The 141,981-nt window shown below is 42.2% G+C and overlaps 8 protein-coding genes across 17 annotated transcripts in view; 3 read left to right on the top strand and 5 right to left on the bottom strand.

Moving 5' to 3' along the window:
* The first annotated feature begins 15,345 nt into the window (after positions 1 to 15,345).
* obsl1a (obscurin like cytoskeletal adaptor 1a) lies at positions 15,346 to 29,674 on the top strand. The gene is made up of 25 exons (XM_069698155.1): positions 15,346 to 15,728; positions 16,702 to 17,984; positions 19,200 to 19,469; positions 19,782 to 20,042; positions 20,532 to 20,837; positions 21,110 to 21,376; positions 21,470 to 21,745; positions 22,061 to 22,175; positions 22,395 to 22,555; positions 22,689 to 22,961; positions 23,056 to 23,331; positions 23,421 to 23,696; positions 23,781 to 24,056; positions 24,152 to 24,427; positions 24,517 to 24,786; positions 24,887 to 25,153; positions 25,233 to 25,502; positions 25,605 to 25,871; positions 26,608 to 26,874; positions 26,972 to 27,084; positions 27,196 to 27,349; positions 27,578 to 27,739; positions 28,034 to 28,138; positions 28,220 to 28,486; positions 28,579 to 29,674. Exons 2-25 carry the CDS (start codon positions 16,790 to 16,792, stop codon positions 28,854 to 28,856), a joined length of 6,648 nt encoding a protein of 2,215 aa, XP_069554256.1. The 5' UTR covers positions 15,346 to 15,728; positions 16,702 to 16,789; the 3' UTR covers positions 28,857 to 29,674.
* Positions 29,675 to 29,999: 325 nt separating this feature from the next.
* On the bottom strand, positions 30,000 to 41,149 carry LOC138620736 (carboxy-terminal domain RNA polymerase II polypeptide A small phosphatase 1-like). 2 transcript variants are annotated; one of them, XM_069698157.1, is made up of 7 exons: positions 40,449 to 41,149; positions 34,865 to 35,013; positions 34,595 to 34,696; positions 34,028 to 34,084; positions 33,312 to 33,404; positions 32,972 to 33,157; positions 30,000 to 32,648 (listed from the first exon to the last, which is right to left on the bottom strand). In XM_069698157.1, exons 1-7 carry the CDS (start codon positions 40,519 to 40,521, stop codon positions 32,520 to 32,522), a joined length of 789 nt encoding a protein of 262 aa, XP_069554258.1. In that variant the 5' UTR covers positions 40,522 to 41,149; the 3' UTR covers positions 30,000 to 32,519. The 2 variants fall into 2 exon arrangements, with proteins under 2 accessions (XP_069554258.1, XP_069554257.1); XM_069698156.1 differs by lacking the exon at positions 40,449 to 41,149 and adding an exon at positions 40,220 to 40,442.
* An 832-nt stretch (positions 41,150 to 41,981) lies between these two features.
* On the bottom strand, positions 41,982 to 83,124 carry LOC138620734 (striated muscle preferentially expressed protein kinase-like). Of its 2 annotated transcripts, none has more exons than XM_069698154.1 (42): positions 82,701 to 83,124; positions 81,441 to 82,008; positions 67,611 to 67,709; positions 65,233 to 65,383; positions 63,229 to 64,071; positions 62,599 to 63,026; positions 62,165 to 62,290; positions 61,835 to 62,017; positions 59,428 to 59,591; positions 59,190 to 59,278; positions 58,841 to 59,016; positions 58,540 to 58,723; positions 58,218 to 58,291; positions 57,952 to 58,110; positions 57,657 to 57,846; positions 57,174 to 57,403; positions 56,936 to 57,055; positions 56,739 to 56,843; positions 56,374 to 56,580; positions 56,144 to 56,267; positions 55,232 to 55,404; positions 54,808 to 54,920; positions 54,563 to 54,731; positions 54,061 to 54,160; positions 53,137 to 53,337; positions 52,659 to 52,716; positions 52,498 to 52,575; positions 52,215 to 52,387; positions 52,042 to 52,068; positions 51,788 to 51,940; positions 51,616 to 51,658; positions 51,437 to 51,502; positions 48,194 to 50,852; positions 47,947 to 48,114; positions 46,887 to 47,009; positions 45,847 to 46,011; positions 44,895 to 45,591; positions 44,535 to 44,774; positions 44,206 to 44,429; positions 44,018 to 44,093; positions 43,699 to 43,848; positions 41,982 to 43,611 (listed from the first exon to the last, which is right to left on the bottom strand). In XM_069698154.1, the coding sequence occupies exons 2-42, from the start codon at positions 81,820 to 81,822 to the stop codon at positions 43,374 to 43,376; spliced, it is 10,128 nt and encodes a 3,375-aa protein (XP_069554255.1). In that variant the 5' UTR covers positions 81,823 to 82,008; positions 82,701 to 83,124; the 3' UTR covers positions 41,982 to 43,373. The 2 variants fall into 2 exon arrangements, with proteins under 2 accessions (XP_069554255.1, XP_069554254.1); XM_069698153.1 differs by having other exon boundaries at positions 58,540 to 58,726.
* A 2,181-nt stretch (positions 83,125 to 85,305) lies between these two features.
* On the top strand, positions 85,306 to 87,094 carry inha (inhibin subunit alpha). The gene is made up of 2 exons (XM_069698117.1): positions 85,306 to 85,597; positions 86,148 to 87,094. The coding sequence occupies exons 1-2, from the start codon at positions 85,306 to 85,308 to the stop codon at positions 86,894 to 86,896; spliced, it is 1,041 nt and encodes a 346-aa protein (XP_069554218.1). The 3' UTR covers positions 86,897 to 87,094.
* A 209-nt stretch (positions 87,095 to 87,303) lies between these two features.
* LOC138620737 (gap junction gamma-1 protein-like) lies at positions 87,304 to 95,022 on the bottom strand. Of its 3 annotated transcripts, none has more exons than XM_069698158.1 (5): positions 94,877 to 95,022; positions 90,619 to 90,890; positions 90,284 to 90,509; positions 89,511 to 90,191; positions 87,304 to 88,908 (listed from the first exon to the last, which is right to left on the bottom strand). In XM_069698158.1, exons 2-5 carry the CDS (start codon positions 90,856 to 90,858, stop codon positions 88,895 to 88,897), a joined length of 1,161 nt encoding a protein of 386 aa, XP_069554259.1. In that variant the 5' UTR covers positions 90,859 to 90,890; positions 94,877 to 95,022; the 3' UTR covers positions 87,304 to 88,894. The 3 variants fall into 3 exon arrangements, with proteins under 3 accessions (XP_069554259.1, XP_069554260.1, XP_069554261.1); XM_069698159.1 differs by lacking the exon at positions 94,877 to 95,022 and adding an exon at positions 94,703 to 94,788; XM_069698160.1 differs by lacking the exon at positions 94,877 to 95,022 and adding an exon at positions 92,242 to 92,317.
* A 5,221-nt stretch (positions 95,023 to 100,243) lies between these two features.
* stk11ip (serine/threonine kinase 11 interacting protein) lies at positions 100,244 to 119,903 on the bottom strand. Of its 6 annotated transcripts, none has more exons than XM_069698166.1 (26): positions 119,765 to 119,903; positions 119,525 to 119,577; positions 118,830 to 119,032; positions 118,500 to 118,574; positions 118,298 to 118,393; positions 118,095 to 118,202; positions 117,928 to 117,999; positions 117,713 to 117,842; positions 117,188 to 117,291; positions 117,010 to 117,099; positions 116,622 to 116,663; positions 116,034 to 116,201; positions 115,794 to 115,875; positions 115,186 to 115,692; positions 114,881 to 115,098; positions 114,677 to 114,787; positions 113,951 to 114,194; positions 112,492 to 112,649; positions 112,120 to 112,372; positions 110,273 to 110,382; positions 109,212 to 109,309; positions 107,752 to 107,930; positions 103,940 to 104,024; positions 102,760 to 102,842; positions 101,418 to 101,638; positions 100,244 to 100,466 (listed from the first exon to the last, which is right to left on the bottom strand). In XM_069698166.1, exons 2-26 carry the CDS (start codon positions 119,574 to 119,576, stop codon positions 100,326 to 100,328), a joined length of 3,630 nt encoding a protein of 1,209 aa, XP_069554267.1. In that variant the 5' UTR covers position 119,577; positions 119,765 to 119,903; the 3' UTR covers positions 100,244 to 100,325. The 6 variants fall into 6 exon arrangements, with proteins under 6 accessions (XP_069554267.1, XP_069554266.1, XP_069554265.1 ...); XM_069698165.1 differs by having other exon boundaries at positions 107,752 to 107,933; XM_069698164.1 differs by having other exon boundaries at positions 107,752 to 107,933; positions 110,273 to 110,385.
* Positions 119,904 to 123,906: 4,003 nt separating this feature from the next.
* igfbp2a (insulin-like growth factor binding protein 2a) lies at positions 123,907 to 135,258 on the top strand. The gene is made up of 4 exons (XM_069698168.1): positions 123,907 to 124,382; positions 132,900 to 133,081; positions 134,267 to 134,407; positions 134,764 to 135,258. Exons 1-4 carry the CDS (start codon positions 123,965 to 123,967, stop codon positions 134,920 to 134,922), a joined length of 900 nt encoding a protein of 299 aa, XP_069554269.1. The 5' UTR covers positions 123,907 to 123,964; the 3' UTR covers positions 134,923 to 135,258.
* Positions 135,259 to 135,975: 717 nt separating this feature from the next.
* The window catches only part of igfbp5a (insulin-like growth factor binding protein 5a), an 8,154-nt gene continuing 2,148 nt past the window's right edge, over positions 135,976 to 141,981 (bottom strand). The window contains exons 2-4 of the mRNA XM_069698169.1: positions 139,083 to 139,285; positions 138,527 to 138,646; positions 135,976 to 138,387 (exon numbers count right to left, since the gene is read on the bottom strand). Coding sequence (XP_069554270.1) covers positions 138,250 to 138,387; positions 138,527 to 138,646; positions 139,083 to 139,285 — 461 coding nt within the window. The 3' untranslated portion in view covers positions 135,976 to 138,249. The remainder of the gene's footprint in view (positions 138,388 to 138,526; positions 138,647 to 139,082; positions 139,286 to 141,981) is intronic.

The following is a 141,981-nucleotide window of genomic DNA, read 5'->3' on the forward strand; positions in this document are numbered from 1 at the left end:
TACTCGTCATGCATCATTTACGTCATTTGAGTCAGCGCTACGAGACAGTGTGTGGCAGTGTGCATTGAGAAAGGTTTTCAGAATAAAAGCCCTGCTTGTAACTGCCATTCAGTGTTCACTTCCCTGAAAGAGAACTGCAGAAGGATGTCTGCCCCTTCACTTGGTTACAGGTCAATGATTCAGCAGTAAACTTTTCAAATGAGCAGAAAACATTTTCAATGATTAAGAGGCAGGAATATATAGATGGATATATTCATAGATAAGGGGACATTGAAATAAAAATATGTTAAGTTTGATTTCAGGTCAACCCAATCATCTAGTGAAATACTGTCCAACATATTTTATATTCTTTCTTCAGTCCCTCATAAATGTACATATTCTGGATGTGTTCTGCATCATTTCATGCACATCTCCTCAAAATCAATCTTTCTGTTTGGTATCTTTAGTTGCACAACATGAGTTTGAAATGACTAATTCTGCTGCACACTGCTTGTTAAGAGGAATATCAACACAAACTCAAAGTTTACTCAACCAGACTACAAGCCACTTCAGGCAGAGTTGTAGAAAACTTTGAGAGAAAGTACACCGTTTTTTCCAGGACTTTTTAAAACTTGTTTTTTCTCAGGAGCGTTGTCACATTCAGCAGCTTCTCATTCAGCTCTGCTTCACCAGACTGTATATAGAGTGGTAACAAGTTGAAAGAAACTACCAGCACAGGATAAAGTCACAGGAGGGACAAGTTGGAGTGGGAGGAGCTGAACAGATAGAGGAGGAGACGAAGAGGAGGAGGAAGAGGAGGAAGAGAAGGAGGAGGAGGAGGAGGAGGAGGAGGAGACTCCTCACATGACAGTAGTGGCATGTCTGCTTGTCCTTGGAAAGGACACCAGCATCTCACAACAAACGACCTCTTTGTCTGACCGTCTCCCTCACTTTCCCTGTCTCATTTTCTCTCTCCTTCCCATGTCCTTATCTCTCCTGTGCTTTCTTTCTGTCTCTCCACAGTCACCACTCACTATTGTACAACGCCACTTCATTTCCTGACAGCATGCACAAAACTGACACACACACACTCCTGCAACCCCTTTGTACTTTGGAGTGTTTTCCGCTTTCCGCTCTGCTGCAGTTATTGCCCAATAGCAGCTTACTCTCACACACACACACACACACACACACACACACACACACACACACACACACACACACACACACACACACACACACACACACACACACACACACACACACACACACACACACACACACACACACACACACACACACACACACACACACACACCTGTAACCTCCCCCGATATAACCTCTTCCCCTTCATTGTCATAATCAGGCTGTCACACACACACACACACACACACAAACACCCCCCCCCCCCACACACACACACACACCCACACAGAATTCCTTTGCTGACTCCTCCCCTCAGTAAAGACTTTCCCCTGGGGCCCTCACAACCTTCCCTCATGGAAAACTACCAGTGCACATAACACACACACACACACACACACACACACACACACACACACACACACACACACACACACACACACACACACACACACACACACACACACACACACACACACACACACACACACACACACACACACACACATAACGAGATCTGTGCTAATAGTGGACAGCACAATAATGAGAAGAGAGAGAGAGTGAGAGAGAGAGAGAGAGAGATATATGAAAAAAGGGGAGATAGGACCTTTGAAGATATTAATGAAATCTGATGAAAACTATCTTATCAGTTTTAAAACTCTCCAACTCCTCCATTGACACATACATGACAACATGAGTGTTTACATTCCCAACAGTGTTGGCAGAGTGACTGATAGTTGAATGGACACAGACCCTCTTCTTTCATCTACAAGCTGCAGGGAGAGAGAGACAGAGAACAGAGCCGGTCCCATTCAAAGCAACACCACCTCCCAATGGACTAATCCTCCACTCACCTGACTGTAGCCTGCAGCTACTTTGCTGTTTTAATTACACATTTCCATCTCTGTCCATATAGGATTTTATACATAACTGTAACAAACTGAGACTCAAGGTCAAATACATTTTAAATTCAGTTTTGTCTTCTAAGATAAAAAAAAAAAAAAAAAAGAGACACCAGCCTTTCCAAAGCTCATGGAATTACTGTCAGCTTCAAGGTAAATCTTATGTATCAAGGCCACCTGTGTTGTTGTTCATACAATTGTGAATGCTATCCTCCATGGAGACACAGGAAGACACAGGTGAGCCTTCATCTGTTTACAAAAAACAAACATTCAGATTTTTACGTATGTGGGTGCACATGTGTTTACACCTTACAGCAACTATTCACTCAACTGTACAACTGCACGAGCTCAGCAGAATTTAACACCAGAAAACACATGTTCCAGAAATATCCAGTCTAACAAGTAATTTCAAGGTAGTGGTAAAAAAAAAAAAAATTCACTTCTTTTATTCCATGCTATCTTTGTTAAGTTCAACCAGTTCATGAATGAAGTGACATCATTTGAAGGCTCTATTGTGACATGTATTGAACCTTTGGACCAGAGTGACACTAAATATGTGGAAAAAAGGATTTTGTAAAGGAAATATCCCTTTATCCCAGAGGACACAAAAGTCAATGAAACCACAGCATATCCACTTAGTGGAAGCTTTTTAACATCTGCTGTACATTTATTCTGAAAAAAAATCATGTTCAACAGAAAATTGTCTTTTTTTATTATTATTATGGCAGCAGCAGTAAAACTGGTTAAAAAAAAAATAACTAGGATGACCTGTGTTCCCAAAAACGGAACACAAAATGATTTTGGTTAAAGTCATTTCATAATTAGCAACAGTCTCTGTGAAATATCTTGGCTGAGGTTGAAGTTATGGTTAGAAATGTGCTAACTTTAACACAGTCTGACAATAACTTCCAAACAACCTGCAAATCTCTAGAGAGAACAGATTCAAAGAAGTCCATCACAGTGAGGAAACACAAAGTTTGACAGTTGGTCTCTGTGTGCTAAATAAACACAACAAAGCACTCAGCCTGCATCAACAAACAGACTGTCTAAAATAAAATTAAAAAAAAAACATCTTTAAAACTAACTGAAATATAGCCGAGACGCTTTCAGAGAAAAGTAGTGTGTGCTCTCTCTACTGCCTCTGCATTTAACACACACAACGTAACCAGCAAACACACACACACACACACACACACACACACACACACACACACACACACACACACACACACACACACACACACACACACATCCTCATCTCCCCTATACAAGACTCTTCTGATGATCAGCAATCAAACTAGTCTCCACAAGTGCAGCACAGATTTATGAATAAAAATCACTCAACAACACACACACTGCATTCCCAGAGTCTCATCTCTCATGCAGGGACAGTCTGATATAGGTCAGTGTTGCCAAGCAACAAGGTCTCATGCACGATGTACAAGTGTCGAGGTGTACGGTCCGTTGTGTGTGTGAGAAATAAAGAGAAATAAAGTGGTAACTATGAAATGATGCAGACGTGTTGGTGGTAATGTGTCGGTAAACTTTAAATAACCCACAAATCCGAGGACCGACTTGAACAGCGTCCCACAGCATCCGGACGGAGTGTGAGGCAGTCGAAGTCTGAGCTGTCACGCTTTGACCTTTGCCTTCAGCTGTATTCACACAAAAAAGGATGTCTGAAGATGATTGTTCTTATAATCCACTTTCAAGACAGCAGAATAAAAGCTGAGGAATGTCCTCACCGACCTCGCTGTGATTCCAACAAGTTACAATTCAATTATCTCTGGGTCGGTTTGTCCCACAAATGTTCACAGAACAGTTTTTTTTTACTCACTGCCAACTTTTGACGTCAAAGGCAACATGGAGGACAAACAGTTTCCGAGAAACACTTTCAAACAGCAGCTGATTTACAAAGTGAACTTCTTTGTGATTTTTGGAACAACGGCTGCTTATATAACGAGGAACTTGCAAATTAAGATAACAGCAGTCAGAGGCAGCTGTAGATACCCAGCTAATAAAGCTAATGTTAGCCCGATCAGTTGGAAGAAAGATGGGGGGGTCTTACGAGCTGATGATCCTGTGAATGGATCTTAAAAATGCACTTAACCTCTAACCACACAATTTAATGTGGTTTGAAGAGCCCCTGTATAGTTAGCAAGCATGTATACTTTAGTCAGTCCATTCATTTGGAAAGGTTAAAAACAACAACAACAACAACAACAACAACAACCCTACAGCCTGCTTCGTATCAACCTTAGACCCCTGCATGCTATTTGCACATATGAACAAATGACATGCCCTCTGTGCCTTGTTACGGTTTCTAAACTTTAAATAGACAATCACAGTTTAAGGTGGGGCCCTCAGGGGCTGATCTCAACAAGGAAAGAGCAGATGGATTCCTTGAGCACGCACACACACACACACACACACACACACACACACACACACACACACACACACACACACACACACACACACACACACACACACACACACACACACACACACACACACACACAGGAATGGAAATGGATTTGAAAGGGGAGCCTCCAGGGGCCAATATGAAGCTGGATGCGATGTAAAATTATTCCAGATCCCCTCTGAGCTTCTTCTGCAGAAAACAACTTGAATTCAGATTTAGACTCCACTTACTGCCCCGCTGGATCCTTGCTCTGGCCACACACAGGAACCGGCACAGATTTTAATCAGGACTTTAAAATCTTAGAAAACGCGCGTAATGCACGCAGACAGAGAGGAGCATGGATTTCTCTTGGGGCCTGACGGACAGATCTTAATGATGACGCAGCCAGAGAGATGGATTTACTGCGGTAAGGAAGGATGACAACGGGCAGGCCTGATGGACATTTTCATCACAGACACACACACACACACACACACACACACACACACACACACACACACACACACACACACACACACACACACACACACACACACACACACACACACACACAAACAGTCAGCAGAATTGGATGATTGTTCATAGAGAAATCAATAACCATCTTACTGAGACACAGAAAGTCCCGGTCTCCTTTCCTTTTCTCCGTCTGATTTTCTATCATTTCATCGATACATACGCACACAATTTTGCGTGTCAACAGACAGGAGGTGATAATGCAACACACTCCGTGTTGGAAGAGAGTCAAATACACACACACACACACACACACACACACACACACACACACACACACACACACACACACACACACACACACACACACACACACACACACACACACACACACACACACACACACACACACACATTTTAACCCTATTACTTAGTTGCCATGACAACAATCCACACCCTATCTCCCACGAAAAAACCCATTCCAGCAGTACCCCCCCCCCCCATATGACACACATACACATGAAGGCAGACGATGCAGAGTGCGTGCAGTTGTTTTAGAGACGAAGAAGGCTGTGAAAGAGACAAAGTGTGAACAGGTTCAACTGGAGCGTGTGCAGGATTAAGAGCATCCATATGATGCCGAGATGATTGAAGCCGAGAGCAAGATGTCGTCGGGTATGTGCCATCACTCTGTGTTCAACTTCGTACTCGCCACTCTCTTATTCAACCTGTCTGTAACTCTTTATATCCATCAATGTCTGGATTTTAATGCTGGTGACCTATTATCGATTTGCAAATTAAACTCAGTCATTCATTCAGTGGAGTGGGAAACTCGTTCAATCTGATCATGATAGGATTTACAGGAAGCTTTAACACTTTAAAGCTGCATATTTTTTGAGGGAAGAAAGGACGCGCCCGGCTGAATCTTTAATGAGGAGTAAAACTGTGCCGAATATTATTTCTACTTTGTCAAAGTATCAGTTAAATACGATGAAAAATGAACGTCTTGTGACATTATGTACTGATTTTCTCTCTTCCCTGCGTTCTCTGCAGCTCTCCTCCCATCTGTTTATCTGCCAGTCACTCTTTTACACACTCTTGTGAATGAAGCGATGACACACACGCACAGATATGGACACACACAAAGCAACAGCACAGCACGTTGTACCGTGTGGGCAGCTGACATTTCACTGCAAGTAAAATGTCAGTCAGAGTTGGACGCACTCACGTGAACACACACTCTAATACACAAAATCATACACACTCATACATGTACATCTCGCCAGTGAATGAGTGTTTTTTTTCTTTCACTCGATCGAACACACGTGTGTGCTGCATTCACATTACATAACACTTCATTCCCTGCTCTGGCTTTCTGCCATTTAGTTATCCATGTGTGAAATAAATCGCCAAGCAGCCTCAGTTAAATATAGCACGTGCAAGGTGTTACGCAACAATCTAAGTATCTAAAGTAATCTAAATCTCAGTATGCATCGACAGGTAGGGGTTAAAAATTAGGCGTCATTACCTTTTTCTTTTCAAAGTTAATGGAATTACATTAAGGATGGGTTGGGGATTTATTTTTCTTTATTTTATAATTTCTCTAATTTAAAATGGTTAAATTTATGAATTCAAACAACACCAAAATATCAAAAATATGGAAAAAGACTGGAAATGTAATTCAATTAATGTATAGTTTATTGATGTGGACTCATGTAATTCAGGTACATACAAAGACCTGAAAGCATATAAAAATAGCCTAATGTAAATGATTATTTTTGAGAACAAAAAGAGAGATAACTTCTTTATAACTTCTTTATTCTTTATTTCAAATTGTGATTTGTAATTTCATGTCTGTTTTTAAATATGAATTCAAAAAAAATTAAGTTAAATTCACTTTGCTCAACACCGATAAACCCCCTGAATGAATTTTTACATGTTAATGGAGACAAACTGCTAAAACTAGAATTTGACATTCAACAACAGGCCCGTTTCACCTTCTCCTACGTTCAACACGGTAATCACAAGTTTTCTGAAATGAAGCACCAGTGGTCCAACCCAGTGACCACATCACTGTTACTGGCAGAGAGAGCAGTTGTTCTTTTGAATTGCGAATCGTGTAACCCCTGTTTTACACTGCTTTGAAGTCCTGTAGCAAACACGAGGAACAGAGTGCACATAATGAGCACAAAGTACAACATGAATGAACACTTATCTGTCCGCAAAACTTGAAAGAAGGATTTAGTGTCTGTCATTATTTAATCTACTTTTGCTGGTAACGTGGGCTTAAGATATTTAATGGAGCTTGGTGCAAGTTCAGCCGGGAATACTACTTCGTTCAGACGAAGTCATGCCTTCATTCATTACTCCCTCACAGCCACACATCTGGGCTCTCTCCATTCATGGTTTCAAACCTTAGACGAAACAACATTTCATCTGTCAAATAGAGGCACAGCTCCCTCAGATCTCACACACATGGATGGTAAACAATGATAACTACTTTAATTCAAGTGTAATACTGGCAGTTTTGATAATTCTTCTCTAATATCAACAGGTGCCGTATAAATATCCATTTCTGGATTTTGCCACAGAGTAACAAACGTGAGGTGCATCGCCAACCGCTGCATTTGGAAAGTTGCAGTGGGATTGAGATCACAGGACGAGAAGCTCTCACGCATGTTGTTATATAAGCATGAGGGTGTGGGTGTGGGTGTGTGTCTCTTCCCTGCAGTGACAAAATTTCAAGTGTCTTTCAAGGCAAAATTGTCATAATTACATTTCTAAAATGGGATGTTTTTGAAAGTCGGAGACAGAACTGCTGCTTGAAGAGGAAATTATCAACATTTGAAGGTTTCCCACCAGGTTAGTTGCTAATTGGACCGTGTGTGAGTGTGTGTGGTGTGCACGTGTATGCAAGTGAAAGGTGCAGAGGTAACCATGGCAATCAGATGGCACGAGACGCGAAAGATGTTTTTAGAAACAGTGCAATGATAGCAGAAACCAGTTGCCATATGTCCTCACACACACACACACACACACACACACACACACACACACACACACACACACACACACACACACACACACACACACACACACACACACACACACACACACACACACACACACACACACACACACACACACACACTTTTTTCTGCTGAATGGACACTTCCTGTTAGATAGCATGAGTGCACCTTCTCTATGTGTGTGTGTGTGTGTGTGTGTGTGTGTGTGTGTGTGTGTGTGTGTGTGTGTGTGTGTGTGTGTGTGTGTGTGTGTGTTTTTGCTCGAGTGTTGCTCAGAGCAATGACGGTAATAATGCCATTTGTGACATGAACACTGTGTGTGTGCACCATCGCCTGGGGGAAACCAGAGTTTCACGCTATCATTATCTCTCCTCAACGGCAAGTTGCAGAGAAGTGGGCCAACTTCATGTTTAATGAAGCGCCGAGCAGAAAGAAGTGAATGTCAAGAGAAAGTTGGAAATCAAAAGACTAAAATGTGTAAAATGTTCCTCTTGTATAACGAGATTCCGCAAAATATGACACATCTAATGCGCCTCATCCACGTTCAACTGCAGACGTGATTAAAAAGTCAATTTCATATCGTCAGGATTATCTACATTTGTGTTGAAATAAAAAAAAACATTTCTTTAACTACAGACAAGTTGTATCTAAAAATATTTAAGATAAATGTTTAAAAAAAATTGACTGAATGATTCTAAAGCCAGTTTTCGATATGTCAAACCAGCCTTTTGCTGTTGCAGCTACAGACAGAAATTGTTTCTTGACTCCGCAGGCGTAGCAGAAGATTCTTCATCAGGCTTGCAGTTATGGTTAAAACTTTGATCTAATGGCCACCAGCTAATCAATGGTTCCTTGGGGTGGCGTCAGTCCATCCAACAAATTTAACAGAAATGTTTTCATGTTTTCCAAATATCCTGCTGACAGACACACAAGTTTGTAAAAATACAGAACAGAAGTTCCTGTAGATGCATCGAGTTTAAACCTGTAGTCCCGGACTTTTCCATATAGATGAGCATCACACTATGCAGATTAAACCAGTGACCACCAGATAAATCTCTCTATTTCTTAAGAAAGTAACTGAGACGGGTTCATGTGGAGGACACGTGCATGCACACGCTCACACAAATTGGCTGCCATGGTAAACAGTAGCTGTCGCATCCGGATGTCTCTCAGTTCTGAACTGAGCATGTTTTTGCATCCAAACATGACAAGTTTTGTCAACGAAGTGAAATGTTTTTCACATTATGTGAATCAGAGAATTTGAACACAAAATAACTGTATAAATAACGTTATAACAACGTTAATTTGAATTAATTTCCTATTTGAGACCCACTGGGGGGGGGGGGGGGGGGGGGGGGGGGGGGGGGGGGGGGGGGGGGGGGGGGGGGGGGGGGGGGGGGGGGGGGGGGGGGGGGGGGGGGGGGGGGGGGGGGGGGGGGGGGGGGGGGGGGGGGGGGGGGGGGGGGGGGGGGGGGGGGGGCTGAAACCGGGTTAATCACTGTGTATATAAACACTCATTCTGTGCCATCTGATATGTCAGTTTTCAAATAATTTTCTCTAGTTTTTACATTTTTGTATGTTGAATGGTTTGTTAATTACTACCAATTGTAACTAAATACATACAGTACATAGACGGGTTGCCAACCCAGGTAGAACAAATCACTTGGGTGAACCTTGTATTAAAACACCTCATTTCACTCGTTCCAAACAAACGCATTTTTGGCGACGCACCAGTCTGAGCTGCTTACACGGCCACCTGAGTCTCTGCGAGTTACGATCTACCAATAGCTTTCATGTGAGCAATTTAGCCACAAAAATTGACACTGAGACATAAAAATGTATCCTCTATTAAGATCAAATCTTAAATACACCAAACTGAAAAATCACTGCAAAATCACTCTCTATGTAACAGATGTGGTTATTACAGCACACACACACACACACACACACACACACACACACACACACACACACACACACACACACACACACACACACACACACACACACACACACACACACACACACTGCAGCAGTCACATTTCTCCCTGACTTTCCCTCCGTCATCCACTCTCTTTTCCACACACACACACACACACACACACTCACTCATTAGATAACTTGCCACTATTTAGTGATGTTGGTTAATTAAGGCTAATTAACATGAGCTTCACGATGGGCAGCTGTGCGGGAGTTTGTGAGCACATGATTGACAGGTGGTGGGGGTATAGTTGAACACATGCTGCCAGGGGTCCTGACATACAAGCCTCCTTTAGAAGACACACGCAGTCTATTTACTGTAAACCATAGCCTGTTTTCAAGGGACCTACAAAAAGCATCTCCTCTCGAAGGGAAATGTGAGACAAAGCGAGAACAGAAGCAAAAACATGACAGAGGAAGTGAGAGTGTGAAAGTGTCAGAGGAAACGGATCAGCTGAAGCAAGAGGTCAAAGTGTCGAGCAGACGGTTGCCAGCGACGACCCAGTGATGTGACGGCATCTTCTGCTCTCCTCACATCTGTCACAACGTCCCTGTGTGTGTGTGTGTGTGTGTGTGTGTGTGTGTGTGTGTGTGTGTGTGTGTGTGTGTGTGTGTGTGTGTGTGTGTGTGTGTGCGCGTGTGTGTGAGCGTTTGTGGTCATATGTAATTTATATCCACATCTGTGGCCAAAGGCCGTTTTTAACATGACGTGACTTGTAAATGAGTGAGTGTGGCAAATGTCAGTTTGCTGTAAATTGCCCTCATCTCTGGTGCATTCAGCCACCTGCCACATATAACACTTCACATTATTCAAGTAACAGTCATCAAATGTCGCTGAACTCTCATCAGTGTTCTGTAACTATTTATAACAATGTAAAATACATGCAGATGGATGGGAAGAATAATATGCATTAGCACAACAACAAAAACAATACATTAAAAGAAGTCTTGTAGGATCTATCATATTCTAAGATATGGCTATAAAAAAAAAAATCGGACTTTCCAAAGTAACGCAACTCTCATAACTCCAGGCAGATCAAAATATATTGCAAACTTGTAAAGTGGTTGATCCATAAAGTTGTTCTACAGCAGATACAGTCCAGTACTCCTCTGCCCTCTATCAGCTGTGAGCGTTTCTTTCTCATCAGGGAGCCTTCTTTCACGTTTCTCCACATCTGCTTCTGATCGTGAAAAGTAATGCAATACAGCGTCTGACTCGCATTATTTAAACAAATACAATATGGAGCCGACTTAAAGGCCAAATCAGGGGTCGGAGTGTATCGGCGCTACGCGGCAGAACACAAAATACAGGTCTGAGTTTACACACAACACAAACAGGAACTATGGAGAGCTTCAGAGTAAATGCTGGTGAGGCTTTGAGGTATCAACCCTCCTACTTTCAGGCATCAAGAGCAACTTTTGATTAAATTGAAAGAAGAGGATAAATCTGCATTTGAAACACAAGCCCTCTAATGAAAAGTGCAAAGACTCTGCGTGAATATTGAAACAATTTCATAACAATACGACTGGAGGATTTTTATTTTAAAACAAACTAAACCACTGATGTCTCTGGGAATGGAAAACTTTGCCTCATGCAGAGGTTGGCAGTTTGAGATGAGAAATGCTGGCTGGAGGTCGAACGTAGAGGTCACAGCTTCGATCACAACGTGCTTGATTGTTGCACATTTTACTTGCCGTCAATAAAATGCCCATGAAAAGATGAAAACCAGCACTGTGTTAATGCTTCTATCAATACTCTCTTACCCTGGCTGTGGCACACAGCTCCAAGCCTTCTGGTTTCTACTGAAGACACACAAGTTTAAAAAAAATGTATGCCCAGTTTTTAAAAGGCTCAGCTACTTCCTGGCCACTTTAGCTTACAGTAAAAGTTACTCATATAGAAGTAACTAGTGCACTTGTTGGGGAATATTTTCAGTTCCTCCTCTTATAGTTTTTTGGATGACATCTATGCCTGAGGTTTGCTACACAGCAGTATCAGCAGCCTTTTTTCATGTGTAACTCAAATAACTAGAGGAACTATTTTATTACATTCACACTTTTATTCTATTGATCGCTGTCTGTTAGTCAGCCAAGTGTAGCTGCTATATTCCATTGATCCGTCTCCACATATAAAAAAAAGGACATTTTACAAAGTAAGGCTGAACAAGAAAACAGAATTTCCACATCAATCGTTTTTAAAAGCTGCTTTTTTCACAATAAAAGTGATTTCAGTGCCACGACATGCTCTACAACTAAATCTGGGACAAATATTGAATGAGAGCTAAAATTATTCTCAGCTAAAAAAAAAAAAATCTAATAATACTATTTTTTTTTTTTTTTTTTACTGTATTGTATTGTACTCCTCTTTCTGCCTCACACATACACACAGATGTTGTTTATATTGAAAAAAGCCCTCCTCCTGTCTTTCCCAGAATCCCTTGTTGTTTCTCCCAGCATGCTCGCAGGTTGCATGGAGAAGGGGGAGGAGCTAAAATGTCAGGGGTCACCTGACAGAAATGTTTGATCTTTCTTTTCTCTTTCTGTGTCCCTATATCATCTACCAGTTCACTCCCTCCCTCTTTGACTCTCAGTATACATCCTCTCTCCTCTTTCACAGCAGTGATCCAGTTTAAGACGGACGGATGGGGGTTCTTTCCTTGAGTGTGTGGATGTGCATCTCAACAGGCATCTTCTGGTCTCTGGGGTCATAAACTTTTCATCCGGGGACTTAAATGATTTCACAGATTTCCAACAAGATGTTAGCTCTTCTCTCTTAATATGCCTACAATGAGGCTGTCAGCTCTGCACTGAGACCATTGATTAGAAACTGTATATTGAGTAGAGACTCTTCTTAAAAGGACAAAAAGCCACTGAAGGGCCTTTTTGGTCAAATTAAATTTCACTGAAAGATCTTTATCTTTATTTTCTATTTTCCATAATGGCTTTATTTCTAAAAATGGGCCACAATGAATGGTTAATAATATCTGGATATGGGCTCTTATACATGTTTTTAATATGAGCACTCTATAATACAATAAGGGATATGATCCATTAATGATATGGGCTGGAAACCCTCCTGCCCTCATTCTCTTCAGAGAAGTCAAAAAGTAAGAGTTTACCTTGAATTTATTTCCTCTCATGTCCAATGATGCATTCTCTTAAAATAAATCTCTGGCTCCATCTAATGGACAGTATGAAAAAGACACTACCAGACACAAAGTACATCCGAGCATGCAATACGCCAAAGAGAAATTTTCCTTTCTCTTCTGCTCTACTAAAAAAATGTGGCTGTTGTACATCACTAGTACAAGTTGTGTGCTTGGCAACGTAAAATCTCCAATATGCTTTCTTTAACTTCGTCCAACCAGGCTGATCATGACACAGGTGATGCCATGTGAGTCTAAGAGCGCTGTGTAGATCACTGACTCCATATTTAAGTGCACAGGTAAAGCAAACTGATCACGCCACAGCTGCGATGTCATCGTCCACACCAACATCTCTGCTGCACCCTGTAATCGAGTGCCATACTCTAAACATGCAACATGAGAGCTGTGCCCTCCCTCCCACACTACAAGAGAGAGAATCCAGCAGGCCGAGGTGAGGCTCTCTCCTCTCCTTCCAACACTTGCTCGCCTGCAGCTGCCAGCTGAAGTAAACAATCACCTCCGCGGCAGGAAGGTGCATCCACAGAGGAGTGTGAGTTTCCAACAACGCACTCTTGATCCAGCTTGTTTAAAAAGCACAGCCTTAACCTGGTAGATACAGTGAGCTGCCTGCTTATATTAGACCTCCTAAGTCAGATAAACCCCAGGATATTGTGAAACCCATGTAAGGTAACTTCAACAATAACCGTGTTTAGATCCTGGATGTATTTTCTATCATTTGTTCACCAACTGAGGATCCATTTACGGTCTTGTAAATAAATTTATGGGAGTATATCTTAACAATAAAGAGAAAAAGGTTTCCGTGATTTGAAACTCGGTTGATTGACATCCTGTTAAGAACCCAATGGACTCTGTCAATCCTCCTCAGCTTTTCATATTGTAACCCAACCTCAGGATAAAGAGCAGCGCTGTGCTTTTGATTCCTGATGCGGTCATCACACCTAACAGCTGCAGGGATGACCGCAAGGATGAGAATGTCAGAGGTACCGGCGGCCTTAAATGGAGACAGTACTGTGGTATGAGTCCTCCAACTGACTCTTGACATTAATTTATCAAACTGTCTACTGACATGTGCTCGTTAAAGTACATCACTTGTTTTATTTAGAATTACTCAATAAAAGTTCATCTCTCCTCATTATGCACCTGCCTTGAGAAAGTTTTAGAGTAGATCTGTGTATCTGATGGTATTCCAGGGGAATTAAGTCAGCATTGTCACTACGGGATTGAAGCTATGTGACCTGCACTGAAGGTCGAATATCTATGACGGCCACTTGCGGTGTGTGTCAGTGGTTTGAGCTGTCCAAAACACTCCACTTGGGGAGATAGCTTAGAGCGCTATCGTCTGAGAATGCAGGCAACAAGTGTCAACACCGGATTCAAAACTGTCATGGACAGAGACAATTCTTAACTGCATAAGTGGCACTTCCAGGGGAAATAAAAGACAAAAACAACAACGATTTCAGCTTCCTGTGTCCATTGATCGTTTATCACTGATATTTCATATACTCTGTACCCTTTAGCACAAATTAAAGAGGTGATAGTAATGTTTACCTGCAGATGTGTTTACTTGTCTGTCAAATCATTTTGAACAATTTGAATTTGACAGCTTCCAGTCCAGACCTAAAAATAAAAATGTGCTTTTATCTTTTTTATCCTTCTTGTTAGAAATTCTCTCAAACTGTTTCCAACACCCTGATAGTGAAGATTTCACTTAGCAAATCATAACGGCCTTAAATGTGTCCCAACACTTGGGGAGTCCTTTCCTTATCAGTGTCCCATACGTCACTGAGAGCCCACACAGACACGTGCACATCTACTGGTGTGCGATGTCTTCTCTGTTCAGCATCACAAACCTGCTTTACAGGTATTGTCTCTCATCTTAAAATGACCATTTAACATGATGTTTTATCTCCTTCAGTCCTTTGTTCACCGCTCAATGCAAATCATTTGCCAATACAAAATTTGACCCTATTCATGAGCTCCAACTCCAAGAGCTCCAGCAGGTGGGGTGTCCTTTCTCTTCTGAGGTTGAACTCGGGGATATCTGTTCAGCTGAGTGATCCATCGCAGAGCTCGGCCTCCCCTCTATCTTTAGTGAGCCACAGTCTGTGAATGGAGAGCCTAACTTTATCTACCCCACCGTCATCGAAGCTGCTGGTATTTTTAAGGGGGGGGGGGGCTTGCATGGGCAGCAGCTGCGAAAGCATTTAATGCCCCCCCCGTCCTCCAATCCAACCCTCTCTCACTCTTTAGCTGCTGGACAATGACAGTATCAGAGCTGACGCATGAACCACGCTCCCAGCCGAAGGACTGTGGTCATTTTCCTCTCTGCCACTAGTAACTTAACATCAGACTGACGGGACGCAACCAAGAAATAACACCTGTGACTATGGACCTCTGAATGTGAATGGAAGATATTAACTTTTTCACTTCCTTTGAAGCTCTGAGCAGGAGGTGTGATAAATTAAAACCAGGATCTACAAACAATAAACCAAGGAGACAAGGATCAAGAGCTAAAGAGTCGCACACTGAATATCCTGTCACAGAAGAGGTCTAACTGATGCCAGCTTGAACACTTTTAAGGACATCATTTTAAAGTCAACATCACATCAGTGACAGCATGATTTAAAGAGAGCAACTCTTAAAGAAAGTGGTAAGTTGTTCTCAGATCATTCCTTAAGAGTTAAACAAGGAAATTGATTTTTTTTTTTTTTTCTTCTGGTAAATATGCTCACTTCATGTCTTACTGTCTACTTGTCTCTTGACACTGCCAGAACTGCTGAAACAGGAAAAAGTATATTCAAGTGCCAACATGCTCAATGAGCAACCAAGTTTTAGGCCTTGGCGTACAATTTTTCTATTTCCTAGACCAAACAGGAGCACACGACTCTGATCCATGCTGTTCAGAGGATGATGTCATGTGTCATACACCAGGGACATCGGCAACTATTAATGCCAAAGGAAAGTAGGTGACAACATTGGGGAAACTAATGGACCAGACAAAGGAGACAAAGGTTTTCCATTGGCTGCTACAATGAGAATAAACATGCAGGTTTTCCTTGAGAGAGAAGAAGACAGTTTTAGACAATGAAATGCTTATGCTGTTGCAACATGACAACAATGCAACAATGAAAAATCATATCATAAAGAATGTAGCTGACATACATGCCCTGATCTGGCTGCAGGTGTGCTCCTGCACAGTTTGTGTGCTATGTGGCACATGGTCTCCAGCTTCTTTTTTTGGAGAGACTACTTTATAAATACACACTTCAATGAGTTACAGCACCAGCTGTGAGACAACCAAAAGTGGTTTGCTCAAAACCCACTTCACTAAACCATTGAGCATGCGATAAACATGTTTATCTCAGTTCAGCTTTGGCAACTACACTGAGTATTTGAAATATTTGAGACATTTTACAACACTGTCTATTGTGTTTTGAATTATTTAAGTTGGCCTCCTATGATATCATCAGTTTTAAAGCACACTGGACATGTTATTATCAGGATTCAGTCAGTCAAAGCGTATGAAAAAAGGACAATGTAACCCCCATAGCAATTTTTGTACAAGTCTGTGTTTGCAATGAAGTAGTTATCTTACTAAAATATACATTTTCTTTATGTTACAGCTCCTTTACCCAAGATTAGGCGTATTTTAAAAGGATCCCAAAGAAAAATAAACATCTTCATTTAAATTGGACAAAAGGGGACATCATCATGGATATTTTTGGGGGTGCTCCTCGTGTTTTGGGCTTTCCACGCCCTGTCGTGGCACCGAGTGGAACAGATGCAACACTGAAGTGCCAGATCGGTGGGGACCCTCGTCCGGATGTGATATGGGAACGTAAAAATGTCCAGATCTTATCTGAAGGACGCTACAAGCTCTCAGAGGAGGGAAAGTCGTACTTGCTCACCATTACTGGAGTGACCCAGCAGGATGTTGGCCAGTACATCTGCAAGGCTAGAAATAGCATAGGTGAAACCTACGCAGCAGCCTCGCTCAAAGTGGAAGGAGAGGCACAGCCACAAGATGAGGAGTTAAGGCAATCAGGGGTCAATGGTGTGAAACAACCAATGAAAGAAAATGGAGACTTTGGAGGACACCTAAATGGCTACAGTACAGTGCAAAATGGTGATCACAGGAAAGAAAATGGAGAAGGAATGAATGGAGAGCACAAGTGTAACAGCAAGTTAAATGAAAAACAAGAGGAGGTTGATTTAACATCTGATGATAAACCGAGATTTCTCATCAAGCCTCTGTCTCTGCGAGTGGATCGGGGAGAGGATGCCGCCTTCTCCTGCAAAATCTGGGGCACACCTTTGCCCGAGGTGACTTGGGAGAAGGATGGGAAGAAGCTGCATGACATCTTCGAGAGTTCACACTTCAGCGTGAGCAATCAAGATGGCAGCTGGTTCCAGCTCAAGATCTACAGGACACGCATGCCAGACAAAGGTGTCTACACCTGCAAGGCTGTGAACTGCCACGGCGAGGCCTTGGCTGGTGCTGTCCTTCTTGTCGAGCCCGTGCCAGAGCGAGAGGCGGGTAAAATGTCCTCGAGTAGTCACACTAACAGCCAGTGGTCACCAAAGCACAGGGGTGGGCGGCTCAGTTTGTCGAGGGTCACAGAAGAGCCACCTGTCAACTCATCTAAAGTCAAGAAGTTTGCAGTGGCAGAGGGGAAACACGCCAAGTTTCGCTGCTTTGTGACGGGGAAGCCGAAACCCGAGATCATCTGGAAGAAAGACGGGGTTCCCCTAGAGCCCGACAGACGCCATCTGATATTTGAGGATAGAGAGGGCTACTACACACTGAAGGTTCTGTACTGTAAATTGCAGGACACGGGGCTGTACGTGTGTGCAGCTTCAAACACTCTGGGAAACACCCTCAGTGCCGTTCACCTGTCTGTTAAAGGTAGGCGATGACAGCCTGTCTTACAAAAGCTGCAGAACAACTCATGTGACATTATTCTTAAAATCAAGATGAATTAAAATACCACTTGAATCCATAACATGAAGAAAACAGAGGATTCATTGTAAATTGTGGTATTCTGTCTTTCAAAGATCAATAAGTCCAAGTATGATGACCTGTTTTTCTCCTGAAATCATGAACACCATAAGTAAATATTGAAAGGGAAAGATGGATAGAAAATACATAATCACCGAAATCACATAAAAGTACTTAAGTAGGTTAAACCTTAATTTATGAGGTAAATTGCATAAAAAAATAACCAAAAACCTTAGAACTCAAATTCCTAAACAAGGAAGCCGAATGAAAGCATGAAAGTAAATTACCAATATATAAAATTGTGCTGTTACAACCTTTTGATTATGCCTTAAAAGAAATAGCTAATGGCCAAATAAATGAGTCACTGATGCATATCTTGAACCACGATGATAAAACATTAGGTCATAAAGCTGCAGCTAATTGGTCTATGGGCATAGCTGAAATGCAGGGCATCACCTTTTAAAGTGGTTAATTATTTTGTCCTAATCCTCTCATAATGGTCAGATAATTCTCAGGGTCACATAGCTTTTCATATGCATACTTCTGCACTGAGCCAGCTGCCTCTCTCACACGAGTCCATTTAGCCTTGGGGTCAACATGCCAGTCCATAATGTACAGATAATATAGAGGAGCATTACAGCAACTGAGCACGGCTTACAAGTTATTCTGCAGTGGCAGAGGAGAATCAAGCAGACAGATGTGCAGCCTGTATTTGTCTGGAGGTAGTTTTAAGTCAAAGAGAAAATGTTATTTTCTAACAAATCAACATAGTCTGCACTTTTATTATAATAATAATCTTAAAAGTGAGTTTTAAACTGGCCTTGTTTTGGAAAGAGAGGTCATTTTGTCTCATTACCACAGGACTGCTCTCATGCATTGAACAGTACCAAATTGTCAAAGCTGTCTACATATTGTAGTAACTGCTAAAATCAAGTTACACCACTCACCGTCATCGACTGCGACACTGCAAAACAGCTTCTCTTTGAGTTTTAATAATCCGCATATGTGTTTGAATATATGTATACGCATACTCTTTACTATAAACAGTCAAAATCTACAATTTCTCTACTATTTGTTAGGATAAAATAAAAGTGTGAACTACCAATTTACCTTGTTCCTCAGGCCCAGCCGTGCGGTTCAGGCGGCCACTGGAAGACGTGGAGGTGAAGGAGAGGGACTTTGCCGTGCTGGAGTGCGAGGTACCCGACGAGTCGGTCCCCGCTGCCTGGTACCTCGAGGACCAGAGGCTGATGCCCAGCAGCAAATATGGAATGGAGCAGAAAGGAACCCGACGAAGACTCACCATCCACGACGTGGGAACCGACGACGATGGCGTCTACCTGTGTGAGATGCCTGATGGAGGAAAGACCATTGCCGAGCTATCAGTTAAAGGTAGGCCATATGCTGTATTTACAATGTGTACAATAACTGTATTTTATAATGTGCAGTAAGACAGGGTAACACTTGACACGTGTACATTAACTGCTACATTTTCAAAATCTGGCAATCAAATTTTTAAAGCACACCATCTCCATCCATCAAATGAACTATGTCTTGCTAAAAAAAAAAAAAAAAAAAAAAAAAAAAAATCACCCTTAAAACACCTGCTGACACTTTCAGTGGTCAAAAGGGGAAACTAGAAGCTAAATCAAATTTAAAACTTCAGTTTAAAGAATGGAAATAAATACATTTTTATACTCACAGGTGCTATTGTTCGTAAACTTCCCCGGAAGCTGGAGGTGCTGGAGGGTGAGAATGCAGCGTTCTGCGTGGAGGTGGAGAACGACGACATGGAGATCCACTGGTTCAAAGACGGTTTAAAGCTACACGAGACACACCAAACCATCCTAAAGTCTTTTGGCAAAACTCATATTCTGGTCTTTGTTAACGTGGCCTATCACGACTCGGGGGTAGTGACGTTTGTCTCGGGAAGATCCAAGACTTCATCACGCCTCAAGGTCAAAGGTACGTCAATGAAACACGCAACATAAATGTTTGTTTCAGTTTTCAATACTGGCTTGCAAAAGGTTTTACGCTTAATATTTAAAAACTACTAGTGTGATTTGGACAAACATCTTATCCAGATAAAGTAGTCGAGTTACTTTGTACGTTGCAGGAACATTTTGACAAACTTTCAGAAGACATACTGCTTTTCAAAATCAACCGCTTATCAGGTTTTAAGACCCATTTGTGACATTTGGTCAATTTAGAGTTTGCACAAATGTGACCTCTTTAAAACACAGGAGAATAGTTAGATATATGTCAATATTTACCCTCTTCAGAAGAGGACATGTTGATCATATGTTCAAATAATTTGTCCTTCTGCAGAAACAGACAGGCGTCGTTTTTGGGTGGATTAGTTGTCTGAACGTTTCACTACTACGCAGCCTCCTTCAGTCAGCCCTTCCACCTACACTCATTACATTCTTTAATCTTTTCCTCCCTGTCCTTCAGCCACCAGACACTGCCCCCCAATCTGTCCCGTGGGAGTCAAAATGGACGTAGACAGGCCCAACAGTGCTCTACTCACCTGGGTTCCGGCCGCCAACAGCCCGACCTCCACCCACTCCGTCTTTGTGGTGGAGAGGCAGGAAGTGGGTTCTCAGGAGTGGCAGAGGTGTTTCACCACGGAGAGCGCCACCTCGGCTGAGGTCACCAGTGACAGCGTGCAGTGTGAAGGCGACTACCGCTTCCGCGTCTGCTGCATCAACAAGTACGGACGGAGCGGCCATGTGGAGTTTCCCAAAGTGGTCCATCTGGGTGGGGAACACACTGTGAAGTACAAATATACATATGAACACTGTTGTTTGGTTTATGTGACATGTTTGTGAAAAAAAAATACAAGTAACAGAAATTGCTTGTGACCTTCCTGATTTGTTTGGCAGCTTTTATGCCAATATAGTGTGAAAATTGGCATGTAGCCATGCAGCCGTAAGCAAAGACCGCATCGAATCATGCAATGGCTCCCAGGAAAATAAGCTGGTTTTAAAAACAATGACATAAATAACATAATAACATTTACTGTTCTTCAGTCCCTGGGCCTAAGATTCGCACCTGCCTCCGATCCTGTGAGGTAGATGAAGGAGAAGACGCTCGCTTCTCCATCGAACTGTCTGCCACAATGGTTGGAACCTGGTTTCTGAACAGCGCTCAACTGCAGCAAGGTGGACGATATTCAATAAAACAAACCCAAACGCAGCACTCACTGGTGATCTGTGAAACTTGCACAACAGACGACACAGCAGAGGTCACGTTCATCGCCAATGGAGTCCGGGATTCAGCTGTGCTCAATGTTAAACGTAGGTGTAAACATCTGTTAGTCTTGTAAAAATGTTGCATGTGATGAATGCGTTTCTTGGAATTTAGCTTGTTTTATGTGTTTATTTCTTCAGCTGCTGAGGTAAAGTTCAGCCCTGTGGCAGAGCTGGACAGCAATAAGAAGGTGGACACAGGTGATGCCATTGTCCTCTACTGTGAAGTCTCCCATTCGTGCGCAAAAGTGTCCTGGTTCAAAGATGGCCAGGAGCTCCAGCTGACCGATGGCTTCAACATCCAATCAGATGGGAAGATGAGAAGGATTGTGATCCAATCAGCTGACGTGTCTCACTCTGGAGTTTACACATGTGAAACTTCAGGGGATGTCATCAAATTCAATGTGGATGTTGCTGGTAAAAGGTTTTATGAACTCAGCTCATGCCCACATTATTTAGCTATATAAAAATGCACAATTCAGTTTAGTCACATACATTTTTAAATCAATTGATGGACAATTTGGTTACACAGTTTTCATAAAGGTTTAATTATTGTTATGTCCAAGAAAATGTATTATTTTTAACTTGTAAAATGCAGAATGGCTGTGGCCCTGATTGGTTTGTACTTTAAACCCAAAAATTAGGAAGAATATTTGTAATTTTGAGGAGGTAACTTCATACAATACCTTGTGTTCCAGCAGCTGACATTCATCCTTCCTCCTGTTTTCTCAGGTCCTCCTGTGGAGTTCAGTCCAGTCCCGGATGATGAGCTCCATAAGAGCAGCATGGAGCTGGACCCCGTGGTGCTGCTCTGCCACGTCTCCAGGGATGATGCTGAAGTTGTTTGGTAAGACAGTGAGGAGGACACTCCTGTTAGACAAAGAAAAGACCAATTCTGTTCGTTGCTCTGTTTTCAATTATTCTGTATTTGAAAAGTGTTTTTATTACATGCTCTATCTCTATGTTCATTTGTAACACGCACAACAAACTTTTGTATTATTTTGTATTTAATTTGTTATTTAAGACCCTGTATTTTACAGTTGTCTGTGTCTAATTTGTGTCCAAGGTATAAAGATGGCTGTGAGATCCAGCCCAGTGACAACATCACTCTGCAGGCAGAGGGAACCATGAGGAGGTTGATCATCCGCTCTGCAGAAACCTCAGACGCTGGAAGTTACACCTGCCAGGCAGGAAACAACAGCATGGAGTTCACTGTCAATGTCAGAGGTACACTAACCTTTCTCACTCCTCTTCCTATCTTAATTTATGGAAATGAAACGAGATGACAATAAAGGTAGTATTTTAGTCACATGACGAACATCATTTGACCTCAGTCTCCTTCGTCTGACTACAAACACAGAGCCTCCGGTGATAATTGTGGAACCGAAGGACGATGTTGTGATGGAAAGCTACATCTCAGAGGAGATCCAGCTGCAGTGTGAGTTGTCTCGTTCCAGTGGGAAGGTGCGGTGGTTCAAGGATGGCCAGCAAGTGGAGGAAAGCGACAACGTCCAGCTGATATCGGAGGGTCCTTACAGGAGGCTGACCATCCTCTGCGGGTCAGGGGAGGATGCTGGAGAGTACGTCTGTGAAACAGATGGAGACTCTGTCTTTTTCCAGCTTACTGTCACAGGTAAGACTTTAGTGCTCACCACTGATTATACAATACTTCTACAAATCTTTAAAGTAAGTTAAAATTACATCTAAATATCCTCCTCCTGCACCAGAGCCACCGATAAGAATTGTTTCACCCAGTGAAGCAGAGCTGAAACTTACCCATGTGGCCTCAGAGAGGCTGGAGCTCAGCTGTGACATCTCCCAGGCGGACGCTCCTGTCCGGTGGTACAAAGATGGCCTGGAGGTAGAGGAGGGCCCCAACTTGATCCTGGAAGCGGATGGGGCTCGGCGCCGGCTGGTTATACCCACAACCGCTGTGCATGACGCAGGGGAGTACGTATGTGACACTGAAGATGACTCTGTGGCCTTTCTGGTGACTATTCCAGGTAGGCAGGAGGACATTTAGAGTAACTACGATGTAAATAAAAGTCAATAAATTGATCCTCTTTTTCCTTTTAAATTTCTTTCTATTTAGAGCCATCGGTGATGCTTACTCGTCCTGAAAACACACCTGACAAACTGGAGAGTTTTGCCGGCACACCAATCATCCTTGAGATCAAGGTGTCGCGGCCAACTGCAGAAGTCAGGTGGTGGCTGAATGGTGAAGAAATACAGGAAAGCAGTAATGTCACCATCACGGAGGATGGCCTCGTCCGTCGTCTGACCATCCACTCTCCCACACCAGAGGATTCTGGGAAATACACTTGTGACGCTGTTGATGATAATATTGATTTCCAGGTCAAAGTTTCAGGTAAGGGGGAGATGTTGGCTTTGGAGGTATTTTCTGGGCCATTGAGGCCATTTTAAAGACTAATGACTAATTCTGCATTCTCAGAGCCACCAGTGAAGATCCTAAGAAAGACAGAGGTCACGACCAAACTAAAGTTCCTGATCTCTGATGACATCGTGCTCGAGTGCGAGCTCTCCAGGGCCAACGCTGCTGCCAAATGGTACAAGGATGGCTGTCGTGTTCAGGATGATGAAAGGTTCTGTGAAGAGGAAGAAGGTGCTTTCCGCTCACTGGTCATCCTCAATGCAGAACTGACAGACTCAGGAGAGTATGTCATGGATGTTGGAGATGACAGCATCAACTTCCAGATTACAGTAGAAGGTTAAACATTTATTTCGTTGCTTTTACTGTTTAAAAGAACTCACTGAAAATGTTTTACTTGAATAAATCCCTTGTCCTCTCCCTCTTTCCATTAGAGCTTCCAGTGACCATTGTTGGAAACTCCAACGACCTTGACTACCAGGGGATGGTGGCAGGAGATGACCTGATCCTGGCCTGTGAGGTGTCCCGAGCCAGCGCCCCCGTTCAGTGGTACTGTAATGACAGGCTGCTCACCAACGACTCCCGTACCTACATCGAGACCTACGGGACTCTGAGGAAAATTATCATCTCGTGTATCCAGCCGTCAGATTCTGGAAAGTACGTGTGTGACGCTGTGGGTGACAAGATGATCAGCATTGTCCGGATTCAAGGTACAAAGCCAGACTGTAAGTCTCAAGGGAAAGTGAATAGTCTGATCAAAAATGTACCTCATTTTTGTCTCTCTTCTTTTCTATCAAAGAAACTCCCATCACATTTGTGAACAAGGAGGACGATGTTGTTGTGACTGGTTACGAAGCTGAGAGCGTGACCTTGATGAGCTATGTGTCCAAGGAGAGCGCTCTTGTGCGTTGGCTGAAAGACTGGACGCCTCTTGAAGGCGAACGTTTCCGAGCACTCATGGAGGGCCATAAACGCACTCTCACCATTGAGACTTTGAGGCGCTCTGACGCTGGCGAGTACACCTGCGACGTCAACACAGACCAGATCCACTTCAGCCTGCTGGTGAAAGGTTAACATTTCTGTTTCATTTTGTATATCCAATAATAACTTTGTTGAAAACCTCAGTTTGGCCTAAAAATTCATATCAAGCTTGATCTTCTGTATCACAGAAATGAGAATTAAGTTCATAAGGCCTCTCCGAGACACTGTGGCCCATGCCGATGGAATGGTGACCCTTCGTTGTGAGGTGTGCAAACCAAAAGCAGACGTCCAGTGGCTGAAGAATGGCAGAGAAGTGGTTGCAAGCAGGAGGTTTACCATTCGGGCAGATGGAGTTGAGCGAAGCTTGACCATCCACCGTTTAACTCACGAGGACGCTGGGGAGTATGCCTGTGAGTCCAGAGATGACCGGACCATTGCAACACTGAGAGTGGAGAGTAAGTATGCTTGGAGTCAGATTTTCCGTCTTTCCTTACATCACGTAGCAGCTTCATGAACTTTCCTCGATCTCTTTAGTGCCTCGAGTGGTTGAGTTCCTCACCGAGCTCCATAACACCACCGTGCTCGAAGGAGAAGACGCCACCTTCAAGTGTGTGGTTTCACCTGAGGATGTCCAGCTGGTCTGGCTCATGGACAATGAGGCTATCACCCTGGGCGACCGTTTCCAGGCAATGCGGAATGGCCTGTGCCACACCTTGTTGATCAAAAAGTGCCAGATGTTGGACTGTTCCAAGATTGTAGCAGAGGCCGAAGGAATGACGAGCAAAGCCAGCCTCAAAGTTCAGGGTGAGACCATCTATAAAGGGGAAAACAGACCAAACAGTGTTTTGCCATAATTACCAGCAGTTCAAAGTGATCTTCATTCCTGCTTCTTCTCATTCTTTTCAGAGGCTCAGGTCATGTTTACTAAGAAAATGGAGGCTGTTATGGCAGAGGAGTTTGGCGAGGCCACCTTGGAGACAGAGATCAGTCTGGAGACGGGCGAGGTGCAGTGGATGAGGCAAGGGGTGGTCATCCAGTCCGGCTCCAAACACACACTGGCCCAGGATGGCTGTAAACGCAGTCTCACCATCCAAAACCTGACTCTGTCGGACCGGGGAACCTACCGCTGCGAGACTCTGCATGACCGGACGCAGGTCAAACTCAACGTAGAACGTAAGTGGCTTGTGGATGATTTCTGAGGTCAAACCTACAGCCAAACTTGAAAACACACAGATATCAGGGTTACAACTACTGCGATGTATCTATTAATAAAAAAAATTTTGCATTGTTTTCGTATATGAATGAGGCCCATCCTCACATTTGATAATATGGATATGATTAGTGGGAATGATTGATTCAGAGGCCAGCGCACTGCATTGTTTTTTGTGTCATCTCATCTGACACGTCTGAGGTCCGGGCAAGTAAAGAATTGCATATATTGTAGGTCTTTTTCACAGCGTGTCACAGTGCAAAAAGGTACCAAGAATAGCTGAGCTTGACATATAAGTGTGAAAAGGTTTTTGAATCACACCCATACTGCAATACAATAGTGTACTGAGTGACACGGTGACAATGGACTGCTCCTCTAGGTGTTGTTTCAGGAATGGGATAGACTGAGCTGTGTCTATATTTGAACCACCCCTTGTTGTCCTTGAAACACACTCTTCTTTCAAAGTACAGTGAACTGTTAGCCATGCTTTGTAGCACTGACATTATATTTAAAGTGCACACCATCAGTCTTAAAATGGTGCCTTCTCAAAATTATTCCCAGGATTTGAGAATTATTCATCACTTGAATCTTTCCTGAATATCTGGATGCTACAATTGAATCGTGATGCCGTCCCTAGGAAGACGTACTTCTTAAACAGTCTTCTCACTACACTGCTCTTCCTCCTCTCATCTCATCCAGCCCGTAAAATCTCCATCTGCAAAGGCCTAACTGACCAGGAAACCTTTGAACGAGAGACTGCCTCCTTTGAGGTGGAGCTCTCCCACACGGACGTGGAGGGCATTTGGCAGAAGGACGGCATCCGGGTGAAGCCGAACAACCAGTGGCGGTTGAGCACCAATGGGAGGGTCCACGGCCTCACCCTGTCCAACCTCACCCTGGAGGACACGGGCACCATCGTCTTCTCTGCTGAAGGGGTGCGCACCACAGTGAGGCTCACAGTCAAAGGTGAGCACAAGCCATCGCAGGACTGTAAATTCTCACTGATTAAGATGTTGATTTGTGTGGTTCACTGACTAATTGATTGTATTGACTGAACTGACAGAGACACCGGTGTCCATCCTGAAACCGCTGGCCGATGTCCGTGTGGAGGAGGAATTTCCTGCCACTCTGGAGTGCGAATTCTCCAGACAAAATGTTGAAGTCAGATGGCTCAAGGTAAAACAAACCTATAAATGCTCGCTTTGTTTTGTAAGCTATCTGTACAAAAAGAAACAGTTATAAATATAGAATACAGAATACCTTTGACTTTCTTAAAATGTGAATCAGAACGGGACGGAGGTAAAGCCAGGGAAGAACTGCCGGATCTACTCCATGGGCCGCAAGCGGTTCTGTCAGATCCTGCAATGCTCCCGGGCTGACTCTGGCTCCTACACATGTGACACAGGGGAAATCAACACTTCCTGTTCACTGGAGGTTTATGGTAAGTGTCTGATCAGCGACTGCCATAACGCACACCTTGAAATCTACAGTTTTGATAGTGTTTGCAGTGTGTGCAGCCAGTGGAGTAGCTGGAGTTGGGCTTGTACTCTACCTCCATCTAGTGGTGTTTAGTTCAACCTCATTTTGTCAAACAATCTTCAAAAAAGAGATAGCTTTCTATTCTTTGGCGTCTAATTCCCCTGTCTAAATCTCTTTACTAACCTCACAGAACATGAGCTGGGGATCGTGCAGGACCTGGAGGATCTCTACATACAGGAAGACCAGAACGCCGTCTTCATGTGCGAGGTTTCTTTGGAGAATGTGACGGGGGAGTGGTACAAGGACGGCCACAAAATCCGGCCCAACAGCACCATAAAGATCCGCACTGAAGGTCAGAGAAGAAAGGGGTTGATGAGTGATGGAGATTGAGAAACACATGGACAATAGTTGTGTGTGTGTGTGAGCTTGAGACGAACAGCAGAAAGAGCAGACGGCAAAACAGACAAAATGTATAGATGGGTGACAAATTAAAGCAGGTATCTTGGTGTGGTGATGGGGCAGCATGGGCTTTCTGCTGTCAAGCTACCACTAGTGGACTGTTGAAATATATCTGCATTTATTATGTTCTCCACTTCATGTTTTCCCTTTTTTATCAGCAAGAATGAATATTATTGTCATCCTCCAGGGACCAAACACTTCCTGTTGATGTGTAACGTTAAAGCCGAGGATGCTGGAGAAATCCGTTTTGCGGCCCGACATGTTGAATCCACAGCCTGCCTTGAGGTAGAAGGTCAGTCCATTTTACTATCTTTCTTGTATGAGCAACGTAAAATGTTCCACAGAAAATCTAAAATAATTCTCCTCTCTCCAGAGCTCCCAGTTTCCATTGTAAAAGCCCTGCGAGACCGAACGGCCCTGGAGAAACACCGCGTGATCCTCGAATGCACCGTTTCCTCACCTCGCTGCAGCGCCACGTGGTACAAAGGCAGAGAGGAGCTGGTTTCTTCAGATCGAGTGGAGATCCTGGCTGACGGCTGCTCCCTTAAACTGGTGATCCAGCAGGTGTCTGTGGAGGATGAGGGCACATACAGCATTGAGGTCGGGGAGCACACATCCAAAGCCAAACTGATGGTTGAAGGTAAGAATATGAACAACTTTGGGTCAAATGTCTTAATCGAGAAAAAAATATGATATTCTCTAATACCGCGATCATGCTTTGTGCTGCTGCAGCTCAGGCCCTTGTCATGGTGAAAGAGCTCGAGGATGTAGAGGTGATGGAGCCAGAGCCGGCGACTTTCCAGTGCGAGGTGTCTGTCGCCATAAACAAGCTGCCCGTTTGGTCTTTGAATGGAGAGAACCTTCATCAGGGGCCCTCCGTCCGGCTGGAGAACCACGGGACGGTCCACAAACTCACCCTGAAGGACACCAGCGCAGACATGAGCGGGACAGTGAAGTTTACCATGGGCAAGGCAAAGAGCAGCGCCACACTCAGCGTCGTAGGGATGTAGAGGGATGATTGGGAAAAGAAAGTGACTCTTTAGAGAAAGAAGAAAGTGAAAATGGGAATCACTCATGACACATCAAACTTCTCTAAATCCATTAGTCATGTTCGGATGGCCTGCACTTCCTTCTTGTAGCGAGGTTAGAGGTTTAAGTGAGGTTAGACAGGCTGAGCATTGAGGCAGTCAGGATATTTAGATTTTTTTTTTTTTTTTTACAGTGTAGAATATATTTATTTGCCTGATAAAGATTCCTAGATGAATTTACAGTACATTCTTGTATTTTGGTGGAAAAGCTCCCAAAATAAAAACAATGGAGTCAAACAGTTTTTATCAAATGTTTTGTGACTGGAGATCCTGAACGAGGTGTTATAATCAAAATGAGACCACAGCTGGTTAATCAGCAACTATCTTCATGATAAGTTAAGTCATTTCAGATATTTTTAAGTGAGAATGTGCTCATTCTTTCGGAGTTCAGCACAGTAGTTGGAGGGCTACTATTCATACTGCTGTTGAATGTAAAACTTTCCATTACTTGCAGAACTTTTAATGAGCACCAGCTTTTTTTTTTTTTTTTTTTTTTGCATTAGAGTGTATAAACATGCAAATTTGGCTCGCCGCTCGTTTTTTCTAAAAACGTGGATATTTGATCAACAAAAAGGATAGTTGAAAACTTTTACCGCTGTTTGGATGCATTTCAAGACCATCAACACTCGTCCAACCATGTAAATGCAAATATATACCCCGTGCATTGTTTGATAAAAACAAAGATCGTTGTTCCTTTTCCCAGCTGGGAGTGCTACCAAATCCAAACAAACATGGCGGCGCCCCGGTTACGTCATTGTTTACGTTGAGTTATGGTGCACTCGGGACGGCCAAAAATAATTACTGCCTCTGTCCCGTGCAAAGACTTTATATAAACTGTATTTCCCAACAAATAGTTGGGCGGAAAGTTTGGGATTTACAAACTAACTTTAATAACAAATAGAGATGTATTTAAAGTTTTGCATCAACTTAATAATACAAGATTAACTAAATTGCTACCAAAAACTAACGGGAGTAAGATTAGTGGTGAGTTGGCTCATTGTTTATTTTAATATTGTGAGATTTATCAAAAAAAAAAAAAAAAAAAAAAAAAGCTCAACAAAATAGCACTTAAACCATCTTTCATTTAGCATTTATGGAAAAAAAATGGCATTATTACATACAGTCCATACATAATTTGGTATGATAAAACAACAAAAGGTCAAAAATTAGGTTACATCTATTGAATCATGAGTACAGTAACGTGAATATTCCATATATTAATGAAATTTGTTTGCTTTATTACTGTGCAAAACAACATATACATATCTACTGAATGTGTAAGAAGTACAGTATCAGCGAATGGGCCCCCATAGTGACACAATACTTGTCTTAAATGTAATCAATGACTGAATGTTCCTATGAGTACTCCTCCAATTTCAAAACAGCATTGAGTATTGAATCTAGCCGAGACGTGATGGCTTACATGAAATACACATTTAAAATAGTTACCCTGTTATGTGCCTACAACAGTAAGATACTATCATTTTAGTCTTTGCTGGTGTTTCTAATCCATATTCTGCCTTTCAATAACATATGAAGTAACCAACCAGGTCTTGCATGAAAACTGCAAGAACATTGTTCCCCCCTTGAATATTGTATCAGAGGACCACTGCAGGGCAAAATAAGAAATAAAACCAGTCATGATTTAGAAAAGAAACAGGCTAATTGATTGACATGAATTTGTTAAACGTAGAAAAAAATGCCCTGCCCCACGTAGGTCAAGTTGCAACACCTGCTACCGAGGCTCTTAGTCAAACCCTCCGTTTTCATTCATCAGTGTCAACACGTGGCATTGTCAACGCAAAAGAGGGGGGATAACACGTCTGCATCATCTGTCAGCAACCAGGTTGCTCCTTAAGTCTGCCTAGACCGAAGAATTGAGTGGCTAAGGTTACAATTTAGAGATAAACAAGCAAGCCAGAAAATCAATAAGATTTTAAAAGGAGAACTTCACCCTTAAATTAAATGATTCAGGGTGGCTTTCTCCTTAAAACTTGGACCGAATTAAACCACTTTTTCTTTTGAAAAAGGTGTGCCCTCACATGTCTTTAAGTTCTCGTGGATGCTCCCCCCTCAACACACATTTTAGTACGAAGTCCTGAAATAGTTTCCAGCCTGTGTGTACCGCTTTGAAAAAAAAAAAAAAAAAAGTTATGAGAACCAAACTGAGAGGCCAAACATGTATCACACAACTTTCTTTTACCATTCATATGCAGTCTGTAAATGTTTTTGAACAATTCAAGTGTCAGACAGATCAGACACAATTTTGATGCACCGTTAACAATGACTGACTTTCCAGGTGGTTTAAAGAAGCCGATCCTGGCCCTGTCATCTCTGGCGTCAACTGGTTCTGACATCTGTCGACATACAACTGCAGGTATATATTGCATCCTTAAACCACAAAGCAGAAGAGATGCTCGTTCTCTTTCATGTGCAGATGCTTTGATATTCATACATTAGTGTGAGATCTTAGAGAAAACACTGGTTATCATCTGATTCGGTGCTGATGAGAGTTGTTTTTTGGGATATACCAACTTTAACTGCTGTATTTCTTCCTGCTACAAGAGGATTTTTTCCCAAATGTTTTAAATTTCAAACCCCAAAATGACCCTCATTTATTATGAAATGTTTTTTTTTTTTTTTTTTTTTAGGATGAGTTTAGTATACAAATTGTACTAAAATCAATTAACACACTGCAGTAAACGGGGTAACTGCACGATAGACTACAAGCTGTGCTTGTAAAGGCTGTCCAATCATTTCTGGTATTAGTGAAAACAATAACTCCTGATTATATCTGACATTACAACCCCAGCTGAGTTTTAAACAACAAATCAGATTTATCTGTAACACTGTCACGATTATTTAAAAATACCTGATCACATCGCTCTAAAAACTCTAAGATGACACCCGTGGATCACATGCAGACAAATAGTGTGATGCAATTAGGGTGTGTAGCAAAGATAATGCTTTTCCAAAATGTTTAAAAGGGCATCTACAGTACGTATATACCATCCGCCCTTTCAATGACTCCTCGAGTTTATTTGCATGTAAATTTCCTTTCCTCTCGATTCCTGCTTTCAAATCATGCATCAGTTTGCAGGATCAGACCTCTGAATCCATGAGAAGTCTAAGTCCAGTACCCCTTCTGTGTCCAGCCGATTCATGGCAACAGACCGTTGCTTTGTTAGTTCAGTGACACTGCAGAGATGTCATTAAACAATCATTCATCCTCTCATCCATTCACTCACATCAGCTGGTTCAGGGCAGGCCGACATGGAACAGCCAGTTTTCTGTTTGACCAGGAGGTGGCAGTGTTGATGTCGTCAAAGTCACTGAAGACTCCCAAACAGGATGTTGGTGTGATACTGGGAAGTTGGAGGCACCGTCAGCTGTGAAGCAACCTGTGTGCTGGTGGGCAGTGATCGCTGGAGCCTCGCTTGTTTGTTTGTTGTGTGTGTGTGTGTGTGTGTGTGTGTGTGTGTGTGTGTGTGTGTGTGTGTGTGTGTGTGTGTGTGTGTGTGTGTGTGTGTTTTTCCGTCTTTGTACGCCGTTTTGTTCAGAGCTGAGATGAAAAGTGGAACACCGTTAGCTGGCGGTCCCTTGGTGCTTGAGGACCGTGTAGACGTTATCCACTTTGCTCAGCCTCTCAAAGAACGGGATGAGATCCAGCAGCTCGGTGTCGGACATGTCGTCGAACCACGAGGCCACAGGCACCTGCATGAAAACACAAAATATCAGCACACACACCAAGAATAGTTATCCTTTTACTGCTTCCCTGCAGTCACTGTGCAGGATTTAGACTTGCAGAATCAGCAATATAAAGCAACTATCACATCCAGTTCACGCAAGAAAACAGCAGGATTGGTTTGGTTTTAAAGTTATGACGGCAGCAAAATGGTGCATTCAGGAAAGTCTAGGAAAAGAGTACAGTAAAAAAGTTATCTGAGGTTAGGTCAGGAACTTTCTTGTGGCTACACCCGAAGCCATCACACGTCTCTGTCATGACTTCTTTGGAGTGTGTTGTCCAGAATACTCACTGCGTTGTCGGGGTGGAAGATGTAGGAAGCGGGGGAGTTGTCCACAATGATGACCTTGTTGAGGTCGCGACCCAGGCGACTCAGGTCCTTGACGTAATTCCCTCGGTGGAAGACGCAGGACTCTCGGAAAAGGCGGCAGCGGAACGCACCCCACTTGTCCAGGAGATCAGAGACTGGGTCTGCATACTGAAACAAAAACACAAATACTTTTCAATGGATACATCAGGGAAAAGTTTTTCTCAGCTCTGTCTGAGTAGTGATCAAAGCTCCCTCTGATATTTAACGGTAAAGCTAATTCACACTTCTTTTACAAAGTCCAGTAGTATATACTCATTGTCACCTTTGCTAAACTGGCAGTGAACAGGATGCACTCAAACAGCTCTCCCATCCTCTTGAGGAACTCATCGACGTGGGGCCGCTTCAGGACATACACCTGGAACACACAGGAATCTTCAAACCAGCTTCATATGCACCTCACATTTTTATATAAGACATGTTTGTACAAATCACAAGTGCCTGAGGAAGTGTGATGTTTTCTGTTAGTGTTCAACTTAATGCCAAATGACGACTGAAAATTTATCACTCCAACAGGCAGATGTTGCATTCATGTCTGACGTAAAGAATTTTTATGGATATTCCAAACATTAAATCAAAAACATCAGGCAGCTGAGATTTAGATATGAAGCTAAATATGAAAATATAGGTCACAGCATTTGGCTCCTTGATGTTCCTCCCGCGTTTTTTCTTCTTATTGCTGTGTTGGCGGCTGAGGGCGGCGTTCCTGAACCAAGTCATCCGGAATAGGCTGTGCTTGTCTGAACAAACCTATCCTGGATTACTTGAATCAGGCCCAGACCCATGGTATGTCATCAGTCTCCAAGCAGCCATCCTCATATCCCTTAAAACGTTGACAGCACCTTCCAGGCTGAGCAATTTCTACTCAAGAGAAGTGCAGTCACACAAACCGAATGACGCTGAGGTGCTGTCCCGTTGACGGGCGGCAGATGTTACATGTTATATGAACACTTCTGAGCAGGACTGTGATGCTGGCATTACCTGGTGTACTGTTCCATCTATTTCCACAGGAATGATGAAATCTGCATTGTTCACAGGCTAATAAAAGGACAAAAAAGGTGATTTTATTCAACGAGACATGAACACTTCCACATATAAGCTGTCTAAAAAGGGAACTGACTGTGGTGTTGTGGCAGGACAGACGCAGGTAGAGACAAACAGTCGCCTGTGTGTGTATACATGCGGAAGAGACTTTGTTTATTTGGCTTTAAGAACCAGCTAGTTTAGGTTTGCCATTTGCCAGCGACGGCAGAAATATCACCATCAGAGCCAACAACAACCAGATGGAGGAAATTGCCTGCCTGCGTGTGTGTGTGTGTGTGTGTGTGTGTGTGTGTGTGTGTGTGTGTGTGTGTGTGTGTGTGTGTGTGTGTGTCACTCTTAAATATAACTGCCTGATGATGTGATCATCACGTGACAACTATGTGTTTCTAAGCCTTTAAATCTGTGGGTTCCTGCATCATCGAGGAAATAAAAGAACACTATGTTGTACTTGCACGTAGTTGCTTGTAATTCATTCAACCATATATTTTTCTTCATCCTCCTTACCTTGAAAGAGCTGTGAACTAACGTCTCATCCAGATCAATAACCACACAGATCTTTCCTGAGTCTTTTGACTTCAGTGGAGGCAGCAGTGGCTTCACCTGGATCTAAAAGTACCACAAAATTATATTTCCCCAAGCGTGGGCACAGAAAAAAATCATTTTCTTCCTGACCTCTCTCTCTAGGATAGACTTTATATTTCTACTGCTGTCAAAATAGGACTAAAAAAAAAAAAACGGAATTTAATCCAACCAGTGAGAAAGAAGTAAACACACCTTGGAGACGGAGCCATTCTCTTCGACCAAGAGAGGGGCGTTGTTGTTGACTGGTGGCGGTTCAGGCTGGTCCCGACACAGGCAGCAGAACAGGCTGGAGAAGAGGCCTCTGCTCCGGGGCTTCTTGGAGGACAGAGAGGGAGAAGAACCTGCACAAGAAGAAGAAGGAAGACACAAACTTACTTTTTATAATTTCATAACAATCTATAGATTAAAAAGAAAAAAACAGAGAATTACAGAATAATCAATAATGAAAGGATTAAGTCCAGTTGATTACTAATCCAATAACAAACCAGTGTTTTTTTTTTTGTTTTTTTGAAGAGCTATATCCCCCAAAGGGCATTCAAAAGACCATCAGCAATCACCAAACTGACTTTAGACATACTTTATAAAATAAAAACAGCACCACTTCCTGTCCTATTTTGAAATAACTACTTTAGCCTCAATCCTCCGACAGTGCCACTTGACTGATGACTCCCTGCTGTCAGTGACTGTATCAAAACAGTAAAAAGGACACCCAGCTCCTTCCCTAATACTTTTGTCATGTGCACAACAAACCCTCCTGGAGACGCACATGCCTGCCAGGAGCTCTTGCGTAACCGCCTCTCTGATGTCAGCAGAAAACAGCCTCCACCACCACCAATGAACATGTAGCACTTTAACACTTGTGGTGGTGTTGGCGAGCAGGCATTACAATGGCATTTCAGGCTCATCATGAGTTTATTATGGGCTGCAGTGTGCCAATCGGAGCTAGACAGATGTCGTATGACCACACATGTACATTCTTCCTCCTTTTCTGTTTGTGCTGAGAAAGTTGTGTATTTTTTTTCCCATCAATTGTATTTTGTAATTTGTATCTTCAATTCCTTTTTAAAAATGTAGCGGACGTAGAAATATTATTATTATTATTTTTTTTACCACACGATTAGTTTAAATTAGTTACTAATTAGTTGATAACAGATTTTTTTTTATTTTTTTTATTCATTTATGACTTCATCTTCATGTCGCCATGTTGAAACATCAGCAGGGTTAGTGGTTGATCTCAATAACTTCTTACATGCAGAAATGTTACACATCTAAATATTCAGCAGACATATTTTTCCTCAGCCACAAAAGCTTCTCTCACTCCTTCAAATGATTTCTGCTCTCAAACGTTTGCAGCTCCAATCACTTGGTCCGAGTGTGTCCCATAAACCTGACTGCTCCTCACTCCTCTGCCTCCCATTGGACTTTGTTTCTGTCTCTTTATGCACCGTACTCGCTCTCGCCGTCTGTCCGGACGTGACTGTGTTACCAACACACAAACCTCTGTTGTCCATCTCTCACGCCTCTTTCATTCCCTCTCTGCCATTCCCTCCTTCTCCATTTGTGGATTCAAACCCCGTCTGACCCTCCGCTGGCCTCTGCCGCGCTCAGGGCAAAACAGGAAGAGGAAACAGACGGGTATCAGTGGAGGAAGCTGCTTGCCACCACGTTTCAGTGTAGTAATAGTGAGTTTGTGATGCTATTATTCAAGTAGTTTTCTTGCGAGGCAATTGATTCCTGTATAATTATCAATTGTAAAGTGCCGTTTTATCGTCACTTTCTCTGTAATTTAAATTGTTACAAACAACTCTTATCTCAAATAAACAAAGATAATCCCAATTTGTGCCAGATTATGTTACTTAATTTCATGAGAACTAATAAGCGAAACCAAAGAAAGAGGACATTTGTACACGTTGTCTCTTCACCGCTTTGTTTCCCTGTTCACTCCCTCATGCCTTCATTCACTCCCTAATGTCCATATCATTTCCACTGTTCACTCCCACGTCCTTATTTGCTCCTAAAGAGCAGGGGGGAAAAAAAAAAAAAATCAACTAACTGGGTGCTGACTGTTATACACAGTTCATTTATACTAAAGGGGCATTAAGAGGCTGACAAAGTAGCATCTAATTGATGGAGCAGAAATGAATATACTGCAGGCATAAAGGAAAGAAATTTGTTAGGACATTTCTTCATTTAAATCAAAACCACAATGTATTTATTGCATGTAACAGTACCATGTGCTATACGGTGACACACTTTCAGGCATCAAGCTCCTGTAAATGACGACAAGTATCAAAAAGTTACAAAAGCTTTAAAGATCGGACATTTATATTTGTCCAATTCAACACATAAAAGTGTCATAAGTGTTATTTAAGAAGAAGCATCACATTTTTCGGTATCTTAAGTTGTGGTTCTAAACATTGTGTTGAAAACCCTTCAACACGTGTGGCTTCAAACACATGAAACAGCTGTTTGATGTGTATCGCTTTGTAAAAAAAACTTCAAATCCTCCTCTCGCTCGGAGCAAAAACACATTCAGACCTGCTGTTTGTTTTCACGACACCAATATTTAAACCTAAATAACACAGGAGAAAATATGACTGCAAAATAAATACACAACAAAGCAGGTGTGAGGAACGCCATCAGACGCGTTACTGTGTGTTCAGTTTGTTGGCAGCCCAGCAAGCACGCACACATCTTAAGTGATCATCAATTAGACCGTTTGTTGTCACACTGAAGAACTGCGGCTTCTCAAAATACGATTCACACAAGATCAGATGCATCTCTACCAGGAATAAAACATATTTCCTCAACACCGATGATGAATTAGGCAGAAACATGTTCCATCCTGTCGCCTGACTTATCAAAACTGAAAAATCCTCCTCAGAGTGAAATGCGCTCAGGGTGCGATGCTTTGCCTTATCAGTACATTTCATCAGTACATTTTAAAGCCTGACATTGTCAACGCTTTCCTGTAATCAACACTTCCACTGCCATCCTGGATTTTTGTCTGCTTCGCTGGCGGCTCGGCTTCAGTCATTCATCGAGCATTTGAGCTGATTTCTGCAGCTGCTATGATTTAAAATAATCAAACACAACAAAAGAAAAAGCCTTTTCCACTGATTAGCTTCTTTACTCCAAACGTCTTTAACACTCTGGTTTCATTAAGGCATAAGGGCCTGACCCATGTGTCTGATAGTGCCATACTGCAGCTGACAATATACTTCACATTAGTCTTGATAGTCTGGTTTACAAAAGAAAGTGCAAAAGCCTGTGAAACAGCGGTGAAGACTTTCATGTGACGATAAAACTCTCCAATAAAAACACAGACAAATTAAAAGTTTCATTGGGTTTTTAAAAGGCAGTCTTAACTTCTCAAGTTAAACGAAACACTCTGTTAAAACACAAAAGAATAAAAGAGCTGCAGTTTGCTGCAGATTCACAGGAGGAACCTTCGTCACGTCAACGCTGATAGCCAACAAGATTCCTCTGCTCCTCCGTTCGAGAACCGGTTACAGAAGCAACATGGTCACAGTTTGTGGTAAATAAATAATGAACTGTCACAGTAGGAACGAGTATTGTGACGGCTTATTTCTAGATCGGTGGGAAATGAGAAATGCAGAAGGACCAAATGTTAGATCTGTCGAATGATTAGCATTTTTAACCTCCACTTTTATCATCCATTTGTCTTTCTGAGACAATAACACCAAATAAAATAAAATGGTTTACAGATGTAAAAAAAAAAACACGTGCAGTCTCACCCAGTGTATGAGCGTAAGAAACAGGGATGTGCTTTCACGTAAAGTTCATAATAATATCTATAATTCTTGAAATGACTCGGAGGAATGAACGGTAATATTCGGATTTCCACGCAGCAACAACAAGTGCGGCTGAAAACATCTCAACAGTTAAAGATGTGTGGAAGCGCTTTGGTTACAAAAGTTTAGATGTGCAACAGAAATGTTGGTTTGAAGGCAAACTGTTGTTGTTGACGCTAAAACACTTGCTTAGTTGCAATTGCATCTTCTTGAAATCAATAATAAACTCTTTTTTTGAAGTATTTTGTCACCTCATCAAGAACATTGTTATCGCAGAAATACCCTGAATTACCGTGATATTATTTTCGGGCCACGCTGACCTTTGACCCCACTTAAGTTGCTGGGTTCTTATTAAAAAGTACACATCAGTCTTTGTGTTCAGCATGTTGAGCAACGCCTGCAGCAGACCTGACCCCGAAGTTGAGAAACACGGACTTACTACATCAGAACTGCCTTTGATGACGAGACGCTCATTGGTAGACTAAATTTGACCTGCAGCTGAGAAGTAGATGTGCATCTCAGAGGTGCACAAACGACAGTCAGAGTGAGGTCGGCTCACCGGTACCTTTTTCTGGGCTGTTTTTAATTACGTAAAACCGCGCCTGAACTCAACAAGAACCACAGAACCACAACTGTAAAGATCCTCCGAATGCGACCTGATCCGACAGTGAAACAAGAAGCCGAAGGTTTTCTCTTGGTTCACGAAGCTATAGTTCACATCAGGTCCGGATCTCTTTAGGCAGAACAGAGTAAACATGCTGTTCGATACAGCGGCCGTGTGTCCCAGTGAGTAAACATGTCCACCAAGCATGGGGACAAGGTTACGTAATAGATAAGGCGACTACACATTTACAAGGAGGCCGCTGTTGACCGTTTCAACCACCGATCATCTGCTCGCATCTATTCATATCCTCCCATGTCAAAGCAGGTAACTGTGGATACAGCATGTGTGAGTAAAGATCTCACCTCCAGCCACATTTTAAACATCAGCATGACTGGAGTGATGACTGATTATTCAGTGACCTGCGTTTACACTGGTATCTCTGTGGTTTGTGTACAGTGGCAGAGCCCAGAAATCCATGCTCGTCAACACACAACTGATAAAGTGAGTGTCACACTGCGAAAAACTGGAATTTCCGCAGGCCTTTCATTTAGTTAGGAGGGATGTGGGCTCAAACTGTAGTGCAACTAACAATTATTTTCATTATCGCCGAATCCGTCATTTAGTTTCTCGATTGCCCAACAAGGTATCTGGTCTTTAACATGTCAGGAAAATTGGGAAAAGCTGTTTCCCAAAACCCAATGTGCAGCCTGAAGCGTCTTGTTCTGTCCGGATCAACATGAGATATCCAGTTTATTAACATGAAAGACTACAATTCACATTTAATAAACTGGACTCAAGTATTTATTTTTTTTTCCATCTAAAACTGACTCTACATGATTCATCAATTATCCGAATAGTTGGTGATTTACTTTTTGGTCAATCAACTAATCGATTATCATAACTTTCAGAATATTTAATGGAACTATGGTGCGGATTTATTGTTCTTATCGCCATAAAACATCTCTAAAACATGCCATGTCAATTTAAAGTGGATTCGTGGCGCCTCCGGGGCATGTTTATGTTTCTATTCAAAGTTGATAAATGTTTCGATCAAACATCGGCACGTCATTTCCTCTCCTATCATAACAGGCCGAAAGGCCACAGCCATAATGTCTGCAGAAGACTGACCGATTTGGAGCCGCGGCTTGTTTTTCGGTCCACTTCCAGGAGCGCGGCTGAGTTTGTGCAGCGGCGCCGACTGTGACATGTTACTGTAAGCAGATCACCGTGCAGCCCCGGAGCAGCCCCGGAGCTCAGGATGGTGGACTCTGGTGGACTCTGGCTGACTCCGGCTGACTCGGGAGCAGTAAAACTTTTCAGCGACGTGCCTGCGGAGGACGAACATGAAGACACTCACCCCTCTCCCCCGCGGCTTTGTTCCCCTCTTCATCCCGGCTCACTTGCGTGATTATTGAGGACGGATTGTCCATCGCACCCGGGTCTGGTCCAGAGTGCTGACCTCACACTTTAAAGTTGGAGATTGTTCGCCGACTCGGTGCTGCTGCATGAAACCAATGTACCGTGAACGCTGAATCGCTCCGGGAAACGTCGCAACAAGTCGCCGTTACAGCGCGCCCATTACCTCGGGGAGGTCCACTCAGATGCCCCGCTTAAAGTTTGACGCCTGAAACTTGCAAAAACATTTGTCAAGGAGTTGGCAACTTTGATTCAATATGGTGCTCAACTCCGCTCGCAATTTCAAGATACAAACATGGAGGTTTCAAGGCTTCCCATTTCACTTAAAGTGGCGCAGTAAGGGGACGGCGGTGCACGACGCTCCCTCAGCGGGCGACGACACGTTTGACGACGATCCCTTAAACTAGGCCGAAACAAAGTTGGTCAAAAGTTGTCAAAGCTGATATATCAGTCAGATATATTAGAGTTAAATGCCGCCTGAAGTCACACATAGATGCAGTTTCCCATCTGAATGTCGGGTTTTACAATGCGACTATGAACGGCTGAAGGGGGAAATCAACGATTTACAGACCTGCAGATTGCAAAGCGGACTCGGTAACTTTAGCTGACGGTTATGACATGACGGCGTGAACAACGTGCTGTGTGCGTTTGAACCCGCAGCTTTACGTTACGTGTGTGGAAATCGCCGTGAAATGACCGATATTGCTTAAAACCTGTTCAAGAGAGCAAAAAAAAAAAAGAAAAAAGTCCTGCAAGAGAAGCAGCATAAAAACCAAAAACGCCCAGTTTGGGTCCCCTTGAAACTGCCGAGATTCAGGGAGCGTAGCGCAAGTGCCATCCCTTCCTTCTCCTGCGTGTATTTATTCTGATCCAAAATATTAATAAAGGAGCAAGAATGACCAATTTTGCACGGGTATTTCTTTTTTTTAATTTGTCAATAGAAAGTAGACGGTCATTTATGTATTATGCATTTACTCGAGTACTGAATTGAACGCACTTATTTGGGCATTACAAATACACTATATACTTTCCGAATATTTTTCAAAATAAAAATACTACTTTTAACTACATTTACTGAACAGCTTTACTTTCTATCACTTGTGGAATAATTATTTAGATCCCTTACTTAAGTAAATAACTTTATACTTTCAATGCACTGCAAATTGAGGGAAATATTGTGCTATTACTTCACTACATGTATTTCAGTTTTTTGATATTTCTAGCATCAATATTTTTGTGTGAAAAATATGATCAACAGTATCATTTGTTGTAATTATCTCTATGACAACATTAAAATACTGCTCATATTTACCAATCAATGAAGCAGTATTCCAATAGTTTGTATGCAATAAATGACAGCCTCTGCATACCTCAACATTTTTTTAAAATCCTATCAAAGTACTCAGTTAGAGACCTGAAGTGCAACTGCGAAGCCCAAAACAGCATCACACTAAGAGATAGAAACAAGTTAATATTCCCAATTGTATCAATAGTTTATTACATACTATCTCATAAAAACATGTTCAACTTGTTCCACATATAAACACCGCAAATTGGTACATTTACAAATCTTCAACCATCCAAATTCATACAAAAAGGGAACAGAGCAATACACAAGACGTTCTATTATTACAAGGACTGCATGTACTCTATGTATGCATGTATAAACATATGCATGTAAGAATCTATATGCATCTGTCTGTTCTTGTAAAGTCCAAATACTGTAATCAAATTTTTGCTTTGTTTAAATAATTCACCACTTGTGGATTCAAACCAATGGAGACACATTTACAAGAGAAACATTTTGGATATTAATCCGATTCAGGCACTGACTGGGTGATCAGGATTTGAGCGACCTGACCGACCGATGGGGAATACTGACAAACCACAGCAATTTACCAGAGTGTGGTTGTTCCGGGTAAAAATGTTATCTACATTACAGACTGCTTTTCACAGTTGAGTTTTAACCACAGAACAAGAAGTTGTACTACAAATTCCTAGCTCACCCTAAAGTAGTTCATGTTTATTGTGTGACTCTTAACACCAATCACAAAGACACTCCTTATTTGTTTTCTTTCTTTTTTTTGCCTTGATGCTAATTTGAAAAGTGAATCAAAAATGCTCGTGCGCACACACACACACACACACACACACACACACACACACACATGCAAATAAATTAACATGAAAAAAGTAAACAATATCCGAAGGAAAAAAAAAAAGAATATTTTTGGTTTTGAGTTTTAAAATGTGTGATTAAATGCAAAAATAAGATAGCAGCTTAAATCATGGTACATTCACATGAGTTGTTTACTACTAAACTGTGTGACATAAACAATGTTGCGCAGTAGAAGTACTAATGATACACATGTTCCAGGCCGATCGTGCAGAGTGGAGGGCAATGCTTATCTAAACCAAATATTAATGTGCAATTTCAGAATTCACAATGTGACTGAGAAATTGTGCAATTAAAGCCAAAGAACATCCTGTGTCCTTTCATTGGATGAACAGTTTATGAGCAGTCCTGAACATCAGTGATTTGATAAACACATCACGGCGGTCTGCGTCTCCTTCAAGGGATTTGTACTTTTGTTTCTTCTCAGAATCCCGTTGGTGTTGAATCTTGAAGTATCCCAAAACAACACATGGACTTCTGTGTGTTTTCTCAGGATGGAGGATTTCAGCTTCATCCAGCTGTCTGGCTGTCCCTTGTGCGTTTACTGCTGCCTCATTTGGCAGGCTGGCATTTTTCATGCAGCGGTGCTTCAGAGGAGTTCTTGAGATGCAAATTTTTTTGTATTTTGCTTTCTTTTGGGCAGATCCAACTCTGCGAACTCGTGTCTGGTGCTGCATTTTCACCGTCATCTCACTTGGGGCTGGGAACATGAGGTGCGGTCCCAGACGCTGGAGACTGGGGTGAGCTCTGGTAGGTGCGCAGCAGCACCTTGTGCTTGGTGGCGCCTTCTGTGCGACGGCTTTGTTGTTCCACAAGGAACTCCTTTAGCTGGCTGGAGGTGAAGGTGAGAGTCTGTCTCCTCAGCTTCATCAGGTAGGAGTCCTGCAGCCAGGCTTGTGTGAAGCAGTCTCGTGTCGTCGGACGAGCCCTGAAAACACACAAAGGTGCAGAAGTTACCATCTATTAATTTTTCCTTCTTAAAATAAGTGTATAATCAGCTATTGTCAGCAATCACCATGGGTAACTGCTCAACATCTTCTTGAGAAAGGCGGAGGCACTTTGGGACACATTTGAGTACAGTTTTGTGGGGTCAAACTTTGCCATCAGGATTTTGGATTCAACATGTTGAGGGTCCTTATCATCGAAGGGGAGCCGACCACTCAGCCTGGTGGAAGATAAGAAAAACAATGTTCGAGAGGATTTTATTTGAATTAAATCAGTTATAAAAATAAAAGAGTAATACTGAACTGTCAAAGAAACTAATTCCACAGATTTCTTAAGGTTTAAGATGTCATTAAAAGAAAAGAAAAGAAGTGTATTTAAAAAAAACGTACATGATGTAGATGACCACTCCAACTGTCCAAATATCTGCAGGAGGACCAATCACTTCCCCTTTCACCACCTCAGGAGCTTGGGCCACAATGTGCAAGAAGATGAATTTAGAAACAAATTAAGAAACAAATGAATTGTTCTTTTGCTGTCATAATTTCTTGAATAAAGGTAACCTGGTGTTTCTCCTCACCCATGTACTCCAGTGACCCTGGTCCTGAGTCCTGATGTTTGAGGCTGAGGGGGTTGAAGCTCTGAGCGCTCCCAAAGTCCACAATCTTGATGGCGTTGAGGTTGGTCACCAGGATGTTGTCGGGCTTGAGGTCCAGGTGGAGGACACGGCGGTTGTGGAGGTACTCGACTCCCTGGAGAATCTGGACCAGGTAGCCAACCACGTCGTCCTCGGAGTAACGGAACCTTTTGTGAGAGAGAAAGGAGGTTCTCAAATGGTGAACTCAATAAATAAATACATGTTAATTAAAAGAAATTCTGTGTATCTCAGTACGAGTTGTCTCATCCCACCTGTCTATGAGGCTGTACAGCAGCTCCTTCCCGGTGCAGTACTCTGCCACCAGAACCAGGTAGCGCGGGGTGACGTAGGCTTCGTGCAGAGCCATGACCTTCTCGCTGTGGAGGGATTTCAGGATCTCGTACTCCTTCAGGATGTCCTGCTTGTTGTCCTGACTGTAGGGAATGATCTTGGCCATGTATATTTTACCCGTCGTGTTCTCTCGGCACTCTCGAACAACTCCAAACCGACCCCTGAACATGTGACACACGAAAGCAACAACAAAACAGTGTCCATGATATGCCATTTCAAGTCAAAACAACATCTAATAAAAGATCAATATTTCCCTGACACACAGGTCAATATTGTCTCACCTTCCTTTCTCATCTAGGAAAGTGTACGGTTTCTGAGGAACCCCCTGTCGCAGAGCAGTGGAGGGTGTAGCGTGTCCTGATGGGGGGCCTCTGGTGGGGGTGCTGGCTCCGTCAGCGATGGGGCTCAGGCTGGATGCCTGGAGGACTTGTGGAGAAAAGGACGCCGGAGTTGGGGCAACCCGAGCAGTGGCGGTGGTTGTGGGGACGTACGTGGGCACTGACGCTAGTTTGATGGGGGTTGAAAGTGGAGTTACAGGAGCAGGTGGGGGTGATATGGGTGGGCTCTGGGTCATAGGGGTCACCACATTTACCGGACTCTGGGGTTTGGGGAGGACAAAGGGTGGAGGTGCTTTGACTGTGGGTGAAGGAAGAATGGAGCTTATTTTTGGAGCGTCCTCGGTTGTTGCGCCTGCAGACGGTGATGGAGGGTTTGCCGAAGGGCTGGGGGGCGGAGAGGACGGAGGGGCAGGAGTGACCACCATCCTGGATGGCAGAGATGCAGTTTGAAGAGGAAATGCAGCACGGGAGGCTGCATCTTTAGAAGAAGAGGAGGTGGAGGAGATGACGGAGATTGTTGTCCGAGGACCGATGTTCTGGGCTGGTTTAAGTGGAGGGACAGTCTCGGAGGAGGTGACCACCGGTTCAGGTGGGGTTGGCACTGTTTTTACGACGGCAACAGCTGGTGAAGCTCCTCCAGCTGTGGAAACATCAGGACTTCCTCAGTGTGTTTATTAGAGGAGCTGCTTTGAAGTAATTATTGCGTTTAGACAAAATAAATGTGACAATATTGATATATTGTTCATGATATGTGAAGGCTATCTTATTCGTCATGTAGCTCTCCCTTTAATATTTCTGTTTGTACCACGCCAATGCAGACAGTTGTGCCAATTAATGAGCAGGACTGGATTTTCACATGAATTTGCACTGACTTTCTATAGAGACTTTCTGTTACCTGTTGAGTTGAGGCTGACGGGAGCAGAGCAGCTGCTGTACGGCCCCTGTCCGGCCTTGTTGACGCAGGAAACTCTGAACCTGAAAGTGCCGTCTGGTGGCAGGTCGGTGACGTTGTAGTAGCAGTCGAGAACGCCAGTGGCTACAGATAACCATTTAGAATCACCTGCAGGGCGGAGGGGAAATAAAGTGTGCTTTATTTGATGTTCCAGTGAACCTTTATGGATAGACAAAAAAAAGTAATACATTACATATTTTGTACATATTGTATTCTGGAGATTGGATTAATGATTCTTGTGTAGTGGATTAGTAAAACGTAGCAGAAGCTTGAAAATAAACCCTAATTTTCTCTTCTCTGTCTTTGAATGACAGACATCTTGTTGTAGTTCAGATATTGAACACCAGATGACAGTGTTGGCAAGCTCATAAACTGGTGATCTGCGCATGCATGTGGAAAAATAACATTTCCTATGCTGACCTGAATTAAAATGATAGTGACACAGTATTCTGTAAATATCTACATCAATGCTACCTGGCAAAGATCAAACTGGCAACTGGGCCAGAATTAAATCTATCACACCAAAAAGTTCAATAATAATCCAAACATTCGAGGTCTGCTACTCCAAGTTTGTGTGACTCCATTTCCATCCACCACATTATGAGATAAAGATGATTCATCGTGCATAATGACGAAAGTCTCTGACAGCAGCACTGGTACAGACTCTATTCCCTCGTGGATTGATTCATTTTCTCCGTCTGAGTGGTGTCTATAGATTTGGAAGCTTTATTTCCCAGGAGCCTTCTCCTCATACGGCACAAAGCTACACACTGTCTGAGCTTTTGAAACACTGCTGCCTCCTAGGAGCTTGAATCCTTGAGTTTAATTTGATTTTTGCCTCATTTAGGACATCATAGTGACAGTAGTACTCAAAGGGAATACAGTTTTAAAAACAGCAAAAAATCCCACAGCTTTTTCGAAACAAAATATTTATATTGGGATGAGCTGAATGCTACAACAAGATAATGTTAATACTCAGGCACCTTCTGTTTTTCTTTCCAGAGTGTAGCTGCATGGGGACTTTGTGTCTGCTGGCTTCCACAGCACCAGGGCTGTGTTGTTATAAGTCTGAGGAACTTCAGGGGTCCCTGGTCGTTTTGGGACACCTTGAGCAGTGGAGAAAGATGAGAGGGGTGTTGGAAAGAGACAAATCAAAAAAAATTAGGTTGGTATACACTGTAATAAGGCCTCAGGGGGCTGCAGAAGGAACTTGTTTGGTATCACTGCAGTGTGCGAGGTTTTACAAGTGTCAAGCTGTTTGTGGTTGGTGGGATGTATTTTTTACAGCACTAACTGTGTTTTGCGTTTCCTATTATGTTGATAATATTTTAGTTTTTTTCTGTATAATCACTACTTTTGGCTCAGTCCGAACAACCTGTAGGTTTCCTCTTCCAAATGTTTAACTTTCACTGTGTGTTTCTCAGGCTGGCGCACAGGCACGGACAATAGAGGCAGTGCAGACGAGATAGGCTGTCTGAAGACATCAGTAACAAAGAGGAGACAAACAGCATCCGTGGTTGAAATAAGTAATTCTACGTGTCCAAAGCCAGAACAAATCGGAGAAATATATTTCCTCTGAAGCCTCAAAAGTCTCATTATTATTTTTGCATTTGTGAGCAGCACCAGCAGAATCTAAGCACAGCTGCTCTCATTACACACAATCTGTGCAAAGGCACGACTGGAGGCGTGAATATGACCTGCCAAAGTTAATTTCAATCATCATGCAGAAATTTGCAGGGAACATCATTTATTCTTCTCACATGATGAATATGAACAAAGGAAAAAACTCCATTAAGTTAATCTACTGTAAAGTTAATCTGTTGACATTAATATTAATTTAAGTTGCATTAATATTCATGTTACTCTCACTCCAATTAAAATTCAATATAAAATAAATGCCGTTATGAAAATTACTGTCTATGAAAGGCAAGTGAGCAGCTCTTCCTCCGATCAGAAAGCTAACTTCATGTTGTAATTTGCAGTGTTGACATTATTGAAGATTTTACACTTTCCTATGAGCGATGGGCCAAACAAAATTCTTACATGCTATGGCGAGTGTACAGGAGGTAGTGACGGTAGCTATTGGGTTGGTAGCTACACATTCATACACTCCAGCATCCCTATGGCTGGACTTCATAACCATAAGAAGCTGCCGGCCATCGGGGTGGGAGATCAGGGTGATTCTGTCATCCACCTCCAACGATTTCCGATCTGGAAAACACAGAAATATCAGCCAATAAGCGGCAGTGTTTGGATGACGCTGTGATTTTATCATTAGAATTAAAGTCACCTTTCATCCATGTAATTTCTGGATGTGGACTGCCGGCTGGAAGGCAGCTAAGAGTGACCGGTTCCCCCTCTAATAAGACGTGGTCTTTCAGTTTGATGTGGAACACTGGAGCGAAGTCCGAAGCCGAGCGGATGAACTGCTGGCTTTTTGTCAGACCCTCTTCTTTGGTGACGGTTGAAGGCAAATCGGACTGGGATGGAGTTTTGTCTCTCTTGCCCCTCGTCAAACCCCACCTGTCCCACCGCGATCGCCTGTCACTCTCTGAGGCCTTTTCAGAATGAATGCTCGAGGTGGATTCGACTGACTCCTTCGACGCAGCAGCGCCGGTTTGTTTAGCGAGCTGATTCTCGGGGATGCCCATCCCTTTGAGTCCACGGCCCTCGGACTGGGAATGACGGTGGCGGGTGAACAGGGGCGTGCTCTTTCCTTCTGGATCTCCTTTTCTCTCCTCCGACTGGCTGCGGATTTTCGTAGATATTCCTGCCACTTTGTTTTCAAACCTTTGCTTCATTGCCAGGACAGGGGAATCTGTGACCTTATTTAAATCCCTTTGAACCAGCTCCTTCTGACTCCCCTCTGTGTCTTTATTCTTCCTCTCCTCTGACTGAGTCCTGATCTTCGCAGAGATTCCAGCCACTTTGGACTCAAACTTGCGCCTCATCGCAGAAACCGATGACTCCTCAGCTTTTCTCTGCTCTCTCTCATCCTGCTGCCTCTGCGCTGCACTGTCCAGCTCCTTTGTATCCAGGGACTTACTGCGACCAACAGCCCACGAAACCCTCTTGTTTACGACTGTTTCCTGCACATTTGGTTGCTTCTCGTCTTTTGATTTCTCTCCCTTCTTCTCGGTGGATGTTGACCTCTTGGCCCTCAAAGAGAACCTCCCAATAAGACCAAAGCCTGTTTCCCGGTCCTCACCTCTTAAATCTTGAACAGATTTGGATTTCTCCAGTAGTCCTTTGGATACCATTTCAAGAGGCGACCCCCTCGGCCCCGGCCTATAAACCTCTTCGCCCCCCTCAACCGCCTTCCGGCCCAACACAGGCGATTTCTCCTCTGATTTGTTTCTGGTCAGTTTTCGGAGGCCACGCGTCAAAGACGACTCTCGCTTCTTAAACCTCGCTTCAAACACTTCCTCTGAGTCTATGTCCTTAATGTCGGTTCTGAGCACAGGCTGGCGAGGGATGGCAAGGAGATCAGGGTTTGATGAAGAGGAAACAGAATCAGGGGATCGGTCAGCAATTGCTACTTTAGCAAACACTGCTGCATGTTGAGGTGACGTGGCTGTAGCAGGAGGACCCTTCTGAACCTTGTCAGATGTTTGAGTGACACTTCCATATGCAAATGACGGTTTACTATTCTGTGGTGTTCCCTCACCACCTTTCATTTCCTTTTCATTAATATGTAGCAACTGGTTTTCTTGCCTCTCTTCATCCTCATCATCCTCCTCTATTACAATTATAGGAGTAATAATAGAAGGGGATCTTGACTCTGATTTTACTTCATCTGCCTTTTCTAAGTGGGTTTTGGTCCTTTTCTCATCTACGTTTTCACGTTTCTTCACATTGTTTCGTTGTTGCAGTTGGTCCAATCGTCCTGGTGCTGGGAGCGCAAAGGAAGTCTTCTCTGTGGGTGAGGAAGACTCCAGTGCTGTTTGATCTGTTAGTGCAGACATTGAGGTGGCCTCCTGGAGCTTCTTGCCTTCAATGCTTCCATTGCCCACAGAGGGAATCTGTAAGGGAGCTCCGAACCTGCGGTGCAGGGGCATGGGCTCAGAATCCCCCTGAGTAAAGGAGGCGCTCTTACAAAAAACTTTGGTCTTTGGTGTGTCCTCTCCAGGACTCTCAGAGGATGCCGCTCTGGTCAGTTTTGACGGCCCTTCTCTGGATCTTCTAAAATTTCGATCAAGAGACCTCGTCTGCCTTTCATCTTCCATGCCAAGTGTTTCAAACAGGGGCCCTCGCAGGCCACTCATCTTTTTGTCCGCACTTCCTCCCCTGAGCAGCCGCTGTCTCATCAGTTCCAGTTTCAGGGCATAATCCTCCTGGCTTAACTTTGCAGCTCCAGGGCTCTGGCTGCGTTTGGGTAGTTCCATAGAAACAGCCTTTTTCAGGCTCTTGTTACTTGCTTCTGAAACCTCATCTGCATTTCCCTCCTCTTGGTCAATGTGGAGAAGCAGCGCTGAATCAGCAGAGCTGCCTCTCCTCATGGTACCCCGCCTTGCTTTTGTAAGTGGTTCGTCTGACTCCACACTTGATCCTTTTTGAAGAGGAGCTCGTTTTGTCTTTTCCATCTTCTCTTCACTTGGGGTTTCCTCTTCATCTTTCCCACTCTTACTAGCCCCTCCTCCACTCCCTGCCTCATCCATGTTGTCCTTTTTCCTCTCTCTGTCAGCTGCAACACTGGGCCACGCTGTGCCATCTTCATCCCCTGGGATTTCATTAAGGGACACCCTTGAACCAGAAAAGACCATGGACAGAGGCATTGGAATAAAGGGAAGCTCATCCACATCTGCATCTGAGTCGGACGAAGAGGACGGTGGTGGGGAGCCTTCTTTTAAATGCCGGGCCACAGCAATGGAGACGTGTCTGCATGAGTCATCCAGGAGTTCTGGGATGGACCGCGTCACCATCTTGGATTTGTAGCTGATCAGGGAACGCTGGACAAGGTCAACAGAAGATAATGAGAGATTATTTAATTTCCCTATTTTATATGTAAAGTCTCCAGTCCAAGTCAGATATGCCACTTCCATACTGAAAAGAGTTTGAAACAATTATGACACTAAAAACATGCCTTATCATGCTTCATATATTTTTATGAGTTTCATGTTTAACACAACTTAACTTTGTTATAACCTTTGGTCTTTTAACCATAAACCTTCTCTCAGTTGCAAGATGTTCTCAATATATGCAGAGCAAAAGGCTTTATTAAATTCTAATGAAAAATGAAAGAATTTCATTGGACAAGTTGAGTGTATTTTGGGAACTGATTTAATAAGAAGGGATATTTCTGTCAGAAAGTACTGCATTTAGGCTTTAATGCAATCCTGAAATGTATTAAATCTTCTTTTCAGAAAATCTGTTTATTTAATTCAGGAATATGAAGGAGTTATTCTGGTATAAAAAAAAAAAAAAAAAAAAAAAAGAGGCTTAATCACTTGCTGGGTATCAGTCCTTGGAGTCTTTCTGTGTCTCAGTCTTTGATTTACACATACTAAATGCATTTGTCATCCACATGACCTACCTGCCATCGCCGTCTAGACAAAACTTGCTTCAGCATAGCCGTGCTTATGCTCTTGTTCGTTGGTGACTGCAAAACAAAGAAAAGGGAGTCATCAATAACCTTAGAGATAAAAAAAAATAAATCCTAGGACACGTTGAAAGTTTGAGGCAGGATAGTAAATTTTCGAAATGATAACTCACCTTGAACCAGGGATGGCGAAGGCACTCAATGACACTGGGCCTCCTAAGAGAGGAGAAATATGCACAAGAAGAAGGAGCATCTTACAGTTGACACTTAAAATATGACTGGAACTATGGTTGGTCAAAGGACATGTATTCATATGTATTTGAACAAAAATAGATACATTCTTACAGTCTGTCCACCACCAAAATCTTGATGACAAATCCCTTAGCTTCTTTGCAGAAGTCACAAAACATGCTCTCCTCAAATGCCACATTGTAGTTGCGGATGTTTAAGGCAGTGGCTCTGTCATTCTCACCAGCGAAAGGAGACACTCCAGTCAGACTAAAATTCAACAAAAGAAAACATGTAATTTTGGTGCTTCCGTTATGTAGAAATATACATATTCTATATAAAAACGGTGGTGACAAAGTGATGTAACATACCAGAGGTACGTGATGACACCGACAGGCCTGTGGGAGAGCAGGACGGGTGAAGGGCGAGTGGATTTTCAGGAACAACATAAAAGCACACAAGAGACAGAGATGTGATTTTGTTGCAGATAAGAAGGCAGTCCCTATAGTGGCCACCTCTCCATGCTGGAGAGCAGGTGGCTTACCATATGTCTGTTGCCGTGGAAACGGGAGTTTGGTTAACAATCTCCGGTGCAACATATTCTGGCGTGCCGTATTTGCAGTAGTGTTCCTCCGAGGGCTCCAATTTTATGGCATTTCCAAAGTCACAAATCCGGATGTGGTCACTCCCCAGACCTGACATTAAAATATTTTCTGGCTAGAGGGGGTGACACAAAAACAACAATATGAGGGACTGATAGAAGAATATAACAATATTTTAAACAATCTTGATCAAATAAATGTGATCTGGCACTAGTGGACAGATACCTTTATATCAAGGTGAGCAATGTTTTTTTGGTGAAGATAACGAAGACCCTCCAAGACCTGCTGAACACTACTGCGGATCTGTAATGTGAAACATAAGGGAATGAAGTATGAAGTCGTGTTACATAATGGCAGCGCAGTGCAGTGAGCAGAGGAACACAAACCTCCAACTCCATGACTGTTGTTTTCTTGGCCATTCTTTCCAGCAGCTCCTCGTGACATCTTCACACAACAGTTGAGGGAAAAAAGCAGAGCTGCGACTTGACTGCACAGTCCAAGTGGTAGGTGCATGAGAAATGAATTATAAATGAGCAAAACTCCCACACATTCTATCTCTTGCTAATTCCACTCAGCGGCGATGAGTCAGAGAGAAAAAGCTGGGCTGCTTCATTCATGCCTCCAGGGGCTTGCAGAAGACATTAGGATTAATGCTTTGGATCTTGTCCTTGAGATGCATTTAAGTGCACTTCTGTTCAACAGTGAAGGAGATACAACTTGAGTCAGTTCTGCAGAGAAGGCAGTGCCGTTGCATATTTAACTTTCCTGAAATTCTGTGTTTGCTCACTTACTGAAAGAAAAAACAGTAAGAAAACAAAGTCAAATGTTTCTGATCATTTAAATAGAATTGCACTAAAAGGATACAACTCTGTGATGAGCACCACCATGTTCTTCTTCTCAAAGGCATCATGAAAATAGAGAATCCTCTCATTGTCCAGCTCAGACAGCAGATCCATCTCTCTGAGTGCCGAGGCTTTCTTCTTTCCTCGAGCAGAAATGAATTTAGCAGCGAACTCGGCCTTTCCTTTCTTCTGCGTCAGCCTCTTCACATAGGAGAAGGCCCCCCTGCACCAGCAGTCACACAACAATGACATTATTGTTTTGTTACATGCCAACCAATCAGTTCCTAAATTATTGTGATACTAAATAAGACATCAAAAAGAATAATTAAAGAATATTCAAGGGGAGGGTTAATAGGGCTATATGGAAGAAATTAATATACAACTATTGTGTGAGCATCGAAGTTTATTGTTGACCATCGTCCGTATCGCTCCAAATACTTACTGAGAGTTTGGCCCTTTCCTTCCAATTTCTTAATACATTCTTCTTTGCAAGGAGAATGAAGAGACAAACGAGAAGGCTTTTTCATTGTATTATTAATTTTCATTCTCTTTGGGTTCTTTTCTGTGATGTTTGGGAGAAGAAATCTGAATTCCCTGTCTGTGCTTGTTGTTCTGTTTGGTGCTTGTCTTCCTGTTCTGATGCCTCTACAGTTCACAGTAAATGGCCGGTCTCCATCATGTCAGACCAAAGGAAATCATCTGTCGGCTAATGCATTCGCTCCACTCAGACTGGTGACTCATCTCTTGTTTCTGTCCGCTGTTGTTAAGCAGGTGCAATGCCCCCCCCCCCCCCCCCCACCCCCACCACCACACACACACACACACACACACACACGCACGCACACCCCTGACCCTGAGCACTCAAACAGCTATTAACGTCAGTGTCCCTGCCATGTCTGAAGGGATGCGAGACAGCATGAGTGTGCTGCTACACATACACACTCACCTGCCAATCTCTTTGTGGATATCATAATAATCTGTCAAACGCCTCATCTTCCTCAGAATGGTCCCCTCGTCCTCCATTGGCTCTGCTGCTTCTTTTCGTTCTGGAGGGAGCACCAACATAGGGATCTTTAGTTGGTGTGTGTGTGTGTGTGTGTGTGTGTGTGTGTGTGTGTGTGTGTGTGTGTGTGTGTGTGTGTGTGTGTGTGTGTGTGTGTGTGTGTGTGTGTGTGTGTGTGTGTGTGTGTGTGTGTTTGGCTGTAAATGTGTGCCAGCATAGTGACAGATGGTTTCATATTGTAGTTTCAAAAACACCTTGTGGTCCCACCCATATGGTGCAGATTTAGAGTCGCAATTTTCAACAACAACTAGCTTATACTGTTATGTTTTGTACAGCAAATGGATATACTCTAGAGTAAATGGTAAATCTTTTTAACTCGGTTGAATCTGTCTGCATATGAAGTATGTTTGTGCATGCAGTAATGTTGTTTTCTTGGACTGCAGACCTTTATGGACTGTGAGCTCAGCCTTGCAGGAGTTGGAGCCGGCCAGGTTCTTCGCAGTGCAGGTGTACACACCGGAGTGATCAGGATGAGCGTTGAGGACAACAAGAGAGTATTCTGGATCATCATACACAAATGTGAAGTGGCTGCTCTCGGAGAGAAGCAAGTCATCCTGCAACAGACGAGTCCACCATTAATATTCAGCATGGTTCAGGAAAAGTATCAGCTACTACCCTTGGACGTCGTACCTTATACCACAGAATATCTGGATCTGGCTTCCCTTCAACCACAACAGCCAGACGACATGTCTCCCCAATATGCACATCCACATCCTCCATGATGGTTTCAAATTTAGGAGGCACTGCACAAGAATAAGAGGTCAAGAAGTAATTACTTGCTCTCTTTTTGCAGTTTCCACAGATAAAATATGAGCACAAGAGACACAGAGCAAAAAATAAGGGCACAGAAAAAGGCAAGTTCTCATTTAAAAAAAAACACCACAGTCATCTTTCGAGAAGTTATTTTATAATTTATGATCCTTTACTTCAAAAATAACTGAAGCTATTGGATATCAAGCAGATTTTCCTTGTCGGCTGCCAGTAGTAAGTAGTAAGTTCTTTGAATTCTGACTAAAATGCTAAATTTATCATGTGGTGCTCTGCTTGAACTGACCTGCCATGGCCAGCTGAAGCGTGCAGAGGTCGCTGCCAAACTGGTTGCTGGCCGTGACCACCAACTGACCGATGTCTGTGCTCCTGACCCGCTGTAGCTTCAGAGTGTGTTGATCATCGTCTGGCATGCTCATCTCAAACATTCCCGGTCTGCTGAGCAACACCACGCCCCTCCTGAGAAAGACACGGACAACATGCGGACATTAGAGCAACAGACTAACAATCAAGACTGAAGCTTTTGATACAATAATAATTTCTGCTAAAAGATCCTGTTTAATGACATTTTAATTTAGTTAAAAAGATAATCAACAATACTGATTCTATACAGCTTCAATAAACAATGCACACTTGTAAAAGAATACATGCATTTTTTTACTGAGAAGTAAAAGTTCATTTTTCAGTACAAAGGTATCAACTACGTGGCAAACACCTTGCAGACAGAGAACAAAACTTCCTTCCAAGAAACTGCAGAGCTACAAAGAACATATGATTGAATAGCAAATGCTAAATTCAATCAAAGCAATGTAAACCCCTGCACAGCAGCTCTTCTCAGTCCTGGTCCTCAAACTCATTATCTGGAGAGAGCTTGGGGTAAGTATGTTCACATATTGCATCCCAAATTATGAAGCAGTCCCTGATGAGAATAGAAATGGGCTGAAAACCATCAGGGCTCTGGCTCCTGGGAGACTTCCCCTGTCGGGATTTGTTTGAATTGAACTTCCTTGTTAAAATATCAAATATTGTCTCAGTATCTGATCAAACACACAAAACTCATCAGTTCAGTTTAGTTGCAACCTTGCATTTTCTTATTTTGTTGTATCACTGTGCATTTTTCTTTTGCAAAACAAAAACCTCTGCACAATGTCCTTTACATGCAAATCTATAGTTTGTCATTAAAGAAAAAGAAACAAACCTTTTCCAGGTGACAGCTGCGTGCACATGGTTCAGTGTGATGGTGATGCTTGCAGGTTGGTTCTCAACCACATACATAATGTCTGGTTTGTCCAAAATTACTGGTGCTTTCCTCAAATATGGCCCTACAAAGATCGGAAATAGACAAAAACTATATGTATAACTCAAAGTATACTTGCATTATGTTCTCATTGGACCAGTGGCAGCATAAGCCCTTTGCACTATTGATACCTCTGTCCAGCAGCTGGACCAGATCCGTGGAGGGTGATGGTTTACTCTGTGTCTTCCCGGTGGATGTGAGGACTCTGAAAGCGTAGCGGACTCCCTTGGAAAGAGAGGTGACAGTGTAGTTTGTTTCCCTCAGGTTAGACGCTACAACAGACCACTGGATAGAGCCCAGCGGCTGCTGCTGGACCACATACAGCAAGGACCCCACATCTGCAAACATGCACGATGTTTAATTACTTAATCTGGCTGACAATCAAAAACATAATGAGGTTTTTAACATGCAGAGAGAAAATCATTTTGTTTGTGTGTTGTGGGTGTACTGCGCAGAATTAAATTGGTATCAGAGAAACCTACATTAATTAACCTACCAAATGAAGGGTCCAGTCTCTTTGGTCTTTTCCAGCTGAGGCTTATGGTTTTCCCTGTAATAGCCTCGATCACTGGAGGACCATCAGGAGGGTCAGGAACAATGTCTATTTCCAAAAACAGAAATACATACACATAATATTAGACAAATCTTCTATTCTGTCAACTACAGCATCAAACAGTGAGTATGCATCCCTACCTGTAACATATAGATGAGCATAGCAGGCTGCTTTGCCCACTTTGTTAGAGCTGACGGCTTTGTAGACGCCCCCATGAGCGTGACAAGCGCTCCGAATGATCAGATTGTGGACATCCCTGTCTGGAAAACAGACACACAAGGTTCTTGTTTGCTATCTGTCCGCCCCCCCCCCCCCCCCCCACACACACACACACAGGCCGAGCTTTGTTTTTGTTTTTTTATCAGAGTCTCTGCTTACGCTGGGTCATTTTTCGTTCTTCGCAGCTGTCAATGCGCTTGCCGTTGTGGTACCAGGCGATGGTTGGGTAGGGCAGGCCCGCCACCTTGCATTTCAATACCACCTCCTTCCCTTCAATCACTTCCATATCAGCCAGAGGCTTGACAAAGTCCGGCATGGTCCTTTTTTCCACTTCATTTTCCAGCACTTCAGGCTCCTCTGGGATGGATGGCATCTTTTCCAACTTGGCCCTGGAGGACGTTAGTAGAGATTGGCTTAAAAAAACAATGAACACAAACTGAAAGATTGACGAGTTTGTTTCATTTGATCTATTTTATCACACGAATCCACTCCTTCAGAAGAATTTCTCTTTACCCTAGAAAACTAAAATGGTGTCTTGGATTTTTTTTTTTTTTTTTTGTATCTTATTCTTCCCCTTTCAAAGCCATTACAGTTACATAATTGCAAATCAATACTTTTTTCTGTATGAATCACTTCCCTTACATGTGAGAAGAGATGGCAGCTCTGGGTTCCTGCATGTAGAGCTCAGCAGTGCATTCAGACTTTCCGTGAATGTTCTGAGCAACTGCTGTGTAAAAGCCTTCTGTGTCGCTGCTAACGTGGGTGATGACAAGTGAGTGACGGCCCCCCTCTTGAAGGAAACGAACATTATCACTCTCCTCCACTCGTGTCTCTGAAAAAAAAAAAAAAAAAAAAAAAGGTGAAAAAGCATTTCTTGTGAAGAGCCCACAGATTTTATTTATGTAGAAAATCACACACACACCCTGGAGATTCTTACCAAAATGCATCCATGTGACTCGAGGAGCAGGTGATCCGCTCACCTTGCAGTCAAAGCGTGCTGTGCGTCCTTCAATGACCTCCAGGATGTCCAGTTTACGAGTGAACAGAGGCTCCTTGGATGGAGTGACTCTCAGGTTTGCACTTGAGGTCAACTCCTCTGTAAATGCACATGTTTCAGTAAAACAAATGTCTGAGGTTTTTTAAATGTGTAATTTTTGAAATAATCATTTGAGAGTATTGCTTCAAACAGTGTTTGTGATTCACCTTTTGCAGTGCTCAGCTTGCAAGTGTATTTCCCACTGTCATCCTCATGTACGGAATTCAGCATGAGACGGCACCTATATAATAAATGAAAAGACCATTTAATTAAATGGAACTATGTAAAACAAAACAAAAATATTGTTAGTTATTGTATGAGAAACTGATAAATTACAGATTTCGGAGATTCAAGACTCTTTCCAGCCACAGTTTTTGAGTCTTGATACATCTTCAACTAATTCAAACTTCTCATTTTCCAGGTACTTGTCACCTCTTTTTTCCCACTGTTTAACAATAAAATAAAACGGACCACAAAAATGTAACCCACCTCTTTCCATCAAAGTGCATCTTGCAGTTGAGCAGTGCTGGCTGGATCAGCTTCCCATTGGACAGCCAGTCCACATCCACGTCTGGAGGTCCGGAGATGTGACACTCAAACATGGCCGACTCCCCAGCCCTCACTGCCACATCTTTTACCTCCCTGATGATGTTCAGTGCTGTTTGTGTTCCAGCTGCTGAAAAAAAACACAAAAAAAAACCCACAGAAAAACAGCAATCAGGAAATATTACAAGATATCTGATACAAAATGATTCGACCTGACAGTTTTTATCAGGTTTTCATTACTCACCTCGGACCTCCACTCTGCACTCCGCCTGTTCGGCTCCGTGTTCGTTGATGATCTTACACACGTAAAGCCCCGCGTCTGACCTCTGAGCTGAGCTGATTCTCATTTCACTGGTGCCATCTTCTATCTCTCGCACAACGAAACGCCCCGTCGTCTTCACTGTAAGTTTGTCCTTCAACCTGGGTCGAAATAAAGTGGTTGTCACAGTCATTTATACTCATGTGGTTATTAGAGGAACGCGTGTGCGTGTGCGTTTTACAGGGAAACTGTTAGTGACCTTGGTTGAGATAAAAGCTTTCGGTGTCTCAGAAGACGTTTGTCTGCTATAAAGCTTCAAAAGAAAATGTCTTACCAGTAGACCATGGGTTTGGGAAGCCCTCTGACTTTTGCTGACATAACAACATCTTGACCTTCAGTGACCCCCTGGTCATATGGCACCACCTTTTAAAGAATTACAACATGATTTGTTTCTGTCAATCATATTTGATTTTTGTTATTTTGGGTTGATATGGAGGACAGAATTTTTGGCACATACGCATCTGTATTATTGGCCAAAACAAATTTAGATTTTGCTCCTGATACACTCTTACCTGAAACAAGGGGGGCTCTTTGAAGTGGACCCTTTTACTCACAAAAGGTGAGTTACCGACCTCCATGGCCTCCTCCTGAGGGCTCAGATACTCCTCATCGGACTGGACTGGAGTGCTGGCTTCCAGGGATACAGCTCGTTTCCCACATCGCATGTGGGTTGGCTCTGGAAGAGCAGGAGAGTTATACTGGACAATAATCTTATATTACAAGGATATTACTGCTGGATCTCATTCACTCTTATTTGGGTTCAAGAAAAAGTCAACTCTGATTTGCATACTTCTTAATTTAAGTCATCAAGAGCAAATCTTTTTGAAATATGGTAACATGGCAGCTCGTTAAACATTTCGATTAGAACAATCTGTCAGAGCTCTGATGTTTACAGTCTTTGCTTGCTTTTCTGGAGATCTTTGCCAAGATGAGCTGTTGGCAACATAAAGCGGTGAGTTAGAGTTGAGTGGGCCACGTGCACCCCTTCGCACATGCGCACATACACACACACACACAGAGTGACGAGACCTCTCTGAAGTGACCGTAACTGAACAGATAATGAATTAATCCCTTAATCCCTGACCCAATCATTCACTTATTCCCATGAGTTCCAGAGCAGACACTGTGTCTGGACTCCTGGCAGTTTCTACTAAAGTCTGAATTAATTCACCGCTGGATGGAGAAATATAAAGCGCTGCCACCCTGCCTCTCTTTCTGTCTCTATTTGTCGCTTTGTTTTTGTCTCAAGTATTTATTTCCTCTGTCAAACCCAAAAATCACACATCTGGGAAGAGCAGCAAACACTGTGAAAATTGACAGTGGAACAGAAACAAGACGTGCCGTCCTTTGAGAAAACAACAACAGCAGCAGAGTGGACTGATAGCAAGGAAAAGCATTTTTATGAAACTAACTCGACTGTTAAAAAAAGAAAGGAAATTGGGTCATCCGGTGTAAGCAGAAGGTGAAATAAGTCAAAGACACTCTTGATCTTACACATGGAAGAACTGACTAATAGCAATAAAACATCAACTCAAGAGATTTCCTTTTTACAGAAAAACACCACTCGTGCCAAATTTTTAAGTTACGTAGGTGTATATTCTGTTGGACTTTTGACATTAAAAAGGAAAAATAACAAAATAACCTACCTAGAGTCACATCTCTGAGCAGCGTCTGTGCACCGGGGGATAACTCCCTTGAGTATTTATGTAAACCTGCCAACTCTTACACAACAGCTGAGCACTCTGAGCCAGCTAAAGTTCCTCTGTAGTTTCATCTTCTCTTCTGTCCTCTGCTTCCCCTCTTTGTCATGTCCATTCTCTCAAACATTCCTGACATTCTGAATTTCACACAGTAGTTGATGAAAGAGTAAATATTTTAAAGGTCTTTTTACAAGTTTTTTTTTTTTTTTAAATTTCATACCGCAAAGAGACTCCACATAGGACTTTTTGATACTTTCTATGAAAATTACAATAAAACAATGCTAATCTCCTTCACCGTATTGTGGTTTGACATCCTTTGAAGCCTACGAATCAATCTCTCCCACTACTTTTGGTTTACCGAGCCAAAAATCGACTCTGTTCCCAGCTAAACCAGCTAAAATGACTCACATAATCTCCCACCACATTTTGACAACTCCATCTCCAAACCCTGTAGCATGAAATCTGGGGTGATGAAAAACTCCATGATTGCAGCAGTAATCTCGCACAGGGACATAAAGCAGCCAGCAATTACCCGAGCGAACAAGAGGGCGGCTAAAAATACTCCAGCAAGTTAGACTTCACTGGCCTAATATGGCAACAGAGGCGCTGTCCTGCTGGTGAGACAGTACCAGAGTGTGCGCTCGCATTTGTTGACAAAACTGAGGACGAGCAAATTGCATTTACATGAGCTCGATCAACACTCTGGGAGCAGCACAAGGATTTCACACACACCATAAATCTAAACACAAATCCACTGCAGGCACATTAATAACAGAAACCTTCCCCAAAAAGAGTATTTATTTAGTTTACTCCTGATTCTGAATGCCATGGCTGCCTTTAAGACTCAGGAGACCTTTGTGTGACGGGGCAGGTCTGGGTTTTGAATTCACTCTGTAGGGAGCTCAGTGCCTTCAAGAATTAATGGGTTGTCATGGCAACTATCGCTGCAAGGAGCCCCTGTTGGGATGCTAAGCTCCAGCACGCCTTTGTAGTCATTAAGACAGAATGTCAGGCGGAGGAGGACTGGCACTGGATTACGGTGAGTTTGCGTGTGAGTCGACATGTTCATGCGTTTTAAAGAACGGCATCGTCTTCATATGCCTTTTTTTCTTCATTCAAATTTGTGTTGCAAGATTGTAAATGTATCACTGTAACATCACATCTAACTGGAAAGCCCTTTGCGTGTCGGGGTACCTTTCCATCTCAGGCCTGGTCTCACCTGACTGGATGTAGAGCATTGCACTGCAGGACGCTCCGCCCGCCGTGTTGACAGCTGTGACGCAGTACGACCCCGCGTTGTTCGGCCTCATCTCCTTTATCACCAGACTGTGCTTCTCACCCTCAGCTTCAACCACATGGAAGGCATCGCTCCGTATCTCCACATTATTCTTCCTCCATGTCACTGAGATGGCAGAGAAAAGCACAGTCATACATACCACCCCAAAAAAAGACTGATTATTGCAAGACATTCTTTAAAAAGACAAAAAAATTCCTTGCGTCTGTATGTATTTCCCAATGAAATCAATATGCAGTAGGTTCTCAGTTGTACCTGTGGGGAGTGGGCTGCCAGTGACGACGCATTTCAGTGTGACCCGAGAGGCGCTGGGTGCCGTAGTGTCCTTAAGAGGCCTCTCAAACCTTGGGCCCTCAGCTGGGCCGTCATCAGAAGAACCCCCTGGAAACAACAGGGAAAGTTTGTGTAGACGTGCCTGAGCGCTTTTACCTGGTTTAGCAAATAGGTCAGTCCTCAAATTAAGTCATTGGGCTAGTTTCCTTTTTTGGGTCTTCATGTGAAATGAGTTCCATCAATAACTCTGGATCTGATGGCAAACCAAACAATACATACATGTTCTACTTTTTTATTTTCCCATCATTTTGACATCTTGATCTGCAAGAGAAAGGCTGCTGATGCTACTTCTCTTTGCTTAATTTAGATTTCTATCAATGTATTTATCAGTATTGTTGTTATGAAATACCGCCTACCTTCCTCTGGAGACCTGGGATGACCTTTCTTGCTTTTGCGAACTCTACCCTCCCTCTTGCTTCCTTCGTTGCTCCTATCTGCAACACTCTCCGTCTCCATGGGTTCATCCTCCACCAGGATAGTGGGGATGTTCACTTTCAGAGCCGGAGACGTCCGCCCCGCCTCCGCCTTCCTCTTTTTTAGGAGAGGAGGAGTGGATGACGGGGTGAGCCGGGGGGGCTTGTTTGGATACTGGGACCCTGGTTCCTTCACAGTTACTGGGGATGCTCTCTTCTCTGTTGGGCTGGGTGATCTGGGGTCTGCTTTGTTGTCCATCTTGGAGTCTCTCTTTGAATCCATCCCTTGCACTCTGGAGGAGGATGAAGATTTGTGGTATATGGCAACAAGTGCATCTTTGTCAGCTGGCAAAGAGCTTTGTCGAGTTTCCCTGTGTGCAAAGACAAGAAAACTGTTGTGTAATATTGACAACAAGTTTAGAATAAGTCTTAGATTTCAAGTCGTGTTGAATAATTTCCATTTTGTGTCCAATTTGTCAGGAAATTGCAAATCTTAGAAAGAAAACTTATAAAGTTCATATCCATTTCATTTTTAAAAACACAAATCATCAGTAAATATAATCCTCTTCAAACCTGATGAGGCTTGTTCTTGTGGCTGTTGGCAATGGTTGTCCTGGTAACTGGTGAACTGGTGCCGTCTCCATGGTAACAGAGATTTTCCCCATGCTTCCTCGTGATGTGCTATCCACTGGTTTCCCCTGTGTCATCTTCTCCTTTGCATGGTTGTAACTTTGATTCTCCAGACCTCTGGCTCGGGTCTCATGCAACATGCTGTCCCCTTCGCTCTCCCCAACTTCTCTTTCCTCCAGGGCTCGCTCCCTTGCCTCCAACTTTTGAACCACTTGGGGAGGAATGGGCTCTAGTTTCCCTGTGTTCAATCTCTCTTTCTGTGACAGCTGTTCAGTGGAATAAGCCTTCTTCAAGCTTGGTTTCCCCACAAGCTTCTTGATCCTCTGGAGCTCTTCTGCAAATTTGCTCTGATAGCTCTGGACCTTCTGGGAGTAGCTTGTCTTGTCCTCTAATGAAGACGCCCGTTGTTTGAATACTGCCCTCTTCTGGGCTGCGCCCTGCAGGATTCGGCCCTCCTCTTTGCTCGGGCCTCCTGTCTTCTTCCCACTGTCATCCGAGTCAAAGGAAGTTGCCCCTGCTGGCGGATCCACACTCGTCCTTCGCTCCTCAAAAGCCCTGACCTTGTCAAAGATCTTGGGCCCTGCACGAGCCAGTTTGGGTGTCATGACAACACTGTTAGCGACAGATGGCTGGTCTGGCTTTGAAGTTTGGGGATCCGAAGGTTTGGTTTTATCAAGTTCTTGTTTTGGGGTACTGACGCTGTTTTTGTGAGTGCTGAGAGGTGGCTGGGGAGAGGACAGGGGGACACGGGTGGACAGCCCCGTTGATTCATCAGCACTTTGAATCCTACAGGGGTGAGGATTGAGGGGAAATGGAGTTGTGAAGTTAGAGCTCTAGCGCAGCTGCGAAGGCTTCGGAAGAGTGATAAAGATGCAGATGAGTGTCCATTTTGTCTTGCTATGTGTTTGTATTCAGCACTGAGTTCCTTGTGTTTCGTCTGTGCTCCTTGTGTCTCATGTCATTAGTAACACATCATACAATGTAAAATGAAATGGCAGAGAGAAAAAAAATACATATAAATAATGTTACCCATAAGTAAGATGTTACTGTTTAAGTGTAAGAAACTTTAAGACAGTAATAATAGCAAATTGTAGTCATGTTGCAGCAACAAAATTGCAGATTTAGAACACAAAAACTCTTACAAAATGCCAGAAAAAGTGCCCCTGTTTTAACTTTAAGTACAAAAACATCATGCCTAAAAGAATATGTGGATCACATGATTATTAATCTATGAGAACATTCATGCTAATATCAGCTTGGATCAAAGCCAGCAACCCATGCATGCCAATGCAAACCTAGAAAGATATGGTGTTAATCCAAAAGTGAGGGGCTGCTCTAGAAAACATGCAGTGAGTAAAAAGAGTAATCACAGTTTTCAGAAGTGTTCAATAATATATATTAGAAGATTGTAACACTGCTCTATAATGGCTATAACAATATTAACAGTGATATTTTGTTGACTTGTAATCATTGTTAGAAATAAAACCACACAGCAAAGACAGAGCCAAAGGAAAGTGTGACATCAAAATAAACTACCAATAGAAGTAACAACGCTGGATGAAGAACTTAAATTATGAAATGAGAGAGTAAAAAAAATCAATCACTTCTGGAACAAATGGAACACAATTTTTGCAAGTTGGGTCTACAGAAGATATAATGTCTTGCCATATGTGTCAGTTTTCTTTGCAATTTGGGGTTTGTGGCCAGTCTTTTTGTTTTTTAGTGGAATCCTGGAAATAAAAAGCAATGTGCTATAACGGCATAGAAAATGTTCTCCCTCTGTAGAGGCTGAACATGCTCCCATAGTAGTCGCTGCCTACTGAAACACTTTCCTCTGACCCCTGAACAGGCCGGGCCAGGTTAGCGTGAGATGCCCGGATGAGCGGTTCCACACCAAGGTGACGGACAGGGGGGGCCCCCTCGGCAGGAACCCCACCGAGGGCTTGCCTGGCTGGGTTTGTGGGGTCCAAATGGGGCCCTGGTGGGCGAGAGCCCAGGGCTCGGAGCTCTCGCTCCACCACAGGGTCATAACCACCAGGGAGGGTGGCCCTCCGATCTGAGGCATCGGGGTTATAGTCCATCATCCTTCCTCCCTCACCTGTGGAGAACGAGACAGACAGCTTCATTATACTTTTGTTATATTTTATACATTTCCCAACATGGATGATTAATATATTATTTATTTTTTCAAGGGGCCAGCAATTGCAAAAGTAGATCGTTTTTTAGGCTCCACTCCTTTTAAAAAAAACATTTTTTTCCTTCAGCCTATATACTACTGTATATAATGCCTTGCTGTACCCAAACTAAAAAAATAATATATTTTTTTTTACTGAAGCAATGAACTGAAAGATGCAGCAATAAAAAAAGGGAAGAATCCTGAGATGGTAGAAAATTATTCTGACATAAAAAGAAGTGCAGGAACATTGTTAAGAATGAAAAAGCGCAGGATGGATAAATACTCTATCGATTGCATGAGAACAGGAAGTAAAAACAGAAAGTGTCAGGGCTACGTTTGGAGCGTGCACCACTTAAAGAGATCCTCCTCCGTCGCAAATCAGGTAATGACTGACATTTTAGTGATGAGCAACGGAGACAGAAATGCTTTGGCAGCGAAAAGAAAGAGCAGTCAGCATCTTCCGTTAATGAAGGAAACCTTGAAACAGCAATGGAGCCAAGGATATAAAACATCAGACTCTTACTGCTTGACTGATTGAATGAAATGATACTGACTCAGCGTCACCATCAGAAACCAAACTACATCAGTTTCTCATAAAGTCCAAAAAACAAGAACTAAGAACTAAATATTACACACTTCAAGGCCTTGATGTATTGAGCTTTTAAATTCAGTTGGGCAGTGCCTTTCATTTTTACTTGAAACAGGCAAATCAAGCTTTAGTACTGTGTTTTGACACCAGTGTCTCGTCTAATTTTTACAACCAGTCTTGTCTCATCCATGTCCATTGGATCTAAATAAGGTCCAGCTGGAGAAATGCATCATCTGGGGGAAAACACGTGTCCTGTTTCTGTTTAACAAGGTATTCTTGGCATTAGTTTGGATGCAGCAGAGCCAACCTGGCTGTTCCATGAAGAAAACAAATGATGTATCACCTCATCCCTCCCTCAATTTGATATTCTCTATTTTGTTGTTACTCGTCTCTGGAGGGATATGATGAGGGCGTAATCAGCCCACCAACACGAAAGCTGAAAAAGTGCAAACACCGTGTACGAGCGAGGGAAGAATATAACATTTCTTTGCGGTGGAGGAGAAGGGTGTCAATACTTCTGATCTATATTCAGACATCCTGTTGCCTGGTTAGGAAGGGATGGTGGTGAGAGCATGCAGGTTCAGTGACTCCAATGCACCAACACCACTTAAGCAAATTAGTAAATCCTCTGTCAGCAATTCTTTTCATCGATGTAACACTGCCAGGAAAAAGCTCATTAGGTTATCATTGGTTAAATATGCCACCACATTTTAGATTTTTGCATTAGGAGATGGAGAGGTTTAGCATTTCTTTGCCCTGTGTCTTTAGGCTTGATCAAACTGGCCTTTAACTCCAATAAAACTTCACACTCTACAATAAAACAGGACATCAATATACAATTCTATTGACCAATAAAGAGGCTCAAAAAGATAAAAAATATATAATTAATGAGCATAATAGCAGCACAAAAAGAAAATTACCCACTTGTGTTTTATCGCAGATAAACTATTTAGCTGTTTTAACTCTTTATCTCAGCTGATAGACACAGCTGCATTTAAAGGTAATGCTCCACTTTTATATCCTAATCTTTTCAAGAAGAGTAAAATACAGTAAATAACTGATTCAGCTAGTTTGAGCCTTATTTATCCAGCAAAAACAGTCTCAGTTTCCTGGCTGTATATTCCCTGTGGAGCCGCACAGTGAGATCCAGACCTAAGACAGGTTCCCTGCTAGAAACTAGGGCAGTGTGTCACACTGTTGCATCACAACATGAGGGATGAATGCACTCTGCCACATCCGATTTCATCCAACTCACATCTTCAGCCAAACTGATAACAACCTCCATTAAATCTATCAATCCACATTGAATCATAATTTTGTAGAAGTGTGTTTTTGGCAGTGATATATGTGGAGCAGTAAATTATTCTGAATACTATTTTGCAAGGAAGGTTTAAAGAGCTACTGAATATGCGCATGCTGCACTTCGTACCACCGTTTGCGGGTGGTGTTGCATGCAGCTATAAAAAAATTATTAATTTAAAGGGGGGAAAAAAAGCTCACGTTTCAGTTGTCTAATCTAATAAGTGCTGAAACTGTACAGAATGATTTTAAATGAAATACCTGAAGGTCCTCTCCGGCCAGCCTTGTCTTGGTGCCTCCCGGGGCCCTCTTTGGTTTCCATCTGAGGTTCTGTGGTCTCATCCTCTGTGGTCTCAGAGTCTGAAATAAATAAAAGGTAAACACAATGAGTCAAGATGGACAAAGAAGGTGGAACGTCAGGAAAGAGAAAATGAAGTGAAGGACGAGAAGAAGAAGCTGAAAACACCAATAGTCCAGGAAAAAAAATGACATTTCACATTTGTTTCGGAGCCCACATTTTGATGGGTCCTTAAAAAGGGCCGCAGAGAGCCCCCAGAGTGAAATAAATGGGTTGAAACTTGAGCGTGACATAGAGCCAGCTGTGGCTTATGAAAATACATGACTGATACATGGAGGGGAGGTGGGTGGATAGATGCTCTTCCCTCAGTTTGACTGCTCTAACAAAACAGCAGTGAGATGGATTTATCGAGCTTATGGCTTTCTTTTGAAATATCTATCAGTAAAAAATTAAAATCTATTTCACATAGAATTCAAACACATGAACTGAGTTTAAATAATGACTTACTAAAGTAGCAGAGCCATGAGGATGTTAAAGACACAAATGTTATCAGTATAGCAGGTATGAAAATTGATTTAGTTTTTGTTTTTAACAACTACTTTAACCAAAAAAATGGTCAAAACAACTGTATCAGTTAAGAAAACACCAATTATAAAAAGGAAATATACGCAACTACATATTCGTTGCCCACGAAAAGAAGACAGAGGAAAACATTCATTTAATTGGGGTCTTGTGTTTATGGGGAACATTAAAACACAGAAAGAAAAGAAAATACAGTGGTGTAGACAAATAAAAGATGATGGAGTACTGATTTGTCGAGGAAGCTGATCTTAAATATGAAAAACAAGAGGATGCAATAAAGGGAGAAGACCTGAGGGAAACAGAAACCACAGACACGATCAAAATAAACTGCCTGAAACCACATCACTGTGGCTGAGATCACGTTACATCAGCAGGGTGAACATATGAAGTCAGTGACGGATGGATGAAGAAAAAAAGAAAAGGCAGGAGATGAATCAAGACAGGCAGGTTTACCATAGCTTTGCTTTCGGCAGGAGCGGAAAACTTCGCTTCCATAGTGGCAGCAAGAGAGGGCAGACGGGAGAGCACCGTTACTATGGAAACCAGCATCTCTCTCACCCACACGACCAATCCTCTTCGTACCCATTAGAGTCTAAATTCACCAGCCAAACTGCTGGGTGGCTGACAGATATGTTTACTGGTTACAGAGCCTGTGAAGGAGGACGACGACAACCACAAAATAGGTTGCACCTCATTGCGCCTCACATCAAGTCACATCCTTATTAGATAATTCCAGAAGGTCTGCCTAATGATAAGAAAGCCGATGTAACATGAAAAGTCACCATTAAGTTCGTACATTGCTTGCAGCATGTGTGTGCTTCCGCGGGTGTGGGTATGTAGATCCACCCATCTGTGTCAAATTAATTTAAATATCTTGCACATCAGGCGAAAGAAAATCAACTCAGCAAAGTGATTATGAGGTAATATATTTCGCAGAGTATAATTCAAATTGTAATGTAAGTGGGATTTGGCTTAGGGCACAGATTGCACAAATAATGCCAAATATCATATCATAAAGCATCAAAGCCAAACGATGTTTACTCAAGAATTTTATGCAGCAGTGTGATTACAAAAATATTGCTTTGTGGGGGTGGATGTACAATAACAAAACCCACTGTTGTTGTAAGCAGTCAAGCAGTAAAACATACAAATACACTAAATATAAATGTTCCACAACAGTAATTTTCATATATAAAAGAGATCTTATTGAAATAAATCAAAGTGAAGCACATGGAGGCTAAAACACAAACACAAAGAGAGGAAAAGCACTGGGGAAAACATAATGCTACAGTAGTTTAGATTGAAAAAAGGACAACAGACCAAGATAGAACAGAACTGGTGTAAAGCTCATACTGACAACACACCATGGGTAAATCTGCCAAATGTCCGCGTGGAATGCCCAGTTCTCTGAAACGAGATACAAGAGTACAATGCATTATTCAGGGTCGAATGCAGCCAAGGATTCTGTTTTACACAAAACACTGAAGTGAAAACTGCAAAAGTTCAGTTTACCCTAAAGTCCTGTTGTTGTCACATCTTTAACTTTCAGCAGTAAAAGGTTTGAGTTACAGCATAATCATTCACTTTGAACATGCCTCATTGTATTTCAATTTATTCTGACAAATTAGACAATTCTTTAAAATGTCTCACTTGTATTTAAAAAAACAACAACCAAAAAACGTCAATAACTCATTTGTGGGCTTAAAAACATTCATCTAGACTGTAAAGTGATTGTATCCTCAAAATATAAGACGCCCAGCCATATCTGTAATAAAGAGACATTTCTAAAAAGAAAAATGGCTGACAAAGTCTCCAGGCTATCTCTGAGCAAGTGTCCATGCTGATAAAGCAGTTGGTAAAACTGCTTTCTTGACAGTCTGTCAATCAGCACCAAGGAGAGCTCCTCAGAATGACTCACTGCTTTGCAGCAGATGGAAAGCAAAAGCAGCAAGTGCAAAGTGAAATGACTCATTTCACACTTATTTTCCCCCACATGTACTTCCCCCACTCCCCATTGGTTGATGTTTTTGTGTCAGGCAATTAGATTAACTGTTGCCTGTTGGTAACTGTCATTTGACACATCCCCCTAGAAGCTTCCATCATTGTCGTGATCTCCATTGTTCTGCCCTCAAGGCAATCATATCAGCAAAACCCAGCTACAAATGGCATCTTTTCAAAATTTGGATTTGGCAAATGCTAAAAAAAAATTCTGTGGGTATAATCCAAATCCTAGCAGCATTATTCTGACAAATCTGAAGCTGCAAGCAAAAGAACACATCTCAAGGGTTTGATATTGATGCAGAATTCAAAAGAGGCAAAACGGCCATCAGCTTTATCTTGTGCTTCGCTCACTTCATAGCCCTTGTCAGTGGCTGCCCTGATTCTCATGTCTCCATGGAGTGTAGCCTACTGACACACTTTTCATCTGCCCCGAATTTTTTAAACCTGTAATATGAATTACTTATTATAGAACAAAACTGTCGTGACTGTCAAAATACATATTTCATGACGGAGAATGTTATAGAGAGAGTACAGCATTTGGACTTAATGATGTGAGAGTGGATTGTGCCTTTTTAGTGTTTCAAGGTAAGGGTCTTAGGACATTTTTTCATTGCTTACAGTACAGTTAAATAAATTGTTCTACCTGGCAACCAGAGTTTTCCTGGGCTTACTTTATTTGTTGAGGAGTCCTGATTTGTTCTCAATTTTTCAAGATATCAGACAACAATGACCGAAAGCAGCAGGCATCAGATTTATCCATAATTCCTTCCTCTAGCATTTTACCAGCAGCACTGAATGCTAAATTCTTACCAATGTATTCCCTTAAAAAAAAAGCCCTAATCCTAATTCTTTTCGTTTATTTTACTGGTTTTATCTGTTGAAGAATCAACACATTTGCATCATTATCAGGTAAAGGGTGTGGCATGTAATTCGAATATGTAAGAAAACATCAAAACCTCATGAAAAACAACAAGGATATAAGCTCAGTAACACCATCGTTGAGCACACTCTTTTCCATTAAGAAGCAAACTCACCTGAAATCTCTTCTTGGACCAGATTTTCTTCATCTTCAAGTAGTGCTTCCTGTCAAGCGTACAAGATTACCTGTGGCATGAGCTCACAAAAACAGCCCCACAACCCCCAAAAAATACCAGGGTGTGGCATCAACAACAACAACCAAAACAAAAATCAAGATTCAAAACGGGATTCAGCTGCCTTTTATGCGTGGGTGTGTTTACTCTCCAGTCTGCCAGAAGGACGGAGAGAAAGAGAGCGCACGAGAGAAAAAGAGGATGCAAATCAGCCGAAGCCAGGTGTCTTTGTGTCTGAGTGAGTATCCGCCGATGTGGACAGCGTCCTTCTCTGACGTAGAGCCAGCCTTTAGAGGGGCAGTTCTCAGCTGGTTTATCTAACTCCCCCCCTCTGCCCGTTCTGCTTCAATCGAGAGCACACTCAGAACAAGGGGAGGTGGGGGTTGGAAGTCTGAGCATAAGGGGTGTGTTGGTCCTGATTGCAGTGATGAGAGTGGAGAATAAGAAAAGGAGGAGGTGGATAAAATGAAAAAGAGAACAACTGGCTTCAGCAGAGCACGTTGACTTTTCTTTTCTGAGCAGCAGGAGTGAAAGATGAGAGCGACAAAAAGCAAGACTAAGGCAAAGAATCAGTCAGAGATAAAAGCGAAAGAGGAAAATGGACAAAGAGATAAAGAGCGGGAGGTGCGGAGGGGGGGGCAGCAAGAGACAAGGATGGTGGCGAGAAGATTCAGGGGGAGGAGGCAAAACAGGCGAGAAAGAGAAAGGGAAAGCTTGAAGAAGAAATAGCAAGACATAAAAAAAAGGGAAACAAGGGTGAGTAAAATATATACTTCCTTATAATTATGAATATATGCAACCCTGAATACAAACAAAAACAAACCTTTACCCCATCGCAACCCTCCATCTCTGAATCTATTCTCCTGTTTTCTTTGTTGTCCTTTCTAAGGAAGGTAGCAGCCCTCAGCAAAACCCATAAGCCATTCAATATTTATATATATTCCATGTCTGTTAGCTTTAACCAGTAGGGTCATGGCCTGAAGTAGCTGAGGGCTATTTGGACTCGAGGAACAAACACATTCCCCTACAAGATTACAGTACCATACATTTTATGTATGACCAGAATTCATTTATTATGAAAAACTGAAAATCCTCTTATTTGTGAAGATGAAACAAGCAATTTGCTATTTTTGCTTGGTAAATGTCTTAGCCAGTTAAATCATAATCAATAGTTATCATAGCTGTCATTTAAGCAACTGACTAATCATTTCAAGCAATAAAAACAAAACTAGGAGTCTTGAAAAGTATTACTGACATCAGTTAAACACTAATTTATTTATTTTTTTCCTGTTGGGAGGAGCTCCTGTAAATGCAACCAGAACATACTGCCACCTTGTAAAGTTTAAAGGACAAGAACGGCAAACGGTGACATATTTACAACATTTAGCAGTCGTGAAACAACATTACCATTGTCTGCCATGACAGCGAGGAAATTAGTGTACAATCAGTCTTAAGCAATAAGATGAGTCACAACAGTTGTGGGCTGATCAGAAATAAGGAGAACAGCAGAGTCCGATTGTTAATTTGCCATGGGGATTGATGCCTTTCACATTACAAGTAGTTATTTAATCCATTGATAATACACAAATAAATTCTTAGTCTTAAATTGTTGTCATTTACATCATCAATAAATCGGACATATTTGAAGTGAAAACTTTGGTCCTTCTTCCACTACTGTCTCATTTTCATCTCACTAAAACATTATTAATATAATAGTGATATCTATTTCTGCATAATGGCCTGTGCAAATCAAAGAGAATATTATAAAACACTCTCCTCCACGATGTCTGATTTGTTGAGAAAACGTGGCAAGAATGTGTAACTGCCTCCCACCACCTAACTGCCTCCTCCTTCAAACCATCCCACTGTCTCTAATACACACTTTGACACATATTAATTATTCCTTCAGAAACTTCTGTGCGCCCCACACCTCTTCCATCACCTGACTCTAAAAATAATTACAGGCACACCCAGATCTTGCTCTCCAACCAGGGTCCAAATCCACTTATCAACGTAGCTCTTCCATCCTCAACTGCTGACTTGCTTTGCTGAACAACTTGCTTTTTAGCGATGTTAAGCGAGACATGTTACTGTTTATGGCCTTGTAAACACAGAATCGATACGGGAGATTTACTCCTGCCACGAATCAGGAGTTGATCAGTGGATTTTGATTCTCGTCATTAGCTTCTTCCTCTTTTTCCATTTAAGTGATGATTTTCACCCAGCTACATAACGTGTTCTTTTCCTCAAAACATCCCTGAATAGATTTGTAAATAGTCTTTCTTACCACTACACACAAACCTAGAAGCAGCGGATTGCAGTTTCCAACTGTTATTTTCACAAACCTCCCTCTATTCACCCTCGTCCGCCTCGCACTCCTCCTCCATCCATCACCAGTGAGATGCATTCGGTCCAGGAGAAAATGAAGCAATCAATACCAATGCTTTATGCGTGATATGGGATACACCCCCAAGTAACAGTTCAAACACCCCCGGATCAATAAGCCCATCATAACACAAGATTCCATGACCGACATCCAGTGGAAGCTAGATACGGCGGCGAAGCGTCCATTTCATGATTCTTGGAAGCATCTCTCATGAGGTTTTTTTTATACTCACTAAAAGCCACAAAGAGTCAGCTTCAACCAGTCTCTGGCTGGGATATCACAGAATGTCAGCCATTAAGAAAAGATAATTAGATTTCATTGGTGCATGTCATTTATCTTCCTCTGAATCGGGTTTAGTTCAGGCAGCAACACTGTCCAATGGACGGCTGAAGCCTTCATACGCAGACTTAGGCATAACCCGTTCTCATGTATGACCGCCAACATAATTCAGACATACCAATGCAAACAACCAAATGAGCATTAAAAAGACTTTGAACACGTGCAATTTGGAGCATGCTATAGTTTAATTAGCTTAAAACAACAAGAGAGTAAGCGTACTTCACGGAATCCCATTGATTTTGTGACAGAGGCTGCTTTCTGTGGAGCTGCATTGATGGATGCCTTCCAGGCATACAGCTTTATCAGCAGCAAGTCTGGCATATACTCTCTCTGCAACAGAAAGCAGATTCTGCTGCTGTTACATCACACTGTGATCATTCGGTTTTTCGCGCGGTTTCATACTGTTTCTCTGGTCAAACAAAACCACATGTTCCATCACAAGGATGTCTGCTTTTTTTTTTTAACCAAATTTATTAGGTAAAAATGGCAAACTTTAATAATCTTAAAAGAATGAATACAAAAATGGTGTCCCGGTTTTCAAGGCAGCGAAAACCTTATCAAAACCAAGTTGGAGAGCGCTAACTTTTCACACAATTCAACAAATCACTTGGTGGTTTACAAGGACGCTGCTTCCATTAAAACTTCAAGACAGAAAGCAAAACAAAAACTAACTTCCTCCTTCTTTATATACTCGAAAGAAAACAAGCCTTCAGAGGCCAATGAGAGTGTTGGTATGCTGATTTAGTTTACATGTTGAGGTAGTTTGGAAACCCCAAATGACAGTGGCCAATATTGACAGTCACACTGCAACACGATCCTACCACCTAATCCCGAACCAAATCCCTGAGGGTTCCTGTGAATGACTGTGTACCAGGATGATGGAACACAAACACACCATTTGCCAGACCAAACACTCGGGAAACAGCGCTGGCTTTAAACTCACATATTGCCTCAGCTGCCTCATGACAATAGAGAACCTAATTAATTGTACTGCATCCTTAATCTACTAAATAAAAAATATTAAACATTTGAATAGAATTTTTTCAGCCCCTTCAAATTGCAACTTCAAATTAAAGTTGTTTCCTTAACAGTGACAATTTGTACTACAAAAATGTCAGGTAATATGCACATTTCCATATCTAATTGTTTCACTTCTTAGGGCTGTTTTAATCCTGGGAAACACTACTTTCAATGTAAATAAACCTTTAGATGCATCAGAAAATGTGCAGATTCTGTCTGGTTTCAAGTCTAGTGGTAGTACATGTATTTGTACAACTGTAAATAATTTTAAATGAGGTTTTCTGACCTTCAAAGGCACAAGACTAGGTTTTTTTTTTTTTTTTTTTTTTTTGGGGGGGGGGGGAATACAATTTCACATGCTAGTTCCTGGCTAGCTCTCAAGTAAAATCCACTAGCATTCTCTTCTAGTAGTTTCAGAGAAATTTGGACAAAACAATGTTTATAGGCAACTATTTTCCTATTTTCACTATACAAAACAGGACTGTTGTACTTTAAAGTCAAGTCTGCCGTAAAAACCATTATGCATTCGTATACAAGAGAGACCAACTGAATCCAATTAAGCAGTAACAATAGCAGCCTCCGGTGTATTCCCGTGTTTTAATTTCCATTACAGCTGTCCCACTTAGTTGAGTATTGTAATTCCCTGCTATAATGTGATCCTTCTCCTACTTCAGCCTGTTAAAGGATCCACAACAAATAATTTTACGCTTTCATAGTACATATTTTGTATTGATATCAGCTCCCACTCACCTCTCTGTTTCTTGCTTTTCGGCCCACTCACACCTTCCCTAGCATTCCTCAAAGCTTTCCGTGCATCGAGCAGCTCCTTCCGCAGCATGGCTCTTGTTTTCCTTTGTAAGATCCTTCCAACTAGATGGCTACCTCTTCCAAAAAATTATTTCTCCTCAAAGTTGAAGTGTTTTCCACCCGGCCACCACTAAAACCAAGGTAACGATCTTAAAATGACTCCAAAAGGCCTAAATCTCCCAGTTTCATCTCCTCTTATTATGAGGTCTTCAAAATGGCTCCTTTTGCAGCACAAAACAGGTAAATGGTCAAGCAATGATGTGCTACCTTCAGATCAGACTTTATCATCTTCAGCCCATGTCTCTCTTTCTTGCCCTCTCCTCCAAAGTCCTAACTTTGACTGCCAACTTCAGTGGTCTATTTCCAGTCCAGCATAGTACAAGCCCTCATGTTGTACTGTACTTTCCCTCTGTACCCCCTTTCATAGAGCCTGCCCTCCCTCCCCCCCGTTATAGCAGGAGATTAAACACACTGCAGCACAGAAACCAAACGACCTTTGCTGTCCTCTGTGGGCCACTCTGCATGGACTACAGTTTTAAAACTCTAGTACACAGCAGATATGTTGTAATACAACATTCTACAACTCCACATACATGACGGGACAATGTGGCAGTTACAGAGACTGTAGTTGAATGGAGGTAGATCTATTTCAGACACCTATGTGCTCACTTTGAAACTGGAGGTGAACACAACACTGTAGCCTTCGATCAGTTAAAAATAAAAATAAAACCGAACTGTGACTGACTCAATAAATAAATCAAAACAAGTATTTACATTGATGCTCTGTGGAATTCATTGCAATCTAAATATGTGATTGTATATAATGTTGGGAATTTACTAAAGCCGTCTCATGAATTAAAATATCAGATGCTGACCAGTCTAATTTTATTAGAGCTGTTGGTCCTGTATAGAAGGACCCTCTGCCAACCTGTCACTATTTACTTTCAAGATGTTTCTTTTAACCATCTTCCAACTTTATGGATGTTTAATACAAATTGACTGTGCAGATGCAACTTTAAGTACTTTATACTACAGACTGGTGCAATTTGGACACTTCACTGTGTCACAGAGAGCTATATCTACTTGATCGGGCTGTTCACAAAATGGATCGATGTCTAAACCACAACAATCCCTTACAGCAATGTCAGAGGAATGCACACATCTTTTTAAAATCACCTGATCTAAAGCTAAATTAAATTTCAGCTGAACAAAATAAAGCAAATACAAGCACAGACCCTTCGACCCTCAGAGCCTTTGACAATTTTGTCAACAAAACAATTCCTTGTCATCAGGCAGTATCGTGTTCCAACCGAAATGTTGGACCTCATATTAGGAACCACTGCTTTCAAGGTGCGACCAAGACCTTTTCAAATGTTATCTTATGAGTAACTGGACGTCATGTCTGGCATGATGCTGCGTCACAATGTTCTATTGTAAAGGTAGCTTAAAATACCCATTTGCCATTTCTTTGAGCGTCCATCAAACTGCGTGTTCGGCCTTTAGATACCCGACAGCATGTTAATACACCATAAGGTGACGTCAATAAAGTCGTCTAGACTTGTGACACAGCACTCCTCAGGTTTCTGGTTGGTCTGATTTCTCAGGGTGAAATCTTAAAGTGACAGACCTAACTGTCAATGAACTATGCTCAAAAGCAGGCAGAGCGGGCATTTAAACTAACCACACACACACATGGACCAGTACACACCAACAGACAAACACACATTCACAGTGTCCACCCTCGGCACACCCTCCTTTTCTCTTTTTCATCACGCTGACCGTGATTGAGTGTGACAGTGCCGTGTCTTGACCGTGGTGATGCTATAATTATCTGTGATGTCTGCCGGTGCAATTGGAGAAGGGTGCCGGCGGCATCCACACATCACTAGAGCACGAGCCCTGTGGCTGGCACGGCACATACCAGACCATAAATAACCACAAGGAGAGAAAGAAGAGGGAAGATATCAGAGGGAGGCAGAGGTCAGCAAGATAAGAAAGAAGCCTGAAGCTAGAAAATTGAAAAAATGAGGACACAACAGTAAAAACTGTTAATTTACTGCCTTTGAACTGTTTTTCTCTTCCTGTAAATGGGAAGAAACAAAGAGACAGTGATTATTTTAGTGCAAGTCTGCAATTGTGTGTCCAAATGCCAACAATTAAAATAACATTAGACTATTTTCGTTTTAGAGCTTTTATAAAAACTCCTTTATACACGTGATATGAGGTTCTTTCAATGCATATGCCTAGGGATTAAATATTTAAATCTCACAGCAAGACTTGCCTGCGGCTGTCATATTTATTTTGTATTGTTACAGGATTTTACCAGAGCAAAACTTTGATGTTTTTGCTTTTCGGTCAAGTTGTTGGCAGGTCTCAAGTAAATCCAGTCTCACAACAGTCAGTCAAGTAACATTACTACTGACATAGAGGGAAAGAAAGTAACTAAGTGACAGACCAAAAAGGGATTAAAACAGATTTAATCAAAATAGTGACAAAAACTAAATGGAAAAATTGTCCAAAAATGCATTCACGTCGTGCAGCATTGCTGGATAAATCATAATCTTCAATCAAGCTCAGTTGATCAAGCACGGTGGGAGATAGATGACAAAAATATACAAGAACAAGGTAATGAGGAACAAAAACAGGAGAGCGAGAGAGACATGGAGGTGCTGAGTGATTTGCCAGCTGGACCATGCCTGCCAGCTCATAGTGTGAGAGCTGGTGACATGTCAGCTCAACTGTCAACTTTCTCCACAAGGCTATGAGACCATGATCACATGTCCACAGCAACACAATGATCTCACTGCACACCATATCTCTATTTTACACAAGGGGACTCGTATGCATGACGCAAACTGATTGTGAGTATTTATATCACCAAATGTGATGTCAATGTCCTTGGAAAATGGAGTTCAGTGCTGTGGTTTTAGCCCACCGACAAGCCCGCACAAAAATTAACCTGTTAAATAATTATTAGGTCATGAACAAAGTAGAAAACTAATTAAAACTGCAAGCAGTGATATGCGGGCCCTCGCACGCTGCACGTCGGGGATCCAGCGGGTCGGGGCCGCCGGCTCCCCGACGTGCAGCACGCGAGGGTCGGCATATTCCCGCTTACAGTTTTCTTTTTTTCTCGATCTCGGTCCTTATTCTTCTTTAAAAAAAATTTTAAAAAAAACGTTGTTTTTTTTGGCGGCTTAAACATCTTCACAAACTCATGAAAGTTGGTGCCTGACACACGTTTCATGAGGTTTGGAGCATCGTTTGACCTTAAACATCAACTTCCTGTGTCACGCCGAAACATTGAACTTAGCCACATCGCCCTGGCTATACTCTATACTCTTTTTTTTGTTTGAATTTTGGATTGTTGTTGACAACAACATTGTTGTTTGGTATTAATTAGTATGATTGCACATACAAACCCGAACCTGTGTGGCTTACCCTTACAGGGATTCGCTCTCCGTGAACCACGTGGCTTATTGAGGGGACTCGCCCTCCGTAAACCATGAACCGTGTGATACATGAGCGGGGCTGGAACCCGTGTCTTCATGAGGTCGTTTCCAGCCCAGCGTCGGTGTCCTAGACCGCTGGACTATCTTCGGCGCTGGAGGATGAGTCTTTGAATATTTTGGACGACATGCTTTGGATATTTTGGATGACTTTTTTATGACTTTCTGAACTGACATGCATGCCTCAAGTTACTTCTCACTGTGAGGTAAGTGCTCTAACACCACTGTTTGCAAATCGCCAAAAATTGCGACTAAATTGAAAATGGCGGACTTCCTGTTGAGTTGACGTAATGGTGCAATGTAACTTTTTTGTACGTCTGGGTGTGATACACATGTCCACCGATTTTCATGCATGTACGTAAATGTAGCCGCCGGGGCAACTGTGTAGGGGGCGCTCGCGACTCCACTGAAATACAAAATTTTTTGCCGGGAGATTTTTGTACCAACTTTCATGAGTTTTTGAATATTATAAAGCCTACAAAAATGCATTCAAACTTTTAAGATAAAAAGAATAATATTTTTACGAATAACAATAGGGCTTTCGCACCTTCGGTGCTCGGGCCCTAATAAAAGTGTGACAATGCAACTGCACTGCTTCCACTCTAACTGATGACATGAAAAATAGAGCTATATCTGGTATATGTCTATCTTAGAGTTAGTTACTGGGACATGGAGGAGAGTTGAGCTAAAAAAAGTCACAGAAGCTTCACTGACAAATACCATCCTTATCTGTGCAAGACAGAGGTGACAAGATGAACTGGGAAATGATAGACAATCCATACTTAGCCATCCTGCTGAATGTCACGAAAGTGTATGCACACATGTTAGAAATCCACTCTGCAGCTGAGGAGACTTACTTTTTCATACCAACTGGTATTACATTACACTGAAAAGGAAGAGGAGTATGAGAGGAGTCCACCCGATGAAGGTGGAAGATGGACCAGACGGGACTGCTCTTCGTCAAGTTTCTCAGAAATATAATTCATGTCTTGCATGCTTTACTTTGTGAATTTATGCTGACAGACCAGCCACCCTGAGAGTCTCCCCAAAGTATTCTAATTTTGGAAGTGTTCAACTGAAGCAGTGTCTTTACAGCTTAAACATGGTCTCACTCTCTTGTTCAATCGGTTGGTAAATATCATCTTAAGGTTTCAATCTGTATTGTGTTATAAGGGAACACTACGCAAACAAACAATGTTGATATAAAATCAAAATATTCAGGAAAAAAAAATGTTTCTCAAAGGATCAATTTTCAGCAGAGTCTTAGGTCATGCCATTTCACCAAAATGAAAATAGAAACCATGCTCAACACTCATTTACCTGCAGAGCCGTCCACACAGTATGATGTTAACCTTATTATCGTTGTGATGTTTTGAACAGTGGGAGTCAAATCAACATCACAGCAAGAGTTGGGCCGAGCTGATATCTACGTGCAGTTATAGTTGCATCATGCTGATGATGCTGTCATATCATTGTGCTGTTTGTATTTTGCTCTGGTATAAAATAGCACTTCAGACTGATGACATAACTGATGAGTGGAGAGGTTACAGCTGTAGAGAGTGTAATGATTTTAAATCTTGAAGGTGACTGTTCCCAGTCCAATGGGAAGATTCCTGATTTTCGGGGCAACATATCCTCAGCGAAAGAATACCCTTCCTACATGCCCAAATCCCAACTTCCCCAGCTCAGTAAACACAACGAACAACAGCTAATAGTTCAGCTGTGCAATAGCAGGTGACACTCTTCCCCTCGACAAAATCTGAGTCTCTATTTATATCACCAAGCTAAATTTAAGTATTTCCCAGTGCTGCTCTGCAGACATAGACAGCAGGGTTACTATCTGATGTTCAAAACACAATCTTAGATCAACAACTGTTTTGTCTTGATGAGCTTTCAGTCACAAGGGAAACGTTTAGAGAGAACAGTGTTACTTATCCAACAGTGCACAAACAGAAATACCAGAATAAATTGGGTCTTGCTTGAAAAAAGTAATACTGCATCTTAAAAATCTGAGGTCGTGACTTAAAGAAAGTGTACATTTAAATTGGTTGAGCTTACCTTCACCTAGGTCCATAATGGCCAAGACAGCACTGCAGCTTGCCTCTCCCATCTCATTGGTTGCCATGCAGGTATACAGGCCGGCATCGCTGGTGCGGCAGTCCCGGATCCAGAGCCCCCCCGAGTCCTGGGCCTCTGATGGAGGAAGGACCTCTTCGTTGTGGTACCAGGTCAGCGAAGGTTTTGGATATCCTGACACAGACACCCTCAGTCGGATGTCACAGCCAGTTCCTACTGCTGCTTTGCGGAGTTTACGGAGGAAAACTGGTGCTGTGGGTTCTTGAGTTTTAGCTCCGTTATCTGGAACAACCTGGTCAATGGTGATTTTAGCCCTCTTGGAAGGGATGTTGTGAAAAGGACTTGACCCCGGGCCTTCGGCCATCGCGATTTATTTTTAAATTTCTTTACAAATTGCACTTTTTTTTTTTTTTTTTATCAATTATTTGATTCAGGAATTAAGATGAGCTGAATTTAATGAGTGTTTCTTCTTAAAGACTCCATTGGTTCACATATCTCCGAGCTCACAGGGAGTACAGAGGATGTTTGACCTGGGCTGTTGCACCGGGACCTGAAATAAGAAGAGAGCACCAATCACACCGACATCAGCGTTATCGACTACTTTTGATGAAAGACGATATTAATAACTAGTGTCATGCAAAACATTGGTCATTTTCAAAAACACCGGCCATTCAACTGTCTCTGTCATTCCACAAAGGTTTCCCAGAAATTGGAGACACTATATTTTTAAGTCATGAGGTGCATGAAATCAGCCTCCCTCCTTTTAGTCTCAAAATTTCTGCAGCACTCCTTTACAGATCAAGAAGTGACCTGCTTTACACTGTAGAGACTTAAGAATGAACTGTAGCCTAAAGTGTAACACACCGAACACTTCTCATCTTTCTGGATCCCCTTTTCCTAATTCTAAGTACTTTCTTAATGGTGAAAAAAAAACAACAACACTGCTGGACTTGTGTCTTTGCATGACTGGTGGAAGCACCAGATCTGAAAAAAGGTCACTGGCATTGAAATACAATAACAAGTGACATATTTTGTCATTTTAGCACAGGAGTTTCATTTTTCTTATCAAGTCATTTAGGTACAAATGTGATAATTATTTAAAATGTCAGTAAATTAAATGCCATAATTAGTTATCAAAGAATATTTTACCATATGTATTTGTTTCACATGAAAACGTATGAATATGCTGATCCAAGCAGTTGCCTGAAATAGATTTTTATAATCGAAAGAAATGACACTCACCTCACTTTTGCCTCTGAAGCCAAAAGGAATCCCTTTAGACATCCCCGCAAAGTCCAAGTTAAGGTAACAAGATCCATGGAGCAAAATATCTCATCTCAAATCATTTGCTACAGCCAGTGTCTCTACGTGTCCTTTAGCGAGCACGGGCTGTAAGTGTAAGTCCACCCTAGATCATGTAGCATTAGCAGCCGCTGCCATGGTCCCTTTCAACAGCTTTAACCCCCCTGAAGAGTGGCGAGGAGACAGAAAGACAGAGGTCCCTTGTCCTGAATGTCAAACCACTCAGGCCTTTTGGTCCAGTGTGTTTTTACTCGGTGCTTTTTAAAAACTACACTTTTATCCTTTTTTTTTTTAGGCTTCTAAGTACTTAAATCAGCTCATGTTATCTGTTTCCTCCTCTTTCAAGTCTCTGCTTCCATCTCGGTTCGCTCAGGTTGGGAACGACAGCTGCACCGACACTGATAGGTCACATTTCTTGGGCTGCCACGTATGACCTATTCTCTCTCTCTCTCTCTCACACACACACACACGCACACACACACACACACACTCCAAGCCCTTTAGATAATATTATCAACCAAAATGTGTGTGTCTCCCGAGTGTGTATGTGTGGAAAAAGCAGGGACAGCATGTGTGTGACAGTTGGAGTTGCTATAAAAAGAAAGTCTAAGGATACCAATAGGACCTAGTGATTCATGCAACTGTAGGGCAATGATATAACAATTCAATATGTGAGAGTATTTTCTGCTGTTTCTTATGACATCTGCAGGAATTAACCCGTACTTACCAATCAGGAGTTTCCTCTTCTTTCCTCCTTCTCCTGTGTTATTGTGCTCATCTGAAAATAATAGGCAGAAAATCAGTGTCAATATATTTTAAATCTTAGTGTTGAATTAGCTGGATGACATTCCCACGAAAATAGAAAACAATTCAATTACATGACAGCTTTTATAAACTATCCACTGTCAAAGGAAAACTATTCTATGTGTGGTGTTTTGGCCAAAACTGTCATGTCTTTTGATGTAGTGTTTTAGCGCCCTCTTCTGGTAAACTCAGATTACAACTGATCTCTTAACTACACAAACCTTCATCCAGTTTCCGTACACAAGTCATTATATGTATGTTTTTTTTCTGATATATAGCATTAGTGGTAGATGTAACGCAAATTATTATTCATGATTAGTAATCAGATTCTTTACTAAGGTAAAAGTATCATTAAAAATACTCGATTACAAGTTAATGTCCTGCACGATAAATCCTCCGAAAGTAAAAGTGCATGGGAATTAGCAGCATGTAGAGAGAAACATGAAACACAAACGTCAAAATGTTAATAAAAAGCCAAACCGTGTAAAAAAAAAAAAAAAAAAGTTAAATTTATAAACAAGTTTGGCTTGTGGCACTGAGTTTTAGCATTTTAGGAAGTGACAGATTAACATATCAGCTGTTATCACAGCAGTAAAACAAAGTAAAGAACACGACCTGACACGGAGACGTGTTGTTGTGTTTGGTGTCCAGTCACCATCAGTCAGCCACCGGAAGGAAGCGGCTCGTTTTAGCCGAAAACCACAAGTGACATCACGTGACATCAACCTGTCAAATTAACCCAACTCCAACTCCATCCAACATTAAATACAAATTGAATTGAATTGAAATTACCCCCCCACCTCCTCAAAAAAAAACGTTTTCATTAAAAAGTTTTCTTAAGTCATAACATGTATTTACTCAAAAGACAATTGGTTGAAAACAAAACTCCTTTAGGTCTGTTTAAATGTCCTCGTACAGAAACTAACATGAAAAACGATCTCTCTGGGGAGGATTGAGAGACTCAAGGCCAGTTAGATAAGTAAGGTTTCATCTCCAGCAGACAAAGACGTTTTGTTTTTTATATTGGGAAAATAGTGGGTGTTGTGTGTGTGTGATACTAATGAACAGTTTTGGAAGAGCTGTAGGCCACAAATGAATGTTTCAAGCCACATGTGCATAAACAAACAGATGCTATTTTTAATTGTGTGAAACATTTTGGTAAGTTTGCTGTAAGCAGTTATTATCTGCATGCCAGCGGTGGTAACACAAACAGAGTTTGCATAATATTTCCAGACCAAGAGGACATTTTTTTACGCATAGTAAAATAGCTCAACTTTGCAGTAGATTGTGAAAAACTTTTCCATTATAATCCAAAACTAAACAAAACTTTGCCATCTGTTTGTGCTCCACATTAATAATGCATATGTACTTTTTGTTGGACTCTTGCTCAAGGTTCAACTACTCTGTCAAAGACTCTGAAGGAAACAAAAAGCAGAAAATAAAGAATTGCAGACACGTTCCCTTGGTACTGTGTGAAATAGACACAAAAACAGATAATACAGCATCGCATCCATCAAGGCCATTCTTTGCGTGCTAGCAACAAAATGCTTTTTCTCACAGACTGCACTCAGACTCAGATAGCTGCAGAGCCAAACAAATGTGTGAGAACAGGACAAGTCACAGGAGCGAACTGTAAACTCTGTGAACCAGTATAAAACAGTCAGACCACCTTTCTGGACTTGCTGGTTGTCACACCTGGAAGATATTTTGTGCCAAAGAGGGGTTATCATACTGTACACTCATGGTGTCTTGCGCTGTCTTCATCCTGGGTCCTCTCTGGATCCACAGTCTGATTCAAGCCTGCAAGGGAGAGGAGTTGCCCCGGGGCGCTGTGCTGTCCTGGTTCAGGGAGCAGGTTCTGGAGGGCCTCGGGCTGGAGGAGCCCCCTCCCACCACGGTGCAGGGTCCCCATGGGGACAGCAGGGCACGGCACATGTATCACAGGGCTCCTCGGAGAAGCAGAACAACTTGGGTCAATCCTCAAACCGGTGTCGACCAGGAATCGTCTCAAATTATTCTATTTCCCAGTACGGGTAAGAAGCTTTTTACTTTTTTAAACCTCCACTTTGTCTTTGTGTTTGTTATACATCGCACCGGATTCGGCTGAAAGTGCAGCAAAGTTTTCTAATTTGTACTAACTTAATTCAGAACAATATTGCTTAGATTTCAGTTCTGCAAATGTTACTGTAGTCCTTATTTTTTTCATTTCATTGAATTGTCAAAGGTGCATGTGTTTTGCTTATGTTTCGAAATCACTTTAGTTTTATTGCAGCAAACTCCTGATGTGTGCTGGAAAACTGAAATGAAGCCAAAAAGTTGCAATTAATATAAATATGTATACATATAGCACCTGTGTCCTTGTATGGAAACAATGGGACACTTAAAAGCCCTGCATGTGTTTGTTTGTTTGTTTTTTTAACATGATATTTATAAGAGCTTATGAAGCTGAAAAAGCAATGTGTGCTGCAGCAAGGTGACACGTTAAGCCTTTGGAGGTAAAATATTTTTTTTTTTTTTTAAATATTTGTGGCGAGGTAAATTATTCTTTAAAAATTACAAGTTTTTCTAATCTTACTTTGGCAGACTCATCCTGTGCCAGATCTGACTTGGCTCAGAGAGAAACCACCAACAGATACTTCACGTATTACTTCCGGCCCTCCATTAACACCCAGGACACTGTGGTCACCTCTGCCCACTTCTGGTTCTATGCAGCAGACGAAGCCACAGCCAACTCATCTGCTCCTCTGTTCATCCTCACCTCAGCACAGCAGCTACTTCAGGCAGCAGAGGCTCCATCAAAGTTGAGCTCTGACGGATGGACCACCTACCACCTGGAAGAAAACCTACTGGCCCCCGTGGCCGAAGGCCCCTTTCTGCTTCAGATCCGCTGTCCAGCCAGCCAGCGCCCCGCCAACGAACCAGACAAGATGCCCTTTCTCCACCTCCGTGTTCAGCCTCGAGGTCCTGTCCGCTCACCCCGCCATGCAGCAGTAACCATCCCCTGGTCTCCTTCTGCCATCTACCTTCTGCAGCGGCCCTCCCAGGAGAGGCCTCAGTACAGCAGCTGCCACCGAACAGAGATCGACATCAGCTTTGAGGAGCTGGGATGGGACAACTGGATCGTCCATCCGAAGGTGCTGACTTTCTACTACTGTCACGGGAACTGCTCAGACGGGGATCAAACCATCGCAATGTTGGGAATCACTCAGTGCTGCGCTCCCGTCCCGGGGACCATGAAGTCCCTGAAGATCACCACGTCGTCTGACGGTGGGTACTCATTCAAGTCTGAGACCCTGCCCAACATCATACCTGAAGAGTGCACTTGTATCTGAACATTAAAGCGTAAAGGACTTCACTCGAACAACAAAATGACAAAGTGGGTTTCAGATTTCACCACGAGGCATTTTTTTTCATAAATAGCCTAACTTTTATGGCAGTGGATGATTTCTACACAGACAAAACCAAAACTATTTGCCCTTTAAGATTGCTGTTAAATGATGCAGTGTGACTTTTCCTACCAATTATGTCATTAAATCTCGCCAAAACATGTTTTTGTGTTGTTGATTTAGCTAAAGAATTTGACTGGATTTCCTTTGTGTTGCTTTTCTTTCACGTCCCTTTAGAGGGCGCTGTGGGTCCACTTTAAAACATCACATCTGCAACTTCACGAATAGTAACTTATACAGTGATAAGAGGAAATATATTGCATCAAATTGAGTCAAATTTAAAGACCAAATCATTTCATTCAAATATATTTATTTTCTCTGAAGACAAAATAATCTCTACAGTTACAAAAACTACAAAATTTGCAATAGAAAAACAAAAGTATAAACCATGTAAGGAGTACCATATTCAAACTGGAATGTTGTACCTTGCATTAAGTAGCAAAACTAGAAGTGAGATGATTACAAGAATACAGTATCAAACGGCTCTTTGGGAATCTGGACTTCTGTTTTCCAGCCACAGAACTGACAGGATAGGATGAAAGTTAAACTCTGCATGAACACAGGAAGCTATTGATCAGGAGTCTCGTGATGAATGCTAGATTACATGCTTACATGGCACCCGGCTGTGCGTCGGCAGACAACGGTCATCCCTTCCTAAACTGTGTTGTTTTCATCTCAGGATTCACAAAAGCATCCATGTTTGAGCACAACAGAAATAAGTAATGGTGCATGTCAAGGATGGAAAATATGTCTCACCAAAGAAGAATGTAAATTTCAAAAGACAAGGATGGAATTTCATTGTTGACAGTGGCCCAGAAGACGAAGGTTTCCAGGTGGTTGGCAAAAACCCACAAAAAGCGAAATTATTTTTCGGCTTCCTGGAATGACAAGTATTGTGAATAATTTTTAACACCACATAATTTAGGCAAGAAAAAGATTTACCAACATCCAAATGCTTTTTTTTTTTTTTTTCTTCCAGCTATGGTGTGAAATAGATGACATCTTTCTAGACTAAAGGCACTAATCTAGAGATTTGGTAAAATCAGTAAAAAAAAAAAAAAAAAAAAAGTACTGGTAAAAGAAATTGAGTATTTTAAATGAATTGATTATCGGAAATTCCTTGCAACATTTCCCGTCTATTAATAATTCAAGCATTTCCCAGGTAAATAGTTTGGCCAATTGGAGTAAATATACAGGCTTGAAATATCTGTCAAACATTTCTGAAATGGTATGACTTCTGGCTCGTAAACAATAATCCCTAGCATCAAATCTTTTTAAATTAAACATGACTCATCGAGCACAGGTTAAGGCCGCCCGTGTTGCTGCATGCGCTCCAAAAAAAATGACATAACCCAGGGCTGTGTTATTTCCTCAGAAGCCAACAAGCCTCAACAAAGTGAAACTTTAACATTCAGCGACATTTCATAAAAAGAGAGCCTCTCTTTTGTGAGGAAGACAAAACAAAGTACACTCAGCCAGAGGAGTTTAAAGCTTAGAATAATCCTTACAAGGTCTTAAATGGATGCGGATTATTGCCTGACCAAAAAAAAACAAAAAACAGAGTGGGCAAAAGAAGAGGGTGTAGACAAGGTTTAGCCAAAGGCACAGTCGAGGTTTGGACGTAGGTCAGCGAGCAGAAACCCACGATGTGGCAGGCTTTCAAGTTTAGAGTCGTGGAGATGAACCATTTGTCACAACACAGCTTGGTCAGCATTTCTTTGTTTTCGATTGACCCCTAACACTGAAAGGCACATTTCTTTCATCCACACGCGCACACACACTTCGGTCTCCCTCAGTGGTCTGACTGCATTCCCATATGTGCTTCCCCCATGTGTTTAAGACCAGTAGGAATGGAAGGGCAGACATTTGAGGCAGGAAGCACGCTCAGGCATGTACTCCTGGGAGAAGAAGAGACACAACAAGAATATTCAGCATGTACGTTAATTTCAGACTCGGTTTTTGAAAAAGATTCCTTCACGGACAACTTTATATTCTACTGATTTGAGAAGACTTTATGGCAGACATAACTTGCAAATAAATGTGGAGGTAAATTTGAGCAATAGTCCAGAGTAAAGCTGCGATGAGTTGACTGTTAACTATTTTGATAATCCATTAACCACCAAGCAGAAATATACAATATTCCCTGGCTCCAGCTTCACAAATGTGTTGACTTGGATTTTAGACTGTTTGATCAGACAAAACAATAACTTTCAAGCTGTTAATATCATGATGGGCATTTCCCACAATTTTTTTGATACAAATTCACAAAATGATATAATTGATTCCTATTTATGTTGATTTCAAATGGTTAACCACAGGCTGCAGCCTTAAATGACTTATAGAAGTCTTCCTATAGGCTGGCAATACTTTTCTTCCAAATCTTTGAATTAATAAATACTTTTTGAATCAATCACAAACCAATAAATTGAGATTGAACTTGCAGTTTCCGATAGGAGACTATACAAATACAAAACCATGTTTTCCAAAGTGTCCTAATTACCTTTCTCGCTGGCCTCTCCCTGCTTCTCCTGGGCAAAGTTGAGGCGGTTCTGCTCGGCAGCCGTCTGCGCAGCCGTGTTGACCTCCGGGCTGCTGCTGCGTGAAGGATTTCCTTCCTCTGCCTGGTAGGCGAGGCCCAGGTGCTGCTGGGCCAACTTCAGGTGCCTCCTCAACCGCTCCAGCTCCTTGGACGAGGGGCCCTCGTCCCCAAAACTCTCCCGTCCGGAGTCACCCATTGGCAAGTCCCTCAGCTCCCCTTTCAGTTTCTCCTTCTTCATGGTGGCGTGGTATCCCGGCGGAGCTGTAGGTATGGAGCGTGAGGTGGTCGGATGGGGGGCACGTGCATTGAGGGTGGCCCGCCTGCGGAAGGTGTCGCGGATGCCACCGACCCCCAAATGGATGATTTCCAGGATAGTGAGGAGCAGGCAGAGGAAAGACACCACATACATCACCAGCAGGAAGATGGACTTCTCAGTGGGGCGGGACACGAAGCAGTCGACTGTGTGTGGACACGGCGAGCGAGTGCAGACGTACGAGGGTATCACCTCGAAGCCGTACAGGACATACTGGCCGAATAGGAAGGCCACCTCGAAGGCAGAGCGCCACATCAGCTGACACACGTATACCTTCATCAGGCCGTCACGAAGGATCCGCCGCCGGCCGTCATGCTTTTTCTCAGAGCCTTTAAGATCAAGAAACACTGATTAGAGTCTGACCATGATCGCGGTACAACCTGTTTAAGGATCATTGAGAGTGTATCGTTTGCTGTCCTACTCTTTTCTGCTTTGTTAGGCTTGTCTGGTTCAATCTCTTCAGCGATCATCGGGTCCTCCTCTCCATTGTCCTCCGCTTCCTCGTAATCCCGCACCGCACCGCGGGTCACAACGGGCATCCTCTTGGTGCGGTTCCGGACGGGCCGGTACTCGCCATCGTCCATGCGGGCGATCTTGTGCATGGCAAAGCCCAGGTACATGATGGTGGGAGTGGTGATCATGATCACCTGGACAAAGCACACGCATGCCCATTATATCGTTATTGTTAAACACCGCAGATCATTTGTGAAGCGTTCATGTTCAACATTTTGATCAAAAAGTCATCCGCAGCCTCACCTGAAAGATCCAGAATCTGACATGAGAGAGCGGCGCAAACGCATCGTAGCACACGTTCTCACAGCCGGGCTGCAGCGTGTTGCAGACAAATTTACTCTGTTCATCATAGTAGATGGTTTCACCGCCGACAGCGGTCAACACGATGCGGAAGATGATGAGCAACGTCAGCCAGATCTTCCCCACGAAGGTGGAGTGGTTGGAGATCTCATCCAGCAGACGGGTTAGGAAGGTCCAACTCATGGTGCCAAGGAGACCGGAGCGCTAAATCAGCTCTGCATTTAGAAAGGGAAACACAAATAACCAATCAACCACTGATCATCTTGGGTTTTCTGCTGGAACAAAATGAATTTGTGTTTTTGGCACTATTTTTCTTTCATCCTTTGGGGCCACAGCACATTATAGAAATGAAAATGAACTGCAATTAGGGGCTATTATGAGCTGTCAAATCACAGCCAAAGTGTGATTATAAAGCTGAAACAAATAATTGATGGGTCAAGCCTCAGAAATTGTATCCAAGAGATTCGTTTTCAGTCATTTTTGGGAAAACACAATTATTTCGAGCCCCATCTGGCTGGTTTTTGTCCCCTTTTATAATAGCAACCTGATATTTGGAACTTACAAATGTTTTGTTGGACAAAAGAATATATTTGAAGAGGTACTGCTCTTTTCTGGACTGACATTTTCAAGATCTAATGATGGAAAAGAATCTGCATGTATTGCCTTTCAGGCAGGGAACTTTCTAAGCCTTAAGCAAATACTCCTCATTGGAGTAATAGAAAGTGTCCACAAGCATCAAACTACCATGTTTACACATCCGCACAATGATTAAAAAAATACATGTGCAAATAGTGCATGCAAGTATTCTCGGTAAACCTCGACCGCAGGGCGAAGAGTAAACAAAGCCACATGCTTCGTGTTAATCAAACACAGAGCTCTCAGACATGCAGGTATCCATGTGTACACTTCAACTAATGTGAATCATTGCTGTTGGTCAGAGCGTACCAGTCCTGGTAACAGTTTGCTAAACCCACATTCTTACATCTCCCTGCCATGCCAAGCTGGAGCCCCTTAATCAAAAATCAAAGAGTCGACTGGCAAGTTGCAGCTAGCTGTGAGGAGACCTGCTGAGGCTTTGGACTGCAAACACTGTTCACATGCAGGAAGTATGGCACTAAAGCAGCAAAGGGCTTTAGAAAATGCCTCAAATTATTCCTTTAAATTCTTGAAACTACAACATATTTATTTGACATGGCCAAGATACAAAAGAGCAGACGTGGTCCTTTTGTAGATCAGCGGGCTGTCAGAAATCACAAGTCCTTTTATATTTACTGAATATTAACAGAAAAGCTGATTTACCAACTTTCTGGCAACTAATTGGAAGCAAATTCAGACCTGGGAATATATGTTCTAGTAAAGCACTGAAGTCAAAGATCTACTCCTTAACCAAACAAGCCACCAACAACATTTGAAATGACATAAATGCCACCTTAACTTTATTTTCGGTTGACAGACACAAACAGAGCAAAAGAAAAGGACCATTAGGACTCAAACCTTCCATCACTAAATTTCTACTTGTGGAATAAAGGGTGTAGCAAACAAAATAACCAGCATTTCATGACTCACTGGAACAGAATTAAGCTTAGCCATTACGAGCATCTGTCGGCATGACTCCTCAGATTAGTAAAGAACACTCAGGTCCTCACTCGCCACATTAATCATCCACTCCTCTGCAAAACCCTTTCTCCAAACTGGCACCTTCAGATGCTGAAAAATGGAGAGGCTGAACTTGCCCCAGCCTGACCTGCCTAGTGGAAAAATATTTCACCAGAAAGTCTGCCACACCAAAGCTAGAAAACACCCAGACAGTGAAAATTATGGGCCTGGAAACGCCTCTCGGCTTTAGAAGAGCGTCAATTTCTAATTAAAATCCGAGAAACTCATCTACGACAGAGACATGAAACCCTTAAAACTGAGCTTGGTAAATGTACGCTTTCGGTTGTGGGAACATCTTGACGAATCGCCAAAACAGACAACTTGGTGACCCTGAAAGAAAAGTCAGAGACAGAAACAAGTCCAACTGCAGGGTGACATCTGTTTTCCCCCTACCATACAATTACAACACCCACATGTCTATGGTAAAGGTGTTATCCTCATATAGGCTTATGTGCTGGTTTCTGCCAGCATGGTGCTAAAATCTAAAAGCCCTCTTGACATTCACTGAGGAAGATTGTCCAACAAAACTCTTTTTGTGCACACTGACCAAAGGCGTTACCACCAGAATCCAAAACACTCACCACTAATGGACATCTTGTATCACTATAATTAAGAAAAAAACTTGCAAACATTCAAACTGCCAAAACAAGGAGCCAAATACTGACGTGAATTTTAACTCCACCTCTGTGGCAACTTTTAACAAACAGATCACCACATTTCAGTTTCCTGAAAGTCACAAGTGCACCTGGAAAATGTGGACTTGCTGCATACTCGTTCTTGCCAACACAGTTCATGGAGCCACTCCAGTCACACTGGCTGATATCCTCTATAAAGTGCCAAATACGTCAGAGATGACCACAATGTCAGTACATTTCAGTAACAGTTTTCATCTTTAGTCAACCGTTCGCACGCAGTTTTCATGCAGTTGGGACTGTCTGACAACTTTAACACATCAAAAGGAACATTTCACTTTATAAATGATGCATGAAAATCTCACTGGAAAGTCACAGCGAAGATGGTCCATGTCAAAGTTCCACAAAGTGCCACAGATGATTGAAAGTATTTTTTTTTCGTATTTTTGTTCTTTAATATAAACTTTGTACAGCAGGTGTTGAAGCTCCTGCCTGGTGTTCATGAAAGGTGAAGGGCCAAAGAGGAAGACTTGGAGGTTTCTCTCGCGCCACACACACACACACACACACACACACACACACACACACACACACACACACACACACACACACACACACACACACACACACACACAAAGTTGACTCGTGAAAACCTTCACAACAGCCTCTGCTAACACACTGTTAAATGCCCTCACTGCTTTCCTCGTCTCTGGATGAAGACACGTAGGGAAAGATGAGAGCAGCTCATCTCAATATTTGACTAAGGCAAACTTGTTTCTGGCTCAAGTAAAGACAAACATTTCTGCAACCTCCCAGCTGACCAAAGGCAGCTTTTGAACAGTAGCATATTTGCTCATGTGGCCTAAACCCAGCTCAACTGATTTAATGGCTTTTCTGCTTCAGGAGTCACTGGGCTGCAGGAGGAGATGGAGGGGGTTGGAGAGTTTTTTGGGCAAAGGATCTGGACAAAGCAAAGGCGAGTTAACATTCCTGCCTAACCAAAAGCAGAAAGCTGGATTTTAGGGTTCAGGGAGCAGACAGAGGGCACATGAAATCTCCATGCAGTCTGAGCAGCAAGATAAGACTACAGCATCAATCACACACACGCACGTCAATCACTACTCCTCTGTGGTGTCAAATACACCGTTTCTGACTTCACAAGAGACATCTAAGGAGAAAAAGAAGACGTTATCCGTGACACTGATGTCCTTCTCCGCTTCAAATAGGCCATGAAAAGTGGCTGAAAGAGGGTTTAAAAGGATCCTCAACTGTTTCAAGGCTTTGAACACGCTTTGCTGAGTCAGACTGAATTGTTTTGGAAATTGTGGCATTCTTGAAGGAAAACAAAGTGCTGCCAAGCTTCAGTGGGGAAACAAAAATCCGGTAACTGAGAAAATGAAGCCATCATTTGAAAAAAAAAAAAAAAAAAAAAGTCAGAGACACGATTAGTTAGGAAAGTCAAAACCACTATTTGTAGAAGAATTACTCATTAAAACAACAAGGGGAAAAAAAAAAAAAAAAAATCACCGTAACACTTTTAGTCTGTGTTGTCAGTTTATTTGGCCAGTCCGGCGAGGAACTTTTCAATCTGCTATGGTGGTAAAATATCATTTTAGGACTTTTATCAAACTATATTACCACACAAGCATGTTGAGGTGCACTAACAGTGACTTTTACAAAGTCCTGCTGTATTAAATTCCCCCCTTGGGCTTAAAACGGACGAAAATCGGACGACTTACCGCTCTCCGGCACGCGTAACTCCAAAACTCGTCACGCAGTGTATTTAAACAAAACTCTGGTCGTAAAATAAACTTTTCGGGTGTCCAAAAACTCAAATGAACTCTAATGAAGCTGTAGAAAGAAGCTGAACTGTTGTGTGTTGCAAACACTCACTCAAACACTCAAACACTCACCTTCTGCGCTCCAAGCCGCGCGTCTTCTCTCCTCGCGCTTAATTGCTTCACCAGGTTTTTCTAATTAGTGCGCGCTCTCATCGGCGTCTGCGTCCGCGTCCGAGGCAGCCTTCACAATGAACTATTCAGGCCGTGTTGACCCCATGGGTCCCGATCAAGAGGACAAAAGAAAATCTTTGATTCCTGGTCTCCTGCTTCCCTCCCTCCTCCACGCAACTCCCCCATTCAAAAAGACGCCCCCCCCCCACCCCCCTCCCTGAAACCTGAGATCCACAACGCGGACTACCGTTCTGCCCTCCCCATAAAGGACCATGGGAATCCTATTATACGTTTTAGAATATATTGATGCTGTGCAAGTGTCACAGTTAAAGCTCAGGTCTCCATAGGGACACGAAAGGAATTTCATAGGAGATAGAAAAATAGCATGAGGCACAAAGAAGCAGCCACTCTGCACTGGAAGTTACTCCAGGAATATTTGAGGTGATTGTACTTGACAGAAGAATTTCCATTAGATGCCACTTTATACTTTCTCTACATTTCAGAAGGAAAGATTGTACTTATTTATTTAGCAGCTTTAGTTACTTTTCAGATGAAGATTTGACACAATGGATTTGAATTTTGACATCTTACAAAAAGTAGTGCATGATCTTGCTAAACTTCTCACATGGTTTCATTTCAGCAAAAAACTTTTAGCAAAAAACAAAGATTAGAGAAACAAAGTCCAAAAACTGGAAACAGATTTGTGTATCAGAACTTTTTTTCTCTCTCTCTCTCTCTGTGTAATCATCTGACAACCCTTTAGATCTATCTGCTGTATCTGAATGTGAAGTAGTTCAAACTGGCTCTACCTGCAGCAGCTACAACATGCTGCTTGATTAATCATCTAATAATGTCATATATAATAATATATCAGTCAGAGAAAACCAAACAAGGACTCTTACTTTCATACTTGAACTACATTTTGCTCCAAATACTTTTGTATTTGTCAGGTTTTTTTTGCAGGACTTTTACTTGTAATTTAGTATTTTCATATGTCTATTGGTACTATTACTTCACTAAACGCTTAGAATACTTCTTCCACTTCTGCATCATTTCATAATAAAATCACTGTGTTTAACTGTCAAACAAAAAAGCAACCACGTCTGATTCATGTATGTTTAAATAAGTTCCTTATAAATAAACATAAAAACACATGACATGCATCTATCTTGTACCGGCTCATTTATGCAGTGAAGCCACTTGAACAAAAGGCAGACTAAAGCAACTATTCCTCCTCTCTGTCATAAAAAAAATCTCTAAATATAATTGCGAGTAGTGGGTCCACCTGGCTGCAGCAGCCCTGCAATAAATCCAACCTTTATGAAGGCTGTAATGTTCACTTTTTGGTTTATGATTCAGCTTTATTGAGGAGGCTGTTGTGCTGCTTGCTGTGCTTACTGCATTATAGTGAGAAGTGTGTCTAATATTCACTTCAGTATTAATGCCGTGCACAAATTATTGCCTGATTGTGATGTGGAACATTTCTGGAATGGACCTTTAAACATTTCCATGTCCAGAGGCACTCCGATTTCAAAGGATTTGTTCATCAATTTACATATTTTCTTGATGCAAACGAGCTCCACTTAATGCAGAACCATAATCTAATAATTCATCTTTCTGCTGTGTTATCCCCTGGACCGCAGTCTGGCAGCCCAACGGCCGGACACAGCACTGCGTGACTGCAGCTTTTAGACGAGGAGGCCACCCATCCAAGAATTTAGGTTGACGCTCATGTTCTGCAAAACAACAGATTTCTCACTGTCATGCACGCTGCAGCTGCAGTGCTCCTGATATACCAGAGGTACTGAAATGTTTGGGGGAGGCTGTGGCAAGTCCAGTCAGGCCAGATGTCTCCGCATGGCCAAGTCGCCATGGCAGAATCCCAGCTACTTCTCCTACTAAGTATCCTCCATGAACATGGCATGAACTCATTCCCCTGCACCTTTTCTCCTTCACTTATTTAAAGACAGAAATAATTAGTCTCATGGCATCCAGGGGAAGTCTTAATCTCACTCTTGAGAGTATAGGTTTTGTAATATCTTGGCATTTGGTAAACATATAAAACATCACAAAACAAGTGCTGTTAAAGCATAAAAGGTGGAACAAAAAGAGTCCACAGACTCCCAAAATGACACTAGGAATACAATTTAAGACACAATCCTGATGGGGGTGGGGCACATATCTCATTTGGAGTTTAAAATTCCTTCGTCCACCCCTGCCGAGAATGTATTAACTGCTTGAATAAGGGCAGCAGGACTCTGTGATATGAAGCGCTTATGATTTTGCCCACCTGTGCAGTCCTGAATGTTGTGGTAGGGTTTTAGTATCAGACGAGAACATAAAAACTCAGTGACATAAATTCATAGAATGCAATCATTATGACTCATGGATTTTTCAGGGCTGACTTTCTGGGATCATTAATTTAAGCACGTCGTACGCCAACAAACAAAAGGATTCGGTATTTCCTCGCCCAATGTTTATCACGGGAAGATGGAGGAGGCTGAGAAACAGGATTTCAAGAACTGTAAAAGAGTTAACATTTACAGAAAACAGCTACCACATGGAGAAAGATAATAAAAATGTGAAATGCACGGCATAATACAGGCATGTGAGAGTGAGGAAAATAGTGCCAGAGCCATAAAATAGAATTAATGATGTACAGTATATTTCAGTTTTATGTGCCTCCCTTCGTTGCTTCCATGTCAGCTATTTCTTTCTTTTAGGTAAAAAAAAACAACACATTTAGAGGCTGCTTTAAACTCGCCGACTCCCTCCAAGGAAACGGAGGAAGAAGAAAATAGGGTAACAATTAAAGAAAAAGAAGCAAAGTTAGGTAAAATACACATTTTTGTCTTAACTAGAAGATGCAGTTATACAATCAACCAAAAATGTTGAGTACTCTTTGAATCCAATTGAAACATTTATTTATTGCTAAGTTATACACAGTATGAAAAGGGGAACTGCAGCTGCAACCCATGAGCTCTTAATATGCAAGCTTTGTCAATTTCTTCCTGCACATTTACGCTTTAATACCTTTGCTTCTTTTGGTGTCAAAGCTGCAATGCGTCAACAACACTTGAGCTCAAACTCCTGAGGCGGCGAGCATCCCTGCTGCAGTGCCTTCAAGCAAGACAGCATAATGCATATCAGCTCCACGGGAGACGTTCGGTACCCGCACCTGCACTTTGACCTAACTTTGCAGAGACAAGAAAAAAATGTACTGTTGTTTATTGTGTGAATCAGACTTATGGGGAGGACATTAAATCAAGGCTGCCTGAAGACGCGGGTGAGTAGTCACCAGTCATTTGTGTGTAAACCAGCTGCTGTTCACTGCTTTGGGGATGGAGGGGGGTTTCTAAGCCACGTGGCTGCAATTGAAGGTGATTCAGGTCTCCAACAAGCATGTGCACAGCACATGTACAATACCAGTGGCTAAAGAAATATTTACACTGTGAAATTGGTTAACATACCTTTCAAACAGCTGAGCCCGCACTCAAATGGAGCTCCGCTTGGAGAGGCAGGATTGGCAGTTAGGCGTCGAGTGGCCAGAAAGAACACTGTTGTAACCAAAAGGAGTCGAGCTTGGTCCAATAACATACATGACTTCTCCTGAAACTTGTTATCATCCCTTCACTGCTGATGCTTCCCTGCGGAGCCAAAAACAATGCAGTGATGAAGCTGATCCAATGAAAATGAAGAAATTAAACAAAAGCTGAAGTGTGGAGTGGGCATAATGAGCAGGAAATAGGTTGATATTAGAAGACATCATTTAATATCCTCAATTATTTTCTGCAAATTGCAAACATTTCAATTTTCCACAGGTCTGTCTTCAAATTGGAGCACTGACACAGTGAGCTGCCAACAAATGGGATGACTGAACAAATCACCTGTCAGACACTAGCAGTGTGTCACAGCTGTGGCGAACAGCAGGCAAGTTTCATCAGGACTTATTGTGACACCTTCAAGTCAAATATTCCAGATCGAGCTTCTGAGGTCATACAAACTACAACAGAACATCATCAGACACACAGATGAAGCCGGTGACATGGTGAGGAGGAAGATTAGAAAGACATAGCTCTGGTAATTAGGCTGGGGTCGTGGGTCATGAACAGAACCAACCATTGTTCATTAGGCTTTTTGCACATGTTTGCAAAAGCTGGACTTTATCTGCTTTTACAATCATTTCTGGTAACAGTCCATTTTTGGTGGTTTGCATCGTGGTGGTATGAAGTGGGATTACCAGTGATTTATAGGGACATGCTTTGTTACACAGGGCCACACATATTCTGTGGAAAGTAAACTTCATTCTGTAGGAAGTTTGTGAAAAATAAATAACAAAACACATCTCCTTTGTACACATCATGCATTTATATAAAAATAAAAGACTGTTCTGCAGCAACCCATTATGAAAAAATGTAAACAAAGAAATAAATTAAGTTATACAAGTTAATCTAAATCGACAGAGTTCATTATGATTCGTACTGCATCTGTACACAGGTTCACATCACAGTGGCTACATATACAACGCACACAGGAGTATAAGTTCTGTATTATATTATAAGCTGATGTATAAACTAAAAGAAAACATAAGTTGAGATGCTCAATATTATACCTTACTGAATGATGACAGTGCCGGATTTCAGAAAAAAAATAAATCACAAAAACACCCAAAATAAACATCTTTAATAACTGCTACTGTTCTTCTTTGAGAAGTCCACCGAATTTCAGACACACAGTAAAACCCTAACGGGAAGAGGCATCCCTGGATGACAGTGTCTTGAGCTTTGATCCTTTAGAAGCCTTGTGTTGAGCGCGTGATGCCACAACTCACTGCACCCTAAGACCGAGAGGAGGGAGCATCCGGTTTAACAAGGGGGTGGATGTATTTCGGGCTCGGCTCTTCGCTTTACTCCCCAACAAATCCTCACACAAAACATTTCTTCTTTCCAGCTTAATGCCTTCTGTTCCAAATCCACAAATCTGCCCCATATTTTCTCGGTGCTACAGATGAGTTGAGAACACCATGAGATGCATTAAGGTGCATTTCATTAGAAAAACATGGCATCTACAAAAGAAACAAGGCACACTCCATTTGAGCTGTAGAAAGGTTCAGTGGGATGGTATTTGAAGGAAAAATTATGCAACCAGGCTTGTGTGCCACATGAATGAGTGCAATCATTTCCAAGTTCTTGGCTTGAAGCAACAAGCGTAATGGGACCAGACTGAGTGCAGACTGTGTAGAGAGAAAATAAAGACACACTCGCTCATGCTCGCTAAACATTTCCCTGCACCTATGCAGCCTTGTGTTCGCAAAACACACAGGAGACACACACACACACACAGAGAGACAGACAGACAGACACACATACACACAGTCTATGACTTTTCCTTTTTTCGTGCCCTGCTCCCATTACGCCGCTTTGTCTTGCAAACTTGTATGCAGTTTTACTCCAAACATGGCCTCCCACTGTGCTCTGACCCAGGCCAGCAGACCCTGGAGGAGCTCGCTGCTCTCCGAGCGCACACACCACATCTTCTCCTGTTTCACAGTCTGCAGAAAACACATGAAAACACAACAAGTAGGAAAATCTAAGTAGTCCATCACAAGCGATCTTAACTTGGCAACACTGTGCAACAGGCTGCTGCAGAATGAGGAGAAGAAAGACAGAAGTTTATTTTAGTCAATATTAAGCAGCTCTATGCTTAATTTCTCAATGCAGATGCAGTAGTTAACAATATACATCAAACACAATGTGACCGTGTTTCAGTGGAATTTTTTTTTGTAGTGATTAGTGAGGAAATCGTGTGCTTGTGTTTGTAGATCACGGTGAAAAGCTGAGTGTTCGACGGGAACGAAATCGCACACGTTGGTCAAATCAACCCCAAACACTCCTTGATGAATTCCGATTCTTACAGTTTCGGTTTTATTCAGGAGGTCACAGATGAGACAAGTGCATGATGAGATGACATCAGCGTCCCAAACTACTTTTGATTGAAAACAGACAATTGGAAATACGAACTAACAGATTTTGAATGCAACACTTGACTTAAAGAAGCTAAGTTACAGTGTTTCCAGTCATTTTTTGATACCTGTTTTGCTGCTTTATTACTATTATGCAGTTTATAATGGATAACAGAAGCCGAAATTAGACACTTGTTCATCTCTTTCTTAAATTTTCATGCAGATTTTAAATCAGATGTGTCTCAGGGCATGAAATTCCTATGTTTCCCTGTGTCTTTTATAGTGAATCATTCCTTTATTCTGTGGTGGTTTTATCGGAAGCTACAGCAGTAGGAGCAGAAAAGATGCCTGTCTGGATCGAACCGAGGATGCTGCAGTGACCCTGGACAACCTCACTCCTTCTATTCTTGGTCTTTCTGTTAAAGTGGAAGAATGGGACTGAGTGGCAGCTGGACAATGTTGTGTCTATGTCGTGACATCCACATCTTTCTCCTGATGTTTCAGCTTCTTGTGTCAAACCTCTGATGACATCATACTGACCTCGTCGTAGAGCTTTATATCCATCCTGCACTGGTCTGAGGGCCACAGGAGAACTGAGCTCACACAGTTGATTGGCAGCGTTTCTAAAACCGTGAAGCTCCCGCTGCACGGCTCTTTGTTGTCATTCACCGTCAGGCTGTTTCTCCTCCACTGGTGATCCTCTTTGAGCAGGTAGAGGGTTTCCCGAGTCGCCAGAACCGTCAACGGAGTCCAAAAGTCCTCTGGAAGAAAAATAACATTTAAATACAGTATTTAAATTAGTAAAGATGCAGTTCTTTAGTTTCAACTGGACAGAAAACCTTTTAGTCAGGTCATCTTAACGAGTGACTGAAAGTATTTACAACTTCAGGGTTTTGAGCCAATAGATTAGTGAACTTTGCCTTCTTGGATTATGTCATTTTTATAAGCATAAAGCACTTTTAAAGAAGAGGTTTTAATCTCTGATCTTCTACTGCAGGCAACAGTTACGAGTCACTGACCTTTTAAAGCTTCACAAAGTACCTTTCATCTACAAAGTTAAGTGTCAGCATAACATTCAGGTCAGAAAGCTCCATCTTCAGAAGCACAAGTTGAGGCAGATCTTGACGTTCAAATTGCGGCACTTGAAATTCCACGAACATGCACAGCTGTGTGTAGCCTGCAGCCAGCTTGGCTTTAAATGTTCTGATGCAACACAGACAGGAGTGGCATCATGCAGCATTAGTGCACATGCATGCCAATACAGTCACTTGTCCCCCCGCTGAGTCAAAACAGGTTTCTGCCACATTTTACGGTACAGCCTGTTAAAATGGGTTTTTGACAGGCGCCTCACGTCGCCTGCTCTCCACAAATCACATCCTGTTTTCTATATTTTCCTTTTCCTGCCATAATCTGCTTTTATCTTGAAGGAAATAAAACTGTGGATTGTTTTCATCTGTAAATCTTCCGGGACTTACTTTCAATAATTCTGGAGTCGCAGATTTTGAATCAGGGCTTTTATTGTAATATTTCTTCTCAGTTTCTTCACTGCTGGCTGATAACAATGCTTATGATCAAGCTAACTCTTATCTTATAGCTTTGAGCAGATGCACAATTTTAAGTATCTGGCTTTAACTAACTTTGCACCTTCAGAAGTTAATATACGTAAAATGTTGTGTCTTCGAATCTTATATTGCTGGAGACAAGTGTTAAAAGATTGAGATAAAGAGATTCAGACAGATGAAAGTGTGAAGATTCCTCTCCTGATAACAGACAGGTATCTGGCAAAGTAAAGGAGGAAAAGAAACTTCCTTTTAAGAACCAAAAATCCTAAATCTAAAAAGTGGACTGCATAATTAAGTTCCTCAACACGTGAATTTTTCACCTTGCAGGACAAAAGCCAGAATATAGAAGAACTGCAGCTGTCCATCCTCCACATCTGCCTGGATGTCTTCACACACTAGAGGCCTAACAGTTCACAGAAAATGAAGTGTTAGCATGACATGCATACACAAACACAACACCAAAGCTTCCTTTCACACCTCCACTGTCTGCTGTGTAGCTAAAAGCACAGGAAGGTAACAGAGTGTGGTGGTAGCTTGTGGCTGGCAGGTGCTGCAGCATCGGATAGAAGCAGTTCACTCTCATGAGGTGAATTTCTCAGTAACTGTGAATCACAGGGGACAATTGACATAATAACAGCTGACAGGATTTGCATTGCACAAACACTGTAAGTGTGTTCAGAGACTGTGGTTAGCTGCCTCAGAACACATGAAGGGGCTGCCCTGATTTCTATTTATTTTTCAGATTACTGAGTTACTGTGGAGAGTGTTGCCTGAGCACAAATGAAAAATTGGGAGATTTGAGGCGTTATTATGTGTTGGTACCTGAATATACCAATCTTCAGACTAAAGGCTGGTCTAAGCATGTGTCACTTAGAATGCATTTGTGTCTAATTTAAAGGGAAATTGGTATTTATTTAACTTCTGCCAGGTTGTCCAAACTGCTTCACAGACATATACAGTCTGTCTGTTTAAGTGAAATGTTTGATTATTCACAGGATTTTTTTTTTCACATTTTGCAGGTTTATTGTACTTTTCTTCCATATAATTATAATTTTAATGATAAAAAGAAACATTCCTTTCAGTAAGAACTTAATAAAAAGCTATTATCTTCTGTGTCAGAGAGGAAAACATACAAATAAAGGTGCTGAAAAACTACTACTGGTGATAACAAACTACACAAGGGGACATGCATGTGTTAGGATTTGCAGCGCAACACATGTTACAAATTAAGATGTGGTTTACCAGCTAATTTAGTGGGGCCGTTTTACAAAACTAAGTCTAAAGAAAGCTGATTGTAATCAACTAAAGATGTGTCAGAAATGTGCAGTGTTAGAACTTCTGCAGCCGTGACTCCCTTTAACCTACACCGCCCAACCACATACAAATGTGCGCAACACTATTCAGACCACATCTTTCAGCAACGACACAAATAAAATCAAAAATATCTGCTGTTTTCGCACTGCATCCAAACAGGCTTTTCCAAAGCAGTATGTATCGTACCAGAGGTGGTGCTGAGGGGTGAGTCTGGTGGTAGAGATGGACTTCAGCTTGCTGTCCGATTTATGAGCCATCTCGCGTACAATTCCTGAAGAGAAAACAACAAAAGAAGCAGCAAAATCTGTTGAGTTTTGTGATCACACAAGGACTGTATGAACCGCCTGTGAAGATTAATAGGCCTTCAGGCTGAGCAAAAGGCAACTGGAAATGTCTTAGACCTCTGAAGGCATTTCTCAGCTCACTAAAAATGAATAACGAACTAAGTGCATGTGTATCCCAATGGATTACTGCCACTCGTGAATGTGCATTGTGATAAAAGAAAGGTTTTTTTTTGTTGTTGTTAATATTACTCTTATTTTTTCTGGTTCATATCGTTAAAAATTGCGTATTTGTGAGTTTTCTGTCAAATTGGGTTTTGGGAGTTATTTTTACCTATTTTCTTTTGCGATTTCAAGTACAAATCTTGATTAATCATAAAAATAATCAACAGATTAAAATGCTCATCGTCTTATTTCTTTGGTCCAGACTCATGTGGAAAGACATGCATCCTCTGTGAAGCATGTTGAGAAATATCTGACCCCCAAATATTCCAAAACCAAAGATTGACTGGAAGAGGGATGATTAAGATCCTCAAAGCTCATTTGCAAACCAAAGATGCGCTTGATGACCGCTGGAAATTAATACATATTTCCGAGATGCTTTCTGAAAATGATGAATCACATCTGAGCAGCACTGTAGTTCACAGCGTGTTGAAACAGCTGGAGAAAGTGAGGCAGCTCTGTGCAACAGTTCAAACAGGAGAATCTCTCTGCTCACTTTCATGAGACATTTGGGATGAAGTTAAAGATTTGGTGGGCTGTGTACATTTATCAGAGAGTAAGTGCATGTGAAAATGACCTCAGTCTGACAGCAAAATGTATTTCTAAACCTGTAAAAGTCATAGGAAGGCGAGGGTGTAGTAGCCTCAAAATGTCCCACCCAAACATCCATGGAAGGAAGTCTACACACAAAAGCCAAATTCAATCTGAGTCTTCTTCTGCTATTGTAACAGTAATAAGAAAGCCAAAAGGTCTCTGGTTGCAGGTGTAAGATTTCAGCGCCGTTGAAGCGGTGGGTGAGAAAAAGTCGGGGAACACAATCCGCTGGGTCACGCCAACAGTTCTGAATTGTAGCGTGTCATTGAGTGCGACAACAATACAGGGCAAAGAAGATATCTGCAGTCAAGTTTGAATAGATGGGACTTCCAAAAGATTTAAAGGGACACTGACGCTTTGCATCAGAATTCTTTCTCCTTTCTTAAATATCCTATATAGTTGTTAAATCTTTGTTGAATCATTTAAATGTTGTGGATTCTGGAGTTTGTCAAATACTGTTGCTTTTGGATGAATAATGCTAAAACACCTGCCCTGTTATTTGTCATGGGTCTGATGTTTTTAAAAACTTTGCACCAAAAAATTAATGTCAGATTTATTTGTGTAATCTTTTCTTTTTAAATGTAAAAAAGCCAGTGATGACTTTCAGTTTGTATCAAAAATATTCGGGACAAAAATAACAGATGGTTCGATCTCGTTCACAAACAAATTGTGTTGGACTCGGGTCAAATTCTCCTGCAGTGCTGGCAGCGTGTACCACGTCTGAGGAGAAGCAGCCAGCGTCAGACCAACTACAAGATTAACTAACGTGTTTACAGTTTAGCGAGATGCCATCCAAGACTGCAATCACGAGTAAGCACAGGTGACAGGCCGAGCGTGTGGAGAACCAAGTGTGCAACAAATGGACTCTCGCTGGTGCTCTGGTCTGTGTCAATATCTCAGCTTCCTCTTGTTTCAGGCCCAGACTCTCCGGCTGCTTCCAACACCAACACCAAAGCCCCTGATAATTTTCACATGAAATCAAAAACCACACCACTGTTTGATTTCTAAGACAACTGAGAAAGGAAATAGATAAAGATTCGATTTTCAAATTCCTCTTTGTTAATTCAGACAGCTATTATCCTCGCTGAGGGGATATCTCCATCAGTTTTACCAAATCTCCCCGAGTACAACAATGAAAACCGACAAATTCTTTTAAGTGAGAGAAAAAACCCTTTTTGCTGTAGCTTCCAGAGACCTCGTGTTATCTCTCACATTTCAATAAAGTTGGGTCAGACTTTGGTGGAGAAAGAAGCTCCAAGCTCCAGAAAACTGTCCCTGTTATAACCACATCCTCTCTGTCTCCTCCAGCCAGCGAGTCCATCGTCATTCCAGTTGTGGTTTTAAACTTCGTCCACATGACAGGAGCCAGCTTGGACGATAGACAGGCTTTGTTATGGTTTAGCTTTTCCGTGCAAAATATTACAACAGCTGTTTTGGAGTTAATTTGGTATTAGAAACAGAGCGTTTGGCATGATTGCAACTCTGTTATCTCTGACTTCAGGAGAGAAGGGAACACAAACATCAGATACTTGACGTGTCGGCAAAATCAAAAACATCAGATTTCATTCATGTTGCAGGGATGCACCTGGAAGGTTATTAAAAACATGTTGGGTTTTTTTTTACTTGGTTTGCTCTGTTTTGGAGACACTGAAAGCAATCTGGAATCATTTTCAGCCAGAAGGACTACAAAGCAGTAAATGAGCTGTTTATGGATTTAGACAGAAAAAGTTCACAGCAGAGAAACTAACAGAAACAGGGAGAGAAGGAGAAGAAAAGTGTTGTAGACAGATCGAAATACATTTAAGACAGATCACTTTTTTTTTATCATTGCTTTAACCTGATGACTGTTTTTAATCTTTGCTGTTTTAACTCATAGTCTTTTCTTTTCTTTTAATTTATGATTATTGTTATAATTATCTGTTTTTTTTTTGTACATGAACTGTGCTATATAAATTAAGTTTAATATTTTATTATAGCCTATAGTTTCAAGTGATGCTGGTCACTCAGAGGGTTAACATTGTGTGCCCTAATAGCCAGGCCTCTCCAGAAAAAGATTGTTTAACCTCAGCTAGACTTATCTCTGGTTAAATAAATGAAATAAAATTTGCATGTAAAAAGTATTCAAAACTTGAATTTATTTACAAAACTGCATTAAATGATAGAAGATCGTGTATGAAACACATCAGCAGGTGTAATTAGAGCTCATAGAAAGAAGGTGCAAGCAGACAGCAGCTGAAGACAGTTGTCTAATCAGCATTGTCTGAGTTTTGTTGGCGTCTGTTCAGTCTCATAATAAAATATATATTTTATTAAAATATATATATAATCATAAATAAAAGAACTGAGCAGCAAAACTTTTCCATGCCAACATGTTTTCTCCAAATGTTGGGGGGGGGGGAGGGTGCTGCTGCTGCAAATTGTCAGATTAATTTTCCATATTTTTCCAGACATTCCAATGCAGAGAAGGAGCCCCCATCTAATAAAAGGTTTTCCTCTCAGCCCAGTCCTCCCTTGCAGACACGCTGGTCTGGGCAGGATGTGCTCAGTCTCTGTGAACCCAACACTGAGGGGGACGGGGCAGAAATCTGCATCACATAGCACACATATGGTATAGTACTAGTTAGTGAGGGGAGTAGGCTAGGTTTCTCAGTCTGTGGCAGAGTGCCTGGGAGAGGAACATGCTGTTCCAGTGCCTGCCTCGTGGACTCAACACAACTCTGCAGCTTTTTAAAATGAGTACAAGGTTTATTGTGCAGCATCTTCCCTCAAAATGCCCTGAAGAAAGAGCTGAACCATTGTTACAAAGTACACAGAGAGTAGGGGCAGCGAGTTCTCTCTCTGTCTTCCACACATCAAACAGAAAACATTTTCCACTTTGAATTTGGTAGTGTTTCCTTTTACCTGTCAGACGGCCAAAAAAACCTCTGCAGCGTACGCTGTCTCTCACGAGTAGCGTGTAGGCCACCCCGTCATCGCCAAACTCCATGTGGATGCTCTGAGACCCCAGCCCCACCTCCAGGTAGCTCAGCTCCAGGATTGGGTAGCTGTCCTTCTTCTGCAGCCAATCAGTGAGCTGGCCTCTGCTGGGTGGAAAAATGTCACATTGAGGTGAATTATATGATCTGACGATTGGAGATGTGACATTTTAAAATGTGTCTGTTAAAGTTTAGTGAGCATAAATCATGGTAATACCTCATTTTTCAGGGATTAAGTTAGAAATATTAGTTTGGTTTCTTGCACAGTGCAAAAAAGGACTCTTTGTAAAAGCATCACAGCGAGGGCTCATGTGACAGCAGCAGTGTCAGCACTGTAAACACAACATGTCTGTCACTGAGTGAGTGACTGATCGAACGCCGCAACTTCCTGAGTGCAAATAAAACTCATTGCATCTGTGATTTTATTCTTTCTTCCATTACCCAGAGTTCATGACCACAGGTGGGAGTCAGGACAAAGACCGAACTTGTAAATAGATTCATTGCAGCCCGGTACAGCGGTCGCATTACTGCTGCGTTTAGTCCTGGCCTGATGAAATGAAAAGCCCTCTAGTGTTTCATGAATGGTTCATGAATGGTTTTGACCTCATCTTACTTTCATTTTTGCTGGAGAGAAAAGCGACAAAGAGGCTACAGCTTGCAGGAGGAGAAAAGACTGTCAGACACTTGAGGTCAATGTGTTTTCAAGATGTGACCCAGAAACCTGTGCAGGTTATGCAACGTTATCTACATCCTAAACAGGCCGGTCAGTTTTCACCAACATTAAAACTTGTAATTGTTACCTGCAATGTGGCGCCCTCTTTTGAGTCACTGTCCCCATCAGAGTTGTTGGAAGTTGGAATGTGTTGTGTCAACATATTGATCTAGTTTTATACTCTTTGGTAAAAAAAATATTTTTAAGAACAGTACTTAAACTTAATTTATTTGACCGTTTTTCTGTTTCCGTTTCATATTTAGTTTTGTGACACATTTCCACATGATCCTGGTGTCACCTGGAAGTTGCATGACTAATCATCCATATATGAATCAAAGATTGATCAAAAAGACCACAATAAAACCCAAACTATCTGGGGATTTTGGGCAAAATAAATGACTAAAATGGATTTCAATTTTTTTTTTTTTTTAATATTTTGTATTATTTTTGTTTAAAACTATGATAACAATTTATTGCATATTGTTTTCCTTTACATCAGAAGTAACATAAGGCAACACAATTATACTGTAAACAACATACGGTATGGAAACTAAACAAATATGCATCATAATATAATAATTTTTGCATGCTTGCACTTAAAATGAGAGAAAAAAATAGCTCAGTATGATCCTGACCAGGTACTTTCTGTGTCCCTAAAAAGTTGCTGTACTTACTGCACATCTGATGTTATTTCCAGGAAATAGATCTGCTGGTTTGACACAACCAACAGCGAGGGGACTTCCTCTGACTCCCCAAATTTGACAGCCGACATCTGAAGTTCCAGAGAAAAAAGAGAACATGACACAACCAGACTGATTTTAAAAGAGCTGCTCTCACAGATGACTACCATCTTTTATAGCATCATAATGACATCATGATTAACAACGGTTTTCTCAGATAAAACCAGTTTTCAGAAGTTCTTTGGAGGTTTAAAAACAACCCTGTCGACCGATGTGGTGCTTCATTTCCTCTAGAATCACAATAAAAAGTAAAAAGGCTGAGTGAAAAATGGAGCAGCCCCTGTCAGTGGGTAAATAAACATGACTAAGATGAATGGAGCGGACCTCCTGCTTCCAGCTGGGGTTTGTTCGGGGTTTGTTTGGTCCTGTTCCGCTCTTTGCTCTTCGTCCAGGTGTCTCGCAGGGAAAAGCAACAGCCTGCTAATTTGAAGAGCCTCCCGGATGCATTGAATATTAAAGAGGTCTCAGAGAGGGTTCAGTGACAACAGAGGAGCACAAATTTGTGAAAGGAGCTGCAACAGAAGAGGAGCGGAGCTCCCCGGAGATTTACTGACAGTGTTCATCTGAGCTGACTGAGATGAAACCACAGATGAAGTGTAGTAGGTCTTAAAGTTGTCACCACGCATTAAGCTGGAATCGTTCGGCCATCAGGGAGACACGTTTAAGGTCTTTTTGAAACCGCAATCACAAAAGAAACAATAACACCAACATAAAAACATTGAACTGGCAAATCTGAGCGATCAGTCACAGGCCGCCATCACTGGCAAACGTCTGCTTGAACAGAGGGTCTGGAAATCATTTTTCTTTTTTCCTGCCTTCATATTAACTCCAGTACAGACTTAAAGACCCCGAAAACATATTTTCTCAATCTCTTTCTTACTGTGAATCACACGAACGCATTATTTTCTCTCAAAATTTCAAATATGTTTGGTTATTTCACAGCCACGAATATTTAATGCTATTGAGAACTACTTATTTGCCTTCGTCTTACAAACCTTGAGGAAAGAGTGAAGCTCCTCCTCCTCCTCTTCGAAGACCTCTACATCGAGGAAGAGCTTCAGCCGATGGTCCACGGCCTCGAAGTCCTCAGAGAGCAGGTCCAAGTCTTCTACGAACACATCAAGAGCTGATCAAAACGGAGAGTTTAACACATTAACCATCCAAAAATGAAATTTAACAGCAGTTACCTCTTGAATTTGGGCTGGAATACTCCAAATAAATACATTGCTTTGGGCCACTTTATTTGTTCACTCAAATTATATATTGTATTAATAGTTAAGCCTTGGTTTCCTGGCAGCAGTGGGAGGACTTGCATATTTTTTGGCTTTTATGAAACCGTAGCCAGATTTTACTGCGGCACAGCGCTGCATTAGCCAACAGCCCTCAAGAAAGAAGGCATTTAAGAGCAATAAATCCACCAAAGACCAGCAATAGCAGTTATTTGAACACTGATGAATGGTTGCGGCTAATCAAAAATGACAGGGCACGGCCCCGCAGAGGCCAAAACAAACTCCAAGGCTTTGATTTGAAGAGAGTGCAAACATAGACCAGATTCAAACAAGGCTTTTAAAAAATGTCTTTCTAAAAGGTGTACACACACACACACACACACACACACACACACACACACACACACACACACACACACACACACACACACACACACACAAAGCCACAGGTTGATGGGCCTTCAGAGACAAAGCACCTTCAGAAAGAGGAATATTAAGATTCTGCTCCACAACAATGGGTGCAGTGTGTCACTAAAAAAACGACAGCCAGGGTTTGAGGATGAGTCGTCTCCACTGTGAGAGTGCGGTGTAGAAGGGACAGATTACATGGTATCGGCTCTGTCACTACAGCACTGCACAAAAAAAGATAGAGAAAGCTGTTATTACGACTCGGCTCTCCTTCTCGTCGGCTTTCATTTCTCTCCCATCACTTCCAGTAATGACTCCAATCTGTCTTGCTGCACATTTACCATGTGGTTCATCTAAAAATGGCAGACAGATGTGGAGGGAAAACAGATGCTGTCACATAGATACAGAGAGCCTCGGAGGATTTCCGCGCCACAAAATATCCACAAGATCCAAACACTTCCCATCTCTACTCACTTTCAATTAAGACTTTAATCTGTCTTTGGGAGCGGCGAGAAGGCTGACGTAAACAGTTTACACCACACGCCACAGCTGATGTGTTTTACAATGACTGTATGAACAGCAGAATTTGAATTTAAAGTAATAAAACACCACTTATATTTTACTGCTGTTTGGGCTCTCCTCCAAGACACAGTCCTGCCAACATCACAGTACTATTTTGGATGTAAAAAGTGTATAGCTGACACATCATCAAAACCGTTAACTGTTTCAGTCGTCGGCTTGTCGGTTCAAACTTAAAAAGCAGCACGGAAGTTGGTTAGTTTGTTTCCTCGCAGAAAAGGAAGATGTTTGTTTTGCTTCTACACCTTTAATTCATCATTAAAAGAGCACAGGAACACAGACGGTGCTAAACCCCGAGTGAAACCACTCTTCTTGAATATGAACCCATCACTTCCATGACCGTTGGCCCCCACGTCCACCTGTGGGATGCGGTAACAGGCATAACATGCAGCCGCGACAACAGTGGAGTCGCTGCCGGACTTGCTTTCCATTGATGGTGTCCAAACTGTGGCCACTGTGCTTGGGACGGGAGGGCTACAAACTCCATCTCTCCTCTACGTAGCAGACCGATGCATACCGGCTTACATTATAGTGTGAATGGAGCCTTGTGTGTGTCCACTGTGTGATTGAAGTCTGCATCGGTCATTCATGGACGAAGAAGACCTAATGACAGAGGGAAATCTCACCATGTGGCGTGGATCGCCCTGCACGCTGGACTTGGACTTGAGGTGGCGTAGCACTGATAGCGGTGTAGCGGTAGCTCCCCGCTAGCTCCTCTTTACTTTGGCTGTCAGTGTTGTAGTAGATGCTGCTGGTGTCACCTGGAGCGTCTCCCGTGAAGAAGGAGCTCTCCTGGGCGGTGACAAATGCAGGATCTTCTACAGTGGTAGCACTTTCCGGGATGGAACTGCTGCTGTTATTGCCATCTGTGTAATCATCCTGTTGCGATGCAGAGAAAACATGGGAATGATTAAGAGTCTGTTTGAACAATTATGAAAATAAATTACACCACAAGGGGAAACAAACAGAAAAAGAATGATTTAAGTGATCAGAAAGACCTTGTCGACACTCCGAGTGCTCTGGGTTACATCGAGATGACCGTCCTCGCTGTCAGGCCGTGATGAGCGATAGTTGGGTGTACTGCTGTAGGGAGTTGGTTGGCCAACAACCTGAACCACATGGTCACAGCCACATTCTGAACAAATATGACTTTTTTCTGACAAACAAAACACAAAAAAGATGGTTACAGGTCTATGTTTACTAGAGATTTTGAAGAACGTTTGATGATTGTGACAACCAAATAACCTGCACGCATTCATTTAGTAAGAGGAAGAATTTGGTCGTATCTGCAGGACATGTATTTCTCTAACCAACAGGCAAACAAACATCTCGGTTGAGACACGTGCGAGTGAAAAAGGAACTCACTTAACACACAAGCAAAGGAGCGCGGTTCTAAAAAAAATCCCCAAAACATCTGTCGAACAAAGCCTGTGCACTGTTTGTGCGTGCCCGAGCAGGTCTTAATGTCAGGTTTCGCTGGATTGCAGGGAGGCGGCTGCCGGAACAAAGGGTATTATCTGTCTCCTGCTGATTATAGGAGGTGGGAACTCAGCGGCACGGGCAGCTCGGCAATAAAAGAGAGGAGATAACTCCTGGGATGCTTCACCCGAGCCCATCTGAGAGCAAAGTTTTGTTTTGTGAAGCAGTGCCGGCCTGTGCAGGCTGCCACTGGGAGCCTGATAGGCGAAGAGTAGCAGTGAAGTGTTTTGCCGTCAAATGAACTCGCCGCTTTCAGTGTGACCTTGTCTTCTGTCTTATCTGCAGTTTTTTTTTTTAACCACAAAGTCCACTGACACTGATCACAAAGAGTGTAAAAGCTAAGTGCATCTCATGCTTAGTTTTAAGGAGTCGAGAGTATGTGGAACTGCGCATGACTCATCTGAGACTGTGTGACTCAGATTGAAGTATGAATCAGTCAAGGCTGTGGTGTGTGCGTGTGTGCGTGTGCGTGTGTGTGTGGGCATCTTTGACATCTGGAGATGACAGATTCAGATACAAACTAAAACCAAATTTCACTTTTCTTGGACTGTTGTACTTAAAGTACATTTTTTTTAACAGTCAAATGCCATTTCTTTTGTTTTTTTCCCACAATTTTGTTATTTTTCAAAATACTTTCGAACATCTGGCCTTTGAAAACAGATCAAAAGTATTTGGCATTACTTCCTTCACATTTTCTTGATACTCAGCTCTAACCTATTCATACATTTTCTGTTTGTTGCCTTTTTCTCTTTTTTGTGTCTTTACCATTTTGCCAAGATCTACAGGTATAAATTAATTGACAATTTACAGGGTTTTTTTCTGATCAATAGCCTGCCAAAAAAAATGCTTTCAATATGAAACAGAAAAATACTGTGGTTAAATGACAGGTGTTCGGTACATCAAGTACAGCACAGGCCTCTTCTTGCCTCTATTTGCGAAGCGTTTCTTGAAAGCCAATTTCTCTTTCATTGCTCTCACCTTTGCCATCACCATCCCAATCTGCCTCTGTCGGCTCCTCCCCGTCCCGCTCCCCCACTCCCTGTGGTAGCATCACAGCTCCTCTCCTCCTCACTCTTCCTCCCACCTCCTCCTCATCAGCCTCTCCCTGAAGCGTGAACTCCGACTTGCAGCGAAGGCACTGCAGACGAACACACCTGGGCGACAGCTTGGAGTCGCGGCATTGGTTTTCCTCCGCCACATGAGACAGTATATCAGTCAGAGCCTAGTCAGCAAAAAGTCAGATTTTCACATTTAAAACATAGGTTTTCACTGTTTGCTTCCTCATTTCCCTACTGATGTTATTTATTCAAATCGGTTTTTTAAGTTCTATCGGGCAACTACTCAAGTGCAAACTAGAAACTGGAGGAGTTGCATGAAGCTTCTCAGTGGAGCTCAAGAGTATAACAAACAGTTCAGAGAGTCTGAGTGGAGGGCAGCCTGGGAGCATGAACAGACTCGTAGAGTATGCGAACAGAGCCGGGGTGATCCATGTGGGCGAAAATCTTCAGTCTTTGCGATTGTGTGCCATCTTGCAGGATAAATTCCAAACACTCCTCTGCTAACAGGACTCCAAAGTGTGTGTGTGTGTGTGTGTGTGTGTGTGTGTGTGTGTGTGTGTGTGTGTGTGTGTGTGTGTGTGTGTGTGTGTGTGTGTGTGTGTGTGTGTGTGTGTGTGTGTGTGTGTGTGTGTTTGTATTATCTAACCTGCAGTGCCTGCTGCGGGTCATCATCGAGCAAGACGTAGCATCTCCTCCTTTTTTCCTTGTTGATGTAGTCAAAGTGAAGCTCCACAGCTGGAAACAGCTTCTCTGCATCCTGGAAGAGAGTCATAGTCTCTCATCGAGTCCTTAATGGAGTATATTATACATAATAGCGATTCCCTATACCTCCATCTCTTTCTCCTCTTACCCCACAGTCCCATGCAGCCTCTGTCGTCTCCACCCGGGCGAGACTGTCCAGCTCCAGACGGCATCTCTCCCGGCCGCTCTGCATGTCCACCTCCAGCACAAGGCCCTGTTTGATGCGCAAGAACACCTCCCGTCCACTCTTCCTCTCCTCCTGATCTACACTGTTTTGCTTCTCTTTGTCAGAAAGGACACCGACAAGCAGCGGGTGACACAGGTCCACTGACAAGACAAAAAGGGGAGATCAGAATTGAAGAATTCAGTTCGAGATGTGTTTAATGATAAAAAGTGAAACTTTAACTGCCCTACCTCCAAGGTCCTTCTCCTCTTCTGGATTGGTGTCTCCACTCATAGCTCTCACGGACCTCTGGGACTCCGGGCTCGGCCGAGGTAAGCTTACGGCTCCCTTGCTCGCCGCTTGGCCGTCCACCACGTTGTCCTCCAATGTGGAGTCTGTCTGTTGAGTGATCTGACCGGGCCACTGCAAGGTGAAGTCTGTATCCAGGTCTGCATCTATGTCAGCTGTCTCCACCTTCTGTTCTGAGGAGAGAAGGGGCGGAGGGAGGACGTCCGGGACTTCCAGGCAAGGCGACGGAGACGGCGGCTGCCCAAAAGTGGTGGGTGGACATGGGGTGGTGATGTCGAGGCCATTGGAGATGGTTTGATGAGGAGCTGGCTGGTTTGTACCGACAGTGGTGGGGATGTTTGAATCTGACGGTCCATCTAAGTGGTGTTGGTATCTGAGCCAGTCTTCCCCCAGCTGATCCCTGAAGCTGGACATGCGCTCGATCTCCTGCTGGTGGGGAAGGACGATGTCTGGTGGTGAAATGATAAGTTTAGAAAAAAAAAAAATTCTTATTTTAAAAGAGACAAATAATACAGTCATTTAAAATCCCATTTGCGCTTTGCTAACAAACCCTGTGTGGAGGATATGGTCCTGGGCTCATAATCAGTGTCACTGGGCTCGGATATGCTGGCCCTCCGCACTCTCACTTTATTCTGAAAGACAACATAGATGTGCAATTTTGTCTTTGTCATCCACAGCCGCCTGCAATGACTTATTAGTACATGTTATTTCAAGAAGCTATAAAAAGGCTTTAGTTTCCACTGAACATCAAAGAAAAGAAAATATTGACACATAGGTGCATTACTCCTACCCTTGATTTCTTCTTGCGTAAGCGCGAGACGCCCACTTCTCCGACAGACATGCTGTCACTCAGCTCCCCTGCTCCACTGGATACTTCCTGGTTACTTCGTCCTGGTGGCATGGCAACCGGAGGTAAAGTCTGAGCGTGGACGATCAGCTGACCTGATTTTGGCAGAACCTGCAGAGAAGAGTGCTCTTTTATTAAACAGAAAAACTAGCTTTTTATACCTGTGCTTCTGATTTGCATGTTTCAGTTGGTGTCAAACAATGTGGTCCTCTTTGATCTTTTACTGTTGCATGTGACTTTGTGACATCTGTCCAGAGACTACAGAATAAATGGCCTCTTTGGTAAATCTGGCACATTTATAGCAATGTTTATTCATATGCAACAGTATTATCACCGTGATGTCCTTCTGCAAAATACCCTACATATACAGTATTTATAAATGTAGATTATATCTTACAAAAATCTATCTAAACGCTACATAGTCATATAATTTACCATCACATGTGTTTACAAGTTGTTGTGAAGGAATGTGTGCATTAGTATCAATTGACAAACGAGCAAGATTGTCACGTGATTGACGAAGAGACTCACTGATAACTCGGACGAGGACAACGGGGTACCATCAAGTCTGAGCTGGAAAGAAACAGAAAAGAAGCACTTGTGGGAAAAACATTTTGAACTCGATATGACAGAGGACCCTGAGACAGCGGGAGTCGGCCTTCTTTTGCAGGAACACCTTGGAGTTCCCACATGGTAGAGAGGAGCTGTTTTATATGTGTGGAGAGGCTGCACTTTCAGATAAATCTTATATTCTATTTCTCTACTTCTATCTTCGGCTGCAGTAACTCGTATTATTGGAACAGTGCCGCTGCTTTGATAAGACAAATATCCACGCAGGACTCTTTTATTTTTTCGAATTTTAATGATTCAACCAGCAAGCAAGTTAAAAATGATAAATGAGGATATAATTATAACTCACTCTGAGTTTGGCAGCTTTTGGGGAGAGATGTCGGACGGTGCAGGTGCGGTGGGTCTTCTGGAAGTACAGCGGGTTTCCCTCCAGATTCAGCTGCGAGAAGATGTTATATTTTACACATAAATATTTAGTGTCTACTAAATACAGGGTTTTCGATATGTGTGTGTTTGTGTGTCCTCACTGTGTTGAGGCAGTGCAGCAAGGAGAGAGGGGCCAGCTGGGAATGCTCCAACAGGAGGTTGTAGGCCAGGTCTAAGTGCTGGAGCGAAGACAACTGCTCCACACCTGTTTAATGAGAGAGGCCAGCGATGCAGGAAAAAAGACAGAAGATCAAAAGTACCGAATTAAAAGCAAACCTGCTGCTCAAATGTCTAATTTGATTCTCATGCTATTCTCCGTTCTCATCCCAATAGACTAATAAACAGGTTGGTGTAAAGTTATCTGATGTAAACATTATCCAAAGCTAACAGAAACAGTGGGAGGTGGGGATCGCTGTAAGAAAAAGTCCACTGGTTCAGTTATTAAGTTTGTGTATCTGAATGCCAATAAGCTTCTTCTGTTTTCATTTTTAAATTTTTTTATTGGCTCGCTCCATCAGCTGTGTGATTTTATTGGCTGACTACATTTTCTCGTCTGACTCGAGACTGTTTGTCTGTGTTTTAAGAACAAGACGAGAAGCTCTACGGCTGATATCGGTCTACTTTACCATTTATGGTTTCCAGTTCGTTGTTCCTGAGGATGAGGATGACGAGCTTGGCACTGGCATTTGGACCTAGCGTTGGCGCCCTCTGCAGGGAGTTGTAGCCCAGGTTCAAGTGCTCCAGCTCACTCAAGGGCTGAAACAAAGCACAACAATCAAATGACAAAAGCAGGTAAATAAGTTTAATTCTAAATTTAAAAAAACGGCAGTATCTATCCTACCTTCAGAAATTCAGCACACTCCTGAATCTTGTTATGGCTTAGATCCAAAGACTTCAGGACGTTCAGTAAACTCTAGGAAAGAAACAGAAGAGTAGGTTTTAAGTCAGATGAAGGTAAGATCTGCTAGTAAACGAGCAATGATGCACCGGGCTGTTTGTTTGTCTCACTAGTGACTGGTCGAGGCAAACGAGGGAGTTGTAGCTGAAGTTAAGGGTGTGAAGCTCCAGCCAAGGCAGCGCAGAGCTCAGGTCACCACCACACAGAGACAGCAGCTCCTAAAAAACATGCACACAAATTACTAAGCCTTTATATTCTCTCTCATAGTCAGACATAAACTCACAAGCAGTCACTGACAACAGGTTGAGAGTACCTCCAGGGAGCTGACGCTCTTTGAGCAGGTAAAAACTTCCAACTGGGAGTAAACTCCTCGGAGTCCCTCCAGACAGTGTGGAGGGATTTTTTTCAGCTGGTGACAAACAAAGACAAATAGGAAGACTAATATGAGAAAAGGGCTTCAGAGGAAATAAGGAGAAAACAACAAGAAATTACTGTCAAAAGTGTTCTGATGCTACCTCCAAACATTTCAGAGACTTGAAAGGGAAGATTTTCACCACAGACTGGAGTCTCGCTCCTGGCGGGTTGATGAGCTGCATGTAAATATGAATAAACACAAGGGGTCAGAAATCAAATGTCCCCACTAGTCACACCTCAAAACACACTTCCATTGGAGGTCAAATTCAAATATATACATTTCTCTTTGCTGTAAAAGCACAAAAGTCTCACACAACTGACATAAAACAGTGTCAAGACAACCACATGTGCTCCTATTTTGAGGATCTTCGCCCCATGTAATAGGACAAGTATCCACTTGGGTGGCCGGCTGACCCAACACTCTCACCCACCTTGAGAGAAATGGTCTTCTGCAAGACGTCAAACAGGAACTGCAGCTGCAGCAGGGAAGCGGTGTCGGCAGGGTGGGAGGGCAGCGCGAGGAACCCGTGCTGCTGACTCCTGGACAGTAAGTACTGTTCAAACAGCCGGGTGAGCTGCTGCAAGGTGGCAGCCGGCAAGGTCAGCGTGCTGCTGCCGTCCAGCACCACGTCACCTGGAGGGCAGACGGTACCGCTCGTTTATTTGAGCAGCACATCTTCATCCGCAAAGAATCATTACAAGAAATTACAAGACCACACTAAGCATTGTCTAATGCACATCTGGTGAACAGAGTTTTCCAAATACAATTTGACAGAATCAGCTTTTTGCCCAGTTTACAACATTTGTTGTCGAGGTGATCAAATGTAACAGGCGTTAACTTACTTTATTGAGGTAATTACAATCGATAACTTACTTTATTATATTTTTAACTGAGTAAAAAGTCATCTCTAACCTCCTACATTTCAAAAGTAAGCTTCCCAACACGGATTGTGAGAATTACAAATGAACTCTTTCCAGTAACAGGATTTCATATACTCAAAAAAAAACGTGGTTGGTCACAAAGCACCCACACAAAGCACCCATTCCTGAATTAATCCTCTTCTGCCATCCAAACGGATTGTGCATGAAGCACTTAAATGTTGACATTGAGTGATTGTTTGTTTACCATTATTTCGGAGGAGTGAGGCCAAACCGTGCACAAGGGAGGATACGGCCATCCTGTGAACATGACAAGCAAGTCACAAAGTCAAAACGACATTTCACAGGAATAAAAAAAAGATAGTGTTGACGCTTTAGTGTAATTTCTGCTTGCAAAACTGTGCATTTAAAACTACTGCAGCTGACGTTAGCTCGGCTCACGTAAAGCACCTCACTAATTTCCCGTCAGTTCAGCCGGACAACATACCTGTGCAGTGACAGCAGACAAACACACAGCTGGCATCAAGGTCTTACTTCGACAGGGGAGTATTAAAGATCGATCATTTCTTTACGTGAAGTATGATATATTCGTTGTTGGTTTCATAGCGCAGTGCAAGGTGGTGTTGACATCCGTCACATGACGATGAGTTGCCCAAAGCCGCTACGGTGGCCCGGATATACCAAAAAGCACACAAAATATAAGTCGCAATTTCTTTCCTCTCCGTTTTGAATCGAAAACAAACAAATTCATGTATAGATGTATGTTGTTCCCGGTAATTTTATGTGAAATTTAAACGTTTGCTTTTCCACAAAATCTCACTGACTGCTTTTCTGTGCTGCTGCTGGTGGCCACTGGGTGGCGCACTCTAGCAAGGAGCCCAAACTCCTTATGAATGCCAGTGAAAACGTCAAATTAACCTCTCCCTGCAACCAGGAAGGATAATTAATCCATCCAAGCATTCGTATGATATAAAACAAGCAGCTGTACCATGCATTTCTATATGATTTTACTGTGTTTCCAGTTGAAAGCAAATGAACCTGTTATTTCAAGATCTTCCATATGTGGGCCCTGAAGGTCAAACACTTTTGTCTAGCTTTAAAAACCCTTGAATTCTTTACAGACTTTGTGGTATCTGAGGTTTTAATAAATGCCAGCTGTCATATTAATCAACCTGAGACTTGCACCACATCCAACCATATTCGACTCGTGGCATCAATAAAAAAAAAAAAAAACTCGGTGATTGGCCAAGGATTTATGATTGCATTGCATGGCTGCAAAAGGTGTGTTGAGGTCTGAATAAAGCAGATTAAAACAAGTCTGATTTTGATTTATGCTGCACTACCACAAACACAAACAAAATGGTTGATTTTATTTTTAAATTCATGTTGTTAAAACGGTTTAACTTCCACTGAAAGAGAATCTTTAGAAGATAGCAGACAAGATACATCTACTGAATAGCAATCCTAAAATGGTGGAGAGTTTAACTTTGGTACAGGAAAGACAATAATGTTGGTATACTATACAGGTTACGAGTTTTAACTTCTGGACTCCAAAACTGCAGAGCAATGCATTATCCCAACACATGAGGAGAGCAGTTTTCCGCAGGCCTTTATTTTGTTTTATTGGGGAATACGTAACCTTGTGGCTTCATAACAGATACTTCACAATGATTCGAATGAGCAAATAAAGCAAGAACTTTCCTAATTTGCACATGCATCACTTGTTGCTAGGCAGCAAACAAACATAGTCACACTTGGGCACACACACACACACACACACACACACACACACACACACACACACACACACACACACACACACACACACACACACACACACACACACATTAAAAGAAAAACGCACACATAAGCATTTTTCCATTTGGGACTTGTGAAGCGAACATTTCCATGTAAGGATTTATGTACTGTAATTTGGTAAACATTTCCATTCAGAGATGCTGCACAAAGCACTTTGACTCTCATGCATAGTTGGTTAAGTGTACATGCATGAAAACTAGTTTTGACAGCTAGTTACAAAATGAAGTCATAATCCAGCTGTGTATCTGCTCTAAGTGTGACCTGTGTGACTTATTCTGGCCCACTAATCTGATAATATATTACTTTTCCAGTCCCCCGACTCATTGGCTGCATTTATCCAATCAGCAGCCCAAGCAAAGGTAATCATAATTAAGTGTAATCAAAGCCAAGCACTAAACAGTGCACTCATTCATTGTCAAGTCTTTGGGGACCTGCTGCGGTTGATAAGAAGTCATTAAAGCCAAAATCTACACAACCAATACTACACTTTGTTTTGGTATCTATGAGGAATATGGATTTGGAATGTAGAGACAGTTGTTAAGATAAAGTGCACTTTCTTTCAGACTTTTAAAAGGGCTGCTGCCATCGTTGCAGCCATCTTTCAGCAGGCCTGCTGTGAACGTTTACAGCTAAAAATTAGGACAAAATGCAGCACAACACACATAAACTTCTCCTTGTTAGTGGTTAGTGGTTGTCTCCGCTGGATTGATTCGAATATTTCCTCCATCCTGAGAGGTAATTTTGTACTTAAATATAACTATTATGGCTTTGTCAAAGGGGGCCTTTTACTTATAAATACATTTGTTTTATAAAGTATTAATTAAAAAGTGTTCATATACTGAATATAAATGTTATATAGGGGGATAAAATAAAATGTTATGAAAATGATTAGAAGGCCGAGCGGAGTTGTGGGGACATACTGTACTGCTGTAATTAAGTCTGCATACAAACCTCTCTCTGTATACACACTGAGGCACATGTACTGTATATGTCCTCAGTCCATCAGTGATGCCATACCTCTCGCTATCAATGTGGAGTTTATCCAGAGTTTGTGTTTGCTTAACAATTCCATGAGGAGGAATTTAAGTAACTGACCTTGGTGCAGATTACTTTGCACACATGGGCAGATACTGCGGCCTGTTAGGCCTATTAGCTGGTGACCATCCCAGACACAAATCCTCGCCCCCAGGCTCGTATTTATAAAATGCCAAGCCTTCTCTCCCGCTGCTTTTCCGTCCATGGTTTCATAAAATGACATATGAGGTTCTATGTGCAAACAGCCCTCTGGGCATCCCCCTAACTCACACCCCTGAGATACAAGACAGCTTCAAATGTGCCCTTTCTCCCTCTCCACGCCCCCAAGGTGAGCCAGGGATGCCGATCGTGAATAGGGCCAAATAGTATTAAATCAGGGGGCACCCACAAAACAAAATAATCTGCATTTATATCTGCGGAGTAAGGTCACACATGCCACTTCTATTTCTGGGCCCTTGGATAAACACCTATTAGTCTACTGCACTAGACGGGGTTAATAGGAGCTTGTTTAGTGGGCAAGCACGACACCTCAAGGCTTGGCCCCACCGATCGATAGGAAACATTGCTGTATATGTGCACAGTAGAATTACTGTACACAGGTATATAGCAGCTGGCAACTTTTAATTGAGTGTCAATGGACATGTCAGCCACGCTGGGGAGATCTTTCCATATAAGGAATGCTCCGCACATAGTCCTTTTGTTTGTTTATTTATTTATTTATGCACTCTCGGAGTGGGGGGCACACGGTGCTGATTGAAACAAACAGGCCACAGTATGTATAGTGATGCTAAGTCTTTGAGCGAAGGAGCTGTAATCCACTGCACTGCTTTTAAAGCAATAAATTCAAGTTTCACAGATCTTTTTTTTTTTTTTAATAAAATCTAGGTTTACTTTAAAACCAGGAAATACTTGATCAATAATCAGCTTTAGGGAGCTTATTTCCCCTTAATGTGGCCATGAAAAGGTCAAAAGGTGCAAAAGGGTAAGTGTCAGCTGAAAAGCAAGTCACTTAATTCACATAATTATGATGGATTGGTTAAGTAATTTGTTATTTTGTGATGACTGCTTCAATAGGGGATTTTGTACTTTTACATAATTATCATATTTGGAGAAAAAATGAATATGCAATCAAATTCATTTCAGGCTAAGCCCCCTCCACTGGATACCAAAACTCCAAAGCCAGTTTGCATTAACCATATCTTGGGGGGCAATAAGTAAAAACGTTAGGTTTGGAAATTGTATTACTGCCCCTTTAGAGGAAAAACTAGCCCAGCATGTCTGTATTGTAGTTTTCTACATAGATTTTTTTTCTAAGAATGTGCAATTCATGCAATGATAACTTGATTATTTTACTCTGAGTTAATAGATTTGATCAAATAGGAGACATCAACAGTCACACATTACAGAACTGTGAGCTCTCTTCTGATTAGATGTCATGAAAAATGACTTTTTACTTTTATAAAATCTACAATCCTTCTTAATCACTTGTTAAAGCAATTCAGAGGAGGAGGAAAGTCATTAACACCTCATCTACAGATAGGAGAATATTGCTATCAGGCTGCAGCACTGTTAGCAATTCAAATATTTACTTCAACTAATTCAGTTAAACTGATAATGTGATTATTCTGAGCCATATCAGCCAATTTAAAGAAATATGAGTAAAGTGGCACAACTGTTCTTCTCCTGAAATAAATCATATATATTTCTATTTTCCTCAATTAAGACCCACATGTGGCCCCAAGAGCAAACCTGGGAATTTGTAGGACCCAGCAGACCTCCCAGCCCCCGGCTTCACCTGTTCGCATGCACATTTCTTCCCCTTTTTTCACTTGGGATGGCCTTGCATCGCCCCATGATAATGACCAAAAACCTCATACCTACAACAATGCTGTCGTACGCGGGCTGCAGCTTGCTGATTCTTTATGCGTCTCTCGCCGGTGCCTCCCTGGCCGAGATGGTGTTCCGCTGCCCGGGCTGCACCGCGGAGCGCCAGGCGCTGTGCCCAAAGCTCACCGAGACATGCGCGGAGATAGTGCGTGAACCGGGCTGCGGGTGCTGCCCCGTGTGTGCCCGACAAGAGGGCGAGACGTGCGGTGTGTACACCCCGAGGTGCTCCACCGGTCTGCGATGCTACCCGACGCCCGACTCGGAGCTTCCCCTGGAGCAACTGGTGCAGGGCCAGGGGCAGTGTCGGCGCAAAGTGGACACCGAGACGACCACTTACAGCCAGGAGCACCGGGAGCAAACCAGCGGTCAGTCAGTTTACTGGAAACCTAGTTTTCGGCTATCAATTTTTAATGACACTGTCTAGACTGCAGCCTGAGGAATAGTGTAGAATTATTGCATTGTCATGAAGGCTAAGCTCAAATCTTTATAAAATGGGGAATTTGGCTCAGTTGTGAAGTATTAGTGATCATTTTTCTCTGTTCTGCATGATATTCCCAACATATCTTATGATATTAAACATCTGGTGGTACATCCTTTTTATGTTTACTAGATGATTATAAACCATTTTTGAACCCCACTCTTCAAATAATCTGGAAGTTTGTATTGCCAGCATTTCTTATCTGTAATTATGCATTATCTTTTATTGTGCATTTGAGGTGTGCAGATTTTTGCAGATGTTGCAGAGGGTATTCTGTGTTGCATAAACCTATCTCAAGTGTTGTGAATCATGGTGTGCATGCAGAGGAAGAAACAAGGATCTGCCCAGTTAATCTCAGCTGTGCTCCAAACAGCTGGCCGTCAAAGTCTTTCCCAATACCCCCCCTCCACCTCCTAGAAAAAAAAAATCTGCCTTTAAAACACTGCAGCAGAGAACAAGTTAGTAGCCTGCAAAATTCTCTGAAGTAGTACTCGGTGGGATGGATACAGAAAACATTGTAGTATTGATGTTGACATTTCCACAGGGGAGTGGAGAGAAAGAAACCGAGAGAGAGACAGCAGGAGGAATGCTGCATTGATTGGAAAAGTGGACTTTAGGCTTTGGCCAGAAGTAACTATAAACTGCTGTTGACAGTGACTACCTTAATGGGGTTGTCTACCTGGAAAGGGAGATGGACGTATGTGCAGCAGGGGGATCACAATGAAGCTTCATGCAACCTGGAGCCAGCAAGGCTCATGTGGTTTGTGTTTGAACAGGGACAGGTCACACTGAAGAAGAAAAGTAAACAGCCTCATTAACGGGCTGATTTTGAGGCTGCAAACACACACAGTCAATGAGTGTCCAGTGGAGCCAGCCGGGGTGTGATTTCTACTCATTTCCAAATCCGCGCTTTGTCAGAGTTTACCTCCAGACTGACACGTGTTTATTTTGGCACTGAAGTCCTGGAACGTAGAGAAACTATCCGGAGACGGCATTCAGTGTAACCCTGTTCTCTATAAGGACTCTCCAGCACGCTGATAAAAGGTCAAATGGTTATAATCAACCATGGTAATTCCTTAATTACACTTTTATGTAAGCTAACAGGCATGAATTGCCGAGTTACATAAGGGCAAAACATGAGAACAGAATACATGGACACATCCTGTAAAGGCTTGCTTGCAAGAAGGCAATTTGTTAGATGTAATTGTTTTTTTCCCCCTCAGATGTGGGTCAGGCCCTGTGTCGTCTTGCAGGTTGAAAGATCTTGGATTTAGTTTGATGATGTGTCCAAAAAGCAGTAAAAGCTTAGAAATTGGCTTCACAGGCTGAATGCAGAGTTGTTCTGGATAAAAGGCGTGCTGTTGCAGATGGAAGAGTGATTTCTGACAAAGACCGAGGGAGAGAACATTACAGAGTGGTCGAAGTGAAAAGCAGAGATTTCTCAAGGTCAAAAGATAAGAGAAATATATTGGTTTTATTGAAGTGAGGCTGGATGGGCCTCTGAACTTTCTCCTTTTATGATCCAAAACTGAGATTAATTTAAAAATACACTCAAATACTGCTGCAGTATAAGCCTCATAATTCGGTCTATCTACTTCTGCCTTGGTTTATGCCATTCTGTTTTTATAAGATAACTTTGTAAATTCAGATGTTCCAAATGGTTACTGTCAGTCTCCTGCTCTAATTTGGCGCAGCTTGAGACGACACAGATTTGATTTCCTGGAATAAATTAGTCTCCGAAAGACATCAGAAAGAGGAAATAATGAAATCCCTGATAGAAATCAGCTCACAGGACGATTGAGAACAAACTAAATGTTCTGGCAAATACCCACTGCATCTTCTTTACTCCAAAGAAAAGCTTATCATAATACAATAATTAGGTGGTTGTATTTAGTTGAGCTGGGGAAGCAGTGACTCTTGAGCTGCCTTGGGCAAAGAATCAAAGGATGAAATATTGCAGCTGCTTTATTTGGATGTTTCTAAACACCCAACATCCGGACATCCTCCTCTTCTGTTTTTTTCACTCCCTCATCTATTTAAACTACATCAACTTCAAAAAAAGGAACAACGAGCAAATGACGCTGCATCTTGTTAAAGGTTTGACAGAAAAACCTATTTGATGAGGGTTATCCGGAGCTGCATTGACAGCAGCAGCAGAATCACTGGAAACTCCTGGATCAGCACTGCAAGCAACCAGCAGCAAAAAAGGTCAAAGGTCAAAGCTAAAGTTTCATTGACCCGAGAATGATCATGTAAGAGAAAAGACCCAAGGCCTTTTGGTCAAAACAAGTTAGTCAGAGAAGGGAAATGTACAGGGTTTGTGATATGGATAGATATCAAATCCAAACAGCTGATCAGACTCATGATGTAGTGCTGCACATGAAAAAACAACAACCTTTGTTCCATCTTTGACATGCCAACAAAAACACTTAAATTAAAGCAGATGTTGATGCTTTAAAAAGTGGAGCAATTAGATTTTGTCTGTTATTAATAAATCTTAAGATTAGTTAATGCAGCGGACACAAAGGATCTTTGTTCACTCTTTTAATTTGTCAAAGCAACGAATTACAGCGCGTAAATAATAACATACATTTTAGTGAATAGTGTAAGTATAAGAAGGTTAGCAGTCCAGGCCGATGTGTTCAAAGGTCTTGTTTTGCACAAACAACAGTCTAAAACGCAAAGATATGCAGTTTATAATCATGTATGACAAAGAAAATCATCAAGTCATTACATCTTTAATTAAAACAATAATCAAAATAGTTGCAGCAACTAACAGCTCTTACATTCCTATTTTATATTCTATATTTCAAAGATTGCTGATAATATGGTGTAAAACATATATGAAGCTTTATCTGAGATGGACACGCTACTGTGACACTCCTAATTCAGCAAATAACCTGTGATGTTTATTTCAATTGAAAAAAATGACAAAACAACAAATAAGATTTCATATTCCTTTGATTTTGAACTGAAACGTCTCCATGTTTAAAACCAACACCCACAAGTTTCCCACTACCGTCTGTGTTTATGCACAGTATCACTTGATATTCCGTTTCCACAGAAACCCGGACCCAAATAAAGGTTCCTTTAATCAGATTGAAAGGGCGTTTAGTTGTTTTGACTGGAATCATACCATATATGACCTCGAAAGAGAACAAGTTGATTAAAAAGAGCTCAAACAGGGCCCAGGTTCATGCTTACTTAAATTAGACAAAGTGAAGCAAATGTAACCATGTCCATACTAAACAATGATATACTGTTAATTGGTTCTTCAACCAAAAACTCTTAAAGTGTTAATTTGGCCACCAAACTATCCAGAGTGAGTTTTACATGTTGATAATGAGAGATGAAAACCTGAAGTTTCGGTCGTTATGGAGAGGGAAAGTGAGGTGGAAAGAAAAGAGGAAAAAAAAAACTCCTGTGCCATCTGGTCGCTGAAATAACATTGTTAGCTAACAAGGGGCATTCCTGTGTACCTGCAGGGGCGTCCAGACGGAGCCCGCAGGACTGAAATAGCTCAGAGATAATCCCCCCCCATCCCAGGCTTCTCCAAAAACGGGTGTTTGTGCCATCTCCCCCTGAGGCGTCAACTTCATGCATATCCATGCCAAGAATCTCCTCGTGCCTATTGAGACCCAGAATAACTTCCCACCCTCCATTTTGATCAAGGGTGATTTAAGACAATACCAACACTGTCTGAAATGCTACTGACACTGAGGGTGGGGAAGTGGGGGCAGCTTCTTAACTTGTTTTGATGATGGCGAAATAAAACAAATTAAGTTTTCGGTCTATTATTGTAAGTCGCTTTGGATAAAAGCGTTAACTAAATGAAATGTAATGTAATGTAATATTCATCTCACTTCAGTCATTTTTATTGCAGCAAAATGGGATTGTCATGCAGAGAGACTGTCCAATACTGTCAGAAAAGCCTGTCAGAAATGTTACAGGCATTGCATTGCCCCCCCCCCCCATTTCTAATCGTAAATCTGTGGCATAAGTATTGGTGTGAATGTTTATCGACTTCCTCGCATGCATGTGTGTGTGCACCACAATGCAGCGACCCGAATGTAAAAAAAACTTTTCCCATAGCATTACTACAGGTTCAAAAAACTGTAAGTGCAACTTTAATTTTGACTTCAGTTGAAAGAAAGTTGGCTGAGAATGTCCCATCAGCTGTAGAAAACCTGAGTGGTCATTCCCTTAAAAACACAACATGTTCCTTAAAGTTGACATTTGAGGTGCAAGGTTTTCTAAAATAGCGGAGGCTTCCAGAGGTTTCCAGAGGTTTTGCTCTCCCTGTCCCCTCATCTCTCTGTCAGAAGCTGAGAGTGATTGGAGGGAGCTGAATGTGATGCTCTACAGGTTTGACGTGCCCCAGCCTGCCTCAGTTCCTGTCCTAGTTCAGGCCCTGTACAAATCGCCCCGGAGTTCACCCAGCGGTGCTGGTAGAGAGGAGATGCCTGGTCTTGGAGGCCGGTTGTGTGTGTGCGTGCCACAGCCTGTGTAAAGCCTGCTTTTAGATGGCTGTTGCGGGCCAAAAAGCCTGGAAGGTAAACATATCTGCACTCTGCTGAGTTTGTGTTTCTAGAAAACAGTCCCACTAGGCCTTGTAATGGATTATGGACTGCAGTAAATCCATGCAGTGCCTTTCATCAGCCTGTTTAAGTGGCACGTGACCTATTTCACACCTTTCAGAGCTGCGTTAGGAAGTGAAGTCAGAAAAGATGGACTTTTTAAACTATTTCCACAATCTGACATTTAAAGAGATGATTCAGTTGGATTTCTTTAAAAGAATTGCCCCATTAATTAATTTGGTATTTAGTGATTATTTAGAAGTCCATATATGTTTAATTATATGCTTGTTTGTCGACAAATTGTACATCTTTGTATTTTCAGATGGCCTCACACAGTATAAGTGTACCAGCACTGTCCATTTCACTTTCATTCAAAATTATAGTCATTCCCAGGTCTGCTCCTATGAAGTTTGAGTTAGTACCTTTCTACTATAAAAATACAGGACAGAAAGTTTTGCCTGAACGTTGGACGTACAGTGAACCTAAAATGTCTCTACTGTTGAGAGAAGCTGCTTCTTGATCCCTCTCACTGACTAAATTTGGTAACCCAAACCAAGACAACCAGTGAGCATCCCTTCAAAGATGAGTAACAAGAAAGACATCACATCTGTGAGTCTGACTACCAAACAAGGGTCTATTTGTATCTACGGGAATAAGAAGGAGCAAGAATTCTCGTATCTTTCCTCTTTCAACCTTTCCATTCTAACACCACCTGGCCAAGTCTGCCATTTGCTCAGTTGACCAGAATCTGTACAATCAGACATGACACCTTTGGCCTACGTGCCATCTGGGAATTTGACATGGATCAGATATAGAAAAGAAGCCTCTCAAGCCATTGTGAGAGGATTAATTCAAGCAGTAGACTGGACAGTAGGCCTGCTGCTCTGTTGATACTGCTGATCCCCAGCCCACTGCTGTGGAGCGGCTTGTACTGTAGAGGCCTAGTGCCCCCTAAAAGTGGGGTCCTGACCCTCTGTGTTTGTGTGTGTGCGTGTACACTCAAGAGGGAAATCGCTGTTGTACATTGTGCATTCATGTGTGTGTCTATGCATCCCTAGACTGTGAATGTCTCAGGTTTCCTCAGCAGAGAGGGAGTGATGGTGTTTCACTTGGATACTGTGGGGATTATGTAAGACAGCAAAACAAAAGGCGCCCCAGCCGCCGATATATCTGAGTGTGTTGTGTGTTTATATGCGCAATTTGTGCACGCACACACACACACACACACACACACACACACACACACACACACACACACACACACACACACACACACACACACACACACACACACACACACACACACACACACACACACACCTGATTTCAGTTGACTTTTGCCCTTTTTTACAGAGAAACTCTGCCTTCAAAGAAAAGCCAGAGAGCACAGTGGAGCGTCATAGTGGGAAACTGAGGTCCAACAACACCAGATCTATCTGATGGCAAAAGGCGCCAGCACCTTGTTATTGCTTCGTTTGGAATTTCCTTTCTCTCGTTCTCTCTTAGGCCTTTTGTAATCATATTCTAACCGGATGTCAAATTTACCTCTTGCAGGGCGCAGAGAATGCCTCTTTAGTCCAGCACCACCACTGAAACACACACACTTGCTTTCATTCACGGCTCTACAAATGCCTTTCCACAAGTCCCCATGTTACAGCTTGGCCTGCATAACTGTGAACTATCCACGTCATGGCCGACTATTTGACCTCCTCTACTGTCTTTGCTTATTTCCCTTCTTTCGTTATGGTGTCAAGTGAAGCCCAGCACAAGAGAAATACACGATTTCCTGCAAAGATTTAACAAAAAGAAACAGTGCTCTGGCTCGTATATTCAGTTTTGGAAATGTTATTTGTAGTAGCTTAACTGGAGGTAAGATTCACTTTGTGAAGAATTTACATCATGCAACATTTTTTTAATCTAAAATCAGCTGGTTTGGAGAGACGCTCCTCTTCCACTCCCTCCCTGTCAACCCCAAAGTATGCTCTGTTGTCAGAAACAACAAGTTGGGATGGGCCTGATGGCCTCTCACATTGCTTGCTCCATCTGTCTGAAGGTTTTTTTTTTCTTTTAGGTTGATGTTTAACAAGACTCCAAGGAGAGAGGAGACGGTCAAAGTAAATGAAAACCGCCTGTAGGAATCACTGCATGGCCACATGGACTTGGCTTTGGAAAGTCAGTTGTACATGGATTTAAATCAATCCAAATTGTGCTTAATTGATATGTAGGGACAGTGTTCCCCCTGTCTTTCCTGTTTTAAAACAAACGGCATTCAGGAAACCAAGAGCTGCTCAGTTATTGTGTACTTCTGGTTTGAAAGGCTTGAATGGCATCAGTGAAGAAATAGTATTTCTCCACACTCATGGTGTGGCTCTATGGAGGTCTGATGTGTCTGTATATTCTTCAAACAAATACTGGATGCATCACATTTTGCTTAATAATCTGATACAAACACACCACTTGATAGACCCAGGGTCAAATTCATCAAGTTACAGCAAAGAGGGAAACTTGAAATGTCTTTTGTGTCTATTTATCAACATGTTCAACCTCTGCTCATAAAACTGAATCACATTGTTAGGGAAAAAGCCACCATGGAAACCTGACTGTGACTCAAAGTTCAGCAGTGGCCAACATTTCTCAGCCCACAAGCTTGTTAACAGAGCTGCATGTGGTTCCCTCACTCAAAGGATTCCAGTGACTCATTGATTTTGCTGATACATTTCAGAGCATTATAACAGGAGTTTGGACACTTCATGGCTGTTTTTTTTTCCCCTCAAAACATTATCTTTAGTAAAAATGTCAAATGTGATAGTGTGGAATACGTGAAAAACATGTGAAGATAATTAAATAGACAATTACCGAAGCCAAGAAATGAACGTACTAACTGTGGCATCTTTGAATTGTGCAAAAAAGAAAAAGGGAGGTGCAGAGTGGACGCCAGCTGAAAAGAGAATTGAGATCCTAGCTTAGTTGTACATCCAAAGATGCCTTAGGTCAGCTAAACCAGCTGATTATAATTAGGACCAATCACCACAGTTGGAGGTTCATCAGAAAATACTGAAGTAGTTATTTCTTCTTCCTTATAAACCCTCTCATGTTCACCTTTACATCGTCCTCAACCCCCTGTCCTCCAGTGAAAATCAATAAGCTGCATGAAAGCATACACAAAGACAAAAAAAAAAAAAGATTAACTAACACTGTAAATGCCCATTTTAATGATAATTTTGAGACTGAAAAGAAAGGGCAATGACTTCGTCAAAGTGACTGCGGACTGTTAAAGACTTTGCAAGAAAGACAGCAAGGAAAACGAGTGTATTTGTTAAGGCGTCAGGCATCTTTCAAAAGAGCATTAAGTTGTCATGTTCTCCTCCAGGATCTCAATCTGCAGTGTCGGCTTCACCTCTGCAGCTGGTAGAAGGCCGTCTATCCATTTCCAAAAGCCTTTTTAGCAGACCAGACCACTAACTTTGTCACTCTGAAAAACAATCTGTGCAGTTCAGATTGTGTTTCACTCCACTTCCAGCCTCTAAAAAGCACAGGTCATTACTAAAATGACAACTGGAGGGAAACAGCGGCTTAATGAACAGAGAGACCATTCTGACAAGTCACAGGTTAAATGCTGTCAGCAGCCAATATGTCCATCAGAGTCTCCTTGAACACAAAAGTCCTCCCTCTGTCTATTTGTGTTTTTTTATGCAATGCATTCCTGTTGGCCACCCTTTTTGACTTAACTCTTTCATATTAAATGTGAAAATAAATCTCTAGAAATTGCCAAACAAAATGAAAAAGAATCAATGCAAATATCTCATGTCATAACTCCTCCACCACAGGTGAGGCTGTGGAGCAGCAGCCGGAGCAGGGTGTGAGTGAGATCCCGGCTATCAGAAAGCCCAGCAAAGAGACCACCTGGCTGGGACCCAAAGAGAGCGCCGTACGCCAGCACAGACAGGAGATGAAGACCAAGATGAAGACCAACAAGGTGGAGGAGACGAAACCTACTCGGCCCAAACAGGTGAGCCAAAGCAGAGTGTCTGTTCGAGAGGAAAGCGTCATTAAAATGACTCTTACTACTCTGAGGACTGTCTTATGTGCCATAATCTAAAACGTAGGTTGAAATTTGTGCTGGATTTTTCTTCATGTGTAACATGTAGTTGGGTGACATCCTGTGGCACTGCAATGTATGTCTGCTTTTTCAACGTTGCACATTATTGCATTGTTATTTGTCAGTATTTGTGAGAAATTATATTACTTATATATTTATTATATATAATCCAACAGCTCGATTAAAAATTCAATCAATAATTCCATTTTAATGATGAAGATACCCAAACTTTTTTCTGTAAATCTTCTCTGGTACTGTTCAGTGTGGAGAAACAGCCTGCAGGACAAGAGAGGAATGAAAAAAAAAAAAGGTGCGCAGTGCTGCCTCCTTCTGGTGCAACAGCTGCTGATTTTGGCATCTTTTGCATTGAAAAGCGTGATAAAGTTCAGTTAACACCTGAAACTGCTAATAAATAATGGTAGTGCGCCACTTAAGGGAAGTACAGCATATATTTTCTGGCTGTTTAAAGGAATTAAGACAAAAGGCTTTTTTAAAGTTTTTCTGCCATTCAACCACTGTCCTTTAATCAAGAGGGAGATATTTGCTGACTTTAAATACACCTGACCTGCTCTGTTTCCCAGAGCGGGTGAACCCCGACCATTTACAACCAGCATTGTGGTATTTTCCATCCGCCATTAAAATAACATTTAAAGGTTATTGCTTTACCAGAAACTTTACAATTGTCTCAACAAGACGTTTGGCTCTGTCGGATTGTGAGGTAAACTTGAGGTCACTGGCAAGTTCTTGTTCATTACCGGCAAGAATCATGATTCATTTGCTCATAACTAAAAGCCCTTTAGCTTCATTGTTTGTGGATATGTGTGTGCATTTTATATTAGATTTTATTGTGAGTCAAAAATGCACTGATTGCTTTGCAAACACAACTTGGTGTCGATGCATCCTGGAGAAGTTTTCTGTTATTTGGGTGGATTTTACTGAACTTTTGAACAATGTAACAATTTGTACAGAACATTTCATGCCGCAGGCCGAGTAGAGTTTACCGATTGGACACAGAAACTTGGCGGCCTCAGCTCACCCAGATGCCACTATAGGGGCTTGTGAACATGACTTGTTGTTGTTTTTGCTGCTTTCAAGACGCAGTGTCAGCAGGAGCTCGACCAGGTCCTGGAGCGGATATCCAAGATGCCCTTCAGAGATAACCGAGGTCCCCTGGAAGACCTGTACGCCCTGCATATCCCCAACTGCGACAAGAGGGGGCAGTATAACCTCAAACAGGTGACTCCAGGCATTTTGGCAAAGAGGGTGGTAAGGCCAGAGGGTGTAGCCACCCAATAATATGTAAGCATATAGAGGAGAAAAGGTGAGTAAAGTATCCCAGCCACCAGCTTAAATAAAAGTATTTTCACCTTAAAAGGCTTTTATCACAGACACCTGTAAGAATAGACTGACTTTATATTCCTGAGTATAACATTAATTTGCATATCACAGAACCTCAGTTCTGATATAAAGAAGCTTATAATGGGTAGCTCACATGTATATTGATGTATATTTTCCCACATTTAAGGTTGCTATCTTATTATTCATAATAACATGAAATATGCTGAAAAATAGACATAAATTCTCTGTTTCAGTGCAAAATGTCCCTCCACGGTCAGAGGGGCGAGTGCTGGTGCGTCGACCCTCACACCGGCCGGCCCATCCCATCAGCCCCGACTGTGAGGGGAGACCCCAACTGCAGCCAGTACCTCAGAGAGCTGGAGCTGGAGCTCCCCGATACGGCCCAGATCTAGTGTGGCATGAAACATAAAAATTAAAAAAAAAAAACTGTAAAGTACTTGGGAACAAAGAACATCTGAGTAAGCTATATATTATCTTTCTGTGTGTATGTGTCTCTAGCTCATTTGATGACACTGACATTTGAAATCTTAACCACCGAAAAAGGATTAAATGGTAGAATCCAGCTTCCAGCATAAGACATACTTTTAGGGTGAGCAGTAAAGATAAGACTCCTTTTCCGCATAGATATTCCGCTGGAGTGTCAGTAACCATGCTTTACTAATTGTGACTTTGCTCAGATTGCTTTGTTATCAGTGTTTTGTACTGTATGTGTTGAAAAAAATGGAAAAGCCTTCAATATATTTGATGTTTTTAGGCGTGTTTTCATGCTCTAGCTCGCAGATACTATACTTTAAGCTTCGAGTACGCCTGCCTGTTAAAGATGAAATGTAGTAGACGTACGCACTAGTGTGCATTAAATGTTCAATGGAAGGACGTGACCTTAATTAACGGATAAACAGATAATGCCATTAAAATGATGATAGAGTCAGTTTGTGCATTTGTTTTCATTTCTGAAGACACCAGAACACTGCAGGTGGGTGGATTTCAAGTTTGTCCTTCAAAATGAAAACAGAAAATCATCAGTATGTTTTAGCTTTTTGCCATACTGAAGTGTGGAGTATTTTAAAATACATGCAGCATCAGTTTTAAAATAATTTCCCCACTAGCATTGAGTAAAAGTACTACTGGGATGTCAGTGTTACATTTGCAGCTTGTTCCTGCTGCACCCGAGGCAAACATCATTTAATGTAGGTTTAAAGAATTAAAAAAGGACCTAAATTTCATGTTGAAACAGTTGTGATATTTATAAGTTATCACACCCTGCAGAAGACTCCAGCTGCACTCCACTTCATGAGTGATGTCACAGTGAGTGTTTTGCCTTTGACAGCAGATGGAAACCACCTGCATGCAGAGTCACATGAGCATCAAGGTCACAGATAGCAGCCACACAACATCTGACTCAACATGTTACCAGCGATTATACAATGCACACAAAAGTGCAGATCTTTGTGAGTACAGGAACTTTATTTAAATAGTGATTCGCCTTTACAAAAAACAAGTACATCAATTACACGCTTGATAAATATTTCACCATAATGTTCACATTGATCTTTTGTTTTTTAAATTGAGATTCCAAAGCGTTCAAAGTGTTGTTGTTTTCTTATGTTTACATGTATGCTTTATTCAGCAGTATGAGAAAGGTTTAGTTGGGAAGAACAGGCTGATGTGCCTACATCTCTGACTCTCACGATAAAGTGAGGAAACACGAGGAATGTCTGAGATTATATGTCAGTAATTGAAGTTTATAACAAACAAAAATAGGAGCAAATTTTGAACTACAGAACAAAATTCTATCCTCAGTCATCATACGTTTAGCAGCACTCGACTGGAAGAGCATAATAATCTTTGTCAGCAACCAACTGAAAGCTGAAAACCACATCTAAAATAGTTTCCCTCTTTTGTGCCCAAGCGTCACCAACTCGATGGATCCATGCAAATAAAAATTCAAACTGGCGTTGGGCAGAAGGCACTTGAATTTACATAAAAACACAGCCACCTTGCCCACTGCAGAATAAGAGACCTGGTGAACCCTGAGAGCAAGTCACCATCGGCCAACAGATTTGCCTGTGTTGTGGCAGTGAAGACCCCTCATGTGGAAACAGAAGCAACGCAGGGCCTTTGCATATGATTTGTGTGCGAGCTGTGAGGAGAAATGATCGTCTGTTGGACAGTAGCTTGAGTTGGCTGCGCTACTGACAATTTAAACCAGGGCTTTTTTGAAGTTGAGAACTACAAGGACATGACACACACATACAAACACACTCAGGAGCATGCACACATACTCTCTAAATACATTTACAAACAGCGGATGCAGTTGTCCAGACATTTAAAAGGCCTTTCAGAAAGGGTCAAACATCTAACCTTTTATAGTACAATAAGTCTACGAGTGAGGTTTCCTCCTAATTGCTTGTTCGTGAGAGTACTGAGCTTAGAGGAAGATATTCTCTAAGCTTAGAGGAAGATATTCTCTAAGCTTAGAGGAAGATATTCAGCAACAGCACCAAACAAAGAAAATCTTCACAAATCCAACTATGAGACAACCTACAGGTTAAGGTTCCGAAAATCTTAAAATACACCTAAAAATGCAACCTGCTTCACCAGTTTGACAATGCTCAGCTGAGAATGGCAGGATGAGGAGCTACTGTTGTTGCACTGTAGCTGATTGAGAAGAATTTCCGGAGATATTTTTGGCTCGAGGCAACCAATGGAGACAACAGGAAATTACTGGTCCCGGTCAACAAATAGTTGGTCATATAACCTCCCAGAAAACACTTGTTTTTATGCAGATTTAAACAAACATATAAATTGTTAATTAACAAGCTTTAAAAGGCTATGGTTGGATAATTTCTTTTATATTTGGACAGACCCAGGTTCTCTGGTTCCTTTTGTTTCCAGCTTTCTGGCTCTGGATTCATATTTAACAGACTGATGTGAGAGTGCTATCAATCTTCTCATGCAACTCTGCAAAAATAAAAGCAAATAAAGTTACTTCCAAAAGTGTCAAACTGGCATTATGTGTGTAGGCTCCTTTCCGGTTAGCTCGACTGATTTTTCTCCAATTAGTTAAAAACAGGCCGATGGTCAACTGATTTTTCCCTCTTACTCCTGAGTTCATCTTCCCGTCTGGAAACCATGTAAAATCACGACCATCCCTCAAAGAACCAGTCAGGAATATATCCCTCATAAGTAGCCATTTTGTAGTGAAAACCCCTTATTTAGACAACAAAACCTGACTCAGTATTCAACAATGTCTCCTACTCGTCCACTATTCATGTGTATCTTCACCATGACAAATATGAGAAGAAACTGTTGATATTTAGCCACATTTTAATATGTCTTGTCTCAGAATTTCTTGGAGTAAATTTAGCAATAGACTCAGTACACAACATGTTATCAGTACCATACAAATATATATATATATATATATATATATATATTTCTCTATTATCTAGGGATATAAGAAATGAGGTCTGAGCTAACCTCAACATATTACACAGTCATTTGGGAGCCATAGTTAAGGCCTGCATGTGCAGATTTTCACTTAAGCAAGCTTTTGAATTTGGCTACCCTTCAAAAAACATTTAAAAAAAAAATGTAGTCCATCACACCTGACCATATATGAACACCGTGTTTTCCTGATTGTCAGTCATGGAGTGTGCTAGCTTGATTGGCAGGTTTTTAACAAGAAACAGGGCTCAGTGAGTATGGCCGGTTCACTCTCATTCGTTGCTGTTGCTGCTGGTGTCGAGGTCTTTGCACTGCAGGTCACCTCCGGCATAGTTGATGCCGGGGATTTTAACGCCAAAGCGGTCGACGCACCAACAGATCCCCCTTTTCCGACCACGAGACGGCTTACACTGCAAGTAAAGAGCGGTTAAAACTTGTTTTTATTCATTTCTTGTTATATTTTAGCTTTATTGGGTAGTTAAAAGATCTCATTATGCTACAAAGCAGGGGTGCAGTCTCACTTGTTGACATAAAAGGATGCATCCATACCTGTTTTCGCTTGAAGAAGCCCTTCTTATCGCAGTTGGGGATGTACAGAGAGAGAGCCAACACCCGAGAAGTGTCCTTCATGCTCTGAATGAGATTATCTAGTCTTCTCCTGCAGGGCCCCTGCACACACACAAACACAGATGTGAGTATCTGCATGATCACAATGTGTATTTGTGCACCTGAGTTAAGAAAATAATGTTTCAAAATTCCTCGGAAAGTGTGTGAAATGTGAGGTGAATGAGGACTTTAGTATTCAGGGATTTCACTGTGTTCACACCATGTTGTCATGTGTGAATATGGACCTGCGGGGCATCTTGGCTGATTTGTCAGAACTGGTTTCTTTCCAGTGTGTGCAACATAAATAAAGCCTGGAGCAGTGAGGTGCAAGATCTTCTGTTTTTTTCTTCTGGTTTTAAGGAAAGCAAAAGATCTGCTCATTCAAACCAAATATGGTCTACAAGTTGTCTTCAAATCTTGAGCAGTGAAACAAATATGAGCTGCAGAGCTGAGAGTTTTTCACCCAGGTATGCATCTCTGTAATCTCTACATCACTTACAAATTCAGGCTCCAGTTTATCGAGGCTGAGCGGTGAGAAATCCAGGTTGCTGGCCGGTCCCAGCCTGGCCAACTGCTTCTTGCGGTCCTTGGCCTGCTTCATGGCCTGGGCCTTACGACTGCTGATGTGATCGCCATATAAGGGCACCTTGGTTTGCGCCGGCTCTGCAACGCGTAGCAGGGTGCCATCATGAGACTGTCCGTCTGTTTGGAAGGCAAAGACACACAAGAGACAGACGGGTCAGTCAGAGTTTTAAAGTTTACAGTCGCTGTTTCTCACTAAAATGAGCTGTGTCTGTGTTTGAGGCCCGACGTGTTCTTCCTCATAAAACACTTGCAATGTGAGCTCTCCTCTCCTCTTCTAAACCTTGATGAGTTTCTTGGAGCATTATTTTTACCAACATAGCATGAGCATATTTGAACTTCTGTCTTTAGGACTGAGCAGGAAAGTGCATTGCTCCATGCTTCTATATGTACACATGCATACATGTATGCATGTGCCTACATTTTCACCCTCAAATTCCTTTCAACTAAATTTAGTCAATACTAAATTAAATTAAACTTTAAAACTGGTGTAATGCTGCAAATAACATGTCACTGCAAAATAATTAATTCACTCGTGCATTACTATAAAATTCAAACACACAACAAAACCAAGATGCTTCAGCAGCAGTCAGCTGAAGCTTGATTCACACAGAATTACTGTCATCAGAGGAGGACTGTCTTATCTGCAGTATGGTTGGTAATTTGCACCGGAACTTTACAAATTACAGACAGACCAGAATTTAAAATCCGTGAACCAGTGATACTGATTATTACAAACAACTTCATGTCCACAGGTGTAATATTAGTCCTGTGCAAACAGGGCTTCAAAGCATATTTCGGAGTCTTTCATGACTGCGTGAAGAAGGGTCAAAATCAAGAGCACTATGATGGCTCCCACCTGGAACTCTACCTGTCTGCACGTCTGAAATCACAAAGCTATAACTCATGGGGGCACGGGGCAGTAGTGTCGAATTTGGAAACGTCATAACACAATGTGATGATTTCACTGCACCAGCTAAATGCTTATTTAGCACAACCAGTGGCTACTGTCCAGTTTCAGATTGGATGTGTTGACATACGGGATAACATAGCCTACATTTATGGCAAGTCAGGTTGCCAGTTTGGGGTATATGTAGACCAGGGGTTTTAAAACTTTTATAGCAAGTGACCTAAATGAGATATTTAGTCTCACCCTGGCACCCAGGCCCATGAAAACATGCTATTACCCTTGTCATGTGGCAAACCACCAGAAACAGCCGCAGCCCATTTTGGGTACCAACCCCCACAGAAACCCTCATGTACATGCATCTTTCATCTGTGCAAAAATACAGCTCTATGATAAATTTTGGGGAGTCGCACACAGTCACCCAAACCTCAGCACTCGCCCCTCTCCCTTGTCCCCACCCTCTATTCATTCAACCACAGAGACTGCGCCGAGGCAGGAATGAGTGGCTGCGGCTTTCTTTCCCAAAAGCACTTTAAACTGATATCTCATTTAATTTATGGCCTTAAACGTGCATTAGCTTTGTATGTGTCCTAAGCCACAGTTGGCCCATTTTCACTGCTATGTCACGCACTTGTTTCTATTTAATTATGGCAGATTGCAAATTCTGCATATAAACCCTTCTATCCATTTCTGCTCTGACGTGATTGCTAAGCTACTAAGCTAACTGGATGGTGGAACAAGGTCACCGCCTCATTGCAAATGATGCTTAAAACCTCCCGAGCACCCCCCCCCCCCCCCCACACACACACACACACACACTCATGATGAAGATCATGATGATGTCATTCATCCCTTCCCTTAATGACAGGTTCATGAAAAAAAGAAAGAGATTCCCTCCACTTTACTGCTGACACAGTTTTCTTTTCCTTCCGAGAAAGCCGAGGCAGATCAGCAGCCAGTGTCCAATCAAGTCTTCACTTGCTAATCCTCAAACTTGTCTCATCTGACCTGTGCTGACTGATCACGTCTTTCATTTTTCCTCTTCCTTCCTCTCCCTTTTCCTCTTGTTAGACTTGGTGATCCTGGAGAGCCAGCTCACTGCAGGAATTACTGACTGAAAACCCTTTCTTTTGTTCTTGACAAGAAGTTTTCTTTTTTGCTTCATCTGGAAAATAAGATTCTTTTAGCTTTTATTGGGATTTGAATGTCAGCGTGTGTCATCGTTTACTGATCTTTCACACATTATAAATGTGCAAAATGCTCAAACTAGTGTCTATAGATTGCCACTTTTGAATGAGGTATGTATTTATCAGTGTGCATATGGGTTTTGTTTAATTTGTATGTTGACAGAATGCCAAGCAGGAGACGTTGAGTTAATAGCTGGCTGATGGGCAGACAGACGGGGGATCAGTAACCCACGCTCAGCCTGCATTCTGCTGAATCACTGCACAGCCTGGGCCTGCCTGCAGCGCTGAGTCGCAGAGAGGGAGGGAGGGAGGGGAGGGGAGGGAGAGGAGCGGGCAGACAGATGAAGAGACCAGGGCGGGACTAACAAAGAGTGGTGAGTGGAAGCAGAGGATAGTGTGGGAAAGGCAGTAAAAGGGAAAGGGGAGCTGTTACAATAATTTCTCAGATGCAGAGCTGCTGAAGGTTGAATGAGTGCAGCCAAGGAAATCTTTTTATTTTTTTGTGGAATGCAAATTGGCTTCAAAATTAAATGTAAAAAAAAAAAGTTAATCCTTACCATAAAACTAATAAAAAACCAGACAAAATAAATTTCTCTTATTTGAATGTGTCACTGATAAGTTTGTATGGCATTGTTTCAATGCTTCCCCCTTTCTTATCTTCTGTCTTTTGTTATTGGACTCTACGCCAGTGTTACTGAGCCAGAAAATCTGTGGTTCAGCCC

The sequence above is a fragment of the Brachyistius frenatus genome, unplaced genomic scaffold (genome assembly GCF_029030835.1).
Source record: "Brachyistius frenatus isolate BFR_SWC_R1_liver_20210118 unplaced genomic scaffold, ASM2903083v1 Contig_26, whole genome shotgun sequence".
Lineage (NCBI taxonomy): Eukaryota > Metazoa > Chordata > Actinopteri > Embiotocidae > Brachyistius > Brachyistius frenatus.

Bases quoted from the DNA above. Each gene is read 5' to 3' on its own strand.
- obsl1a (XM_069698155.1), top strand. From the start codon at position 16,790: ATGGATATTTTTGGGGGTGCTCCTCGTGTTTTGGGCTTTCCACGCCCT. The intron at 19,470-19,781 runs GTAGGCCATATG...TTATACTCACAG, and splicing joins TGCCGAGCTATCAGTTAAAG to GTGCTATTGTTCGTAAACTT. The intron at 22,962-23,055 runs GTAAGACTTTAG...CTCCTGCACCAG, and splicing joins TTTCCAGCTTACTGTCACAG to AGCCACCGATAAGAATTGTT.
- LOC138620736 (XM_069698156.1), bottom strand. From the start codon at position 40,298: ATGTCACAGTCGGCGCCGCTGCACAAACTCAGCCGCGCTCCTGGAAGT. The intron at 34,085-34,594 runs GTAAGGAGGATG...TCCTTTTATTAG, and splicing joins TAGTTCACAGCTCTTTCAAG to CCTGTGAACAATGCAGATTT. The intron at 32,649-32,971 runs GTGAGTATTCTG...GTTTTCATGCAG, and splicing joins TCTTCCACCCCGACAACGCA to GTGCCTGTGGCCTCGTGGTT.
- LOC138620734 (XM_069698153.1), bottom strand. From the start codon at position 81,822: ATGGCCGAAGGCCCGGGGTCAAGTCCTTTTCACAACATCCCTTCCAAG. The intron at 64,072-65,232 runs GCAAGCCCTCGG...TCACCCCTGTAG, and splicing joins GACCCCACAAACCCAGCCAG to GATTCAAAGTGCTGATGAAT. The intron at 63,027-63,228 runs GTTTGAAGAGGA...CTTTGCACACAG, and splicing joins ACAAGAACAAGCCTCATCAG to GGAAACTCGACAAAGCTCTT.
- inha (XM_069698117.1), top strand. From the start codon at position 85,306: ATGGTGTCTTGCGCTGTCTTCATCCTGGGTCCTCTCTGGATCCACAGT. The intron at 85,598-86,147 runs GTAAGAAGCTTT...TTACTTTGGCAG, and splicing joins TATTCTATTTCCCAGTACGG to ACTCATCCTGTGCCAGATCT.
- LOC138620737 (XM_069698158.1), bottom strand. From the start codon at position 90,858: ATGAGTTGGACCTTCCTAACCCGTCTGCTGGATGAGATCTCCAACCAC. The intron at 90,510-90,618 runs GTGAGGCTGCGG...TGCTTTGTCCAG, and splicing joins TCAGATTCTGGATCTTTCAG to GTGATCATGATCACCACTCC. The intron at 90,192-90,283 runs GTAGGACAGCAA...TTGATCTTAAAG, and splicing joins GCCTAACAAAGCAGAAAAGA to GCTCTGAGAAAAAGCATGAC.
- stk11ip (XM_069698161.1), bottom strand. From the start codon at position 119,576: ATGGCCGTATCCTCCCTTGTGCACGGTTTGGCCTCACTCCTCCGAAAT. The intron at 109,310-110,272 runs GTTTGTAAGACG...CTGGAACTTCAG, and splicing joins AGCTTCACTCTTTCCTCAAG to ATGTCGGCTGTCAAATTTGG. The intron at 104,025-107,751 runs GTAAAAGGAAAC...TTTTCTCTTCAG, and splicing joins TTTTTTTGGCCGTCTGACAG to GAATTGTACGCGAGATGGCT.
- igfbp2a (XM_069698168.1), top strand. From the start codon at position 123,965: ATGGCCTTGCATCGCCCCATGATAATGACCAAAAACCTCATACCTACA. The intron at 133,082-134,266 runs GTGAGCCAAAGC...GCTGCTTTCAAG, and splicing joins AACCTACTCGGCCCAAACAG to ACGCAGTGTCAGCAGGAGCT. The intron at 134,408-134,763 runs GTGACTCCAGGC...TCTCTGTTTCAG, and splicing joins GGCAGTATAACCTCAAACAG to TGCAAAATGTCCCTCCACGG.